The sequence below is a fragment of the Xenopus tropicalis genome, chromosome 1 (genome assembly GCF_000004195.4).
Source record: "Xenopus tropicalis strain Nigerian chromosome 1, UCB_Xtro_10.0, whole genome shotgun sequence".
Lineage (NCBI taxonomy): Eukaryota > Metazoa > Chordata > Amphibia > Anura > Pipidae > Xenopus > Xenopus tropicalis.
The window spans coordinates 111,317,761-111,439,656 of record NC_030677.2 but is presented as its reverse complement, the minus strand read 5'-3'; the positions used below and the strand labels follow the sequence as shown (position 1 = coordinate 111,439,656).

The 121,896-nt window shown below is 40.5% G+C and overlaps 3 protein-coding genes across 7 annotated transcripts; 1 reads left to right on the top strand and 2 right to left on the bottom strand.

Moving 5' to 3' along the window:
• Nucleotides 1-15,086: 15,086 nt before the first annotated feature.
• On the top strand, nucleotides 15,087-65,262 carry jak3 (Janus kinase 3 (a protein tyrosine kinase, leukocyte)). The gene is given in 24 exon segments (NM_001114045.1): nucleotides 15,087-15,261; nucleotides 17,446-17,638; nucleotides 18,652-18,775; nucleotides 19,099-19,216; nucleotides 19,547-19,692; nucleotides 20,576-20,861; nucleotides 21,747-21,869; nucleotides 23,347-23,504; nucleotides 24,238-24,349; nucleotides 24,461-24,644; nucleotides 26,672-26,793; nucleotides 27,108-27,239; nucleotides 27,968-28,052; nucleotides 28,770-28,903; nucleotides 32,624-32,756; nucleotides 33,757-33,908; nucleotides 34,780-34,930; nucleotides 35,040-35,173; nucleotides 35,820-36,009; nucleotides 36,145-36,269; nucleotides 38,120-38,292; nucleotides 39,405-39,522; nucleotides 63,353-63,463; nucleotides 64,997-65,262. Coding segments are annotated over 23 exon segments (3,324 nt in total). The 5' UTR covers nucleotides 15,087-15,261; the 3' UTR covers nucleotides 65,117-65,262.
• Nucleotides 65,263-66,192: 930 nt separating this feature from the next.
• On the bottom strand, nucleotides 66,193-72,201 carry rflcii (relaxin family locus C type II). Of its 2 annotated transcripts, NM_001126835.1 has the most exon segments (3): nucleotides 67,084-67,355; nucleotides 69,992-69,997; nucleotides 71,964-72,159. In NM_001126835.1, coding segments are annotated over 3 exon segments (474 nt in total).
• Nucleotides 72,202-87,369: 15,168 nt separating this feature from the next.
• Nucleotides 87,370-108,105, bottom strand: b3gnt3.2 (UDP-GlcNAc:betaGal beta-1,3-N-acetylglucosaminyltransferase 3, gene 2). 4 transcript variants are annotated; one of them, NM_001127075.1, is given in 2 exon segments: nucleotides 87,370-89,321; nucleotides 108,052-108,105. In NM_001127075.1, a coding segment is annotated over 1 exon segment (1,161 nt). In that variant the 5' UTR covers nucleotides 89,315-89,321; nucleotides 108,052-108,105; the 3' UTR covers nucleotides 87,370-88,153.
• Nucleotides 108,106-121,896: the final 13,791 nt, after the last annotated feature.

The window sequence follows — 121,896 nt, the reverse complement described above, 5'->3', positions numbered from 1 at the left end:
ATTTAGTCAAGTGGGAATGGTATTTAGGGGGTGTGGTTGCAAAAATGGGCGTGGTCAAAAAATCTTTTTGTTCCTCTTTCAATTTTCAAAATGTTGGGAGGTATGGTTATGCCATATGAGATTTTTAATGTTTAAATGCTATAATGCATGAAGCAATAGGTTCATATGTTGAATTCTGTACCACAGTATGTTGTGTTATGTACGTGATATTTTTCATATAGAGGGTGAACCAAGAACGCAGTGGGAAATAGGATATCAGGACATTATAGATTTTTTTAAAGGAGAAGGAAAGGTAAAAACTAAGTAAGCTTTATCAGAAAGGTCTATCTAATGCTGCACTGAGTTCTCTGTCAAAAGAAACAGGATTTCTTGTCTCTTTGTTTTCCTGTGCCAAAGTCTGTGCAGCTCTCTCCTCTCTCCCCCCTCCTGCTCCCCCATCCCTCAAGTATGCTAAGAACTCCCTCCCCTCCCCTTAGGAATGTGAGATCTGAGCCATTCAGCAGGAAGCTTCCTCATAGTCTTACAAACTGCACATGTACACCGGTTTTGGTCTTGGTGCAGGAGCATGGCATTATGGGAATTTTCTTTACAGAGCTCAGCATTTTTTTTGTGATCATCTGAACAGGAAAATTAAGGGGAGACTTTAGGTCACTATTAAGAGAACTGAATGTATGCCTGCAGCTTTATTAGCCTTTCCTTCTCCTTTAAGGGTCAAACCAAGATTAGTAAAAGTAAATTGGCTTATGATAGGCTGATGCCACACAGGGCTGATCTCAGCCTGGAAAAAAGGAGGCAGAGAGTTTGCTTCTGTGCTGGCATCAGCATCCTACCTTGCCTGCACCCAGAACCATTGTGTCATCAAAGGCGCAAGTGGCTATCGGCAAAGAAACGTAAGAGTTCTTATTTCAAAGCTGATATCTGCTGTGTTTACCTGCAACCCTGAGACAAAATGCATACTTGGCTGTATTGGTGCCAAAATCCACTCTGTGTCCCCAGGCCAAGAATCAGCCCCATGTGGCATCAGCCTTAAGCACTGGAACATATATATCACACTATGATATGCTCTTATATTTACTTTGATGCATATGAGCATTAGTATCGCACTGGGGACTCCCAATTTCTATGTGCTTTCTTAACACATTATGTCACATTGACTGTTTTAGTGGATGCAGTGGATGAAGTTTAATGCAGTTATTCATTGGACCACCATAACATGCATCACACCTAACCACCCTACAATCAATCATGGGAATCAAAAATCTCAATGCACTTAAACACTTCTCAATCACGTGAAATGCCCTGTGCCACAAATGTTGCTGATATGCACATAGAAACAGCCTTCCTGTGCTGAAGGGCCACTGTGTACTTTCAGGTGTTTGCTCGCTGATGTACTCAAATACAAGACCTAAATCAAATAACTGATTACTGCTTGGCTTTTCACTTTTTAAAAAAAAACTCAGAAAGACATATCTCTGTCACGGGTCAAAGACAAATTGCAATATTTACCAAAGTTAGAAGGAACAATGTGATATTACATTGCAGTACATTTCCTAAGGTGCCGCTGGTATGAATGAGACTGACTTAACCTGCTGTGAGTGTGCATGTGAGTACATGATGTACAATATATACAATTTAGCATTGTAACATATTGCTTTTTCTGGATAAATGATAAAGGTTATTTAGCTTTGACCCTGGCACAAATGCAAAAGCACCAAGATATTGTACCCCTTAGTGCCCAAGCATAGAGCACTTGCTTTCGGGGCTATGGTATGTATATCTTTATTTATAAAGTGCTACTTATGTACGCAGCGCTGTACAGTAGAATACATTAATATAAACAGGGAGTATTAAAATAGATAAATACAAAGTATTACAATGAGCACAAATAAATAAAGCATATTTAGAGCTTACAATCTATATGGTTTTGTTGTGCTGATGCAAGCTATAGATGCAGCACTGTTGGGAACAAGACAGCCCTGTACCTAACACCCGCCATAGGCAAGCAATAAGTAAAGGGCCTTTGTGCCAACTGCTACTCCCTAGCTTGTGCTTTGAATTAATGTGCATACTAGGGCATCTGATAGGGGAAGCCTACCCCCATCCCCATGTATATACTGTCCAGACAATGTGTTTCTGGTATAAAGGCACCCAACTTATCTACAGTATAACCAAAGTAACAAATATCTTATTTCTGCTTCCTTAGTAGGACCTACTATAACTTGATTTCCTTTACAAGAAATCTCTTTCTATGCTGATCAAGCAACGCCTTCTTTCCTTGAGCTTTAGTTACAGTATGACCTTTTGTCATCTACATCATTCTAGGTTCAACACACCTGTCTTGCTTGAAATATATTGTATATATGCACACTATGTACCCAAGTGTACCCATTGTAACACAGTTTATTATTACCCATAGATGTATGTGCCAAAATGAATGCAATTAATTCTTTAAATTTGTTAATTCATCCATTTTGTTCTACAGTTGAGGCACCGTGTTTTGCTGATGTAACTGATAGGTATGGGATCTGTTATCTGGAAACCCATTGTCCAGAAAGTCCCATAGACTCTATTTTAATAAAATAATTCACATTTTTAAAATGGATTCCTTTTTCTCTGTAATAATAAAACAGTGCCTTGTACTGTATCCCAAATAAGATATAATTAACCCTTATTGGAGGTGAAACAATCCTATTGGGTTTGTTTGATTCAATTTATTTTTGTAAACTTAGAGGCAGATTTATTAAAACTCAAACTTTTTTAAATTACATTTCTTTTTAAAAATTCAAATTAACTTCAAGACTTGATTTATTTGCAATGGTCTATTGCAGTGCTGTCCAACTGGCGGCCCGCGACCCCCCTCTGTGTGGCCCCCCACCTGTCTGGCTGCTTTGATGGCTTACTCTTGTGTAAAATTTAAATGGTATCAGTACTGAGATTAACTGCCCCCCTGCATGGTTCTCACCTCAGATTCAGGCTGTAATCCCTCTGTATTGTTTAAATATGTAATCCCCTGTGTTTTTCACACCTTTTAATCTCTGCATTGTTCACCCCCTGCAGTGTTCACACCTCAGGCTCATCACCCACCCTGTTCACACCTCAGGAGCAGTAGAAACCCACAAATAATCCCTTCACACTACAAAAAGAACATATACTGAGGTGGTACTGCAATTAAAAAGTTTTTTAATATATAGTTATTGTGCAGACTGGAGGAGCAGTGCCAGCATTGTGTCACTGTATGCTGCCTGTGTGTGCCATACAGCACAGGGCAAGCAGAGTATGGCACAGACAGGCAGGGTAGGGCAGGCAGAGTATGGCACTCACAGGCAGAGTATGGCACACACAGGCAGCATAGGGCAGGCAGAGTATGGCACACATAGGCAGGGGAGGGCAGGCAGAGTATGGCACACACAGGCAGGGTAGGGCAGGCAGAGTATGGCACACAAAGGCAGGGTAGGGAAGGCAGAGTATGGCACACACAGGCAGGGTAGGGCAGGCAGAGTATGGCACACAAAGGCCAAGTATGGCACAAACCAGCCAAGAATGGCACACACAGTGAAAGTATGGCACACGCAGGCAGGGTAGGGAAGGCAGAGTATGGCACACACAGGCAGGGTATGGCAGGCAGAGTATGGCACACACAGGCAGGGTAGGGAAGGCAGAGTATGGCACACACAGGCCAAGTATGGCACAAGCCAGCCAAGAATGGGACACACAGTGAAAGTATGGCACACGCAGACAGGGTAGGGAAGGCAGAGTATGGCACACACAGGCAGAGAAGGGCAGGCAGAGTATGGCACACACAGGCCAAGTATGGCACAAACCAGCCAAGAATGGCACACACAGTGAAAGTATGACACACAAAGGCAGGGTAGGGCAGGCAGAGTATGGTACACACAGGCAGCATAGGGCAGGCAGAGTATGGCACACACAGGCAGGGTAGGGAAGGCAGAGTATGGTACACACAGGCAGGGTAGGGAAGGCACAGTATGGCAGGTTTTTGCTGTACTACAACCATTAATATGGGTATGGTCATGTGATAACACGGGTGCGGTTTCAAAAAGGGGAGTGGTCAAAACTGGCTTCCATTATCGGCCCTCCACCACGTAGGTCGGAAAAATTCCGGCCCTCGGTACCACAGAAGTTGGACAGCACTGGTCTATTGTATATGTACATTTTTTGATTTCCCCTCTCCCTCTTGCCTTCTGTACCCCCTATTTACGTGTTTGAAAATAAAGAATATTTTTAAAAAATTAACTAATTTCGACAAATGTCTGCCATTTATCAAAAAATCTGAACTGATAAACCACATGCGGAAAAAGTCACAGAAAACTTTGTCAAATTGTCGCACAAAAAGCATATTTATCAATGGGTGAAAGTTAGGGTTCACCATTTGATAAATATGTTTTTATATAGCCCATAGAAATAAATAAAGAGCAGGTGAATTTTTTTTGTGGTGAGCTCACATTCTAAAACTTTTCTCTTTATTCTTGAAAAATGAAAAAGTCAGTTAAAAGAGTTAAAAATACGAAACCTTTAAGCAAAAGAAGGATCCTGCCGAGAAGGGACGCCTACTATTGAAATGTTCAGATTTGGATTTTTAGCCGCTTTGATGTAAATCTTGAAAAAGTTGCAACTTTTTTTTCTGTGAATATTAGCACTAAATATCTGAATCAGAAAAAAAATCAGATGGTCAGTAAATGGTGACTTCTAGCTAAAAAACCAGAATCGAAAAAAAAAATCTGACTATTTAGTAAATGGCAAAATTATTGGATATGTGATGAGAGGCGCACTGCCCCGAGCCTTCAGCTAGGGGAAGGTGAAGTCTTCTTGTTAATCAAGGCAGAGTATGGCACACACGGGCAGCATAGGTCAGGCAGAGTATGGCGAACACACAGGCAGCATAGTTCAGGCAGAGTATGGTGAACACACAGGCAGCATAGGTCAGGCAGAGTATGGTACACACACAGGCAGCATAGGGCAGGCAGAGTATGGCACACACAGGTAGCATAGGGCAGGCAAAGTATGGCACACAGACAGGGTACAGCAGGCAGAGTATGGCACACACTGGCAGCATAGGGCAGGCAGAGTATGGAACACAGGCAGAGTATGGCACACACAGGCAAGGTAGGGCAGACAGAGTATGGTACACACAGGCAGCATAGGGCAGGCAGAGTATGGCATACACATGCAGCATAGGGCAATAGAGTATGGCACACACAGGCAGCATAGGGCAGGCAGAGTATGGCACACACAGGCAGCATAGGGCAGGCAGAGTATGGCACACATAAGCGCCCAGACTTGAACGAGACCAATGTGGTGTCTGCTTTTTGTGAAATTATCATTTCAGGATCTACCCACTTAGGTTTTATACAACCATAGAAAATGCTAACTTCTTGGCATTACAGTGTGTTGTACTTGCATTTTTCAAGCCATTATTTGAATAAAGCTACTGCCAGACAGGGCGGTTTCATGGGCTGTGTATAAGGGCAGGCTAAAACTGCCCCTCCCCTCTGATGCACTCTCTGGTATGTCTGCACCTAGAGACACTGCGCTAGCCTGGGTGCAGAGACACAGAGCATATTTCGGAGCAAAAATGAGTACTTGCACGTTTATTGTCAAAATCTGCTCCTTGTGTTTGCATCCAGCCCAGGACAGTTTCTTTGGGTGCAGACATACCAGAGAGTGGAACGACAAGGGCATTTCCTTAGCCTGCGTTTATACACTGTACAATGAAGACAGATCAGATGGAGTAATTTGTAGTCAATGCTGAACTGCTGTAATATACTGGTTACTAATTAAAGTTTACTGGTACGCTAGTAAAAATGTACCCATGACCTGTTTAAAACATAAAGTAATTTTGTTATAGGTATTTACTAATACTATTAAGAAAAAGCTCACCTGTTACCTTCTGGAGCACTAAAACATTATTTTGCCCAGTCCTGCGCTTAAGGGCAAATGCCCATACCTGGTGCACTCTTACCTTCCAGTTTGTCCCTGTATGTTACCCAACCACTCAGATTGTAAGCTCTACGGGGCAGGGACCTCCTTCCTACTGTGTCTCATACCACATGGCACTTATATATATATATATATATTTATTGTATTTATTTATTATATCACTTGTCCTCCCTGTGTGTAATTTTGTATTCTGTAAGATTGTACAGCGCTGCGTACCCTTGTGGCGCTTTTTAAATAAAGTTATACATACATACATATTAGACATGTGTTTGTGTGGCTTTTATTATGGTGTGTACTGTTACTATTTCTTATAGCGAGTTTGTTGTTCTGTGGAATTTGGGTGGCAAGTCTTGGAGGGAAGTGGTAACGGCCTTCACAGCATGAGCTCTAAAAGTGACTGCTCCATGACACTTGACAGGACTGCTGGAGCTGCTGCTAAACTTATTCAAGTTAAAAGAATACTGTCATGGGAAAACATATTTTTTTCAAAACACATCAGTTAATAGAGCTTCTCTAGCAGAATCCTGCATTGAAATCTGTTTTTCAAAAACACAAACAGATTTTTTAATATTTAATTTTGAAATTTCACATGGGGCTAGCCATATTCTTCATTTCCCTTATGTCCCAGCTTGGGACTCCACCAGTTACATGGGAGTAGGAGAAACAATAGGTTACCTGAAAGCAGTTCTAATGTGTAGCGCTGGCTACTTCTGAAAGCTCAGACTCATGCACAAGGCACTGAGATGGCTGCCTATACACCAATATACAACTACAATAATACATTTATTGTTTCAATAATAACATTTTAAATGGTATAGTGAATTATTTGCTATGTAAACAGTGTAATTTAGAAATAAAAAGTACCCCATAAAAGTGTGACAGAATCCCTTTAACGCTCTCCTTAGTCACTCATACAACTGCAGATTGGAATAAAGGTTGATCAAAGGTATATGGATACTCTACTGTCCTGCACCCCCGAGGAGTCCATTTACTCATTTGGTACTGGGGGCCCTTTCCTGTCTGAGCACCAAACCCACGCTCTTCTTTGGCCCCTTCCACATCCTAGTGCTCCCTTCAACTCCTCGCCTCCTCCAGGCCTCCCTGTTGTCTAAGGACATTCACCTCCAAATAGAATGCAGTCTAACTGGTTATTGGACAGTATGATGATCATATTTTACTGTCTGGGAATTTATTGAGAGATAACGTGTGGCTTTGTGCCTCGTGACCCTGGCAGTTTTACTTCTTTGTATCTTTACCTTAAATCCTCTCATTGAAAATAATATTTAAAATTAAAAAATAAATATTTTTACTTATATTTTTTCTTCCTTTCAGTTGAATCTTCACCCCCCAAAATTAAATAAATATTGTAACCAAAATAATGACTATTATTATTTGCATGCTATAAAACAAATACTTATACATCTGAATAGTTCCAAAAAAACTCCTCAAGGTGGCAGCACATGCTGGAAAAAAAGTATAATGGAGCCATGGCTTAAATGTAATGTAAATGCATTTGGAAACAAGAAATGAGCAGTAGTGATGAGCGAATCTGTCCCATTTCGCTTCAGCGCAAAATTTGTGAAACGGAGAAAAACCTGTAAAATGAGTTTGTCACTCAACTTTTTTGTCACCTGCGTGTCTTTTTTTTTGTTGCACTTGTATTTTTTTGCTGGGACCATTTTGCCGCAACCACACCTATTTTGAGATGACCGCGGCCAATTTTACGTGCAACAAATTATTCTGCTACAAAAATAATTCGCCAATGGCAGCAAATCTATGCCTGGCAAAAAAAATGTGCTCATCACTAATAAGCAGGTTAACACAACTATAAATTACAGTATAAACTGTTCCTAAATCATTTTTCTTTATTTATCTATAAGTACTTGCGAAATGATGACACAATGTTGCTTGGTGTAAATACTCTAAAGTTCAAGGAGCACCTTGCACGTACAAGTATTTACACCAAGCACCATTGCATCACCATTTCCCACAGGCTAGTGACTCTAGGGAACCCTGGAATTACCACTACTCTAAACATGGTGGTAATTCCAGAGTTCCAACTCTCTAGTAGGCCAAAATAATTACAATAACAAAAGCTAGAAATGATGCAGTCCTGCTTGCTGTGGGTTACTATGTAAGTGCTAATTTCCGCTTATGCTATTCATGCTGTGAATAATTAACTCAAACTTTGATCAAGCTCTTAGAGATAGAACAGCAAAAGTGTATATTTGTTTGGTTGCTATAGGTTACAGAACTAAGGTAACATTGGCCATTACTACTAGCAAGGTGTTTCTCTGGTAAAATGTGGCTTCCTAATGTTGCTATATTGTATAGTGCATATTCCATTCATCTATGGCTATGAGTCTTGTTAGGTGAGAGGATAAAATATAATTTTTAGAGGAAGAATAACAAATGGCATTTGAAGGTAATACATAACAAATGTAACACTATAATGCTGCCACCTAATGGACATTTTTGGAAGTGCTTCTATAATTCAACAGGCAAGATATTAGTACTGGGATACTATGTGGGATTCTAGTACAAAGTGAGGATATATTTTGAGTTTTGTGCCAAAAAGGTTTTACAGTTTAAAGGGTTCATAAGCTTGATGCCAACTGTGGAAAAACATGGAGAATGTGATATATAGTTTTGTGGTTTGCTTGATGCCAGGGCTGATAGAGTGTATAGTTTAATTAGTGATAAACATATTTTTTGACCAGACATGTATTCACTGTGAAATTCCACACTTCGGCCTTAACAAATTTTTTTGCAAAACGGCTGCAAAAATTTGCAGAGGGAGGAAAAAGTTGCTGTAAATATGTTGCTGTCACGTAAAAAATAATTCTTGCTGTTTTGCAAATTTCTCCGCAGAGCAAAACAGGACAGATCACTAAGTGTGATGTTACATCAAAAATTTCCATTATAGTAATCAAAAAATAAGTGCCCGAGTAATAGAAATAGAGTTTTGCAGTGTTTGGATGATTTTTATGAGAAAATTCCACACTATATTGCGTCAAAAATTTCCATTATAGTAATCAAAAAATCATAGTAGCCTGAGTAATAGAAATAGCTGAGTTTTGCGGTGTTTAGATGATTTTTATGGGAAAATTCCACACTGAAATAGCAAGAAGACTACCTGGTTTACATGGGAATGGAACAGATATGAGTTAGCCAGTGTGTTAAATGACATTTGCATTCCAGCAGTGTGGTATTGTACAGACAATGTGAATATTGTTTTTAATCAATGCAATCAGCAATATGTACCTTTTGGGGAAATTTCCAGCTAAATTGCACAACATTTGCAAGATATACTTTTTGTCAGCAGCAGTGGAGTGAATAGAGAATGTAATAGTTTGTTGCTTTAAGTATCAGAGACGTTTTGTGCATAAATTGATGCCCTTTATTATTGAAATCTCCACAATGAAATTGCACAGACTGTGAAATTATGTGATTGCCACATCTTGTCGACATTTCCACAGTGAAATGATTGTGTGAAAAAATTTGCTGAATATATCCCAGGCATCTCTCCTGTGCATCTCTCAGGCAGACTTAGGTTGGTGCCACTGCCTGTGCATTAGAGTACAGGTTTAAGGCCATACACGCACATATTTTAGCTGCCGATTCGAGTCCTTTAGACCAATTTGGCAGCTTATCTTGCCACACAAGCGGATCGCAGCGTGTACAGCCCCCTTTAGTCTGGGCAAGGGGACATCTGGGACGCACAGGATTATGTCCTGTGGCACTGCACTGTTTTTTTCCCAAAGCTGATGCAATTTTTTTCTTAATGGAGCACCAGCTTGGGGAAAAAACTGAATTCAGTTGGGGGGTTCTAACATATTAGCATTGAATTCAGCTTTCCTTGAACTTTCATTTTTGGAGGTCATAATGATTTTTGCTTCTAGGAGCCAAGTAGTAATTTACAATGCCTGGAAAAAAGCAGGAAAAAGCATGTTGGGCTGAGGCCCAACAAAAATGTAATTTTATAAGTTAATTTTAGTGCACGTTGCTGGGTGGTCTCATAAGGGGCACTGTGGACTATATATGGCACATACCATCTCTTCACTTTTTCTGAGCCACTGGTCACAAATTTAAAAAGCAAACATCTGATTAGTTACTATGGGATACTATTGATCAGTTGGTTTTCTTATTTAGGTGTATCTTGGTCAAGTCCTATCACACTCTGCTTACATACCATTAGGCCCTCAGCCTCATCCAGGATCAAGGTCCCGGCTCAAGTTTTTCCTGTCTTTATTATTTTTTTTAAAAAAAAACTGAAATAAATAAAAATCTTGGCAGCTATAACAAAGAAGCAGATTTTAGAAATCACATAAAACATTGTGGATCATCGGTCTTTTTATTTGTTGGAGTTAAAATGAATTGGAATGCAAATTACAGGGAGAGGCCTCGGGCCTCAGTCTCTATTAAAGCTTTTAGGTTTTTTTTTAAAGAATTTCTGCAGAATTCTTGCCTTTATTTCTAAATGTGTTTTAGCAATCCCATACAGTAATGGTGAAGTTCTAAGCCACACTGGGAGCCACAGTAGCTTAACCTGACTCTTGGGGGGCGTTTACTAATGCTCAGTATTTTCTGTTTGTCTTTTTTCCACCAAAAACATGATTTTTCCCCATTTAATTTGCACCAAAACCGCAACATATCAGCGAAAAAGCTGCCGAGATCATGTAGAAGTCAATTGCAGATGTCTTGTTTACAATTGGAAGATCTTTCTTTGATTCATAGTTTTAGAGGTTTTAGGTTTTTTTGACGCTGGTTTTCGTATGATGAAATGAAAAAGTTGCGGTTTTTATGCAACAATTTGAAAAAGTTGCAGTTTTCACCTTTTCTCTGCAACTTCTTTTCGTTGTGCTTTTTTAATTTAGATCTTTAATAAATCATTAAACAATCATGTAAATTAGTTTAGTTGTGGTTTAAAAAAAAACTATAAAACCATATAGCATATTTAGGAGACTTGGAAAGTGTCGTGAACAACCAGTAGGACAGCCATGTCATAGAACAATTAAGACCCCTGGCAAAAAATATGCTCAAGGAAATGTATAAGGCAAATGTAGAAGCTAGGGAAGAGCTGCTGGCCCAAGTAGGGACCCAAAGTAATAATTGTTTTGCATGAAAGGCACCGTTGAGACTGGACACCCATTCCTCTGGTGTGTCCACAATGCCCTAGTCCAACACTGCTTTTATATACTCTCCCACTCTACATTATTCTTAAAAATAATTGTTTGTAGTAAGTAATGTTTGCGGTGTTCTGAATTAAACAGAATGTCTAGCTTTACAAAATATGTTTGGACCTTACTGTGTGTTATATGCTTATTTGTTGTGTGGTGGACTGAACTTTTGCTTTTGTACTACTGTGGTTTCTCCATAACCTGTAAGTATTTGGTACTGGTGCTCTCTGTGGATATGTGGCTTTCAAAATCAGTTGGATTATCATGCATATAAAAGATATTGTTAACATTTCTCTGTAAGTGTTTAGATATTTAGAGCTATATAATGTGCTACAGAAGTAGAATAAAGTTACCCTTATGAAATACCTCTAAATATAAAGAGCTTTAATGCTTGCCAGTTGGCACATGCATTTGTGGCAAACCCCATAAGAATCAATGCATAATTCTTGTTTGGTGTATTAAGGGGAAAAACCAGCGTTATTTTCTGCAAAACAAAAAGCACCAATATTATGCCTTCCATTGACTTGGAAATGATATATAATATGAACTCCGTTCTCTGCAAGTGAATGCCTCTTTAATATGTTCAGTATATTACTAAAAGATCATGATGGGATACTTTGGGTGTGGAGTAAATGCATTTCCAATGAGGCATCACATTAGGATAGGGATCCTCAAACTATGGCCCACGGACCGGATCCGGGCCCCCAAGGTAATTTACCCAGCCCCCCGCTGTGTCCTCACCCCTGGAGTGGGAGGATGCAACAGAGAGTGGGATAGCTGGGTGCGGGCGGACGCACGCAGTGGAGAGTGGGGGATCTGGGAGAGAGGACAGAGCAGGGAGCTGAAGGATGCAGGGGGGAGCAGGGAGCTGGGGGAGAGAGAGGACTGAGCGAGAAGCGGAGATGGGGTACCGGGGGTTTTCAGTTTCAGGAATTCCCATTTATATCCTATAAAACAAATTGTACAAAGGTGGTAAAGGTGGTCAGACCGTATTAAGTACTGTGAAACTAAAATTCCAGGTAGTGGCTAATGTCCCAAAATTATGACAAGGAGGAAATAGGACTAAAATGTTGTTGAGAAAAGAAGCTACTTGGATAAGGAGACTGGAGACCCTAACCCCCCAAGGATTAAATAGGGAGTATGGTTTGCAAGCTATTTTTCAAATGTAATTGATTTTAATGGGTTTATAATGTTTGTATTTTACAGATACTATGTTTTGGATAAATCCGGGTAAATTGAAAAGAAGTAGCAGATTTTTTGTATATAATGTGACATTGTAACAAGTTTGCTTTTTACTAATATGGTGCAAAGTGTATATGTATAATGGCCAGTAGATGGCGAGATAATGTAGTGTATAAAAGGCTTGCTTACTTGCTTAGTTGTTGGTAAGCTTGAGAAAAGGCCATGTTAGGTCTGAAACGTCGCTATATCCAAAAGCTAAAAGTATCAAATAAAAGCTTTTTAATGGAGACATTAAGGTGATGTATGCTGTTTTTTTATACGGTAAAAAGTGTGAGGAACCCTGCATTAGGACCTAAAGGACAGTTCATATATCCTAAAACAAATGGTTATATGGACTCCTTTTCTTTAGAAGAAAAAAAAAAAAAAAAAATATATATATATATATATATATATATTCGAACAAGAGGACCGCTTCACTCAGGACTTATGAAAAAATGTAGTTTTATTCAAGCATCACAAATGGAGACTGACGTTTCAGCCGGACTCCCAGCCTTTCTCAAAGTAACAAACTGTGTAAATTGCACACCTAAATACATTCAGTGGCGGGAAACAAAGTAATGACATAGGACGTGACGTGTATCCAAACGGACCAATTGTGTGAACACAATTGGTCCGTTTGGATACACGTCACGTCCTATGTCATTACTTTGTTTCCCGCCACTGAATGTATTTAGGTGTGCAATTTACACAGTTTGTTACTTTGAGAAAGGCTGGGAGTCCGGCCGAAACGTCAGTCTCCATTTGTGATGCTTGAATAAAACTACATTTTTTCATAAGTCCTGAGTGAAGCGGTCCTCTTGTTCGAATATTTATGCATTTGTGATTTGGACTGCACCCAGGCCACCGATCCTTATCTTTATTGTGAGTGCCCTCCTTTCTACAGCGTATATATATATATAGTTACATGCGCAGTCCTCTGAAGAGCTGCAGACGCAGGTGTATGTGCAGGTGTATCATTGAGCAGTGGCTTGGTAAAGTGCCTTTTTTTTACAAGAAAATTCAAATCCCCCTTTGCTCTTTTGATTCCAGCCACTTGCAATATTAAAGCATCTTCCCACATCTGTATTTTTGGGGTGTTTTTGTTACATTTACCAAGAGTGGTGCTTCAGTGGTGTAATGTCTAAGAGAGCTGCTTTATCTGATGAAGTTTGGGATTACAATTCCTGCTTGTTCAACCATCTGTCTTTTTTGGATGGTTTTCTTTCACTGGCCTTGGTTCTTCATGTAGTACTATTGGGCAAAAAATTTACAAATATAGATCTTAGCCAGTGTAGTTGTTACTAAGACTGCATTATAAGAAGATGAGTGAGCAATTCCAACTTTTTTTTCACATCTGTCATTTTGAGACTGTTTGATTACAGTAGCCTTGGTTCATTATGCAGAACCACGTGCACAAAATTTGTTTTGCCTTTTGTCTTTCAGTGGTGTTTTGGCTAATGGATCTGGTTTGTAAGATCAAGTTTCATAGTTCAATCTCTGCTTCATCTGACTTTTTGGAATGGTTTGTTTACACTGGCCATTCTTTAGCAGGACCACTGGCCAACATATTTTACAAAGCAAGCATATTCCAACTACTTCCTGTCCTTTGGGGATGTATTTGTTAAATTGGTAATGATTCAGTGGTAGTAGTGGTTAAGCAAGTTGATTTATCAGGTATTGAGAGTTCAATTCCTCTTTTTGGGATGTTTTTTTTTTACGGCCTTGGTTAGTAGTAGTTAGTGGGGATGCTTTATAAGAAGATGATTTAGACATCAATTCAAGCTTCTTCTCCATTATTAAGTATCAGCTGCCACTAAATTTCCTTTGCTGGGATGTGTTCCTTAGCTTTGTCAAAAGAAGGTTGCTAGTTCAATTCCTGCTGCTTCTGACATCTTGGGCTGTTTTGGCTACACTGGTTTGATTCATAATGCAGGACCGCTGGCCAATCATTTTACCAAACCAATCATGGAGCTTCAATGTTCCTTCTTGACAAGAAGGTGGTTGGGGTTTAACTCCAGTTGATTCCTTCATCTTTTATTTTTGGATGTTTTGGTTAGAATGGCCTTGGTTTATTATAAGGTACCAACTGCCACTTAATTTTTCTACCCAAATTTACCATGCCAAGTGTAAAGCTTCCATTGTGTAGTGGTTGGTGGGGATGCTTTATAAGATGATGAGAGTTAAATTCCAGATTCTTCCAGCATATTGCTTTTTGGAATGGATTGGTTACAGTTGCCATGGTTTTTCACAAAGACTAATCTGCCTGCCCTTGCATAGAGTGCCTTCCTTGCAGTGGTTGGAAAGAATAGTAGCAGTTCAGTTCCAGCATCTGCCATTTTGGCATGATTCCAGTGAGTTTGATTCCAGCTACAGTACAATATTTATATAAAATAGCAAAATTTAAAAAAGCGAAGTAATATCTTCATTTGACATTTTTAAGTTAACTTGTGTCAAAATTTGTAGCAAATTGTAAATAATACCAACAATAAAAAAGAGATAATTACATTCACAATTGTATAGACACAGCAGAGAAGCATTTCTATCAAAAAGCATGATTTTTTTCAAACAGGAAGCTGCATGCGGTCATACATATTCTGTTACAGGAAGTGTGATGCTCAGATATTTTTTGACACCCTATAGCCACATTATACACACAGACAAAGCAGAAATACAGAGAGGCGGAGACACGTACACACACAAAAAGCCACTGGAGCTAAAATGTACTAACAAGAATACACTTATATAGATATTAATAAGGTTTATATAAACAAGTACCAAAAAAAAGAACAGACCCTGGCATGAGCACCTGCATGTATACAGAGGCACAGCCATATGGGAATATGCTGGTGAACTGATACAAAACATCAACAGAGGAAGTCATCAGCAAGGAATTTATTCTAAGGTAGGAGTCCTCATTTTCATATATATATACATATGTATATGTACTGTATGTGTAAAGGATTCAGGAAATGAACAGAACATGAAGAACATATATATATATATAAATATAAAATCAAGTTTTCATTCTGGATAAGGTTTCTATTTTTCTATGCAGTTTAGAAAGCAAAAAAAAAAGACCTTGATTTGGACAACTGAAAGAGACTTCACATGGAGGGTAACAGAATGGTACAATGTAATCCAATGGCATTCTGAATTAGACAGAGCACTACAAGTACCCAGTCGTGTACAGGAACACACACTAGAAAAGTCCCCATTGGTTTTTCTGATAAGCAGGCTAATCCATGACTGTATATGTGATTATCATTTTAAAGGCTGATGTCACTGCTACTTGTTACTTGTTACTGCTACTTGTCAATGCTACTGTCTTAAAAAGTGGTAGTGGTGGTGGGAGGGGATTTGGGATGGAGGATTGCATGTGGTTGTAAAGCATATACTTTAAAGGACACCATCCATGACTGTTATTTTTGAGCTACAAAAAAAACCCAGAATAGTTTCCCTTTCAAAATACACTACAGTAAAATAAACTCAAGAGATATGGTACGCTTCCCACAGACTGACCTTTATTTCATGACAAATACACCCACGGGACTCTTAATCATTTCAGAAGAATCTGTCAGTACAAAAGGTCTGTTTGTATAATCAAATTGTTTTATTATGGCCAGTATTCTTGTTCACCAAACTGGAATATTTCTTCTCTTGTCATAAACTGTATGTGTATGTTTTCTGGTACAGGTATAGGACCCATTATCCAGAATGCTCGGGACCAATGGTATTCCGGATAAGGGGTCTTTCTGTAATTTGGATCTCAACACCTTAAGTCTACTAAAAAATCAATAAAACATTAATTAAACCCAATAGGATTGTTTTGCATCCAATAAGGATTATTTATATCTTAGTTGGGATCAATTCCAAGGTACCGTTTTATTTCTACATGGAAAAAGGAAATCAGTTTTACAATTCTGAATTATTTGATTATAATGGAGTCTATGGGAGACGGGCTTTCCGTAATTCAGAGCTTTCTGGATAATGGGTTTCCGGATAAGGGGTACGATACCTGTACAACTACTGTATAAAACCTTTCATAATGGCACAAGAATCTATTTGTCAGATTTAACTTAACCACAGGTTGGGACCATTGTATTAAACATGGTGTTGACAGGGCACTATTGCTTTGCTGTGTTGAAATGTGTGAAATAGAGAGGTGAATAGAGAGGGTGGATATCAGGACAAAATGGTGGAAAAAAATAAAAACAGAGAAGTTAAAAAGTGCAATGAAAAAGAGCTAATAGAAGATAAAAAGGGAGAAAAGATTGTTGGGAGAGAGGTAGGGAGAAGAGATGGAGAGGTGTTACATAGATGAGTATGGTGGCAGCATCAGAAGGGTTTTAGAGGACAGGAGTATAGAAGTAATAGGAGCAACAAAAAGAGAGAAAATTAATGTAGAGAAGACAAGAGAAAGGTGGATTGGGCAGCAGACTGAGCAATGGGGAGAGAATGATATATCTGAAATGATGTGGGGTACACACAATATGCAGGCAACCCTGCCGTCCACCTCATCCTTCTTCCATGTCCCTGCATACACGTCCGGGATGGGCATGCGCACTGACGTCAAGTACGGAGGGGAAGTGCAGTGACAACCAAGGCCAGGGATAAGCGACCCCGAACTTGGGGTAGGCAGGAGAGGTACCTGCCTTGCGCCCCCCCACCATTGCACCCCTAGTTTTGGCCCTGGTTAACATTCATGTGTACTATTTTTATATTAGGTACCCTACAGGGCACATATTTGGTAAATCTATGCATATTGGGTGTCAAACTGTTCAGTAGATGTTAACAACAACGTAACTTTGGTGGGTGAGCCTTATTATGACAGTGGGTGGGACTGCTAATTGTAAGTGGGGGCTTATTTTTGCATGCCTCGCTACAAAATGTGCACAAAACATCCATTGACTGCACTTTAATATAATATCAATGCAGTTACTTACAGCCTGACTTAGTCTCATGTTTGTTTTCTATAGGCTTAAATAAGCCTGAATGTTTAATCAGACACAGGGATTTCAAAATTACCAATTATACAACTGATTTTGTTGGCATGGTTGTTCCTAATTCTTTTTATTGCATTCTCCAGATGTCTGGTGAGGAAAGTCCATTACTATGGGGGTCACGCTCATCCAGCACCTCTTCTACTGCCACAGGCTCCCTCCAGTTACTTCTGTATCACTCCTCTCTTTCTGTTAATCCCCCCACTGAATCCCAGCTGACCTTTCCTGGGGGCCAGTATTCCGCAGAAGAATTGTGTATTGCGGCTGCCAAATCATGTGGTGAGATCAGTCTTCAAAACATACAAACATTCTACAGCATACAATCAGAATTAGATATAGTACATAACAGAGCAGGGATGTTCAGCGTGTGTGTAACTCCAACCCACTTGACTTATAAGCCTCAGAGCAGCACCATGCACAACTATATGGAAGTGCAAAGAGTGTATTTTTTTGTTAATCAATATTTGGATTCTATATTTATTATTTACTATTCATTAATTATTAATTCTATCAATTATAACTTATTATTATGTATGTTATCACTGTTTTTGTACATGAGCTATTTATTAGCTTTATAGGATGTGCAGACTTTGTTTCTTTATTTTGTATTAATCTCAGTTGAGACGTTTGCATACTGGGGAGTGGTCTAATGACATATTTCTCCCTACACAATATGAATGCTGTTCCTGATTTAGTATATGTGCCTATGATTAAGTGCAATGACGCACAAAACGTGTCAGGCTTAATGGAGAAATAAAGTATTTTTGTTTTTACAAACATCCTTTTGGTCATTGGAACTCCTTTTTTTCAGATAACAAAGCATGCATTTTGCCACAAGTACCTTTAAGTGGTTTTACACGCAACTCACTGCAGGGAAAACCACAAGTTGCCCCCCGTGTCTGTGTGCATAAATGCGCCCTTCCATTTTCAGAATAATAACATTCTGATTTTCAAAGCTAATATACTGACATATCAGGCACAAATGCAACAGGTGCAACACCACTCCGACATCATATTAAACAAATATGTACACTTAACACTGTGAAGAATGGGTCCAGGTGCACATGCCCCAGACCTTCACCTTAGGGTGTCAACCAGGAACAAATAGCAGACATACAAACAAAGCATAAGGCAGCACCACTCATGCCCACTATTATTCTTGAATTATTAGAAATTATATTATGTTATAAAAAATGAAAATACCAATATTTATTTAAAATGTATGTAATATGTGATTCATGAAGCATTTGCCATTTTTGTTCCATTGAAATTGATATATATTCTTCCTGTAGGGATCCAGCCAGTCTATCATTCCCTGTTTGCATTGGCATGTCCGAAACTCAAAACCTGGTATAATCCTAATTATGTCTTTACTGTGGACAGCAGCACCTCTCATGTTCTGGTTTATAGGATCAGGTAGGTTGATATGAACTATAGCTTCCCAAGCATCATACTGTTAAGCAATAAGTAACACCATAATATATAATATCCAATGCATAGAAAAGGAGAAGGAGGGAGAGACCAAAGTAGCTGACAAGTGTGGAAAGATGAATACACTTTTGAGGGCTGTACTGTTTTTATACACAGAGAGGGTGCACTGCTGTTAGCTATGAGGATATCCTACTGTAAATACATACATTTATATATGGGGGTCAAATATTATAGGTGGCACCCCTAGGCCTGACACACATAAAGTGTTGTTAGTGCATTCTAATTGTTTTTTTGTTTTTGTTTTGAAGATTTTTCTTTCCTCATTGGATTGGGGTAGGGGGACAAAAATCTTCTCGTTGCAGTCTTATGAAGCTCCCTCCTGACCCCCTGCTCAGCTATCCAGTTATTGATTACCTTTTTGCCCAGGTGAGAAACAATGTTGCTCTGCAGGGAAGTAGCTAGAGGCCCATGAACCATAAGGCTATATTAAGTTTGCCTAACATTTTGGCACCCCCCAGTGATTTAAACTGTAGTTCTCCTTTAATAAATTATGAATGAACTGCTTTCCTGAGCACTTTTGCAGCAGACATTTGCATAGTGCTTGTTTATTTATGCCAGGCATGGTGTCCATGCACAACAGGTCTACTCTGTTGTATTTATTAATACTAAACTTGCTTTCTTATGTAACCAGAACCTGGAAGAGTCAGTATGCTCAGACAGCGGGAATATTTAGCAACCAATGTCTTGTCATTGCAGTGTCGCAGCGATTTTTTGAGTGATCGCATGAAGCTGCCCACCAGTCTGGACATGCAGGATCAGTGTTTGACCCTGGCAGTGCTAGATATGATGCGACTGACTCAGGAGAACAACAAACCCCCAAAGCAGATTCTCAGCATGATTAGGTGAGCAGAAGGCTAAAACCAGGTTCGGCAATGAAGCAAAGATACAGAGACATATTATGAACACTGATGGAGGATATAAAGCAATACAAGAGTTTATACAAAGGATTCATTGACAGTAAATTAATGTGCAGTTAGTAACACATGAACCAGGAACACTACACTTACACATTGCTGTAGACTTAGTCCATCCCAGAGCAACCACTCAGATATTCGCTTTTAAACTGCTTACCTGTAAACACTACCCACTTGGTCTGGAATACTACACATGGAATTACATTTCTCCCAATGTTTACTTACCAGGCCCTCTACAGCCACTTTTATGAATTATGTACTACAGCTTAAAAAAGGGAAAGAAAGCTACGGTAATCTGTTTCTGACTGCCCTTATAAATGGAGAGTATTACTTGACACATAGACAGAGCCCAGCTATGGAGAGTCCTGGCATTAATAGCAAATGATAGAACTGAATTCTATAAGCAGCTTACTGCTGAATTATTTCTGACATAGTAGGATACTATGAGTTGTATGTATTTAGGCATATATACTTATACTCTTCCTTGGATTAGATGGATATCCACCCCAAGCTTTTATTATACTTCACCTATACTTTGGCATTCCCATACTTTAAGGCTATACCTGGATAAAGGTGATGAGATAAGTGATTAAGAAATTAGTTATGATTGGTTGGCCTGAGTGTTTGGGGTAAGAAGAAGGGAAGCCATAGACCAAATTTTGCACAAAAATCCATGGGTCTCTGCTGGGTCAAGCTGGACACTTAATTTTATTGGAAAGGAATTGCAACTGTATGGACAATCTGCTGCTACAACCTTTTACAAGTATTTTGTACAAAATGTCATATTTCATTTATACCTTCCGTTTTCCAGTTATAAGCAGTGTGTCCCTCAGAGCCTGCGGCAAGCCATTCAGAAACTAAGCTTCTTTTCCCGCAAGAGACTGCGGAGCAGAGTCCAGCATTCATTAAGGAAAATCAGGGCCTGTACACTCACAGATCCACTCATCAAACTCAAGTATCTGGTGGATCTTGAGAAACTGGACCGAAATTTTGGAACAGAGACCTTCCAAGTACAGAGCCCAAAAGGGACTGGAAACAACATGATTCTCAGAGTGTCTGGGGGAGGAGGGATCTCATGGATGGTACCAGAAACTGAGGTGAGAAAGTCATTTAGGAAGTTGAAGTACAGGATATAGTAGTTCATAAGACAAATGTAATCCTTTATTATTTGGTAGGTACAAGTGCTGCTGTACTAATGGGTGTAATATTGCACCCATCATCATACAACTTACAACTGTGCCAACCAATTTCACAATTTCATTTCATTTTCACTTTGGGTCCCCCATGCTAACAGCTCCTTTCTTAGGAGAGTGGTGAACATGGCATCACTGTATTTAATATCTCACTTAGCAAAAGGGTTTCCAGTGCACCTTGTGCAAACAGGCCCTTCGTCTTGCATCTCTGGAATGGTATGCTGGTAAGTAGCATATATGTGGATGCCCACGTGCCACGCTTACATGGTAGGTGCCAGATGCATCCTCTTGCATGCCATTTGTCAGAGATTTGTGACAGCAGTGGATGAAAATACAAAAAAGCAAAGTGCATTGCAGGAAATAAACATGGCAATTTGTGTCAATTTATTCACTTTGCACCTTGTCCCCGATATATCTGACTAATCAGATTATGGGCTCCAGTTTGACTAGTGAGTTTGCACCATTCTATAGTATCACAGACCAACTCAGTATGACATTGTGGTAAAGGACTAAACATGAACCAAGGAGTGTTCAAAAGTCAATTTATCCACTCTTCCACTTATCTTAAATCATAGGCCTGCCCTTCCCGGACCTTCGGGAAACAATGGGGACAGATATTAAACAAATATATATGTGTGAACTGTGGGTGCATGTAGAATACCTCCAAAAGACAGAAGTATTCATACACTTGTTACACTGTATTTTTCTGAGAAAACAATTAGATTTGCAAGGACTAGAACTGTGAGTCTCTTTGCCTGATGTCACCTCCCAACACAATTTCTTCCCCAGCTGTGGCAGACGTTTTGTGATTTCCCAGAAATTGTTGACATAAGGATAACACAAGCAAAGTTTGATTCCGCAATATCAGAGGGACGCATAGTCACAGTTACTAAGCAAGACAACAAGGTTTTGGTAAGTACTGGTGGCTACTGCACACTGCATAGGAAATTATTATATTGTACCCTAAATGAACAGAAGGCCGATGTTTCTGTCTACGCAGGGACCTTCCCTGGGTGTAAAATTGTGTTACTTAGAACATTACAATATAAAGACAATTGAGCCCCTGCATCAGCATCCAGTGTGTCCATGGTGACAAGCGGCAGAAGTAAAATGAAATCACTTCTGGATTGGTGCACCAAAAGCAGTCACCTAGCGGCTGCTGGGAATTGTAGTCCTGTCCACCGCCTGTTGCTGCCTGAAACAAAACCAAAAACACATAGCAAGATATATATTGTATGTGTGTATGTATTTAGGTTCAGAGGGCAATGGCACCCACTTGTCTACCTCTCACCTGTGCTCTCCACCACTACACTGAAGAACGTATGCCTTCTCACTTGCCACCAAAACTTTGCTCCCCCCATCCTAGGCTTACAGTATGCGTTCTGCCAACCTCTACTTATGACTCTGTCAAAATAAAACAGAATGATCAAATTAATGACATAACCCATACAAAACAAATATTCAAAATACCAAATCATCTGTTTATCAAAAAGCATGTATAATCATAATGTAATTCCCTTGGGGCTCCTGATAGTCAAAGTACAAAAATCAGAGCAGGGTTTATGACATATTTCTGTACAATGTTTCATAAGAGCAGCAGCATTTTAGGTAACTTAACTTTAGGCTGTTGCTTCCCACGATGAACCTTTAAGTTGTTTTTCAGTTGTTTTGCCCACATATGCTAGTGCACAAGGTCAATGCAATAAATATACCTGTGTATATAAGATGTTCTGTGGAGCATGTAATGCAGGATTGAAATAGTTGGTGGTATAAAGCTGAAAGTACTAGCATATGATAACAACTGGTGATTCTTTGAACAAGATTTATCTACAACAGTTTTCTGATGGCATACAATGCTGTGGGTATATATATAATACCAATATAGCAGACTTGCTTACAAGTACAAATAAAGAGTGCAAATGCAGCAGGGATTTTTTATTTCCAAAAAATGCCATAATTGTAGATACTGTCATAGCCTTGTACCACTCAAGGCACAGAAATTCTGGTACAACAACACCACCTTCTATATATATATATATATATATATATATATATATATATATATATACTGTATATATGCTCTACTTATATAATGAAGTTAGCAATCAGAAAGAGTCATCTGACATTCCTCAGGTCAGTACTAAGCAGAATACTATCACAAAACATTCATTTTTTCATCTCAGTTTTCAATGATTGTATCCAGTTGGCAGAAATGAACGGCAATTATATCTTGAAAAATAAGAACTTATATAAATAAGTAATTAAGAAATTATATAAATTGCAGACTCGTAATTTTACTTTTATTAGTTTTGAGGGTTTACATTCCTTTAATTTTGTTCCCTACATTTTCACTGACTTTTCCTCTATCCCTGTTTTACTGACAATCAAGGAGACGCAGTTCCCAAACCTGCAAGAAGCTCTTTCATTTGTCTCTCTGGTAGATGGTTACTACCGTTTGACTACAGATTCACACCATTATTTCTGTGAGGAGGTGGCTTCCCCAAGGCTGCGGTGGAACCTAGAAAATCAATGTCATGGACCCATTACGTGAGCAATATGTTCATATCCTTCTTATGAACCCATTTGCTTTTTAGGTGTAAGCTGTGATTTAATCAATGACCACTTCTCACTCAACAAACAGCAATGTTCCTTTCATATTTTATATCCATTTACATTTGTAACTGTCAGGGATGAGAGAAAAGCCCAGTGTGGAGAGGAATGTCTTGAAACAGAGGAGGGAGATTTGACTGAAGACAAGTCTAGATGGCAGGTTGAGGTCTGGGCAGGCTGAGTTCAGGCATATTTAGAAAGAGGCCAAGGTCAGGACAGGTGGCATTCAATACATTGTCCGAGACAGGCACAGGACAAAAGGCATGAGATAGTCCAGGAATCAGGTTGAGTCTTAATCCAGAAAGCAGTAATCACAAACACAGGATCAGGAGCAAGAAATATAACCAAGTGGCATTCACTTTGTTTGGAGTCTGTTTAAAGGGGAAGGCTTGGTGCCAAACATGCTATGTGATTGCATCAGATGTGACACATGGGCGCATGTATAGCGTGCATAGATATGTGCACAGGCAGTGTGTGCCAAAGATGCACAGAAGGACACACACCTTGACGCAAGCCCACAGGCAAGCACAACACCAGAGAAAACAACAGAGCTTTACAGTAACAAACACACATCCATCTCTACAGTCAACTTCTATATTCTTTATCCAGCTTCCTTACACTCTCAAGCAATCCTGATAGACATCTAAACAACTTTTCTTCTGCCCATCAGATCTGAGTTTGCTGTGGGCAAACTGAAGAAAAGTGGGAGTGTTGTTGGCAGCTTTGTCCTACGTTGCTCCCCTCAGGACTTTGACAAGTTTCTGCTTACAGTCTGTGTGGAGGTAAGCATTTTCTTTTTATATAACAGAGCAAACGTCTGTGACCAGTCTCTCTCCACTACATTAACCCCCCCCTTCCCCCATATAATTCATTTTTTGTTCTAAAACTTGCAGACATCACTGGGAAAGGATTACAGGGGCTGCATGATCCAGAAACTGAATGATATGTTTTCTATTGCTGCTGTCCCTCGTCATTTCTCCAGTCTATGGAGTCTCTTAGAGCATTATCAGCACTGCACCTTGTCTTTGGGTGGAGTTCGCACAAAACTCACAACTTGCTGCCCACCTCAACCCAAAGGTAATCATGTAAACCTCATGTATCTGCCTTACAGTCAGTACCCACCAGCTGGGTCTTTACAGATTAGGCATGTATATGTACTATATATATATATATATATATAAAAAATTTATGTCTATTGGAAATGCCAAGTACCCTGCCCAATATAGCATTTTCCCCCTTCTTTCCTTCTTTGGTTCTTCTTTATTTTCCATTTCACCATTCTTCCTTGGATTTATTCTTCTGCCATTTCCTCCACTAGGGGCATCACCTCCTATTTGGGTATATTATCCTTCCCTGCTTGGATGCATTTATGTCTCCCTTTTTGAGTCCCTTCCCCCAGCATGCCTGCTTTGAATGTACATCTCCCTTTCTCAAAGGGTACATTTTAATCTACCTCCCAGCTTCCGAACCGTCTGCAAATAATTTTCCCAATATTGCTTGGTTAATGGGACACTAAAAAAATTTGAGTTAATTTGAAACAAGGTGTTTTAGAGCAGTGCTTTAGCTAAAATACATTAAATAATAATAGTTTTGATTTGAAATTACTTAACATTCAGTTGCTAAATGTACTTGGAAGTGTATTCTTAGATCATTTGTTTTCATACAGATGATGCAGATTTTAGGGCCATTGGCCACCACATTGGGTTGGGGATAGGTGCATTACAGCAAAAGTAGCTTAAAGGAAAACTATCCCCTCAAACAATGTAGGTCTCTATAAAAATATATTACATAAAAAAGCTCATATGTAAAACCCTGCTTCATTTAAATAAACCATTTTCATAAAATGATACTTTTATAATAGTATGTGCTATTGGGTACTCTTAAATAGAAAATTACCATTTTAAGAATAAAGGGCCACCTCCTGGGATCATAGGATTCACAGTGCACACAAACAAGCCAAGGCACACATACAGTACATGCTTGGCCACATCAGCCAATTAATGGACAGAGTTCTGTCTTTTGTTCCCACACTTCCTGTTACAGTTACCATCACTAAATGGTGGATCAAGGGAAAGGATATGAAAGGGCAATATTTACTGATATATATTCCAGTTTGCCGAGATTTTATTTTGCGTGCTATATTAGCGCACTATATTACGCATGTAACAATTACTTTCGGAAAACTACTGTTCTGAAAATGACCATTTCCCTGAAAACTGGAGGATGATTCACTCTAGGGCCAACACATACTTAAATAAATCCCACTGCAAACTCCATGTTTTGTTGTCAAAAGCTCACAAACCACAATTTTCTTTAAGTACCGCCTGCCCCAAGTAGGTGTTAATATTTGCACAGACTAATGAGATATTTAGCGTGTTTAATGCTTCATATGTGTTTGTGAATCATGCGTTAGTATTATTTGTATTCGCTAATTATCGAAATGCGAGGTAAATAACACATTGCGATATGCGTCTTAATGCATGCGAAATTACTTTGATGAATCGGGACTTAATTAACGCATTCTTTTTAAAGCAAAAAAGCATGCGTTAATCGTTATCGACCTTTAGTGAATTGGCCTCAATGTCTTTTATCGCCGGTTTTTATATGGTAATGTCTCACAATGATTTGTTCAGGGGCTGTGTAACAAAGTGGTACAGACCTATGCACTGCTGCATGGTTTTAGGAGACTTGGGTTTTTAGTTTGATTGGTGGGAAAGAAGAAAAGTGTCCATCTTTTTCAGTTTTGTAAATGAATAGCTGCTTTTAGTTGGAAATACTATTTAATCTTGGTATTTATACTTGATTGTTGTCCTTTTACTCCTTTGCCTTTAGATGGAGCCATTCTTTCAAAAACAGCTTTCATACCTTGTTTCTCTTATTGGTGACTGAAGTACTGGGATTTACATGTCAAACTTTTTATATGTTTAAATGTATTCTTTTTTTTTGACAGGTTCAGCTGTATAATTAAACTTCCCTGATTGACTTGACCTAGAATATCTATAGCAAATAATTTTAAAATACCAATAAAGTAAATCAGTTTTGGGGGGATGAATATGCCACAAGCAACAAAACAAGTGAATTTTTCACTCTCTTTAACCTGTTAGAAAAATCCAACCTGTTGATTCTACGGGACAGCTGCCCTCAAAGAGTCCTGTTACCAGGCAGAGAAAGACGGAACCTCCAGTCGCTCACTTTCCATAAGATCCATCTCAAAGACATCACTTTTGTGAGTGAATGGCAGAGGTTTGGGGAATTTTTAAGCTTTAAGACCTTCTTTTGAGGCTTAATAAGGTTAAATTTCTAGTGATCTCTAAAAGTGTCTAGAAGACCAACTTCGATTTGTTCAAATTGTTGTTCAGTCTGCCCCATTTTATCCTTTGGTTTGGGACATAGAGGTGTATTGTTAGAAAGTGTTACATAATAGTAGCATGATTAAATAAAATATCCAGGATACATTCCCTGTTTTTGCATTGCCAATATGTTATCACTACAAAAGGACAGTAATGGTATTAAAAAATATCTGTAAATGGTTTCCCTTAGATGGAAAGCCTTGGAAAAGGCTCCTTCACAAAAATATTTCGAGGTTTAAGAACTGATGAAGAGAGAGACGAGCGGTGTGAGGTGGAAGTTCTGCTAAAAGTTCTGGATCCTACTTATGGCCATTACCAAGAGGTAAGTCTGCCAGCCAGGTTATATGTGGTAGCATTCAAGAACTGTTCATAGATCCAGAGAAGCCAATTTAAGGGAGTATTGGTAGAATCTTGGAACAAAAGTATTTCAGCTCAAGAAAGATTATGTTTAAGGTAGAGGGAGAAAGTGGTGCAGGCTGACACAAAACCAGTGAGACCCACAGTCTGGGGTAAATAAAATGGCAGTAAATCTTATCTGTGTTTGTCAGGGAAGGTGGACGAATATAATAGGTACCAATATGTACTAGCTTTGGCAGCTAGCAGATCAATGGAAACTTTGGTTTGGGCAATTATTATTGGTGATTATGAAAGTCAGATATTCACTGGGTTAGGTAATGACAGGTCGAGAAACATCGAGGGGTGCAAGGTACAATGAGACGAAGGTGAGAAGAATTGTTGCTGTGCGACTTGCTGGCTAATTAAGTGCTGAAAAGTAATTCTTAGTAGGCTTGCAATGAAATACCATATTTCTCTACTACTTCTTCTGTAGGTCAGTTTATTTACTATTTTCCTCTTTCTTTCTCTTTTCAAGTATCAGTCAGTCCTGTTCTAAATGATTTTTATTTCTTTGTTCTTAGGTTAATCAGCCCACATATATAAAACTCAACTTCTTCAGTATTTTCTTTCTTCTGGTCCCTCTCCTCTGCTGATTCTCCATCTGACTCTTCTTCTCCTTACACTCTCTCTAATTGCAAATTCCTGTTCATTTAGTCTTTTCTAGAAGCTGCCAGCATAATGAACCAGATTTCACATAAACACCACATTCTAGTGCATGGAGTTTGTGTGGGAAAACAAAGTGAGTATGTGTTACGGAGGGATTCTTTCATAAAACTGCCTTGTCAAATGCCTGCATCAGTTTTATTGTTCCTAGTGCACCTAAGACTTAGCAGCATCTATTTGATATTTTGTACAATCTTAGGTGCATGCAAATATTAGGCTTGTTAAAGATTGTCAACACCATATTGATGTCCATAGGCACCATATCCATGTGTGATTTATAGCAGGATGCAAATTTTGCACCAGTTTTGATGGACAATATTGGGCTCATTTATGTCCTTAAAGTACAGTTGTGTTCCCTGATTATAACACCCTATTCATTAAAGGTACTTGTGTCTAAATGCGTTTCTTGTACCAAGCATATCACCCCCTTTGCAGGCACAATGTCACTGGAATTCTGGAAAAAAATGTGCACTTTGCTCACTGTACTTGCAGATGTAAATGATCCCTCATTTATCTAGCAGTAGGTGGAACTATTTACAATGCAAACAATGACACTCATAGGGTTAAAACTTTGGTTAAAAAGAACATAACCAATTGTGCATATTTTTGCACCGTGCCCTAAAATAATGCTATTTTTTGGTACAATATACTTTGTTATTATTCTTTGTCCTGCTCAATTAAAACAACCTTTGTAGTGTACTGCAGACTATTTTATTGTGTTTTTGAGTACCACATTTTATTTATAAAGAGCTTGGCTCTAGGGCAGTGTGTTCTCACTTTGCTTCTGCCTTAGTTATCATGATACAGGAGTTTGTGTGTCATGGGGCCCTGGATCTCTACTTGAAACGACAGCAGCAGAAAGGACCCATTGCAATCAGCTGGAAATTGGAAGTGGTCAGACAGTTGGCATATGCTCTTTGCTACTTGGTAAGTCACAGGCTCAGCCTAGCATGTAGCTCTAAATATTAAAATACATCACCTACAACTGCTAGATGTAGTGTGTTAGCATGGGAAGAAAAAACATAATGGAAATACCTCTTCACAACTTGTGGCAGCAGACTAGTGAGGGTTGGTTTGGTTGTTCCCTGCAATCTTTGGCCCCTTTGAGCCAACCTTGATCTTTATGTCAGACCTATGCTAAGTGACCACTAAGCCAATCACTGAAGCTTGGTCTTACAAGATTATTAGACTGACAAAAAAAAGTTTGAGGGAAAGTATATGGAATTATGGGAAAAAGCCCAATGGTATTTTACTGGAAGGCAGAGGAGGTTACACATATATAACAGAAGCTAGGAAACTCATATTAACGCCTAATAAATGAATATAAAAATTAGATTTAAAATAAGCCCATAAATCATGTAATAAACATAACTTCTTTTGACCATATAAAAAGTACTCCAAATATAATTATATGGTACACATTATGGGCCCTTTTTTAAGTATGTCAAGGCATATATTTATGAAGTGCGAAGTATGGTGCAGAATGCAAAAAAAGTAGCAAACAGCCATGTGTTTTGCACTTTTGTACACTGTCCCTCACCTTGAATCTCGGACATAGGTCTTTGGTCTCTAGAATAGAGAGCAGAGACCGTTGCTTCTTCTGTGAACACAGCACTGCCTGCTTCTGGCTACCACCTACCCATCCCCTAAACTTGAGCATCATTCAGGCTTTAAAGGAAGCACACTAAGGGGCACGTTTACTAATCCACGAATCCGAATCACGAATGGGAAAAAATCGCATTGCAAATGAAAATTTCGGAAGATTGAAAATATCACGAAAATGCTTACGAAAAAATCGTATTAGTTACGATAATATCGTACTGGCGATCCGAAAGTCATATGAGTAAGGCTTGCATTCTATAGTCCTGTAGAGATCTATGAATTACATTTGACCCATGTTTTTTAGCTATGTTACACAGCGCCGGATTTCAAATCTAGGCGTGAACAAACCCACCTCCCCCCGTGCCACCCCGACGCAATCGCGCATGCGCGGGCATTTAAACTCCCATATGAAGCAGTGGGGAGAAGTCCCCATTGCTCCGTATGGGAGCGAAATGTCAAAATTTTGTTGCGGCTAAATTTCTGCCGCCCTAGGCCCAGGCCTTTGTGGCCTCGCCACAAATCCGGGCCTGATGTTACAGCATTTTTTTTGTGTTACTATTTCTTTAACTAGCAGGTACAGGTGCCCGAAAAATGCATCTTCATCATTATTACTAAAATCCTCTTTATCTAAAGAAGTTATAACTTTTGCAACCAAGTCACCAGAAATGTTGTGTGATAACAGTGGGATGAGACATGAGAGGGCGTTGGCAAACACATTTTAAAGCATGTTTTTTTTTGTGAATGGATAGTAGATATATTCCTATTCACAGCACAACCCAGGTAAAGCAGCAGGGGCTACAGTCATGTTTGCTTTCTGCAAAGTAGTATTATAATATTTTATTACTGTTAAAGCACAAGGGCTGGATCTAGAACAAATGTCATTGATATTAATCTCCATGTAACTGTGATCTTGCAAAAGTTATAACTTCTTAGGTCATAAAAGGAATAACGGAAGCGAAAGTTTTATTACTTGTACACTTTAACACATTTAGATAAAGAAGATTATAGTTACAATGATTAAGATGCATTTTTGGGCACCTGTACCTGCTAATTAAAGAAACAGTAACAAAAAAAAATGAAAGTGCTGTAACATAACTAAAAAATATGGGTCAAATATATTTCATAGATCTCTACAGGACTATAGAATGCTAGCCTTACTCACATGGGCAAGGGAATGCTAAGCATAGGGTCCAGTTCTCCCCACCTGCATTCTGTAGGCAGGCAGAGAGAAGCGGAACCACTCTCATTCGCAGCTTTGTGTAGCTGCACTGACAGTTACAGCATTGGCCTGAGTGCAGCTACGTGGAGTGAAGATCAGCCTGAAAAAAACATGAAAGCAGGTGGTAAGAACCCAGGTGGTAAGGAGGAGACCCTACACTTAGTGGCACATTCATGAAAACACAAGTTCGAATCTCGAATGGGATTAATTTGGATTGGATACGATAATTTCTTAAGATCGCAAATATCACGAAAAAATCGTATTAGTCACGATAATATCGTATTGGCGATCTGAAAGTCACAAAATTTTCATACCGACCGCTCGTAAAATGCAGGAAAACCTTTCCGACTTTAATCCTTCTGTTTTGGAAGCCTCCCATAGGACTCAATGGCACTCTGCAGCTCCAACCCAGCCTAAGGAAAGTCACCATACCGAAGTTTGAATGAATCCGAAACTTTCGTACTCGCCACGACAATACGATTTTGTCACACAAATATTGTCGCAAAGTACAAAAAAGTCACAAAAGCAGCGAAAAAGTCGCGCAAGCGGCAAAAAAGTTGAGGAAAATACGCTCGGAGTGTTTGTGGATTAGTAAATCTCCCCCTTAATATGCCCTTGTCCTTAAAAACAGGATATTTGTTGCCAAGAAATGGTTTATTTGTAGGTTCTAGATACAATTTTAAATGTAAAAAATATATATATTTATACTGTTCACATTAATGTGTAGTCTGGTAACTGCTGCTTCCAGTACCTTACATTTTTAGTACATCAAGAAAATATACTTAAGTCTGGGTTATATTAAATGGGATCAGACTCTTCTGATAGTATTTATGTTGGTTTATGTTGAATTTATCTCGTTATATTTTTTTTAAACCACACATAAACTGTTCAAAAACAGGGCGGCAGTGCGGGCAAAAGTCGCTGAAAAGTCTCTTTCTAACTTGTCACAAGATAACAAAGATTTTTCAAATTGTCGCAAAATTGCATTTTGCAAATGTTTCTGTTGTTTCACCAATTTTTTAGCTAAGCAAAATGGGGCAATGTCCCTCATCACTAGCCACAAAACCTTATAACCTCCAGACTGGCAAGGTCTGTTTTTCTGTATAAGAAACTACATAGTTAACAAAAGAAGGGGGTTATGTAATAAAAGGCCATAAGTTTGCCCAGGAGCAGTAAACCATAGAAACCAATCAGCAGGTAGCATTTACTGGTCGTCTGTTTAAAAGAATTCATCTTTTTGGTTGGTATGGGTTATTGCTACTGGGCAAACTTATGGGCTTTTATTACATAACACTTAGTGCTTTTTATTACATATGGAGCATGACACTTTTAATTCCATTTACATTATCCTTATACCCAACATATTACATAACCCATTATAAACAGATTATTACTTTCAGCCAGAAGACATGTGAAGGTTCTGCTGTTTGCTATGGGTTACTAGAACTGGAAAAATTTGCACCTCTTGTTACTTAACCCCTTTTTATGAATTACTGATTCTACAAAGAGCATACTTTTACCTTTGTCCAATACATTTTATGCAGTGCTATAGAGTTACATACCAAAACTTGCTAGGCCCCCAAGCAACATACTTTTAGAGCCCCTATCCTCCTTTGGGAATGATGAATTTTTTTCTACATATTAAAATTGTGCATCAATCCATATATTTGGGCCGCCTGGCTTTATAGTCGCCATTTCTATGCCAGGGGTTTCCAAGATATACACCTTGTGATATTCATGCCATTCATTTTGATATTTGTAGTTCTACCAAATGTCTCATTATTTTGCTCAAATGCATTTATTTTTTAAATAATTTTCTCTCACAGGAGGATAAGCAGTTGGTTCATGGGAACATTTCAGCTAAGAAAATCCTTTTGAGCCGTGAGGGGGATAAGGGGAACCCTCCTTTTATTAAACTTAGTGACCGAGGTGTGAGCATCAAAGTCCTGGATGAAGAATGTAAGTTTGGGAAAGCGCTGTGCATTCTTGTGAGTACATTTATGATCACAGCTGCAAGTGTTGTATTTCTAAAAACAACACACATATTGCACTTTGACATCATGAATTTAAGGTACTTGTATCCAAATACGCACCTCATACTTCAGTATAGTTATGCTAAGTGCCAGTGTGTCCAACCTACCTATTAATGCTGGGGAACCAGAGCCTGGCCAAGTAGTTTTGCTGCTCAAGGCAATAAATGCATGTCCCAATGGTCACTTATCTAAAACCTAACTTACCGTACCTACTGCATTAAAGTATATAGAATTGTTACCCAAAGTCATCCAGTATAGTCCAAAGCAGTGGAGCAGGGAGCATGGCAGGAGGAGACAAGCCAGGGCGGAACGGGATCAAATAGGCCAAATTGCTGAAGCAACCCAGGATAGCTGACACATTATGGCTGATGCCATAATATGCTGGTACTATACATAGGTAATAAGCCACAGAGAGCTCATCAGTAGCAAGCACACACTACCCACTGCACACATACAGCAGACGTTTTTCACGCACTAATTACAAATTGCATATAAACTATATTATAAGGTAATTAGTATATCCTGTTTGGAGATATGTCAGCTGTTTTTTGCCATCTAAGATGTTCCTTTCCTTATAACGGAACCTTGATATTGGTACTGCCCTTCATGCATCATGGACAACTATGATATCATGCTTACTCTTTTGGCAAACAGAGACCTACCAGCAGAACTTCTATAGCAATGCCAGCATACTGCTATTCACTCAATTAGGGTAATCAAAACGATTCTCATAACCCTAATTTACCCAAAATTATTGATTGATATGGGTTACCGCACAGTGTGCCTATCGAAATTCATGTGTCAAAATACAAGCTCAAACGCAAACATGATAATGGAATCTTATCTAGGTTTTAACAATTTTAAATTCTTTAGGGAGTCTGTCTAATTATGTGTAACTGACCTGGCACAATATCCTTTTCTTGAAGTGCTGGCAGAAAGGATCCCTTGGCTAAGCCCTGAATGTGTCTCTGATCCAAATAACCTGGCCTTGGAGTCTGACCGCTGGAGTTTTGGTGTCACATTGTGGGAGATTTTCAATGATGGCCATGTACCACTGAGTGCAGAGGATCCATCCACTGTAAGAGTTCTATGCATTTGGCAAACACTACTAATGTTACTAGCTTCTTCCATAATGCCAGACAGCTCCTTTCCAAGTCTTCACCTTCTCCATAATCACTTACTTCATTGCTGTTTTTGAAACTTTATGCAAAGTTTTGAATTTGATGAAAAAAGTGTACAATCAGACATTTTTAGCAAGAAATACATTCCCATTAGCTTTCTCAAATTTAGAAGAGATACTAATGACAATTAATGCAAATCTGTGCTAAAATATCTGCCACATTACCATATCAAGCATAAGACTAATGATAAATAGATAGACAGACAGACAGATAGATACACTTAGATGGTGTTGATGAGCCACACAACCATGAATAAAGTTATTTTTAAATAAGGACTGTGATTGGCTATTTGGTAGCCTGCAGGGGGCTCTGCTTAGTGTAAAACTGTGTCTCTGTGCTTCCAAAACTTGCCTCCAAGCCAGAAATTTAAAAATGGGCACCTGCTTCGAGGCCACTAGAAGCAGCACAAAACAGGGCATCACTGCTATAGATAGATAGATAGACTGCCTTTCTTTCTTCTGCCAGTATACACCATGGGGCATATTTATTATACTGTGTAAAAAACGGCGAGAAAATTCAGCACACATCACCAGGCTTCGCCGTGTAAAAATGGCGTAAAATCGGCGTAATTGTTTTACTCGTTTTTTCTTCCACCGGAACTTATGGGAAATAATGGCGTAATATCCAGCGTTCAGATGGCGATCTTTTCCATTTATTTTACACAGCTTTTTACTCCGTTTTTTCGGCGAATTAGTTTTACACAGCATAATAAATACGCCCCTATATTTTCTCACTGTCCCTCTCTAAAAATGCTTTTTTGCTTTGCAGAAACTGCAGTTTTATAATGACCATAAGACTCTGCCATCCCCACACTGGATAGAGCTGGCAAGCCTGGAGCAGCAGTGCATGTCCTACAATCCCCTCCTCAGACCTTCATTCCGATCAATAATGCGCGAACTGAACAATATTATTGCATTTGGTGAGTGCAGGGACATTTTAATTAAGCGTTACACAGTGTTAGTTTGCATAGGTTATATATTAACAATGCAAAGCCTGTTTGCTCATTCCCTTTTTTATTTTCTCTGCAGATTATGAATTACTGGTAGATTCCAAAGGACAACAGGTGAAGGGGGGGCTAAGAGTATGTGATCATGCCTGGGAGTTACAGGACCCTACTGTGTATGAGGAAAGACACCTGAAGTACATATCAGTGCTGGGCAAGGTAATGGTCACTGAACTGAGGCTCTTTCTGGTTGCAGTCACGTCAAAAAAGTTGCGCAATACCAGCATTTTGCAAATTTTTCGCCATTTTGTGAATTTATCAGCGGTGTCGCAAAGTTTTCACCAAAATGGAACAGATGCTATCATCAGACCCTGACAGAGATCCAACATGGGGCTCTCAAGCTGTTGAGAAATGCAATAGATAAGCCAGTCAAACTAGTTCCTTTTTTATTATTGGAGATGTATTTTTCCTTGTTATCGTCTGCTGTACATTTTCTCACTGATTTAACATTGTTCTGGATAAGGTAGTAGTTATATTCCTGATTTTAAGGGTATGTACCCCTTAAATAATTGTCAAATAGTTGTACCTGCCCATCTCTCCTTCTCATCCTCCAAATTTTAAAACTGGCCCATAATAATTTATGGTAACTCTCAATTTTGTTCTTGTTCAAGCAATGCCTTCTCTTGTGTGTCTCCTTCTATTCTCCAGTGTTAGGGAATAATTTTACGTAAGTCCCAAAAGTTTGACAACAGGTCTTGCCCCTAGCAACCAATAGGAAAGTGACATTTATCACCTATTTAAGGCAAACTCTGGACTTGAATTTTACTTCATTACCCTGCATTTGATATTTTCTGCTTCCATGTAGGGAAATTTTGGCAGTGTGGAACTGTGCCGTTATGACCCTCTGGGAGATAACACAGGAGAGTTAGTAGCAGTGAAGAAGTTGCAGCACCATACTGTTGAACATGTCCGTGACTTCCAGCGAGAGAGTCGGATACTGCGCTCACTTCACAGTGACTTCATAGTAAAATACAAGGGGATCTGCTATAGTGCAGGTGAGAGACAGACAAGAGCAAGCATTACTGGGTATGTAGCTACTCATGCATTGCTCAGTCCATATACTGTACATTTCATGCTCAATATTTTTTCCAGGTTCAGACAGAATTAAAAAGAGGTATTTTCTTTTAAAGGTCGCCGTAGTTTCCAGTTGATAATGGAGTATCTTCCAAATGGCAGTTTGCGGGAATATCTACCTAAGAACCAGAATGTACTAGGGCCTTGCCATCTCCTGCTCTATGCCTCCCAGATCTGTAAGGTGGGTCTTCCATGCAAACTCCTGGATATACAAATAAAAAGTAAAATTATATATATTTATCTATGCAATTTGAAAGTATATGAGGAAAACAATAGGGGCAATTTACAAACTGGAAGGTAGGGTGCAGGCATAATTTTGCACCATAGCAGGAAGTCAGACAACCTGTGAAAAGTAATGATACCGCCAGTATGATATATAGTGGGGGGGGGTTTGGAATTAACTGATAACATTTGTGACTATGATCTGGCTTATATATAGGATTCCAGTGGGGCACGGTAAATAACAGCAGGGCAAAACAGACATTAAGCAGAGGAACATTGTGCCCTGAATGCTTGCAATTTGTGCTGGGTACAAGAGTAAGTTAAAAGGTATGCTAGAATTTCCTAGTTTGCACTTGGTCATATGCCATCCCATGTACCGTATATACTCGAGTATAAGCCGATCCGAATATAAGCCGAGGTACCTAATTTTACCTAAGAAAACTGTAAAATTATTGACTCGAGTATAAGCCTAGGATGGGAAATGCAGGCGCTACTGTGGCTATGAGTTCCTGGATTGTTATACATGGAAATGCCACTGTAGTAATGTTCAATTCAAACTCAAATATTTCGAGTTTTTAGAGCTTGTAAATGCAAAAAATTTGAGATGTTTGAGTTTTTTATCCGAACAAGTTTTCCTTATTAATAAATAAGTGACCAGTCAGTGGATTCCAGTCAGTGGATTTCAGTCAGTGGATTTACACTGGAACTTGTTTTTAGAATCTTTTTATGGAGCATGCATTTTAACTGGACATAGCAGATGTCTCTAATAGATGAATGTACCGATTTTCCCTTCGTACCAAGCACTTGTGCATATTTTTTATTGAAGGATTTATGTTTATAGTTGCAGTTAGGTGGTTAGGTGTGTGATATGACTTTTATATCTTCCGGTTTATTTAAAAGGTATTGGCAGAAATGGCTAGCTAACTCTTCTCCTATCACTTTACATTATCTAATGCCAATGCATTTGTGGTGTTTATAGCAGTTCAAGGTTTGCTGTTCATTCTCATAATGTTACAGACTAAAATTGTATTTTGTAAGTAAGTTTTAACTAATATGAGTTACTGATGTGTAATGAATTCCTGAAATAAAAATATCAACTGAATGTTATTGATGTTAACATTACTGAAAGTTAAATGTCTGATTCAGTGTTGGGATAATAAAATGTTATATGAGTTAAGAATTTTGCCCACATTAGTCTCTCTTATCGGTAAAGCAACAGAATTAAAAAGGTGACTGGAAACCTGAAAACTTACATAGATGCGGTCACGAGCCTCAACAGAGCAGGTTGACATGATTAGTGCACTTGGCGCGCTGACATTCTGGCGAGCACATATGAGCGGCCAAGTCAACCCGTGCCGCGGGGGGGTGAAGCGGAACGGCGAATGCCAGCGTGTCGAGAGCCAGGTGTCCAGGTACACGGGGGGGCATTGGTGGTGGTGCAGCGGAACGGCGAGTGCAGATGGCCAGGTACACGGGGGGGGGGGGGTTTGGTGCAGCGGAACGCTGAGTGCAGGCGGCCAGGTACACGGGGGGTGGTGCATTCACTCGAGTATAAGCCAAGCACAAGTTTTTAAGCACATTTTTCGTGCTGAAAAACTCGGCTTATACTCGAGTATATATGGTATACATTTAAAAGAAAAAGTGTTTCTTATGGTTGAACATATTTAGGTATCAGTTTACCCATCATGGTATTTTAATATGCCTGTCTGTCATGTTAAGATCCTCAAACATTTTGGTTTGTTTCTATTTGTTCTTCCCATTGCTCTATAACATTATTTTTATATAAATTCTCTTTAAAACCTTCTTCAGGGGATGTTGTATTTGGGATCCCAGCGATATGTGCACAGGGATTTGGCCAGTCGCAATGTCTTGGTGGAGAGCAGGGAACATGTAAAGATTGGAGACTTTGGCTTGACCAAAATCTTGCCACAGGACAAAGAGTACTATGTAGTTCGTGAAAAAGGAGAAAGTCCGATTTTCTGGTATGTGGGAAACTGTGGAAATATATAGATGTCTGATAAATGACAAGTCATAAATAACCCATGTTATATTGGAATTTTGCTTACTTTTATCTGTTTGCTCTGGCGATATTTCCAGACTTGTCCCAATGTATCTAAAGGTGGCCATACACAGGCAGATAAAAGCTGCTGATGGACAGAGTCCCTCAGACGGGCTTGTCTGACTGATATCTAGCCAAAAATGGGCCAGATGTTGATCAGGCAGGTTTAAAAATCCTGTCGGGGCAAGGAGCTCATGATGCTGACCTCAGCTCAGCGGCCTGCATCCCATCAATGTGATTTGAGAGTTAGTCGGGCGCAATACCTCAGATGACTGACCACTCCAAAATGCCTTTTCCACAATAGGAGTCGCCGGTGGAAAGGCCTACGCATCACTTGTGCGAAATTGCCTGCAGGAGGAAACTTTGCGCTGCTTCAGAAAGCTGAAGTGTACGTAGGCCTTTCCACCAGCATTCACATTCACCACATGACAACCAGACCTAAAATATTCTCTAGCGGTCAGTGTATTCAGTTGCCTATCTGCATCGTTGGTCACTCACAAATAGAAAGGGATGCAGCCTACTAACCTTTATGTAAAGCCGATATTACTGCAACTGCTTGGTACAGGGTACAGGTCTGGGTTCTAGTAGCAAACAAAAGGGAGGGGATTGATTGATAAATGCACATGCCCTGGTTCCCGGTTTCATTAGTAATTTAGTATCTTTTCAAGCACATATATTTACAAAAACCGGGGTTTTTAGTTACAAAGTTATCATCCTAAGACTGCAAGCCAGCATACCATATCAAAGTAACTCCTACAGAATTATTTGTTTATTATGGACTCTATGGAGAATGGCTTCATGTAATTTCGAGTGTTTCTAGATATTAGGTTTCCAGATAAGAGATGCCATAACTGTATTAAGTGCGCAGCCAAATCACTTAGCTTGCAGTTCTTAACATATGGGCCCAGTATACAGCCGTCAAACAGGAAATTAGCATGTATTGAATTAGAAAAATTTTCATGCCATTGATAGTGGCATCAGACTGTGCTTATTAATTTACGGGTACCATTAACTTGCAATTGCCTTTTTTCCTAGGCATGCCCCTGAGTCTCTTTCTGATAGTATTTACTCTCGAGAATCAGATGTCTGGAGCTTTGGAGTTCTGCTGTATGAGCTTTTCACTTACAGCCAAAGGAGTTGTAGCCCCCCCACTGTGAGTACTTCCTCTATCATTACTATCATGTTTAGCATGACATAGTTACATAGTTACATAGGGTTGAAAAAAGACCAGAGTCCATAAAGTTCAACCCATCCAAGTAAACCCAGCACACACAACCTATACTTACCTATCTATACACTCATATACATAAACTATATAAACAAACATCAATACTAACTGTAGATATTAGTATCACAATAGCCTTGGATATTTGGATATATTAGCATTAAACACTAATTTGTTCTCTGGTTTATTCCCATCTTTGTTGTGACCCTGTTGTCTGCGTTTTTGCACTTTTATTGGTAAAGTTCATTTCCATCTCCTCTACTATCTGTGCTATAACTGTGTTAATTTTTTACTTTGATGCATTTTATTGATTTTTTTTTCCATTCTTATAACATGTACATTTTACAACACCCCCATAAACCTCTCTGTAAACAAACATTGTAAATCACTTTATGCAAGCACTAAGGGCCTTGTTAAATCAGAAGTTATTTAAATGCTTCATGCTTCCTTAAGACTAATGTCCCATGGAAAGATTTAGTCGCCCGTAATATATCTCTGCTACTATGGGCAACTAATCTCTCCAAAATGTCTTTCCACTGGCAACAATACAAATTGCTTTTGTTTTCCAAAATCGCATGAAATTGGCAGCAGGCAGAAACTTTGTGTGACTTCGGAGAACCTTTTGTTCATGGTGAAAAGGTATTTTGGAGAGATTACGGTAGCAGTGATCTATTGCGAGCGACTAAATCTCATCATGAGACATCAACCTAAAACCAAAAATGAAAGGCTTTGACCTTCACTTATAGCATTACAGGTGGAGACAAGCAAATGACTCCTTAATATCCATGTGGCTAACTATGCTTCCAGAACTGCTAGTTTGATAGCACAGATACAGCTTAAGGGCTCTGGTACACGGGGAGATTAGTCGCCCGCGGCAAAACTCCCTGCTCGCGGGCGACTAATCTCCCCGAGTTGCCTTCCCCCTGCCATCCCACCGGCGAACATGTAAGTCGCCGGCGGGATGGCAGACGCGGCGGGGCGATTTGCGCGAAATCGCGCCGCCGCGTCTGCCATCCCGCCGGCGACTTACATGTTGGCCGGTGGGATGGCAGGGGGAAGGCAACTCGGGGGGAGATTAGTCGCCCGCGAGCAGGGAGTTTTGCCGCGGGCGACTAATCTCCCCGTGTACCAGAGCCCTAATAGTTTAAAGCCATATATTCAAACTTTCAGACAGCCTGTTTAGATCCATGGCTTCAGAGGGAGCGGGACTGGAAAAGCAGAAAATGAAAAGAACCCTGAAGATTAGGGATAATGGGGCTAAAAGGAGCCCTAGAGCCCTTCTCAAATGCAAGGCAAGCATTGAGAGCCTTTGCCTGTCGCCTGTAATGCCATAAGTGAACCTTTCCTTTTTGGCGTGTAGCATAAGGCATATGAATACCTTCTTTTTTAAGAAGGCTATCAGAGCTTGTCTTGCATTTGACTTTTGCTCTGCTCTCATTCTGTGCCACAGGGGGGTTAAGTCATTTGAATCAGTTGTGATTCGCCAAATCTCTGTGCCATAGTCCACAGTTCTTAATCTTAATTAATTGAGATATTTTAATGGGAGAGTATTTGCTGGGGTGAGCATTTGCAAGGGTGATTCATTCCAAAGTGATTAGTTAACAAGTAATCTAGACAAGTTCAGCAAAGCAAGCTACGAGGAGAGCCACTATAGACTGCCCTGATATATCTGTCTGCTGCTGCTAGAAGTGGAGTTCTTAACATCTGAAACGCTATAAGGGTATACTGCTGATAAACCTATTTACCTGCTCCAGCAATACTCCTTGGATGATATAGCACTGCTACAATTTACCTGATCCAAAAAAGTGATTTCAAGGTTACTCACACTTGTATTGCTTGCATGGAGAGCAGGGCCGCAACATACCTCTGTCTAGACTAACTTATGTTTACCTGCCCCCATACTGTCACTGTATCTGAGCATGGGAGGGCGAGGTTACCTGCCAGGTTTTGCTCGGTACTGCTGCAAAGTGCTTGCAAAGGTAGTCTTTCCTTAACCCTCCAATTGACTTTCTTAAAGGAACAGTAACACTAAAAAAAGAAAGAGCTTTAAAGTAATAAAAATATAATGTACTGTTGCCCTGCCCTGGTAAAACTAGTGTGTTTGCTACAGTAACACTACTATAATTTATATAATAAGCTGCTGTGTAGCCGCGGGGGCAGCCATTCAAGCTGGAAAAAAGGAGAAAAGGCACAGGTTACATAGCAGATAACAGATAAGCTGTGTAGAATACAATAGTGTTTTATCTGTTATCTGCTATGTGCCTGTGCCTTTTCTCCTTTGAATGGCTGCCTCCATGGCTACATAGCAGCTTATTTATATAAATTATAGTAGACTTTCTGAAGTAAACACACAACTTTTACCAGTGCAGGGCAGCAGCACATTATATTTTAGTTACTTTTATACACTTCCATTTTTTGGTGTTACTGTTCCTTTAAAGGAGAATGCAAGTCAAAATTTAAAAAGCATACTGCCCAATAGTCCTCCTATTGTTTAGTAAAAACGCCACACTTTTGGCTCACCTAATCAAATATTTACTCAGTCACACTTACTTCACATTTTCAAGAACAGGCAGCCATCTCTAAAAAGGTATTCTCCCTTCCTTTCCCTCCTTGCTTCATACTGCACTGGAGAAGGAAAGGTACAATCACTTGGGTGTTCCAAATTTTAGGCACCCCCCCAGTGATTGTAATCACTTACCTGATTCCCAGGGCCAGTGCCCCTGTCAGTATAAAATTGCACTGGCTCGGGGTACCTGTGCACAAGTCATACTCTTCCTCCTGTCTTCTTTCCCCATCCTGGGGCTTACACATGTGTAGTACAGTGAAAAAGACAGCTTTTTTGTTAAAAGTTTGGCTTTTCACTCTACTGCACATGCACAAGGGATGTGTAACACTTTTCTGACCCAATTTGGAATAAACCCAGGCTAGTAGTGAATAGAGAGCATGGGTTACATTTGCGACACTTAATACAAAGGGGTGAGCCTCCGCTATATGGGAGAATCAGGATGGAGTGAGGGTGTAGTGGAACTACAACTAGCTGAGGTGTGGTGTGCAAGTGGACAAAAGATGGACGCCAGAGGATTCTTGCTGATCAACTATAGTACAATTTATTGAGAGGCACAACTTGATAGTGCAGCAGGGTATACTCACAGACACAGCAGTGTATGATGGTCACAGATAGTACAGCAGATGTGACACTTTAGGCACAGAATAACCCACTTGGAGGATGCACAGAGGATTAGCTGACACCTGAGATATAGACCTTTCAGAAGGGAGTGTTCCGGCCGACTGTGGTCCAGGGGAGAGCTCCTAACACTGGTACCTGGCGTCTAATAAAACCGGTCCCTAAAGAACGACTACAGAGCCGGGGTGGACTAAACCCTTTGTTACAACTCCTGGTTGGGGCTATAGACTGCCCTTGCTAAATAGCCTAACTACAATCACCTCTCCTAGAGGGTGCTATAAATGAATCTGTCTGTGCTGGCTTTACCTCGTTCACGGGGCCCTGTCCCCGACTTATCACTAGGGTAGGTGGTCCCCTAGGGTACAAATGGCTTCTGGGCCTATGTTCTGGTCCAGGCTCAGTTGGGATCTGTCCAGAACACAGCATGCAGCCAAAAGAGGAAGCCACTTCCTTGTGCAAGACACTATATAGTCTGCCAAGGGGAGTGGTCAACCTGAGCTAAACCTATAGAGGGCAGCCTAATAACAGTAACCTGATATCAGAGGGCTCTGCCCTATAACAATACAGATAAGATAAGAATAAGGGATAACACCATAGGGAGCTTAACCCTATGGGTCCCTACATTCACCCGGGGGAAAAATCCATTCCGACCCGGCAATGGTAAATAGAAAAATAAGTACACATTTCAAGTAATAACAGTAGTGCATTGATTTAGTGCAAAAATACAGTATCCTTACATCCGTTTCTGATACCCTCTCCTGAGGAGTATCCGGTACATTGGATAGCTGTAAAAATGAAAATGTTAAGGCACAGAAAATTTTAACTGTTTCGTTACTAGTTACGTTTCTGTAAACCATTTACAATACATGAGTGTCACTATGGATCACTCAGGCACTTACTTATAAAGATCCATGAAACACCTTCTGGCTCTGCAACAGAGGTATAACAGGCACAATACTTATAAATCTTGAGTCACCTTCCTGCCCCTAAACAGGGGTGCTCAGGCACACACTTAGGTATCCTAGATATACCACCTGTAACCTGCAACAGGGGCATGACAGATACACTTACACATGAGGACGATCCTGCCTTCACTCAGGGGTCCCCAGGCACTTGCTTGGCTGTAAAGAAACTGTTACTGGGCACAACTTAAACTGTAATACATCCCCACCCATCAACTTTATTAAGTCCAGGCCTTCCACCCTAACCCAGTGTTCATGAATCTCCCGACATGCACTCCGTAGGTGTGGATTAGGCAAAGGGTTCTACCCTTAGATGAGGTAGATGAAAATAGAAGTTGAAGTGTAATGGGGCGCAGCAGTCTTTGTTTGTTCACCCAACTGGTAACTTTACAGTCTCTCCTTGAGAGAGTTCCAACTTAGTAGAAACAAGTCCACCACTGTGGACATAACTGGAAGAACTGGGTCACCCTATGGCGGCAAAAACACGGCAGTCTCTTTAGGGGTGCCCAAATATGGTGGGTAATCCCTTTAACAACTAGGGAAATTCTACCCACCTCCCACCCGGGGGAAAATCCCATCAGGGAGGGGCATCCAGAACCGCATGGGGTTTTTCCACCCACCTAATGGAGGTTGCGGTCAAACTTGGCCTTTGTAGCCTCGTAAGAAATGTAGTAGCCCGGATGGGGCTTGTCGATCTTGCCTCCACTGGGGAGGTCGGATAACAAAGAGAAATTTCGGTCCTCTTGATACTTGCCACAGGAGCGAACTCGGTGTTTTAAGATGGTCCGGCCAAACCACCACTCTCGGGCGATGTTTGCAAGGTAGTCTACATCCTGGTGGCGTCGCTGTGGGTTGGTGGTAAGCAAGCCCCCAAAGCCAATCTTCTCTCTACGGGTCAGCTTCCCGTAGATCCACTCATCAAGGTGCTTGTCCACCTCATCGTATACCCACTCGGGGGCATAGGGCATATAAAATTGCCAGAGTTCATAAACTTTAGAGTTTATCAGTCTCTGCACCCGGGAAACAGCCCGGTACTTTTCAGGGTCTGCACGGCCCGGAGCCACCCAGCAGGTCTCATCCTTACTGAAACTGTATGGAGGTGGCGGGGTATCCGGCATCCCAATGGCAGCCTCAGATTCCTGTGGAGGCAACTGTGGAGGAGTGGCTTCCTCGCCCTGAGGATCTTTCTCTATGGGGCGCCCGAACTCCATGGCACTCCAATTAGGTTTGGGGTATTTGCGCCTGGATTGTCCAGGCACTGGGATACCACCCGGTGATAATCCTCCACTAGCCCCATCTGGTGTGGTAGAACGGCCTCTGCCCAGCCTGGCAGAGAGCCCCAGCAATTGTAGCTGTTTCTCCACAGGGGTGACTTCAACCCCCACAGAACTGGCGGTAGATTTTGCCTTTCTGTTATAGGGCCATATGGCCTCAGACACACTGTCCAGAACCTCTCCTGAGTGGTCGGAAGAGGACAGCAATATATCCCCAGATGATTCAGCCTGGGGTGGTGACAAAATTTCCTTCGGCTCTGGGGTAGGGATTGGGGTAGTAGGCCTCATGGGGCTTGTACTGACTCTGAGGGGGGTCTCCACCCTCACTATGGGGTCAGTCCAGCATTTATTGGTGCAGGCAGGGCAGCTGGCTCTCACATCCTGCAACGCCTTACAGACCTCCTGTCCACAGCACCCACAGTATGGCACTACCAGTTCCTCCCCTTCATCTCCATACTCCACTCCAAAAGTGCCCAGCCACATATACCTTTTCTGTGGCGGTGGGCTATCAGTACGGGTCGCCATCTTAGGACCAATAAAGTTATGGTTGCAGCCGCAGCAATGTAACACAGTTCCTTGCTGTAATATGTCCCACACTGCGATGGCCTCTTGAAGCCGCACCTGGGGCTCAATTATTTTGGGAAGTAACAGTTCACCCGGTCGCAACTGCGATCCGGGGCAGGCGTGATGTACAGTCTCTACTGTGACTAGTAGTTCAGGCTGTATCGCCGTTATCTAGAGAATCTCTGCTTTATAGTTCGGTCGCAGCCGCGATCCGACTTGTTATGCAAATGGTGTAACCCACAGCCGTGGGGTACTTACAGTATCCTGGCGCACCTCGGTGCGATGTCACCCAGGCCGCAGCCGCTGGCCCTATGGTGAGCACGGGTATCCTTCCCAACTGCAGCCGCAGTGGCAGGTAGATACTGGCACAGGTAGCGCAGGTAATATCTAGCGGGTACGCAGCCGCGTAACACTGTAACTTAGCAGCTTTTGTGGGAGCTCACTCACACGCGTCTCTTCTACTCAAATGAGAGGCACAATATGGCCGCCGTGACGTCAGTGTCACGGAAAATGGCCGCCAAATCTCACAAACAACCCGCCTCTCGCGGGATTTCGTAGCAAAAGAGCGCCAAAGTTTCAGGGGCGGTGATTGACAACGCCGCCGACCAATGGGATTACACGGGGGGAATCCTCAAGCCCGAACCCACGGCCAATTAGTTATCTGAGATTTCGATCAGGACTGCAGGCGCCTTTTGCCTAACGCGTCCGGCATTGCCTGTCAGCAAGTTTTAAAGCAACACACACACTTTTACTCAGCCCCTCAGGTAATGGCTCCGAAATTTTCAAAATGAATTTAACCCTTCGGGCCCCACGTTGGGCGCCATAAATGTAACGCTTTTCTGACCCAATTTGGAATAAACCCAGGCTAGTAGTGAATAGAGAGCATGGGTTACATTTGCGACACTTAATACAAAGGGGTGAGCCTCCGCTATATGGGAGAATCAGGATGGAGCGAGGGTGTAGTGGAACTACAACTAGCTGAGGTGTGGTGTGCAAGTGGACAAAAGATGGACACCAGAGGATTCTTGCTGATCAACTATAGTACAATTTATTGAGAGGCACAACTTGATAGTGCAGCAGGGTATACTCACAGACACAGCAGTGTATGATGGTCACAGATAGTACAGCAGATGTGACACTTTAGGCACAGAATAACCCACTTGGAGGATGCATAGAGGATTAGCTGACACCTGAGATATAGACCTTTCAGAAGGGAGTGTTCCGGCCGACTGTGGTCCAGGGGAGAGCTCCTAACACTGGTACCTGGCGTCTAATAAAACCGGTCCCTAAAGAACGACTACAGAGCCGGGGTGGACTAAACCCTTTGTTACAACTCCTGGTTGGGGCTATAGACTGCCCTTGCTAAATAGCCTAACTACAATCACCTCTCCTAGAGGGTGCTATAAATGAATCTGTCTGTGCTGGCTTTACCTCGTTCACGGGGCCCTGTCCCCGACTTATCACTAGGGTAGGTGGTCCCCTAGGGTACAAATGGCTTCTGGGCCTATGTTCTGGTCCAGGCTCAGTTGGGATCTGTCCAGAACACAGCATGCAGCCAAAAGAGGAAGCCACTTCCTTGTGCAAGACACTATATAGTCTGCCAAGGGGAGTGGTCAACCTGAGCTAAACCTATAGAGGGCAGCCTAATAACAGTAACCTGATATCAGAGGGCTCTGCCCTATAACAATACAGATAAGATAAGAATAAGGGATAACACCATAGGGAGCTTAACCCTATGGGTCCCTACAGATGCAAAGACAGAAGGAAGAGGATCACTAGCTTACAGGTACCCCGGGCTGGTACAGTTTTCTGCTAACAGGGGCACAGGCCAGGGTAAGTGATTACAATCAATGGGGATTGATATAGGAACAGCAATAACTGGCTTTTCTGGCTCTAATCGTATGCAGATTTTAACAAATTCTTATTTGGGAACAATAGTGTAGATGACAGAGATCATACCAATGGCAGTATAATACACTATGAATGATAGTCAATGCTATCAGCATCTGACATGAATTTAATTTCCACATCAATGATCCTTTACAATCTTGGCCCTCTCGCTACTTCGCTTCCTCATTTGAGCTCCAGCACTGGACGGACACCCCAGGATGGCAAATTTCTGGATCTTAGCATAGTCTTTAGCTTAAATTTGTCTCTTTCTAATTTTAAGTTACCCTTTTTTGATCTGGTTACATTTTCTGTCTCACCCCAATGTCTCTCTCCTTCCCCCATTGTCCTAACTAAGAATACACATGATATAGATCATCCAGCCCTAGCTCACTCTCTCAGGTCCAGTCTCTCTTCCTTTAAAGCAGGGATCCCCAACCTTTTTTACCTGTGACCCACAAAAGTAAAAAGGGTTGTGGAGCAACACAAACATAAAAAAAGTTCCTGGGGTACCAAATAAGGGCTATGATTGGCTGTTTAGTAGACCCTACAGGAGGTTCCGTTTGACAGTACAGCTGATTTTTTGGCAACTATAACATACCTCCAAGCCAGTAGTTCAAAAAATAAGCACCTGCTATGAGGCCACTGGGAGCAACATCCAAGGGGTTGGTGAGCAACATGTTGCTCATGAGCCACTGGTTGGGCATCACTGCTTTAGAGTTACAGCTGATTGCTTTAGGGGTTCTGCCATCTTGGTATCCAAATATATTTATCAACCCTTTCATTAACAGCTTAAACTAAGACTCAGATCTCTAGCTACCTCCTAGCAATCTCCAACTGGATGAAACAGCAACATTTCAAACTCAACTAAAACTGAACTGATCATCTTTCCACTTAAACCTGTTCCTACCCCCCCTTTACTATTTCTTCTGATGGCATGCTCATTAACCCTGTCAACATGTTTTCTAGTGGTAATCTTTGACTCCTTCCTCTCCTTCTCTGATCATATTAACAATATGTCAAAGCCTGTCACCTTTTCTCTCACAATATTGCTAAAATCAGTCCCTTTCTTTCACAAGCAACAGCTAAGACGGTTATCCTATCCCAACTAGACCTGCAACTAACTGTACCCCCAAACTCCCATGTCTCACCACTTCAGTCTGTATTAAACACAGCGGCCAGAATTCTCCTCCTTTCACCCAAAATATCCCTCCACTGCTGAAGTCCTTATCATGGCTTTCAAAAAAACAAAAAATAATTTATGAACTCCTTCGCACAATCTTTAAAGCCCTTTATTCCTCTGCCCCTTAGTACATCTCTTCTTTTGTGTCTCCATACATTCCTGACTGCCTCCTGCGCTCTTCTCAGAGCAGCCACTTGGTTGCACCCCCCACTACTACTGCTGTTTCCCACCTTAAACCTTTTTGTCTGGGTCCAAATTGAATCTTTCCTCTGTCTCTTTAAAAATAAACTCAAAAACTACTTTTTTAGAGCACTCGCATATCATTTTAGCCTGTTCTGGCGCTTATAATGTAGTGACAATTTTCATAACCTGCAGCAGTTCTGCAGCAATCTGAATGGGTGTAAGGTACCCAATCAGAATGTAAGCTCTCCATGGCAGGGATGTCAACGGTGACACTTAGCTCTTAATCTTTAATTCAACTGTATTTATTTGTATTTATTATGTTGGGTTGAAAAACCCAACCTATTGTTCTTCGACTTCAGCTTATTCTTCCTCTTTTTCTTATTCATTGTCTTAGGGCCCCCTATTTTCTAAACGCTACTCGTCCTACAGTTTTTAGGGGTACAACACCCCAACTCTCCACACTTCTTCGCCCTATAGCAGAGCAGGTTGCTTGTGCTTTTCTAAGTGATCCCGCCCCCCGTCTTTTTGTGGCGTTGCTCCGAACACCCCAAATTTTCCCATTGACTTTGACAGGGAAGATTTTCAAATTGCTGCCACTCTTACAGCTTTGAAGCTACACCCCCCAAACTTGAATAACATAATAATGGGGTCACCCCGAATGAAACAGCGACATTTGTTGGATGACCCTAAAGCGGGAGGGGCCCACAACAAACAATCAGATGTCACTCATTGACTTTCAGTGGGGAAATTGAAACTGCTGCCAATCTTACAGCTTTGAGGCTACACTCCCCAAACTTGAATCACATAGTCATGGGGTCAGCCTGAATGAAAATATGATGATTGTTGGATGCCATTCAGACACTATTAAAAACCGGGTCCTCAAACTTTGCACAGTGGTTTTTAGTATATAAAAAAATGGTTCGGTCCAACCTCCCCTCGAAAAAAATGGTACGGTCTGACCCCCCCATCCAAAAAAAATGGTACGGTCCCACCCTCCCCTCCAATAAAATGGTACATTCCGACCCCCCCCAAAAAAATGGTATGATCCAAACCCCACCTCCAAAAAAATGGTATGGTCCGACCCCCCCCCATCCAGAAAAATGGTACGGTCCGACCCCCCCCTCCAATAAAATGGTACAGTCCAACCCCCCCCCCCTCCAAAAAAATGGTACGGTCCGACCCCCCCCTCCGATAAAATGGTACAGTCCAAACCCCCCCCCCTCCAAAAAAATGGTACGGTCCGACCCCCCCCTTCAATAAAATGGTACAGTCCAACCCCCCCATCCACCAAAATGGTACGGTCCGACCCCCCTCCCCTCCAAAAAAATGGTACGGTCTGACCCCCCCTCTAATAAAATGGTATAGTCCAACCCCCCCGTCCACCAAAATGGTACGGTCCGATCTTTAGTTATAGGGGCTGTCATGAAACCGTATCATTATGTTGTGTTGAAAAACCAAACCAACTGTTCTTCAGCTTATTCTTCCTCTTTTTCTTCTTCGTTGTCTTAGCGCCCCCCATTTTCTAAACGCTACTCCTCCTACAGTTTTAGGGGTACAACTGCCAAACTCTCCACACTTCTTGGCCCTATAGCAGAGCAGGTTGCTTGTGCTTTTCTAAGTGATCCTGCCCCCCCGTCTTTTTGTGGCGCTGCTCTGAACGCCCCAATTTTCCCATTGACTTTGACAGGGAAGATTTTCAAACTGCTGCCACACTTACAGCTTTAAAGCTGCATCCCCCAAACTTGAATAACATAATCATGGGGTCACCTCGAATGAAACAGCGACATTTGTTGGATCACCCCAAAGTTGGAGGGGCCAACAACAGCCAATCAAATTTCACCCATTGACTTTTATGAGGAAATTTAAACTGCTGGCAATCTTACAGCTTTGAGGCTACACTCCCCAAACTTGAATCACATAGTCATGGGGTCAGCCTGAATGAAAATACGATGATTGTTGGATGCCATTGAGACACTATTAAAAACAGGGTCCCCAAACTTTGCACAGTGGTTTTTAGTATATAAAAAAATGGTTCGGTCCAACCTCCCCTCCAACAAATTGGTACGGTCTGACCCCCCCCATCCAAAAAATGGTACGGTCCCACCCCCCCCTCCAATTAAATGGTACAGTCCAACCCCCCCCTTTAATAAAATGGTATAGTCCAACCCCCCCATCCACCAAAATGGTACGGTCCGATCTTTAGTTATAGGGGCTGTCATGAAACGGTATCATTATGTTGGGTTAAAAAACCCAACAAACTGTTCTTTGACTTTAGCTTATTCTTCCTCTTTTTCTTATTCATTGTCTTAGGGCCCCCTATTTTCTAAACGCTACTCCTCCTACAGTTTTTAGGGGTACAACACCCCAACTCTCCACACTTCTTCGCCCTATAGCAGAGCAGGTTGCTTGTGCTTTTCTAAGTGATCCCGCCCCCCGTCTTTTTGTGGCGTTGCTCCGAACACCCCAAATTTTCCCATTGACTTTGACAGGGAAGATTTTCAAATTGCTGCCACTCTTACAGCTTTGAAGCTACACCCCCCAAACTTGAATAACATAATAATGGGGTCACCCCGAATGAAACAGCGACATTTGTTGGATGACCCTAAAGCGGGAGGGGCCCACAACAGACAATCAGATGTCACTCATTGACTTTCAGTGGGGAAATTGAAACTGCTGCCAATCTTACAGCTTTGAGGCTACACTCCCCAAACTTGAATCACATAGTCATGGAGTCAGCCTGAATGAAAATATGATGATTGTTGGATGCCATTCAGACACTATTAAAAACCGGGTCCTCAAACTTTGCACAGTGGTTTTTAGTATATAAAAAAATGGTTTGGTCCAACCTCCCCTCCAACAAAATGGTACGGTCTGACCCCCCCATCCAAAAAAATGGTACGGTCCCACCCTCCCCTCCAATAAAATGGTACATTCCGACCCCCCCCCCAAAAAAATGGTATGATCCAAACCCCACCTCCAAAAAATGGTATGGTCCGACCCCCCATCCAAAAAAATGGTATGGTCCGACCCCCCCCTCCAAAAAAATGGTACGGTCCGACCCCCCCCCCCTCCAAAAAAATGGTACGGTCCGACCCCCCCCCTCCGATAAAATGGTACGGTCCAACCCCCCCCCCCCCCCAAAAAAATGGTACGGTCCGACCCCCCCTTCAATAAAATGGTACAGTCCGACCCCCCCATCCACCAAAATGGTACGGTCCGACCCCCCTCCCCTCCAAAAAATGGTACGGTCTGACCCCCCCCTCTAATAAAATGGTATAGTCCAACCCCCCGTCCACCAAAATGGTACGGCCCGATCTTTAGTTATAGGGGCTGTCATGAAACCGTATCATTATGTTGTGTTGAAAAACCAAACCAACTGTTCTTCAGCTTATTCTTCCTCTTTTTCTTCTTCATTGTCTTAGCGCCCCCCATTTTCTAAACACTACTCCTCCTACAGTTTTAGGGGTACAACACCCAAACTCTCCACACTTCTTGGCCCTATAGCAGAGCAGGTTGCTTGTGCTTTTCTAAGTGATCCTGCCCCCCCGTCTTTTTGTGGCGCTGCTCTGAACGCCCCAATTTTCCCATTGACTTTGACAGGTAAGATTTTCAAACTGCTGCCACACTTACAGCTTTGAAGCTGCATCCCCCAAACTTGAATAACATAATCATGGGGTCACCTCGAATGAAACAGCGACATTTGTTGGATGACCCCAAAGTGGGAGGGGCCAACAACAGCCAATCAAATTTCACCCATTGACTTTTATGAGGAAATTTAAACTGCTGGCAATCTTACAGCTTTGAGGCTACACTCCCCAAACTTGAATCACATAGTCATGGGGTCAGCCTGAATGAAAATACGATGATTGTTGGATGCCATTGAGACACTATTAAAAACAGGGTCCCTGTACTGCCCTCACGGCACTGTACTGTGTGTGTGCAGCTAGACAGTCAGCTAAACAATAGCCAGAATCTTCAATAAACAGAAGAAGTTCCTTTCTTGTAATATTTATTGGTCGATTCCAACGTTTTTATTCTATTATATTTTTATGGGCTTTTTCATTTTTGTGAAACTGAAATGCAATACGAACAACAACAAATCAGTATGATGTATATATAGAGAACAGTTATAAACACACTTCTACATAGGTGTACAGGTGTCTTGGTGCAATAACACTTACAGACAATTGATGTCCCAGGACTGAGGAAGAAACACCACACAAGGAGATGACATCCAAAATGAGGCTGAAACACTGAAACTTCCTGTGATATAGGTCACTTCCTGCTGACATACTAAATGCAGGTTTTTTATAACTGCTTTCATAAAGGTGGCCACTAGGTGGCAATACATCCATCAATCATTGTATTCTGACAGAATGGTTATGAGGGCAGCACACTCCCTGCCTGGCATAATAATTTGTGCCACTACATTTAAACACAGCTTATACTAAGCAAAACATAACATAACATAGCATGTCTAACTACCTTCTGAAAGAAGAACAATAAGGTCTGAGACTGGTCTCATATAAACTTTAGCAGTTCCTTGCTTGACAACCCTTACTTCCACTTTTCTGACATTACCATCTCTGCTTGGCAGTGTGTTGACGATAAGTCCCACAGGCCATTCATTCCTATGTGCTTCACTGTCCTTAAGCAACACAACATTTCCAATTTTAACATTTGGCCGATTTTCAGTCCATTTTCTGCGGCCTTGTAAGGTGAACAAATAATCCATTCTCCATCTTTTCCAAAATGTATCGGCCAAACACTGAACTTGCTTCCATTGTTTTGCGTGAAGTTCTCCCAATCCAAAATCGCCAGAAGGGGCTGATAAAGGGTTCACCTTTTGAGTCAAAATCATAGCTGGGGTAAGGACCATAGGAGCATCTGGGTCTGAAGATACCGGTACTAACGGTCTCGCATTTATGATAGCCATAACCTCTGCCATAAAGGTACTCAGAGTCTCATGAGTCAGATGGGCCGGTTTAGCTTGAAGTAACACTGCTTCTAAAACACGCCTAGTTATACCTATTAGTCTCTCCCAAACACCACCCATGTGAGATGAGTGGGGAGGATTAAAGATCCATGTGCATCCTCTGTCTTGAAGATAACTTTGTAGTTCTGCATTATTTATACAAATATTCAGTTCTTTACAAGCTCCCACAAAGTTTGTACCTCTGTCAGATCGGAGTAGCTTTGCTGGGCCACGAATTGAAAAGAATCTTCTTAAAGCGTTGATGAAGCTAGATGTTGTCATAGACTCAATCAGTTCTATATGAACAGCTCTTGTAGACAGACAAGTAAACAGAACTGCCCAACGCTTGCTGTCAGCACTGCCTCCTCTAGTGCGACGGGTTACAACTGACCAAGGACCAAAAACATCAATACCCACTCTAGTGAATGGAGGTTCAGGCTTAATTCTATCTTCTGGTAAATCTGACATCTTTTGACTTTCCAGTTTTCCTCGCAGCTTACGACAGGTAACACATTTGTGGATGATTGCAGATACCAGGCGCTTGCCACCAAGAATCCAGAAACCTGCAGCCCTGATTGCACCTTCTGTTATGTGGCGCCCTTGATGAACCACTTGGTTGTGGTGATATCTTACAATCAGTGTAGCAATGTGATGATTATGAGGGATAATAATAGGCTGTCTCTCTTCATCTGTCAAATCTGCAAGAGTCAAGCGCCCGCCTACTCTCAGCAGTCCATCTTTGTCTATAACAGGACTGAGTTTCTTCAGACAACTTTGCCTTGGGAGTGCCTTTTCTTTTTTGATATAGTTGAATTCTTGTTCAAAGTGTCTGTGTTGAACAGAAGAAATTATTACAGTCTTTGCTTGTGAAAGTTCTTCCAAGCTGATTCGTTCATAGAAACTTTTCCAGCTTCCAGATTGATTGTTACCTGCTTTCCTTTGGAAACTTTTGGCAACATGAATGAGTCTAGCTATAGTCTTGACTAATATCTTCCAGTCAGAGAATCTCTCAAAGCAGTGTGAATGGAGAGTGGCTTCAGAAGCTTTAGTGCTGAGGCTTGCCACTTCTGATCTGATTTCAGTATCAACTTCAGGTTCTATGAGAGGGTATGTATTTGTTGCACAGGAATTTTCTCTCTCTGTTTTGTATAGAAAGGATGGGCCTGAGAACCATATGGAGTTCTGAAGACATGCTGTCTGTGTAGGCCTGGTAGCATAATCTGCAGGATTTTGGTCTGTGGGCACATAGAACCATCTATCAGGATGTGTCACTTGTCTGATTCGATTTACTCGGTTGGAGACATATAAATAGAATCTTCTAGTAGTGTTGCAGATGTACCCTAGGACAGTTTTGCTATCTGTGAAGAATTTTACATCGTCTAAGTCCATGTCTATTTCATCCCTGATGAGCTCATACAGTTCAACTGCTAGTACAGCCGCACATAACTCCAGACGTGGAATCGTATGTGCTGGTTTAGGGCTCAGTTTAGACTTTCCCATTACAAATCCCACATGACATATATCCTCTGCATCAGTCACTCTCAAATAAGCTACTGCACCTATTGCTATAGTAGATGCATCTGAGAAAATGTACAGTTCTCTTTTGCAGGTTGCAGACAATGAAACAGGGGCATAACACCGTGCTATCTTTACATATTTCAGAGTTTGTAAAGATTCTTTCCATTGGACCCACTCATGCATTCTCTCAGGTGGGAGTGAAGTATCCCACTCACTCCTTCCAGTCGACAGTTCACGAAATAAAGCTTTACCTTTTATAGTTACAGGTGCAGCAAACCCAAGGGGATCATAGAGACTGTTCACTGTAGAAAGAATTCCTCTACGTGTGAAAGGCTTTTCTTCTAAAGAAACCTGGAAAACAAAACTGTCAGTATTTAGATCCCAGCCTAGGCCTAAACTCTTTTGAAGAGGAAGGGTGTCTGTGCCCAGACAAAGGTCTTTGAGGTCCTTAGCTCTGTCTTCCGCAGGAAAGGCTTCCATTAGCTGATTATTGTTAGAGGCGATCTTATGTAGCCGCAAATTAGATTCTGCTAACATCTGTTTTGTTTTACTGAGTATGTGGACTGCTGCCTCAGGTGTGCTAGCAGAAGCAAGTCCATCATCTACATAGAAATGTCTCATGACAAAGTGTTTGGCATCTTGTCCATAATGTTCTGCACTCTTTTGGGCAGCCTTACGCATGCAGTATATAGCAACAGCAGGTGAAGGGCTGTTACCGAATACGTGTACCCTCATTCGGTACTCAACCACTTCTTTATCTATGTCATTGTCTTTGTACCAGAGAAAACGCAAATAATCTCTATGGTCTTCTCTTACCAGGAAGCAATAAAACATTTGTTGCACATCAGCTGTGAAGGCAATAGGCTCCTTTCGGAAGCGCAAAAGGACACCTAGTAGTGTATTGTTAAGGTCAGGACCACTCAGCAATATATCATTTAAGGATACACCTTCACATTCTGCACTAGAGTCAAACACTACTCTTATTTGGTCAGGCTTGTGTGGGTGGTAAACGCCAAACATCGGCAGATACCAATGCTCTTTACCTTCTTCCAGTGGCCCTGCTACTTCAGCATGTTCATTATACAGCATTCTTTCTATGAACTCAGTGAAATCTCTTTTTACTTCTGGCTTTCTCTGCAAAGTTCTGCGAAGTGAGTGCAGACGTTTCATGGCTTGTTCTCTATTAGAGGGTAAGCAAGGCCTAGGTGAGCGAAAGGGCAGAGGGGCTACCCAACTGTTGTTCTCATCTTGAAAGGTCTCTCTATCCATAATCTGAAGAAAGGCTTGATCTTCTATAGAAAGAGCTTGTTTATCATCGTCCTTTGTTTTTTGGAAGACTGAAATCCCCAAAGTGTCTGTTTCCAGTACTGGGTACTGGGTTGAGCTGTTGAGAGTTTCTTTAACAGTGAAACTGTTCTGGCATGGGCTGAGAAAAGATGTGCGACCATTTGCCAACACAGATGTCTTTAATGTGCTGATGCTATCTGGCTGGTGCACTGATCCCAGACAAACTTCTCCCACAACAACCCACCCCAGGTCAAGTCTCTGAGCATAAGGGGCATTAAAGGGTCCATTGATTCTCTCACGTACCTTATGTACTTGTAAAATGTCTCTTCCAAGAAGTAAAAGAATAGGAGCTTCCAACTTAACAGCTGGAATGAGGTGAGCAATTGAATAAAGGTGTGGATGGTGATAAGCTACCTCTGGAGAAGGAATCTCTGCTTTATCATCGGGTATCATGTCACACTCTATTAGAGTGGGGAGTGGTAGGTGCAGCTTTCTGTCAAGGGATTCAATAGTGAAACCTGTAGCTCGTCTTCCTGCAGTTTCCATTGTCCCTGCACATGTCTTTAGGGTGTATGGAGTTGTATTTGTTTTAATATTAAAGTTATCAAAAAAGTCTGACCTGGCAAGTGACCTGTTACTCTGCTCATCGAGAACCACATACATTTCCACTGCTCTCTCTCTTTTGCCTGTAGGGTACACAGTTGCTAGGCAAATTTTTGAACATGACCGTAGACTCTTGCCTGGGCCGCAGACTTCTGTGCACTTAGACATTACTGAGGAAGGTGAGTTCTCTTTTCGCTCCCTGCCCTGATCTTTCCCGGGTTGTGCAGTCTCCAATGGTGGAGGAGGCGGATCAGGGTGTAGTGCAGTAATGTGTCCCTTACTGTTACATTCTGAGCATTCAACTGCTATCTTACAGTCTTTGGCTATATGTTTAGTGGATTCGCAGCACTTGAAACAGATGCCATTTTGTTTAAGAAAGGTTATTCGTTCCTCAATAGGTTTGCTCCTAAACCCTTTGCATTTCTTCAGAGGATGGGGCTTTCGATGAATTGGGCACTGTCTGTCAGGGCTTTCTATAGCGTTTACCTTGTGGCTATTTTGACGGTCTGTGATTTCTGAAGGTACAGTTGTTTTGTGTGTAGACACAGGGGTCTTACTGTATGGTCTAGAAGGTCTTTCTAGTCGTGATGACTGGCTGCTGGTAACAAAGGAAAAGCTGGGATCACACCTGATCTTTGCTTGTTGACGGACAAACTTTGAAAACACAGAAAAAGGAGGGAAGGCAACTTTGTTATCCTCTTTGTGTTTAGCTCCAACATGCACCCACTTCTCTTGTAGGTTGTGGGGTAGTTTCTCTACTATAGGGTTAGTGCCTCTGGCTGTATCTAAATAAGCAAGTCCTGGCAAATAGCCTTCCTCTTTGGCACACTCTATTTCTAGAAGAATGTCACCGAGTTCTTGGAGCTGTATATTGTCTCTGTTGCTCAACTTGGGGAAAACTTCAAGTCTTTTTAACAGAGCAACTTCAATTGCTTCTGGTGATCCATATTTTTCTTCTAGTCTTTGCCATGTCAGATTGAGCCCTGTAGCAGGGTTGAATATGTGTATTCTGCGCATCCTTTTTGCATGCTCTGTTGACTCAGCACCAAGCCATTTTATCATTAAGTCTAGTGTCTCAGCTGCTGGTAAATCCAGATCTCTGGTGGTGTTCAGAAAGGAAGACTTCCATGCCCAGTAATTTTCAGGGTGATCATCAAACTTCAGGAACCCTGAGTTAACCATTTCTCTGCGAAGGAGGTACTTTGTGACATCTTGCACACTTTGGTATTCAGGCGCGTGGTCTTTATGTGGAGGTACTGAGAATCCTTCACTTCTGTATGTAGGGACTCTTTGAATTTGATCTTTAGCTCTGGCACTGCTAACACCATAAGTCTGATTTGGTGTATTTTGTTCTTTTGTTAGTTCTGGTTTGAACTTGGCTTGTTCAGTCCCGGGTGACTGTTCTCTTACGTGTGTGTCAGTAAGTTTCTGGATGTACTTACTGGTATGTTCTGCAGGGGTAAGAGGTTTCTCTGGAACTTCTGGACCTTCAAAAGCTTCTTCACTTCCAAACTGGTCTGCTTCTAAATAAGCTGCAGCCTCTGCTGCTGCCGCAGCTGCTGCACTCTGTCGCTGCAAGATGTGCATTTTAGCTTCTAGTTCTGCTTTTTCTTGTATCATGGCTGCCTCTTTCTCAGCAAATGTTAGCTGTACGCGGGCTGCTTCTGCTTTGGCGCGTGCTTGGGCTGCTAGGGAACTTGCTGAGGACAGCTTACTGGATCTGGATGATTTGGAGACACATGAACGTGCATCATCTTGCTGTACACTAGTGGTTTTCTCGTGTCTATACTTCTTTCCTGATCTCAGACTCATGTCTGCCGTGTGGTGACTTCTTGTATTCAAGCCTGTTGTGTAGTTGTCTTTTCACTGTACTGCCCTCACGGCACTGTACTGTGTGTGTGCAGCTAGACAGTCAGCTAAACAATAGCCAGAATCTTCAATAAACAGAAGAAGTTCCTTTCTTGTAATATTTATTGGTCGATTCCAACGTTTTTATTCTATTATATTTTTATGGGCTTTTTCATTTTTGTGAAACTGAAATGCAATACGAACAACAACAAATCAGTATGATGTATATATAGAGAACAGTTATAAACACACTTCTACATAGGTGTACAGGTGTCTTGGTGCAATAACACTTACAGACAATTGATGTCCCAGGACTGAGGAAGAAACACCACACAAGGAGATGACATCCAAAATGAGGCTGAAACACTGAAACTTCCTGTGATATAGGTCACTTCCTGCTGACATACTAAATGCAGGTTTTTTATAACTGCTTTCATAAAGGTGGCCACTAGGTGGCAATACATCCATCAATCATTGTATTCTGACAGAATGGTTATGAGGGCAGCACAGTCCCCAAACTTTGCACAGTGGTTTTTAGTATATAAAAAAATGGTTCGGTCCAACCTCCCCTCCAACAAATTGGTACGGTCTGACCCCCCCCCCCATCCAAAAAATGGTACGGTCCCACCCTCCCCTCCAATAAAATGGTACATTCCGACCCCCCCTCCAATAAAATGGTACATTCCAACCCCCCCCCAAAAAAATGGTACGGTCCAACCCCCTGTACAAAAATGGTATGGTCCGATGGTCCGACCCTCCCCCCCTCCAAAAAAATGGTACGGTCCGACCCCCCCTCCAAAAATTTGGTACGGTCCGACCCCCCCTCCAAAAATTTGGTACGGTCCGACCCCCCCCCCTCCCAAAAAAATGGTACGGCCCGACCCCCCCTCCAATTAAATGGTACAGTCCAACCCCCCCCCCCCCCTTTAATAAAATGGTATAGTCCAACCCCCCCATCCACCAAAATGGTACGGTCCGATCTTTAGTTATAGGGGCTGTCATGAAACGGTATCATTATGTTGGGTTAAAAAACCCAACATACTGTTCTTTGACTTTAGCTTATTCTTCCTCTTTTTCTTATTCATTGTCTTAGGGCCCCCTATTTTCTAAACGCTACTCCTCCTACAGTTTTTAGGGGTACAACACCCCAACTCTCCACACTTCTTCGCCCTATAGCAGAGCAGGTTGCTTGTGCTTTTCTAAGTGATCCCGCCCCCCGTCTTTTTGTGGCGTTGCTCCGAACACCCCAAATTTTCCCATTGACTTTGACAGGGAAGATTTTCAAATTGCTGCCACTCTTACAGCTTTGAAGCTACACCCCCCAAACTTGAATAACATAATAATGGGGTCACCCCGAATGAAACAGCGACATTTGTTGGATGACCCTAAAGCGGGAGGGGCCCACAACAGACAATCAGATGTCACTCATTGACTTTCAGTGGGGAAATTGAAACTGCTGCCAATCTTACAGCTTTGAGGCTACACTCCCCAAACTTGAATCACATAGTCATGGGGTCAGCCTGAATGAAAATACGAGGATTGTTGGATGCCATTTAGACACTATTAAAAACCGGGTCCTCAAACTTTGCACAGTGGTTTTTAGTATATAAAAAAATGGTTCGGTCCAACCTCCCCTCCAACAAAATGGTACGGTCTGACCCCCCCATCCAAAAAAAATGGTACGGTCCCACCCTCCCCTCCAATAAAATGGTACATTCCGACCCCCCCCCAAAAAATGGTATGATCCAAACCCCACCTCCAAAAAAATGGTATGGTCCGACCCCCCCCATCCAGAAAAATGGTACGGTCCGACCCCCCCCTCCAATAAAATGGTACGGTCCAACCCCCCCTCCAAAAAAAATGGTACGGTCCGACCCCCCCCCTCCGATAAAATGGTACGGTCCAACCCACCCCCTCCCCAAAAAAAATGGTACGGTCCGACCCCCCCCCTTCAATAAAATGGTACAGTCCAACCCCCCCATCCACCAAAATGGTACGGTCCGACCCCCCTCCCCTCCAAAAAAATGGTACGGTCTGACCCCCCCCTCTAATAAAATGGTATAGTCCAACCCCCCCGTCCACCAAAATGGTACGGTCCGATCTTTAGTTATAGGAGCTGTCATGAAACCGTATCATTATGTTGTGTTGAAAAACCAAACCAACTGTTCTTCAGCTTATTCTTCCTCTTTTTCTTCTTCGTTGTCTTAGCGCCCCCCATTTTCTAAACGCTACTCCTCCTACAGTTTTAGGGGTACAACTGCCAAACTCTCCACACTTCTTGGCCCTATAGCAGAGCAGGTTGCTTGTGCTTTTCTAAGCGTTCCGGCCCCCCGTCTTTTTGTGGCGCTGCTCTGAACACCCCAATTTTCCCATTGACTTTGACAGGGAAGATTTTCAAACTGCTGCCACACTTACAGCTTTGAAGCTGCATCCCCCAAACTTGAATAACATAATCATGGGGTCACCTCGAATGAAACAGCGACATTTGTTGGATGACCCCAAAGTGGGAGGGGCCAACAACAGCCAATCAAATTTCACCCATTGACTTTTATGAGGAAATTTAAACTGCTGGTAATCTTACAGCTTTGAGGCTACACTCCCCAAATTTGAATCACATAGTCATGGGGTCAGCCTGAATGAAAATACGATGATTGTTGGATGCCCAAAAGTGGGCGGAGCTGTGAACAGCCAATCAGATTTTACCTATTGACTTGGCAGAAATCCAACCTGCTGCCATTCTCACAGTAATAACACTGGGGTCCCCAAACTTTGCAGAGTTAGGCACCAGGTAACTGTGATTCAAGGTTAGTGGGTGGAGCCACCAACAGCCAATCAGATTTTACCTATTGACTTTCAATGGAGAAAAGTCAACCTGCTGTGATTCTCACAGTATTAACATCAGGATCCCCAAACTTTTCACAGTTAGTCACTAGGGGACTGCAGTTTTAGTTTTAAAAAAGTGGGTGGAGCCACCAACAGCCAATCAGATATCACCTATAGAATTTTATTGGTTTGATGCCAGAGTGCCCAAACTTTGCACAGTCAGTCGCTGGGTGACTACATACTCAAGGTTAGAAAAAGTGGGCAGGGCTGTCAAGAGCCAATCACATTTCTTTCATTGTTTTCAGTGGGGAAATTTTAACTGCTGCCATTCTCACAGTATTAACCCCAGGGTCCCGAAACTTTTCACAGTTGGTCACTAGGGGACTGCAGTTTTAGTTTTGAAAAAGTGGGTGGAGCCAACAACAGCCAATCATATTTCACCTATTGAATTTTATTGGTTTGATGTCAGGGTCCCCAAACTTTGTTTGTCACTGGGTGACTATGTTCAAGTTTAGAAAAGTGGGAAGGGCCAACAACAGCCAATCAGATTTCACCTATAGACTTCATATGTTTAAATTTAAACTGCTGTCATTCTTTAAATATTAATACTAAGGTCCCCAAACTTTGCAAAGCAGAGCCACCAACAGGCAATCCATTTCCACCCATTACATTTCATCCAATCAGATTTCATACATTGAATTTTATTGGTTTAAATTTAAAATGCTGTCATTCTCACACTATTTATGCCAGGGAGCCCACTGTTTGTCACTGGGTGACTTTGACTCAAGGTTAGAGAAAGTGGGCGGAGCCACCAACCACTAATCACAATTTACCTATTGACTTTTATTGGTTTAAATTTAAACTGCTGCCGTTCTTTAACTATTAATCCTAGTGTCCCTAAACTTTGCAGAGTTAGTCACTGGGTAACTGCAGTTCCAGGTTAGAAAAAAAGTGGGCGGAGCCACCAGATGTCACTCGTTGACTTTCAGTGGAGAAATTTAAATTGCTGCCATTCAGACACTATTAAAACCAGGGTCCCCAAACTTTGCACATTGGTTTTTACTATATAACTGTCATCAAAGGTTAGAAAAAGTGGGCAGAGCCAACAACAGATCAGATTTCATTCAGTGAAAACCGTCAGTGACAACATTTTTCAACCCAACATAAAGTTTGTTCTCAAACTTCCCTTTCTAGTTATTGTATTAACACCTGTTTGTTGTATTAATTTATTGTTCTGTTGTCAACTCTGTGTATATATGTTACACCATATAAATAAAAATTTACCTACATACATTCTAATTCCAAGTATCTGACCTTCTAACTGTCTCTAAAACCTTTATTCTGTGTAACATCTAACCAAACAAAATGACACCTATTCTTTAACAATTTCATTTGAGAAGCACATTCATTCCAAACCATGTGAGCTGAAGAAAATCATATACCTACTATTCATTTTGCTTCCTGTAGGAGTATCTGCGTATGATGGGGCCTCACAATGCTCAGCAAACTGTGTGTAGCTTGGTAGAGTTTTTACGAGCAGGGAAACGACTTTGCACACCTGCCTCTTGCCCAACTGAGGTAAGAAAGCAATTTCCCTTACCAACTTTCCTTCTGCACATTACAACCTCCCCCTATTGTTGAGTATTTTGTTTTTTTGTATTTCAATTTATTTTCTGCCTCTTCTTCTGCAAATACATTATTTTCAGTAAGATAGAATTACTTATTTAACATCACTTCCTTCAGATTCCTATTTTGACTCCTCATTACAAATACTTGCACTCAGGTTTAACCTTTTTCTGTGACTATTCCTTACCATACTGTGTGTTTCCTTCCCTTCACATTCCTGTTCCTTACACAGGGTCAGTATGACTTAAGTAGACTCTCAAATCTTCCTTAAATTCCATGCTTATGGTCCTTGTTCCTAGGACACTGCAGGTGTCTAGTATGATGCTCCTCAGCACAACCACCATCAGAAAACCAATCATTGTGGGTCATACTGCAGGGGATGGTGCAAAGTACACTTTTCACCCTGCCCATCACGTCAATGGGTTGTCCCAAATCCCTTGTTTAATATAGTGCCGCCTGCATTTGGCAGGCAGATCCCAGATGGACGTGTTCTTTGAATGAGCACCAATGGGAGTGATTTTTACACTTCTGTCTGGGGTCCAGGTAAATAAACCCTGTTGTGTTCTTGTTCCCTATACAAGTAGGTCATTAGGAACCCTATTACTTACCTAAAAGTCTCATGTGTCTCATGTGATTTCCTGTAATAGAATTATAAAGGTTTTCTTATGGTTTTGCACCTTCATAACTTAAACATGTGCATGTAATAAATACTTTGCAGTAGAGTTTCTGCGTTATCCTGCGCCTGCTTCCAGGTATGTTTAGCAAGGCTAATACTAAAGGCTGAAACAGTAGTTCCTTAATACATAATAGAAAATACTGGGCCAGTTTCAAATCAGAGAGAAAAAATTATTTTATGGTTTATGACGTGAAAAGTCACAGACGAGACTCAAATCCATTTTTTTCCCATAGACGTCAATACAGTTTCATGTGATAAACCGTGAGTTAAGTATTTCTGAATTGCATCTCACATGATAAACCTTTTGCTCACTGAATTGAATATGGCAAATTAAAATTAGGCAAATAGAAGCTATAAATATTCAGCTCTGGAAGGTGTAGTAAGGAAGCTCCAACTGACGCTCTTGTTTCTTTTCATGTTATTTGCTCCAAATTAAAAAAAATAACACAGAAATGTAAACCAAATGTATACAGTCCCATTAAGATTGCTTTTGGGGGTCTTAGGAAGCATTGGACCCTATCCAGTTGTACCTCCTGGACTAACATCTGTACAGGACCAAAGCAGTGGCCTAGGATTTAATGGTGTATGCTTAATTTCTCTACTGAATTGGAAGTTATTAGGACAGAGTTTTGTTTAAATATAACCTATGGTGGGGATGCAAACCCTACAAAGGTATGAAAATATCTGTCCTATAGCATTTACCATTCATTTATATTACCTTAATATAATCTCCTATCCTTTGTCCATTTCACTTTTCTGTACAATATATTTTACTGCTTTATTTGTTAATTTTTGCATCTTTTCTCTAGGTGTATAAACTAATGCTTTCTTGTTGGTCTTCACTTCCCTCTGAGCGGCCATCATTTAAAGACTTGGAGTTGCAGGTTGAGCAGTTGCAAGAGTCACTTACCAATAGGAGCACACCATAAAGTTGTGGCACAAATATTTTAACACTGCTAAATCCTTTTCTCTTTGTATATGCTGCATTTTTCTGTTATTTGTCTACCGTATCTTTGAATCAGTCATTTTATTTCATGCAACTCACTTTTTATTTCCCAATAAAATCTTACAACAATATATTTTTCAGTCATAAAACACCTATAACAAGTACTGGGTTTATAGTTTTTTTTAAAAAATGTAATAACAATTTTCACCTTCTTGGCTAAATAAGTGTGTGCCATAAAGAGCACATTTCCTATTTAGTGGAATAGAAGTGGCTTTCAGTAGACAGATATTTTAATTGCCAAGGTTCTCCCTAAGAGACTAAGATTGAGAGTAATATGTAACTCATACTAATATGTAAAACATACTCAGGGGCAGATATATTTTTTAGTATTGATGTTTACAAGATTTTTTTCAAATCATAAATTCCCCTATTAACTTGTGTTGGGTTAATTTTAATGCAATTGTGGATTAACAATTAAGTCAGTGACTCTAATGTCCGTCTAGATTTGTGAAGCACCTTTCAGAAACTACTTGTTTTTGTTGTTTCTTTCTTTCATAGAGCAAATCACCTCTTTACACACAATATACAGCATACAGATGTCCCAGTTCAATGGTAAGAAAGCAACATACTAGCACAAACTGGATATGGTATTAGGGGCCTGTAAGAATCTGACTTTAACACAATTTTAGGAAATATTTCTTATTTATTTGTAGGGTTGGGCTTGAATGTTTTTTTAATGACTGATCAATGGGCTAGGGTTCCCAAATATTAATGCTCAAACACATTCAATTTCTGCTTTCTAAACTTTTTCTGATATAAGCTGATAATAAAAGGTTTAAAAAGAATTTAGATTGGTTTGCTGATGATGGTGACTTACTTATGCAGAGGCTTTCTCTGGGCACATTGAGCAAATTCAACTAGTGGTCATAAAGACATTTTGCTGTTTAGTTCCTTTGATGAGGAATGTTCTGTTTAAGGCAACAAATATGAGAAATATGGAAGCTCAGTCTTATCATGTATCATAAAGGGTATGTAAAATGATGTATAACTCCTACTTCAATATGTTAGGTTTATTTTTCCAAGCCAAAGCATGAAACAAAAAAAAACACAAAATGTAGGAATCAGACAAGCTGAAGAGAGCAATGTGTTTATGCACAAGCAGTTAAGGTCCAAAATAAGTACAGAGGTAGAAAAATAGCCCTCAAGGAAGCCTGCTCATGGGGTTTTCTGCCCATGAAGACGTGGTTTTCCCAATAGTATAATCACTACATGGAATAAGCTGGACAGCACTGTCCTAACATGTTTATTAGAATGGTTTGCTTACTGATTAGTGAATAAGATGACAATGACAGCAGACAGAAAAGTTACAGACAAAAACACAATTATATGGCAACACTTTAAAGGGGGATTTTTGTGCAGGTCAGATGTGGACTACTAATGAATTTTGTGGCCCTTGGCCAGCCTCATGGCTACCACAGACTCCTTGGTAACAATAAAGCAGCCCTCCCACATGTTAAATTAATTAAATAATTTACCCATTACATTGAAGAAATGCTGACCTGAGCTGTTGTAGGTTACTTCACAATTTCTTGATATCCTGCAAAGCATGCACAAATACACATAATACAAAGCTGAAATATATGAGAATATATGAAATATATGACTTTTCTGCTAGTCCTATAACTAAGCAACATTGCTTTTCTGATATTTCAGTGACAGTTACAGGTCTGTAACATGAGTGAGATAACTGTGTACTTTATTAGAAAGACCCATCAAGCACTGCATGACTGAATAAGATTGAACATCTAGAATGTAGTTCTGTATGTAGTAATTATTCCAAAGGTGACATGTGGTAACAGGTGAACCAAAGTTGCTATTTTGAGAGAAAAGAAGCTTTTGGGAGTGATACAGAGATACTTGGTGCCATTGGTTAGAGTGTTATAGGTCTTGCTAGCAAAACTTCATAAGTTCAGTCTTGGTGCAGCCTCTCTGGCAACAAGACCCTGCTGGTCCCACACTCCTCCTCATCCGTAGGCTGGTGCTCCGTGGTTCTTGACCTACTAATGAATCATATAAGGGCCCCTGCAACTGCTCCATGGTGGTATCTTGCTGCTGCCGGACAGGAGAGAGAACATTCCGCGCACTATGCCCTTCGTTGTACAAGGAGTTAAAGCTTTCTGGGTTGTCAAGGAAGTCTCGGTTCAGCCAGTCAATGAAGTCTCCTACAAAACAAATATCAAAGATGATATAGAAGACAACTTGACTTGGTAGGCTAATGAAAATGTAATGCTTAACCTTATAAATTACAAAACAAAATGTTTATTGTGTACAGTTATCTACCATTATATGAAAATAATATAGCACATGCCATATTTTACTTTTCAAGTAATACTAAAAAAAGGCCCTGGTTCCTGTGCAAGTTCCCCCAGGAAATAACCATTGAAGTTTAAAACATGGCCATCATGACCCATACACAGCGGTGATATCTTGAGGCAACAGTTCATTTTGGACTTAAATTTAAAACTGTTTTATAGCTACAAGTGGACACATCGATGCACAAAAAGTATTGGATTAAATGTATTTCTCTTTCGTATCATAGCTATTCTAGTAGGACCCATTGCAGTTTTTAGGACAACAAAGCACAATCAGGCAATTAAATGGGTATAAAGTATATAGCAAGTTTTTTGTTTGCCCCAGTGTGTAGTGCATGTAATAAAACTTATTACTGAATGTCATTATTTCTGTGTCACAAATCTACACCACCTTTAAGTAGGCTGTAAAAACTCTCTATGAGCAATATATAGTTTCACTGTAATAAATGTCAAATGAAGAAACTTGCGAAATGCTATTTACTTTTTAAGCTTGTCTGATTGGAACAGGAGATAAATGACATTTACGGAAAAAGAGTCTAAAATTAAAAATCAAAACAATTAGCCTGGATGTTAGGCATGTTTCACCTTTATGTGTAAGCTCTGTGCCAAATAATCCATAACTAAAATAGCATGGATGCTATTTTAGCATAAGAGGAAATACTGTACCTGGTTACAGATAATAAAAGATTACCACACATACCTGTAGGTATTAAACAATTCCATATAATAAATATAGACTGGTACAAAACCAATAAAACACAAATATACATAGTCATTCACCTATTAATAATGTTGGTATGTAGCTAGGCATTTAGACAGACAAAAGGCCAAAATAACACAATGCGCACAAATACCAGACACATACTAGTTAGACCAACCAGTGCATCTGAGAACCAAATACACTGGCTTTGTCAGTGACGTGCCGGGAAATGAAAATGGTAGTAGGACCATTTATTGGATCTTAGCTCATACTTTTATATTATACAATATATTGGGGGTGTTTTTTGCTCCATTTGTCAACATTGTGTGAATCATTTATACAAATAGTAAAGAGAGCTGGTTTCCAGGGTTTTATTTATTTTTTAAAATTACATTTTCATAGCACCTGCTCTATTGATTCTGTATACTTTTTAAGGCAAAGCCACATTTGCTATTTCTGGTCTCACTGACCTCAATAGGAATTGTCTAGGGTTAGTCACAAACTGTGGGTTACAATCATTTATGACAATATGCTATGTGCTGTGACAACTGCCAAACTTTTCAAGTAAAAAAATAAGAATGGAATGTTTCCTATTACAGGTATGGGGTCCATTATCAAGAAACCTCTTATCCAGAAAGCTCCAAATTATGGAAAGGCCATCTCCCATAGACTCCATTTTAATCAATTAATTAACATTTTTAAATATGGTTTCCTTTATCTCTGTAAATAAAAAACAGTACCTTGTACTTGATCCCAACTAGGATATAATTAATCCTTATTGGTGGCGAAACAATCCTATTGGGTTTATTTAATGTTGAAATTATTTTATAGTAGACTTAAGGTATGGATATCCAAATGACAAAAAGGTGACTTATCCAGAAATCCCCAGGTCTACAGAGTTCTGGATAATAGATCCTATTCCTGTATGTGACCTTACTCTAAAATATATATATATATCTTGGGTATCATATATATATATATCCACCACCATTTTGTTAATACAGGTATAGGACCTGTTATCCAGATAATTTCTGTAATTTGGGTCTTCATGCTTTAGGTCCACTAAAAAATCATTTAAATGTTAAATAAATCCAATAGAATCGTTTGCTTATTTGGAACCAAAACTAACCCTGACTGCAACCCAAACATAATAAATAGAAATAGGACATATGAGGCTGTCCTAAGTTAGTCTTATTTATAAACAGCAGATATTTCTCATTAACATAAGAATAATGTCACTTATCTATGCCCTGACCTCATGATAAATATATTTGTATATAGAATGACTGTGAAATACATGTGAATACCATAAATATATGGAAATTATTTCTCTGAACTGTCAACGGCATTTTCTAATTAGTATTAGCACATTGTATATCTGGCCCAGAGTATAATGCACATATTAGCTCACTTTACTTCTGGGCAGGCACCCAATTTATACAGTATGCAGCAGAACCGGGCATGTACAGTTTCCTGTTGTTCTTGCCTAGTTTGATTTATTGTTTAATAAATGACAATATATGCCTAATAAAAAGTCAACACATCACACCTAAATAATTCTAACATTCCCATCTAATTAATTTCCAGGGTAGGGAGTTAATTTGTCTGTAAACAAATAATTTACAATCATTTAAATTTAATATGCCAGAGTATACTATACAGGTCATTGAACTCCAAGGTGAATTCTCATATTCTCATATTTAAAAAAAAAGTTTTTTTTCTTTATAAAACACTCGTTTCAGTTGACATGACATCTCTAAGCACCTTTAATGAAGACATATTTTACAGGATGCTCATAACTGTATATTATAAACATATGTTAAACAGGTTATTTATAGCTATTATGTATTATCAGTTGTCTTACATGTATTTAAAGCCCCATAAAAATGACTATGGCTATAAATCCTGTATTTTATATACTGAATGTACTGTAACGTACAGCATTTCAATATGAGTATTGAACCAGACCTTTAAAGTTGTCACAGTTGTTTTGGATTTGTTAGAAGTGTCATTGACACACACATGCTCAGTGTGCCCTGGGCAGCTGTTGAGAAGCTAAGGTTAGGGGTTGTCAAAAATCAAGCAGGAAATGATGTTCCTCTGTCATAGAACCTGATCCTGCAGGGCTGGTGATCAAATTCTGATGCAAAATGCACTGATTTCTAAGCTGCCATGTCATGTGAATCTAAATTAACTACTGATCAACATCCGTGGCATACCTATACAGGAAGCAGACCCTGTGTTGATGGGGGGCCTGCTTCCTCTACAGTTGTATAGTAATCCCCCCTCCCCAGTCACTCTCCTACATGAGAGCAGGTGGGGAGCAGAGGATGAGACCGGGTAGTGGGGGCAGCAGGGTAGAGTTGACTAATCATGCCGGGCCCCTTTGAAGACTTTTCTGTGGTGGGACCCCAGCACCATGTAGTTACACCACTGATCAGCATCTTAATGTGACTGTATATTGGAAGTGGGCCCCTAAGCTCAGGTAAGTGACAGCAGCACAGAGCATATGCAGTGAATCAGCAGAAAAGAAGATGGGGAGCTACTGGGGCATCTTTGGAGGCTCACTAAGGGCAGTGGTTGCCTTGGGCTGGTACAGAACCTATTGTACAACATGTCTACCCTGCTTGTATGTTGTTCACCTTTAAATTTACTTTTAGTATGATGTAGGCACTGATATTCTGAGGAAAACTGCTACTGGCCTTCATTTTTTATTTTTTTGTGGTTTTTCAGTTATTTAGCTTTTTGTTGAGCAGCTATCTGTTTACATGAGAGACTGGAAGATGAACAGAAGATGGAATGAATGGAAGTATGAGTAATATAAAGTACAAATAACAATAAAATTGTAGCCTCACAGAGCAGTAGTTTTTCTAGGTAGATGCTGGGGTCAGTGACGAGAGGAGGAAGGCAAATAATCCAAACTCTATTAAAATTAACAATGAAGACCAGCTGCAAAGTTGCTAGGAGTTAGAGTGTAAAATGGGTGAAGACACACTGAGCTACTAGTAGCAGCTACTTTTCCATGGTTACTAAACACCAGAAAATACCCTTCCATAGACAATACTGAGGATTGCCTCTGCTAAAACACATGTAGAGACAGTTATCAGTAAATGATCGGCATTGTCTATTTTAGTAGCCACAACAAGTAGCTGCTATTAGTAGCTCTGTGTGTCTTCACCCTTACAGTGGCCACTTCATTTGTTATCGCTATCTTGCAAAAAAACTGGATTATGGCTGCATTCATGTCGGTGCAATTCGGCTGCTTGCTATTAAGGGGCACAACAAGGTGGGGGAATTTCTATTAACACCTTCCTGGACTAGCTAAAAAATAATCTTTTTATCATAAGCCATTTTTGTAGCTGTTGGGTTGTTGGATTTTTTATCCAGCCTTTTTACAATGTGATAGAGCACCTTCTATCAACTTTCTATTTAGTTGCCAGCAACCAGAGATAAGGTTGATTGCAATGTGTGAGTTTTATTGTGATTAACAATTTTTTATTATTTTACTAAACCTTCGGTCTATAAACTGTTTTGTTTATCCTTGTTTCTGACATTCAAGCAAACACATTGTTGAACCCTAGCAACCAGGTAGTAATACAAGGGGGCTGTAAAGTAAAATAAATAAACAACAAAGAATGGAAACCAACTGCAAATTTGGCTTCCAATGTCATTGTTTTCCTACATCATTTGAAAGATGAACTGTCCATGTGCTTTAGCAGTCTCACAGAGTCACCATCAACACAATCACACTCACTTACTGTAGGGATTAACTCTCTCCTGTCCTGGCTCTGGTGAGTACCTCTTCCACCTTGAACCCCCGCAGGACATCACCACAGTCCGGATGAATTCTCGTCCGCACAGCTTAATCCCCAACTCATTGCTTGCTGAACACAAGCACCAATTGGGCATTAGAAGAGTAATTATAAGAGCTAAGTGGTAGAGGCGGAAAGCCATTGCTTTGGTTGTTCTGTTGCGTAGGTGAGTGCCGGCTAACCCTCTCGCTATGCTCTTCTAAGGATTTGCCTTTATATATGTGATAAGTGACATTATCATCCCAAGGACCAAGTTCTGGCCAGGGTTCTGAGTGATAACCTTGTAAGGAACAAACAGATCCTTCAATGTTAGCCTTGGGGGGGGGGGGTAACAGCTGCAGGAATGGGATTGGACAGCATGTCAATACGTGTTTTCTGCTTTGGAATCATATTTACTGGACATTTCCTAAGGGCACCATATTAATGATGACCTGAGGCCTTACAGCCCTTTTAATTTACAGAATGCCAGTTTCCATTGTAGCTTATAGTAAGAATTGCACTGCCAAGTGTTAGCTTCAACTAACAGGAATATGGACTTCTGAGTAGCTGAAATTACTAGTGAGGTAGAGAAAGGACCACGGAGCAGCAGTAACATACATAGTACACAAAAAATGGTTTGTGTTTTATGGTCAAACACAAACCTGGGCATGTGGTATCATAGAGAAAACAGATATTGGGTTTGTTTTACAGGAAAATGCAATAAAGGTTACAGTTTCCTCCAGCTCTGGTAACCCATAGCAAACAATATGATATTTGCTTTAAATATGAGCAGTAGATGCTACTTAATGCCACCAGAACATAAGGGCAGGGGCAGTCTCTACCATAACAGTGACCAAATCATTTCTCACATCTCTAATGCCCATTATATGGTGCTAACATTATAAAATGCAAAGTTTTCTTTAGTTTTAATAACTAAGAAAATAATTTCTTTTAGTCAATGTATTCACAGTAAGGTAACACCGTTGAATGTTTTGTGGTGGGGACTAACAGCAGGACAAAGTAATATATGGGGGCAGATCCGAATACAAAAAATTCGTATTTTTTCTAAAACTTTTGCATATTTTCCGCATTTTTTCGTACATTTGCGTGACTTTTTCGTACTTTGCGACAAAATACACAACCATTTGTGGGACAAAATCGTATTTGTCCTGCCGAGTATGAAAGTTTCGAAATCATTCAAGCTTTGGTATTGTGACTTTCCTTGGGCCAGGTTGGAGCTGCAGAGTGCCATTGAGTCCTATGGGAGACTTTCCTTGGGCCAGGTTGGAGCTGCAGAGTGCCATTGAGTCCTATGGGAGACTTTCCTTGGGCCGGGTTGGAGCTGCAGAGTGCCATTGAGCCCTATGAGAGACTTTCCTTGGGCCGGGTTGGAGCTGCAGAGTGCCATTGAGCCCTATGGGAGACTTTCCTTGGGCCGGGTTGGAGCTGCAGAGTGCCATTGAGCCCTATGGGAGACTTTCCTTGGGCCGGGTTGGAGCTGCAGAGTGACATTGAGCCCTATGAGAGACTTTCCTTGGGCCGGGTTGGAGCTGCAGAGTGCCATTGAGCCCTATGGGAGACTTTCCTTGGGCCAGGTTGGAGCTGCAGAGTGCCATTGAGCCCTATGGGAGACTTTCCTTGGACCAGGTTGGAGCTGCAGAGTGCCATTGAGCCCTATGGGAGACTTTCCTTGGGCCAGGTTGGAGCTGCAGAGTGCCATTGAGCCCTAAGGGAGACTTTCCTTGGGCCAGGTTGGAGCTGCAGAGTGCCATTGAGTCCTATGGGAGACTTTCCTTGGGCCGGGTTGGAGCTGCAGAGTGCCATTGAGCCCTAAGGGAGACTTTCCTTGGGCCAGGTTGGAGCTACAGAGTGCCATTGAGCCCTAAGGGAGACTTTCCTTGGGCCAGGTTGGAGCTACAGAGTGCCATTGAGTCCTATGGGAGGCTTCCAAAGTCATGCACAGAAGGATCAAATTTCGCATTTTCGGACATTACCACGATAATTTCGTACTTCCATGTACAAATTTTTTGTCCTTTAAAAAGCAGGATACAAAAAAATCATACAATTTTTTGCGTATATCGCTTTTTAAAGGTTCGAAAATCATACTTTGATAAATCAGCCTCTTAGCAGTCATATTCTTGTATGTAATCTGTATGTTCAATGGATTCACCAATTTATTGTACACGCACTGCAGAACATGTTGGTGCTTTATACATACTTATTATTAATAATAAGCTCCCCATGCTCTGTACAGTACAGAAGCCGACCACCCAGAAACTCTACAATACAAGGTCTGATTTACCCCACAACACACACTATAACATATAGAGCCCCCCACACACTGTACAATACCAAATTTTTATTTAGTGCTTGAATTCACTTTTAAAAAAGTGGAGGGATGCTATAGACGCTGTGTGTAGTTTGGCATGCCAAAAATAAGAACGACCCACAATTATATAATATCGCTCACCAACACTTTCTAGTTTTATGCACTTTAAAACAAAATAATTTTGCTTTTTACATCTACTAAGCAGATTGATTTTTTAAAGGAGAAGTCTCCTTGTTTTCTCTGGAAAAGAGGTGCTTGCGAGGGGATATGATTACTCTGTACAAGTACATTAGAGGGGATTATAGGCAGATGGGGGATGTTCTTTTTTCCCATAAAAACAATCAACGCACCAGAGGTCACCCCTATAGATTGGAGGAACGGAGCTTCCATTTGAAGCAGCGTAGGTGGTTTTTCACGGTGAGGGCAGTGAGGTTGTGGTATGCCCTTCCTAGTGATGTGGTAATGGCAGATTCTGTTAATGCCTTTAAGAGGGACCTGGATGAGTTCTTGAACAATCAGAATATCCAAGGCTATTGTGATACTAATATCTACAGTTAGTAATACTGGTTGTATATATAGTTTATGTATGTGAGTGTATAGATTGGTAGGTGTGGGTTAGGTGTGCTGGGTTTACTTGGATGGGTTGAACTTGATGGACACTGGTCTTTTTTCAACCCTAAGTAACTATGTAACTATGTAACTAACTAAGTCAAAATTTAAAAAGCATACTGCCCAATAGCCCTCCTATTGTTTAGTAAAAACGCCACACTTTTGGCTCACCTAATCAAATATTTACTCAGTCACACTTACTTCACATTTTTTAGAACAGGCAGCCATCTCTAAAAAGGTATTCTCCCTTCCTTTCCCTCCTTGCTTCATACTGCACATGTGTTTCATTCCCTCCCCCCCCTCCCCTCTGCCAGATCAGCTTCTGATTGGCTGGTGGGCATGTGTAGCTCAGAACAGGAGACAGGATCAAGTTACACACATGCTCAGAGAATAGGAAGGCTGCCGCTGGCACCTACAGGAAGGACAGAGAGATTTCAGTGATGTCACTGTAGTCTTCACATTGCTGTAGGCTGCCAGCACCATATCTCAGAGAAGCAAGCAGGGATCTGGGAATTTAGATATGCAGTAAGTACTTAAAAAGAATGCCTTTAGACTTACTTTTAATTTATATTAACCTTTCATTGTCCTTAACTGTCCACAACTTTGGATATGGCTTGTTTTTTTTCACTCATGGTGTCACGGTATAGCCACATGGGGATAAACTGGACCTCAAGGGACGTTCAATGATTATTCCCCAGCTTATCCAATCCCTGTGTGGCTGTACCAGTACCACTGAGAAGAAACACAAGCCATTACGCTGTAGAAAGTTAGGTCTGCAGGTTATGTATTTTAAAGCATGCGGAAGCGCAGAGGTCCAAAAAAAGCTCAAATATTACAATAAGAAATAATTTGTATTGCATTCCCCCTAAGAGGGGGCTATTTCACAACAATAAAGAAGTAGAGGGATGGCATCCCTCCCCAATTCCAGCACTGTTTTTATTATAACAAATAGGGTCTGATCTTACACACACACACTCTAAAATCCACACTGCTTCTTCCCCCTACACACAAACACACACTGCACTGTGCAGAGTTGTAGATCTGTAGATCTGCTGTAGAACCATAGTTGGGCTACATCTATAGTTTGTTTGGATAAAGTATCTATGAAAGGTTGGTGTAACACATTGGTAGGTATACTTTTGTTGCTAAACTAAGCAGCTAGCTCCAGAAAATTGTGTGAGCTAATGCTGTAGATGCTAAGGTCACATCATCACATGTTTTAACTATCTTCCAGTCCCAGCTGCAGGTCAAGGTCCGTCTTCCTCTTTCCATTCACTTCACTTTGTGTGCAAATTTGTCAGGGTATGCTGTTAAATTATTGGAATATAATGCTAGTATTCCTCTGGCAATATGATACAAGTGGGTGCCATAAAGCAGGGTTATCATACAAAATTAGTTTATTGCTCATAGTCAACAAAAGAAAATCATTTTGTATTGAGCTGGGTGGAAACACGTGAATGAAATTTTGTTAGAATTAGTGCAGTAGATGGAACTTATGACCTGATTATATATATTTATGATAAGTTGTTTGCCTTCAAATGGGGAACCAGCAAATATTACAATGAAGTTCATTGCTACTGAGGAACCTTTCTCAGTTTTAGTACAATGCCCGATTATATTTCTTCTCTTATTCTTATTTCACACTCCTCTTGTTTTACTATACAATTATGAATGCACCTGAGAGACTAACCTACTGTAAAGGAAAAGGATTTTTAAGACTCCAATGGCCAGGTGAGGAACCTAGGATGTGGTGCAGTGTCGGACTGAGATGGCAGGGGCCCACCAGAAAACCCTGGACAATGGGCCCACTCTCAAAACTTTAATTTCTCCTTTCCTCCCTCAAACTCTTTATTATCCTAGTCTCTTTTCTCTACATACTATACTCTATTCTTTCATCTATCATGAATCTTTGTTTCCATAAAGAAATAGGGAATGACCATGAAATAGGCTAAATAGTTAGAAGCAAGAGGGTCCACTGACACCTGGCCCACCGGGAGTTTTCCTGGTATCCTGGTGGGCCAGTCCAACACTGATGTGGTGTTCCTAACTGATCTGAATCAGCACCCTGACAGAACAGGAAGATGAGAAATTTAAAATCTATTAAAAAAAAACAGCTGAAAAGTTCAGAGTAGGCCACTCTATAACTTGCTAAAAGTTAATTTAAAGGAAAATATATCCTAAAACAATGTACAGTAGGTCTCTATAAAAATATATTGCATAAACAAGCTCATATGTGAAACCCTGCTTCATCTAAATGTAGCACTATTATGATAGTACGAGGCCAGAAGGAAGTTATCTAGGGTACAACACGGTCCACACCAGGGACTTCCTCTCAGGGATGGGCCCTCTGTTTGTAGTGAGAGGATTATCAGAAATTGAGATTGTGGTGTTAAATGAAATTAGTGGGTGCCAGGAATTCTTTAGAAGGTATATTTATTTATGTAGCAACCAAAGGATAACTTCTTCTACACCGTCTGAGTAATACAGAGATAACAGAGAATGTAATAAAATGAGCAATCAGGAAAAATATAAAATAGAAGTAAACAATACAATATAACCTTTAACAAAGAATATGAGCAATGCTCTATGGTATTGTCTCACCCAACCAGGTCTGCTGCTGAATACTGTTTGTAGAATGGGGATCCTCTCTATAAAGAAACACCCTCCTTATTACTAAGGCCTCTATTCTGGGTTGCCAGGTGTTTACAAAGTCAGGAGTGTGGTTCAAGAGGGCAATGGCGGGCCTAAGCACATTTATTCAGTCTCTTTAAAGGAAGAGGATTGCTAGGTTCCTTACCTAAGATGTTAGATTGATCTGAATCAGGACCCTGACACAACAGGAACGTGAGAAATTCAAAATCTATTTAAAAAAAATGCAAAAAAAAAAAAGATAAAAACCAGCTGAAAAGTTGTTAAGAGTAGGCCACTCTATAACTTGCTAAAAGTTAATTCAAAGGAAACTATACCCCCAAACAATGTAGGTCTCTAAAAATATATTGCATAAACAAGCTCATATGTAAAACCCTGCTGCATCTAAATAAACCATTTGTCATTTTAAGAATTAAGGGCCGGCTTCTAGCATCATAAGATTCACAGTGCACACAAACAAGCCAAGGCACACATACATGCTAGGCCACATCAGCCAATTAATGGGCAGAGTTCTGCCTTTTGCTTCTACACTTCTTTCTGTTACAACTGTTGGCGAGATTCAATAATATGTCACTTAACATAATATAAATTATCTACCTGTTGGTTAAGTATTCATTCTGGGGGTATAGTTTTCCTTTAAAAAAAAAGGAACAATAACATCACAGAGGGGTGCCAAAATTTTGAGACACCCCCAGTGATTATATTAGGTTACCTAAGGGTCAGTGTTGCAGTTAGCTGAAAACTGCACTGGCCTAGTGGCCTTTTGTAAGAGAGTCACGCCACCATCTTCTTCTTCTCTCAATATCTTCACTACATTCCATTCTGGGTGCACATGTCCAGTAGAGTGAAAAACAGCCTTTTAATTTACTGCATAGACACACCTGTCCCAGTGCAGCAAAGAAGTATTAAGACGTGGAACAAGATTGGGATGTGGCACTTCTGCAAAATGTACCCTAGTTGGTTCAGTTTTCTGCTAACAGAAGCACCAACCTTGGGTATCAGGTAAATTATTATAATTATTGACCGGTGCCTAACATTTAGCACCCCCCCCATGATTATACCTTTCCTTCTTCTTTAACTAGTCTTTTTAAAGTCTGGTTATATTGTCTGCACTGCACTACAGTGTAAAGCCTTCACTGTTTTAATAGCTAGTATGTATTAATGGTCATTCATCTATATCAGTGATCCCCAACCAGTGGCTTGTGAGCAACATGTTGCTCCCAGTGGCCTCAAAGCTGGTGCCCATTTTTTACTTTCTAACTTGGAGGCATGTTTTGGAGGCTCAACAGAGCCTCTAGTAGTCTGCCACTCCACATTGGGCTACTAATTAACCAGTCAGAGTCCTTATTACATACTAGGAAGGTTTTTGTGCTTGTGTTGCTCCCCAGCTTTTTTTTTCATTGAAATGTTGTTCACGGGTAAAAAAGGTTGGGGATCTATATGGTGCTCATATATATATGTTGCACAGTCATATATATAACAATCTTAATTATTTAGCTATTCTAAAACCAGTGAACATTTTGCACATACCCTGCATGTTGTACTGTACTTGTACCTTCTGTTCTTTTGGTTTTATTCTTATCCTTATCTCCAGAATCCCAATAAAAGCACATCTTTATTGAATAGCAACAGTTAACGTAACATCCTAACATAAATATACAAAAAGGATGTTGTTGTTTTTTAACAACAAGTGAGAAAGCAGTTTTGGCTGAAAGAAACTAGTTTAGTTAATACCACACCATGGGGACTTATAGTATATAGTCACTAGTATATAGTCACTTATATATGTGACTGCAAAATTGCCAGGTACTTGATTGCTTTGTGCCTGCTAAATAAATTGGTTATTATTTAATCTGATCTATTGAGCTCCTACATAGAGGAGTTCAATTTTGTATATTTTATAATGAAATGTTAGGTTTCTGTTATTCAATAAAGATGTGCATTTAATAAGGCGAAGACACACGGAGCTACTTAGTAGCAGCGACTTGTCACGTGAGAATTGCCTCTGCTAAAACACACAGACAGTTATCAGTAAATGATCAGCATTGTCTGTTTCAGTAGCCATGACTAGTAGCTCTTTATGTCTTCACCCTTAGAATTATTGTCTGGAGATGAACACTTTTTTTTAGGGGTTTTACCCCTCTTTGGGGTACTTTTTTATTTCAGTTTATGTTGCTTTCTCCCTTTGAGTCAATTCCTGTGTATGAGTTATATCATTAAAGAAGGCATGTGTGTTTTAGTATTACATGCCAAAACAATGTGTACACACTGCATGCTTTTAGAGTTAAATAAATACCTGTGAGGCGCAGAAATACACTGTTTATATAAGATTCTTTAAAGGGTTGAACCTGATGAACTATTGTATTTTTCCACTATAAATATACATTTTGCATTTTATATATTTTATATGCATATTATCAGAAAATACATGGGTTCCCCTTACAATAATTAAGGCTAAGTGGAGGTGGGGAAGCTTAACGTTTTATTTACATGACATAAAAACAACAAGGCACCACGATCTATTTGTCTATAGATTTCATAGTCAGTTCCAAGGATGCCTGTAGTCATAATGGCATGCCAAGGTGAACTGTGGACCTTTTAGACCTTTCCTTAATTACAAAAACCCACAATTATAATTACTCAGATGAAGATAATAGCAACCCACCACAAAAGAGTTTAAGCAACAACAACACCACTAGACTAGAGAATGCCAGTATAGAGAAACCAGTATAGCTGCTTCTACAAAGATATTTGGAAACAATGCAATGTGGGTGGTTGTGTTTTCCTGTGTTTTATCGTTACATTTCCTAGAGTCAGTGTGCAGAACGATGCAGTGAATAAACACATTGACAGGATAAAGAAGATAGCAAAGACAGATATTGTGAACTGAAAGGAACAGTAACACTAAAAAATGAAAGAGCCACGGGGGCAGCCATTCAAGCTGGAAAAAAGGAGAAAAGGCACAGGTTACATAGCAGATAACAGATAAGCACTGTAGAATACAATAGTGTTTTATCTGTTATCTGCTATGTTCCTGTGCCTTTTCTCCTTTGAATGGCTGCCCCCATGGCTACATAGCAGCTTATTTATAAAAATTATAGTAGACTTTCTTAAGTAAACACACAACTTTTACCAGTGTAGGGCAACAGTACATTATATTTTAGTTACTTTTATACACTTTCATTTTTTGGTGTTACTGTTCCTTGAACAGGCCAAAAGTATTACTCACCACATGTACCTGCTCCTATTGTACCAGAAAGTCTCAAAGGTTGCACAAAGGAATTACACTAAGATTTCCCTACCCACTTGAGTTCCTACGCTTGGTGAGAGTCAGCTGGGGAACTACCTCTGCTGTGCTATGACAAAATCTGCTAATCACTATCTTTACCTTGTTTATAGGGTCCCTTGTCCCTGACTAAGGCCTACTTTCTTAGCCTGTCCAGCAGCTGCTACCTCACTCAGTACAATCTAAGGGCGAAGAAATAATGAATTTATACTCATGCAATTAATTACTCTGCCCATTCGTCCCCATAAAACCCTCTTCTCATCAACCCTCACTGGTTAGGAACACCATACTAATACGGTGTTTGACCCCCTTTCGCCTTCAGAACTGCCTTAATTCTACGTGGCATTGATTCAACAAGGTGCTGAAAGCATTCTTTAGAAATGTTGGCCCATATTGATAGGATAGCATCTTGCAGTTGATGGAGATTTGTGGGATGCACATCCAGGGCACAAAGCTCCCGTTCCACCACATCCCAAAGATGCTCTATTGGGTTGAGATCTGGTGACTGTGGGGGCCATTTTAGTACAGTGAACTCATTGTCATGTTCAAGAAACCAATTTGAAATTATTCGAGCTTTGTGACATGGTGCATTATCCTGCTGCAAGTAGCCATCAGAGGATGGGTACATGGTGGTCATAAAGGGATGGATATGGTCAGAAAGAATGCTCAGTTAGGCCGTGACATTTAAACGATGCCCAATTTGCACTAAGGGGCCTAAAGTGTGCCAAGAAAACATCCCCCCCACCATTACACCACAAGCCTGCACAGTGGTAAAAAGGCAAGTTGGATCCATGTTCTCATTCTGTTTACGCCAAATTCTGACTCTACCATTTGAATATCTCAACAGAAATCGAGACTCATCAGACCAGGCAACATTTTTCCAGTCTTCAATTGTCCAATTTTGGTGAGCTCGTGCAAATTGTAGCCTCTTTTTCCTATTTGTAGTGGAGATGAGTGGTACACGGTGGGGTCTTCTGCTGTTGTAGCCCATCCGCCTCAAGGTTGTGCGTGTTGTGGCTTCACAAATGCTTTGCTGCATACCTCGGTTGTAACGAGTGGTTATTTCAGTCAAAGTTGCTCTTCTATCAGCTTGAATCAGTCGGCCCATTCTCCTCTGACCTCTAGCATCAACAAGGCATTTTAGCCCACAGGACTGCCGCATACTGGATATTTTTCCCTTTTCACACCATTCTTTGTAAACCCTACAAATGGTTGTGCGTGAAAATCCCAGTAACTGAGCAGATTGTGAAATACTCAGACCGGCCCGTCTGGCACCAACAACCATGCCACGCCCAAAATTGCTTAAATCACCTTTCTTTCCCATTCTGACATTTAGTTTGGAGTTCAGGCGATTGTCTTGACCAGGACCACACCCCTAAATGCATTGAAACAACTGCCATGTGATTGGTTGATTAGATAATTGCATTGATGAGAAATTGAACAGGTGTTCCTAATAAACCTTTTGGTGAGTGTATATTAAAAGAATATATTGAAAAATAAATTAAGTGATTGTTACAGTTAAGAGATTACTAAAAACTAAAACAATATTTACATTATTTACAATTAAGGATTAATGCCTAGTCTATATCACATATAGTAACCAAGAAACACATGGTGGTCTAGTTCCTTTTCTCCAGCAGGTCCATCATGCTTCCCTCTGCATCCTCCAGCACTTCTAACTGTTAACAAAACCTCATCCCCAGGTCCACTTACAGTATGTGGGGGTAACCCAAGGCTCTGTACTTGGGCCATTGTTGTTCTCCCTCTACACGCTGTCTTTGGGAGATCTTATTCATTCATTTGGCTTTAAATATCATCTGTATGCTGATGATATCCAAATTTACTTTTCGACCCCTTCATTAACAGTTGAAACTGAGACTCAAATCTCTAACTGCCTCCTAGCTATCTCCAGTTGGATGAACCAACGCCACCTCAAACTGAACCTAACAAAAACTGAACTAATGATCTTTCTGCCTAAGCCTGGTCCTACCCCCCCCCTTTTCTATCCCTATTGAAGGCACCCTCATCAACCCGGTCGATTCAGCGCATTGTTTGGGGGTGATCTTTGACTCCTGTCTCTCATTCTCTGACCATATTAACACCACTGTCAAAGCCCGTCACTTTTTCCTGCGCAAAATTGCCAAAATCCGTCCCTTTCTTTGTACTGCAACAGCTAGGCTGCTCATGCATGCTCTCATCCTATCCCGACTTGACTACTGTAACCTGCTACTAACCGGCCTCCCTAACTCCCATCTTTCCCCCCTACAGTCTATATTAAATACTGCTGTCAGGATTCTCCTCCTCTGATCCAGGAGAGTTCAGGCCCTTCCCCTGCTAATGTCCTTATCGTGGTGTCCTATTAAACAAAGAATATTCTACAAACTCCTTCTCTTAACCTTCAAAGCCCTCCATTCCTCTGCTACTCACTACATCTCTTCCCTTGTGTCTCCGTTCTCTGTTGCGCCCCCCACTACTACTGCTGTTTCCCGCCTTAAACCTGTCTTGCTGCCCCTTACATTTGGAATGCCCACCTTGATTTCCTCCCCCAGTCTTTTTAAAACTAAGTTTAAACTTAAAGACTACCTTTTGGAGCACTCACCCAGCACCTGATCTGGAAACTAGCACTTATATTGTAGTGTCACCCACTGTGACCTACAGCACTTATATTTGCCGATTTGGGTCTGTAAGTAACCCTTCCATATAGATTGTAAGCTCTACAGGGCAGGGACCTCCATCCTCTTGTGTCTCTGACTCTTATCTTATTGGAACTGTATCTTTTATTTATTCGTGTTTATTATAATACATACATACATACTTCTTGTCTGTAGTCTTCTGCCCCCCTGTACACAGGCTCCCCACAACTGTCTAGTGCTCACTTTTTATGCACGTTTTCCCCAAATAATGTAAAACCAAGATGTTAATTTCTTACAGGGGTCACTGACCCTGGTAATCCATCTACTGCTTTTTTAGGCTACAATTTTATCATTATTGTTACTTTTTATTCCTATTCATATTCCAGTTTCTCGTTCAAATTGCTGTCTGGTTGCTAGTTGGACCCTGGCAACCACTGAGCTGCTAAAATTCCAAACTGGAAAATTGCTGAAAAAATGCTAAATAATTTTAAAAACCACAAATGCTTTCAAATGAAGACCAATTGTATGTTGTTTCAAAATAGCAATCTCTACAACATTCTAAAAGTTAATCTAAAGATGAACAACCTGTTTAAATAGTACTAGATACAAAGCAGGACTTAATTTATATATTTTCATTGTACTTTTTAGAAGGAAAAACACCACTTTTTGCATAAAGCAATACATTTACAAGAGTGGCCTCAAGCATACACTTATTAATAATGCAATCTTCCACCCTGGTATGTTACATGGATATAAGAGTTCAACAAACAGTTCTTTTATGTTTTATATTTTACCATGTAAAAGCACAAAGCCACAGCTCAAGTTCTTTTATACAGGTCAAAGTTAACTTCCAACATCCTTAAAACTAACACACATCAAATAGTAAACTGTAAAGTTAAAGCTTTTATGGATTATAAGGTTATAATACACAATAACCATGAATATCCAAGTAAACACAGTTTTAAAAATTTTTTGTGAATGGTGATAAACCTTTCCTTTGGTGATATAATTTATGTCACTCATTACTGAGTTCCATGGCCTGTATAAAAGCACTCTGCCTTTGGCCTTGTGCTTTTAGATATTCACTGACCCCCTCAGTGGCTAATATAATACACAAGAGCCTTGAATATGCTTTAAAAGCTATCTTTTAAATGGTGCTTAGTGACGACTTCAGTTACAATCAGTGCTTAGTGATGTAATTGCTGTCACATGACTCCCTTAAACGTGTGTTATTATAAGAATCAATGTACAGTACTTGCCCATGTCAAATATGTGGATATTAAGAGTCACCCTGGAGTTCCATGACCTGTGTAAAGGCATTCAGCCTTCGGCCTCGTTCTTTTATATGGTTATGGAATTCCTCTGTGATATTATATTTTACAATATGGGGTACATTATTTACTATATATTTGACAATAAGGACATTTATCCTACAGGAGTTTCTATGAATATAATATAGCCTATGTTCTTTATTTTAATTTGATTATTTACAGGTGTACATGTGCTGACCCAAATCACCGCCAACACCAAGAGAGACTGGGCCCAATCTTGTAATTAAAGCCCGCAACAAAAGATGCTGAAATATATGGACACATTTTTTTTTAGGAAATTAGATATTTTAACATGAATCAAAGATAGCACACACAGTCTGTTTTAAATCAATCATAATTTAATGAAATAGGAAAAAGCATAAAAAATTCTCAAACTTTATAATATTACATTTGTACAGGTTACTTCTTTTATAGCCTTTAAGGTGAATTTGTACTGCCAGTTTTTTTTTTTACTTTTGTATTTCCCTTGGTGGAGAAATGCCCAAAACAGCCATGCCATCTGTCATTGACTTTTATGGAAACTGCCTGTCCCAGTGGTGACGGCAAAGTTAACTGACATTAGCATTAGTTCCAGCAGGTCACCCTCATGCGTGAGTAATTTAACCCCAGACTTTAACAGTGAGAGGTCTAGGTTAGTAAGTTATTGCATCAGGGACTACCACCTAAAGTTCTGCAGAAAATGTTACCTCGCTAAATTATACAGGGAGATAACAGGCAGCGTTATGTTTAAAAAGCTAGGAAGTACCCAAAGGTATAATCTAATGCAGGACTGTCCAACAGTAGACATATAGGCTGGATGTGGCCCTATGAAAGATTTCTTATGCCCAATGTAAGGGTGGACAATATTCATAAAGCTATCTACTGGTCACCATTTTTAGATCTACTAAGTACTAGTATATGAAGATCTACCCTTTGGTCAACCCTGATCTAACTACTAAACCATTCTTTAAATTAAGGACCAAGAACAGCATACAGTGAAAATATATATTTATATTTTTTTGTATATATTATATGAAACTTTTTTCCTCGATAGTTCTCCAAAAACCGATGAATGGAATTTGACCCCTATTTATGTGCCTGGTTAAATATTAAAACCACTGTATTGTACAAAGCATTTCTACTATTGTTTATGTAAATGTGTGCCCTATCTCAAGTTGATTGGTTGACCCTGTGCCTATACAGCATCTTCTTTATATAAACACACATTTTGAACCTGGGAAGGGTAACAGTACTTATTTAAATGTATAGAAAAGCCTTTAAACATTTGTTGCTACAGGTCCTTAATGCTAAGGCAAGATAGACATAGAACATTGGGGAGATTTAGAAGCATGCTGTACTTTAAAAGGAGCTGGACTATGCAATAAATAAATATACCAATTAAATTATTGTTGGCTATACCTACTTATGTGCTGCTCTGCCATGCATATTTGGCGTCACTCACTGTATAACCTCTGTACTTATTTATTCTATAAGATATAACTTCCACCTAAATTTTCAGCATCTGCCTACAACTGGAAAGTCTACATTTCTAAACAACAATATTCATGTCATAGCGCTCTCTGCACTACTGATTCTTCCCCCCCGTGGACCCCCAGAGCAGGAGCCCCAGAAATGCTGCTAATGTTAATTAAATTAACAACCTAAAAAGGGGCAGATTTGCTAACAAAGGTACTAAACTGCACAGGTACAGTTACCCACATTTTTTGACGAGTCTCCTACCAAGTTAGGAAATGCAACCACAGAATTGTTTGGTTGCTATGGATTGGTACTGGTATAGTTTAGCATTTGTATTAGTAAACTGGCCCTGAGATTATTAGGATCCAACAGAAAAGAATACATTTTTAAAGTTTTAGTATTGCCTTAAAGGAACAGTAACACCAAAAAATGAAAGAGCTTTAAAGTAATAAAAATATAATGCACTGTTGCCCTGCACTGGTAAAACTGGTGTGTTTGCTACAGTAACACTGCTATAATTTATATAATAAGCTGCTGTGTAGCCACGGGGGCAGCCATTCAAGCTGGAAAAAAGGAGAAAAGGCACAGGTTACATAGCAGATAACAGATAAGCTCTGTAGAATACAATAGTGTTTTATCTGTTATCTGCTATGCGCCTGTGCCTTTTCTTATTTGGATGGCTGCCTCCATGGCTATATAGCAGCTTATTTATATAAATTATAGTAGACTTTCTGAAAGTAAACACACAACTTTTACCAGTGCAGGGCAGCAGCACATTATATTTTAGTTACTTTTATACACTTTAATTTTTTGGTGTTACTGTTCCTTTAACATTTACCTCCTAAGGGCAATGGCAGACAGGGCATGTCTGGATGCTTAAAATGCAACGTTTTAAGTAGACCAAAACTATACTGTAGCCTAAAAAAAACACAAGTACATGTTTTTAGGCAGAGTCTGACAAGTGATAAAAGTCTTTAGAGGCTGCTTTGGGTGCAATATTTTCCAGCTACTAAAAAATAATACAGTGTTCTCAAATGACCAAAGTAGCCACATCTGCCATTGTATTAACAGTGCATTTTTCCATACAGGAATAGGCTATGACACAGGCGGCATGGTTTGGGTTGATCAGGGTGTGACCTGGGTAGCAGAGAATTTTCCATCTCAAGTTACTGAGAGGTACAGTTTTCCTTAAATACAAAAACAGACTCATGACTAAGAGGTAAGGGTAATGATAAATAGAATTAAAATACACATGTATGTCCAGATGTAAATAAAATATATCACATTAGGTTTGTCTAAAGCAGCAACATTTAGTTTTAGTTTTCCAAAATGGGCCACTCACATGATAGCTTGTGACCCCACTATCTCTTATAAGAGGCCTTCAGCTGTCAAAAAACTGTGTCAAAATTAATCCAGTTGCATAGAAAAACATAATAGGTTCTTTGGTGTTCACAACAAATCAAAGATGAGTGCCTTAATAGCTGAAGGAAAGCACTGTAAACAGTATTGAATAACTGCTATGTCAGTGCAAGTTCAAATTTTTCTGCAGATATTTTTTGTACTTTCTTGTCCTTCATGGTTCAAGTTAAAACAACAATGTTCTGGCAACTGTAGAGTTAATTTTCTAGCAAGCATACCCAAGATTCACATAACAATCCTCGGCAAAAAGTTGGGAATATTAATTTTCTTTGGGGGGGATTAATGTCCTTTTGGATTAGCTCTGCAATCAAGTCATGGAATTTGTGTCCCCCAAGTTTTTGGTCAAGGACAAATATCTTCTCATTCCTTCAGCAGTGCAGGGTTTGTAAACCATTTATGTCAGAGGTGTGAAACCCAGGAACAGAATTTCACTAAGTATATTTGAATCATACTCCAATGTAGATAGCATGTTTTTGGCCACAGTCAAGTTTAGAGTCTTGAATGGCGTTCCACATGACTATCATCTCATAGGGCACAAACCGATGTACCATTAGAAGCTCCCTATAGTAACAAGGATCAAAAGAGTCCAATGTGTCAGACGGGACCTTCACCCCTACTGTCCTCATGCCCATGTGGGATGCTGGCACTAAGCCTGCCTTTTCAAGGCACATGCCAAGGTATACATCATCAATTGGGAAAAGTTCAATGCTCTTTGACTGATTGGAGATTGAAAGGCAAGTAAACCTAGACATAAGAATTCCTCCACCTCCACAATACCTTGGGTAGGAATCTGAAGTGGTAACCTGTACTGGTACATAATACTTGCTCTGTGACTCCCGTATGGGACCTACGTTGGCTATCAGTTGCCCAACATAGAGATGTTTATCTGCTCCATGCTCTCCAAGTCCCTGTGAGAAGGCAATTACATTGAAGGTGTTCACAAAGACATCATCATCTCCATTGAAAATAAAGTTGGCTCCTGGGCAGTTTTCATCTAGCCACTGGTGAAATAGGAGTTGCTTTAGGGTTAGGTTAAAGAAAGTGTCTTGAAAATCCCACTGGAGGATGTCTCCAAATTTCTGGCTCTCAATCTTTAGCAGTTTATTCATCCTTTTCACTTCCATATTTGCCTTGGAAATCCCTGATATAAAAATCCTCCTCACCTTAGCAGTTCCATAGGTTTCCTCTGCTCCCCAAGTCTGTCTAATAACAGCTCTTCTTTCATAGTTACCAGGGGAAGATTTAATTGCAAGTAGCAAGAAAACTCCTTTGGATGCAGATGGGCCACCACACTTACTGGGAGCATCAATAATTATAGGAAAACTTCTGCAATGCCTGTATATTAAGAAGTCTTTAATATGAGGTGGCAAATCAGAAAACCCACTAATATTTTCAACAGAATAATTTGCCTTACAACTGGATTTCCACTCAATTTTTACAGCAGGGGAGTCGATGGTATTATTGTCTGCAAGACGTTCAGGTGAAGGTTCCTCGATTTCTTCTAACACTAGTTGATTATTTTGATCTTCCCACAGGATAAAAAGAAGGGATGGGATTCCCACAGCAAGCAAGACAAAGATCTCGGTTTTAAAAAATTTCCTCCTCATATTGACACTGTAAAAAAGAAAAAAAAAAGATAATAAGTCACACTGCAAGTTAATATCAATGTAAGATCAAAAAAGCATCCAAAACATATTTTTGCTTAAAAATGTCAGTTTACCTTCCCTTTTCAATATGAGCTCAATAAATAAGGCTTTTGCTGAACATATTTTAAAAGATTAATTAAGAAAGATGCTTTTTGTTATTTCTTGCACTAAACAGGTAAAAATTTTAATCACTTTCACTTTACAGCTTCCTGTTCTGGTAAGTCAGTTGTAGTAGATGGTAAAAAAAACAGAGAAGACTATTTCATGATTCAAATATTTTACCTGCAGGAGTCTAACTTCAATACAAAGGTGTTTTCTTGCCTGTGCTGAAGGGGTATATAGTATGGGTGACAATACAGTATGTCTGTGGGGCTATTACCCTTAACGTTACCAGAGGCAGCTTTTTGCCGCCTCTAGTAAAGTGCCACCTAAGATATAGTTCTCAGCTTGCCTCATGGCAGGAGCCTAATTAGTTCTTTTTCAGTTTCTTTTAGGATCTCTCTTACGTATACATCTATTATTTATACTTTGTCCCTGAGGAAGAGCACTGGTCGTGCTCAAAACGGAATTTTTTCATTAAAAACATTTTTTCTTTTGCATCAAGTCCCTGTGTGTGCAGCACTCTATTATATTTTTGTTTTTGACCTGCACCAAGGGCATTTGGACTTATATAGGGTGTGCTCCACTCTGGGTACTGTATTATTTATACAGGTATGGCACCTGTTATCAAGAATGCTTGGAACCTGGGGTTTTTCTGGATAAGGGATCATTCCATAATTTGAATCCCCATACCTTAAGGGGCACAAATTTATCAAAGTACAACAGCTTTGTATTTTTTTTTTTTAAAGGTTACAACTTTTGCCTATTTTCTGCAACTTTTTCATACATTTGCACAACTTTGACCTTTGTGGCAAAAAGCATGAAAAAAAGTGCAACAAAATTGTATTGTCGCGCCGAGTACGAAAGTTTCGGATTCATTCAAGCATTTGTATTGTGGGTGCCATTGAGTCCTATGGGAGGCTTCCAAAATCATGCACAGAAGATCAAAGTCAAAGGTTTTCCTGCAGTTTTACGATCGTTCAGAAAAAAAATCGTACTTTTCGGGCATTATACGATTTTTCATATTTCAAGATACAAATTTTTCGTACTCTAAAAAAACACAATAAAAAAAATTGTATTTAATACGATTTTTGTGTATCATGCTTTTCAAAGGTACAAAAAACAAACTTTGATAAATCTGCCCCAAGTCTACTAAAAATCATATAAACATTAAACCCAATAGAAATGTTTTGCCTCCAATAAGGAATAATTATATCTTATGCTCAAGTACAAGGTGCTGTTTTATTAAGGAAATCATTTTTTAAATCTCATTTATTTGTTTAAAATGGAGTCTATAGGAGATGGCTCTCCTGTAATTTGGAACTTGCTGGGTAATGGGTTTCTGGATAACGGATCTCATACCGGAACCTATATTGATAGTACAGTAAAACATAGTAATAGCATAGCAAACCATTACACCTACAGAGTTTTGCTATTCTTTTACAGCTTATCCAGTTAGGATCCCAACAATGCAAAGACAAACATACGGTACAGCTACCTCCATATAGCAACCTCCATTCAAGCCAAAATTCCTTAGGGAACCGCAGAACTGCCTATTTCTACAAAGACAATCATAAGAGTCAAGACTATTTTCACCTACAATCATTAAAGGAATCAGTGCACATCCATAAACGTGTATTTTGGTACTGAAAGTCACACAAGCACTCTGGCACAGCAAGTTCCAATTTTAAATCTAATCTTTTCATTAGATAATGTAAGCAAACAGTGGCTTTAGTGTGGTTTGACTACAGGTAAAGGTAGCACTACCACTTGTATATAAGTGCCTCTTACAGGAATAAGGGTAATTTAGTATAACATGAAATATAACACAGTTTTAGCACTTATGCTGCATAAGTCCTGTTTACAGGAAATTAACAGCCCTGCTTAAGGCTTAAAGGTGGACATGTGTGGCCGGCAGCTTATTGGCACATGTATGGGCCCCTCAGACGGTCCTGTCCGACCAGTATCTGCCCAAAAATTGCCCAGATAACAATCAGCAGGTTAAAAAATCCTGTCAGGACGAAGAATGCATTGGCTCGTTGATGCTGTCCTCACACCAATGGCCTGCAATTACTCAATATGATGCAATAGTTTGGCCCAAGGGCAGATTGATTGCATCAATGTGATATCACCCACTTCAAGGTGGGCATATGAGGAAAAGAGATAATCATTTGGTGAGCTTGCCATACAAGTGTATCTTTCAATGTAAAGCCATCTTAACTCCCCTGCTGAGAAATTACAGATAATTGGCTTTTTGTATGATTTTGTTCTGCTATTTTCTTGACATTACTTCTAATTAATCTACCATGAAGGTGGACACACTTGAGTGCTTTAAAGTATGATTGCTTTGTTATGTATATGCAGATGTGTATGGGCAGGGGGTTGGGAAGGTGAGCCCTGTTATACTTGTTAGGCTACTTTTCCAGCCTTTAATATTCTTTATAAATGCAAATATTGTATATAAAGAAGGGTATTATATTTGTAACTTATTAAATAATGTTCAAACTCATACATTATAGAAAAAATATGTTTTTGGATTTTATTAAAAAAAAAAGCTAAAAACTGAAAAATGTTCCACAGAGATGATTTGTTTGGTATGCCTCCTGTCACTGGCATACTAATGCCTGGTGTCTCTATATCAGAGATCCTTTAAAACTAGTTTGTGTATAATAGATCCCATACTTTTAATTAAAGGTTTTGGATTTATCAGGCAGAATACAGATAGAGCTAGGGTAGCCACCTGTCCAGTTTTGAACCTGTAATCCCTGTTTTTCAAAGGGCTGTTTGTTACAAAACACTGAAAAAACTGGACAGAAATACAGGCAAGTGATGTAATAACCCTGTCCCAATGTCATAACCTCAACCAAGATGGTGCACACCCCTGATGTCTTCATGCTCACCCCAGAATCATTGCCTGCACCCCCCCCCCCCCCCCCCCCCAATGCCATCATCCCAGCCCCCTTTGTTTGGGTTTAGTCACTGGAAAAGTCTTTCCTTAATTGTGCATAATTGCTCGAAAGCTTCTTTTACTGACAGGCCTAGGGGTCTTGTGTATGTCTCAAAGATGGATGGTAAGGTATGGGACCTGTTGTCTAGAATGCTTGAGACCCTGGGTTTTGATTGGTTTTGGTTGATAAATATGCTTCTAAAAATTCCATAGGAATGAACAGAAAGTGGGTCAAATTTTCTGTGTTGAGCTCTGGTTTCACACTTTGATAAATCTGCCCCTACATTATAGAAAGCTGCCCCTAGTTTGACCATCGTGGGCAGGGAGAGTGTCAGAAAATGACTACCTTCTGATGGGCAAATGTAAAAATGAACCTGTCTGACACGGGTGTTCTGCAGGTTTTGGGCCAGCCCACACATCACTTTTGCACAAGAGCTATCTCGTCATGTAACAGCTGTAAGATTCCCTTTATGGCTGTGATGACATTCTTTCTATCATTTGGTGTGACAGATAAATTATTTTAAAATAGAATAACATTAAATATAACTTAAGGGTGTTGGCACATGGGGAGATTTGTCACTGCCTTTACTAACAATGAGATTTCTGCTTTACATGTGGTGATCTCAATGGTAATAAAAGGTATTTTTGAGAGTATTTTCCCCACAGATAACACAAATTTCCTGCAGGAAAAAAATTCTAAGGAAAAAGCTGTCTGTACAACTTTGTTTAAAAAAGCAGAAGCTTTTAATAGGAGACAGTTGTCACAACCCACAGCACATTGTCAGAAATAACTGCAACTCATAGGTTGAGACTAACCCTGCGCCATTCCAATTTTGCTACAGAATATTTCAAAAACCTTTGGCCTCGCATTTAATATTATACAAATTGAAATTTGAGAAGTTCACTTAGTTAAAGGAGAAGGAAAGTTACAATCATTGGGGAGGTAGTGACGAGCAAATATTTTGGCAGGCATGGATTTGCAGCGAAATTCCGCATTTCGACAACTTTGCGAATTGTTTCGCAAAAACTTCTGCAACATTTCACTAAGAAAAATTTGTGGTCGTGTCAAAAGAGTTGAGCAGTACCTGCATTTTGTGAATTCTTGCTAAGTTTTCACTCTAAGACAATGACAAAACTATACAAAATAAAGGAAGAAAGGAATAAAAATAAACTCCGCCCTTTACTGTTAACAGCAAAGAAGCAAAGGGGGTTGTGTAATCCATTATGCTTTTGTGGCTTCTGACTACAGCACTGTAATGCTCTATATAACAGAGAATAAGAACACATTAGTGCTTTGGGGACACAGATGACACTTGGGGAATCTAAATTAATCTTGTTTGTAACAGAAGCTTTGCTGATCTCTATAACTGTGTAGCAATTACTGTTGTGGCAACTAGATATTATTTGGGGTAGTGGTAAATAAAAGGTTAAAAAACAGCTATGCATCAAAATACACATTTTCTATATATATTGCATAGTACTTTTATGACCCATTCATCTTGCTAGGTCTTAGAACTGCACTTAAAAGGGTTGTTCACCTTAAAATTAACATTTAGCATTTAGATAGCAAACTTAAAAACAATTTGACAATTTTTTTATGCTCTTGAATTATTTATGTTTTCCTGTTCATCGCAGTCCGGCTTGGAATTTAAACTGTTATATAGTTGTTAGAAGTTCTCCTAGCAACCAGGAAGCAGTTGTGAAATCACAATGGAAGGTGAATAGTAGAGGGCCTGAAAAACATAAGCTATAACAAAAACAACAATAAAACTAAAGCTACAATCAGCTGTTTGGATGCTGACAGGGACAAACAGACATCCAAAGAATCTGAATTAAAAGGGTTATAATTAAAAAAACAAAAAATAATGAAGACAGAAAAAGTTGCTAAGATAGGTCCATCTATACTAAAAATCTTACCCTTAAGGCTAATGCACTACAGAGAGATAAGTCGCCATCTATAACATCTTAAAAATAGATATGATCTTCCCCTTTAGGTTAATGTCCCATCGAGAGAGATAAGTCACCCCCAACTAATCTCTACAAAATCAGTGTAACAGTTAATAGGGTGGTCCCCCAAATACTCAGCGCTTCTTGGTGGAGTTCTTTGAAACCAAATCTTCAGTATAGTAGAAACTGTGATCGTGTGCTGCCTCCTCATAAGAACAACCCTCCCTTTTTAGATGGGTCTCAGATTTTTAGCGTTCTAATTTGGTGCAAAATGTGCAAATATATTAAGTGAATCGAACAATCAAAAGTGCTTATATATCAGCCCAATGCAGTGTATCACACCCACACGATGTGTCCAAAGTAAATGCTCACCAGATTTAATTAAAATAAGAGCATGTAGAGAGGTCAATTCGGCTATTGATTGCAGTGCATCCTTAGTCCTCAGAGTATATGGAATGAAGAGGAATCGAAAATAGTATAAAATCATTTAATATATAAAATAAAGCCCCTGCACAATGCAGGCTACTTACAGTGTGAAGCAGTATATCAGACACAACAAAAAGCCCAACGCGTTTCACGTGCTCACGGCACGCTTCCTCAGGAGCAAATGAGCCCACCATCAATCCCCCCTGGCTATTTATACCCTTCCCATTTTTTTTTTTTTTTTTTAAAACTTTACGGAAACATGCATAGTAATTTCACACAGTGGGGATTGATTAAAATCAGCGGAATAATAAAATAAAATAACACATACATATAAATATATTTATATGTATGTGTTATTTTATTTTATTATTCCGCTGATTTTAATCAATCCTCACTGTGTGAAATTACTATGCATGTTTCCGTAAAGTTTTTTAAAAAAAAAAAAGTGGGAAGGGTATAAATAGATCAGTTGCTTTATTAATTAGACAGGTCTGACAATTGCTTCCTCTGGGAACACTTTACTCCTTGTTCTTGGTTAAAGCAACCAATGCTGGTGGCAAAAAAACATTTTATCTAGCACCAAACTCCTGCTTGACATGTACATTGGGACATATTTATTAACATTGAAGACAAAGATCACCAGTGATGTTGCCTATAGCAACCAATCAGCAATTAGATTTGAAAGGTCACAAGTTAGAAAACAAAAGCATTTGATTGGTTTCTATGGACATTGTTAATAAATACTCCCCCCTACTGTATATGTGTCCATAACAGCTATGTATTCAGAACAGCTGCCTAACTGTGAAATCACTGAAAAATGATCCTGGGTGACCTTTGTACTTTGCCATTCATTTGCTCAAAAATATGACCAAAGTTGCACACTGCCCTTGCATAACTGAAATGCACAAAAAGACCAGCAGAAAATTACATTTTTTTTGTTGTGTTCATATGTATAATTACCAAAATTGTGTTACTCTTACATAGAGCAATTTTCAATTAAAAAAAAGTCATATCAGAACAAAAGTTTATTTCCCCAGCTCTTCTGTGAATGCAGGCAGGATTGTAAAGGTGTTAAATATATACTTGTATAAAGAGAGGGATGGCCATTGACAAAAGGTTTTAGAATTCCTGTTCAAATAAACAATAAGTAATGTGATCAGGCACAGATATTCAGATTAATTATATGGGGCAACAAGATAAACTCCTTAGTGACAGAGCAACATTATTCTTCAAAAATACAGAAAACTACCATTTTTGTGATTTCTGAAGCCCTTGATTGCAAAAATACCTCCTGTAAGCTGATAGTGTGCATAGAGGCTACCTAATAGTCACTTGTAGCCCTTTGGCTACGTCAGACTGTACTGTACTGCTTGGCATGACTTTTTCCAATCTGTTGCAGAAATGGCAAGGCTGGATAGGTAATATCTTTCCTTTTCCAGCTCCCATTCCTGTGCAGCCAGTGGGTTTGCTCATTATGTTAGTGCTAGCTAAAGCCCTAAACATGTATAAGTCTAATAGTCAGTTGCTGGGTCGATTGGCATGGGCATGTCCAATTAAGGAATTCAGGTAGCCTATGTCACTGCTCAGATATGACAGTAAGCCAGTGGTTTACGTCTATGAAAAAATAGTTCACCCTTGCAAGACTAAGGGATAGCGGCCCTGAATATACTAGGGAATAGCTTTATTATTAACACATGTTTATAAAACACCAACATAATATGCAGCAGTGTACGCTGAACATACAAGAATAAGTTCAAAAACAACCAATAACCATTATAAGAGTTAAAGAGGTCCCAGCTCAAAGAACTTTTCAAGTGTGAGGATGGGCTCTATTAAGTGAGAGATGTGGAATTAAGCATTGCATTTAGCAGCATAAAGTGAACACTAAAGTTATTCTAGATGAGGGTAACCTTGTCTAAAGAGATGTGTTTTAAAGGAATTCTGTTACAGGAAAACAAAACACATCAGTAAATAGCTCTTCTCAACAGAATTCTGCATTGCAATCTGTTTTTTTAAAAGAGCAAACAGATTTTTTTAAAATTTTATTTTGAAATCTGGCTTGGGACTAGACATAGTTTCCTGAGTGCCCTTAGTCATGTGACTTGTGCTCTGATAAACTTCAATTACTCTTTACTGCTGCACTGCAAGTTGCACCCCTCCCCTTCCCCAGCAACCTGTTAGTAAAATTCTGCCAATTACTTCACAAGGCTCTCGGGAATAAGGCAAGGTAGTTTATTTCTCACTGCGAGTAGACAAGCATATATCAATGGTTGTCTGCCTTATACAGGATATGGTAGACTTTTTATAATCTCAGTGGTCAACACCCAGAAAAGCCCCCTTTTTGTGGTTAATTGGGGGGGGGGGGCTACTGAATGTTTACATCCATATATGTCCAGAAAGTCCGTTCTAGCCAAATATCACCGTGTCTGTTAGCACAAAAAAGTTACTTCTTACCACATTTTATATTATTTCAGCACATTATGCATGCCTAAGTATTACCTCTTAATTTTCCTTACACAGCCAGAACAATGGGAAGGTGACAAGATACCATATCCCTCATACCTGCATTGCTAAAAATGCTCTCTAGTGGTAGATATGTGAATAGCAATCAAAGTCTGGCTCAGCCAAGTCATGACTCCACAGTTACACTGAGTAGGGAGAACTATAGCTTATCTGAAGTAGTTCTATTGTGTAGTGCCGACTCTTTCTGAAATCTCAGAATCAGGCACAATGCACTGAGATGGCTGCCTATACACCACTATTGGAGGAGTGGTGGTTCACGTGTATGAGCTTAGCTGCAGTATTCATTACAGACTGAAGAAGGGACAATTATTACAGAATTACAGTAATCAATGTATGTTATAATGAGTAAATCAGAATTTTAGTGGCATCCTAAGTCATAAATTATAGTATTTTGGTATTATTTCTTAAGTGAAAGTGGCAGGATTTAGTGACTCACCGAAGGAGTAAAAGAAAGGGCAAAAACAACGATAACCTCAAGGCACCAGGTCTGGGGAGATGGGCTGATAGTGAAGTTGTAACTGTAACAGACACTTCTGGGATGTTGTGGGTGTTGGATGTGGGAAACAGAGCCATTTCTGTTTCAATTTATGATAGCATTGGGACCAGGGCATAACAACTGTGCGCCAGCCCCCCCAACAAAAAAAAACTTCAGAGGGGCCTGGTGCACAGCAATCCATACCCCCATCTTCTGCCAAACCTCTCTTTACAGCTATAGAGGAAGCAGACCCTGCGACCCAGAACCCCCTGCAACTGCAGGGTCTGCTTCCTCTATAGTTACATGGTACCCAGATTTACAGTTTTAAAAGGGCCTGGCAACAACTTATGAACACTGTAGTTAAAAAAAAACTGATTAATGCTCAAAACTGTAATTTATGTTGGGGGATAAGGTCGCCGGTAGGGTTGCCACCTCTCCCAGCTAAAAAAGGCGGGTAGGGGGCGGGGCTGACCCTAGTTGCCACCTGTCCAGTTTTGACCCGGAAAGCCCGGTTTTCAGAAGGGATGCCCGGGTCATGTGAAGTCATGTGAAACTGAAGAGAAAGCTGCAGCTTATTCTGAACTTTTCTACCCATTCCTGCACCCAGTCCTTTATGTACACTTGCTAACAGTGAATCAGGCATACCTAGAGATAACAGGCAGGTAATGGCATTCAGCAATCAGTGTTTGGGAAGTATGAGCCCTCAGCAACGGACTCACAGTGACTCACACAGAATACCTTAGCAAAGAAAAAGTAGCAATGCCGAGCATTCATTCTGTCTTATTCTTAGTGCTTTTTGTGCCAGAATTAGTAGGCTTACTCACGGCACACAAGGGCTGACTAGTAATGAAGTGTGCTCAACAAAGATTATGTCAGAAATCAGAACCACATTGCTAGGTTCACTTAAAAGGTGAACCCAGTAATAACTGCAACAACAATTCCGTGTCAACTGGTTTAGCCCCAGATAGCTGAAACACTGACTAAAAAAACCTCTCTTTTATTGTGTAAGGCAGCTAAAAACAGATAAAGCCAAGGTCCTTATTTGAACTCGCTCTTTTGCTGCCTATAACTTGCTACTCCTTCAGCTGGGTATACATGTTAAGATCTGCTCATCTGATATGGTCCCCAAACAAGTGAATCTTTCCAATCTTTCCCTTTGGTGCAATTGCTTGGCCCTCAGTATGCAAGGCGGGGCTGCATCAACAAGCCAATGTGGTCCTTGTTTCAATGGGATTTTAAAACCTGCCCAGTCAACATCAGCTTGATTGTTGGTCAACTTAAGCTGGCCATACACGCACCGATAATATCGTACGAAACCTCGTTTCGTACGATATTCGGTGCGTGTATGGCAAGTCGGCGAGTCGACCGGTATCGCAGGAGGCTGCTGATATCGGTCGACTCGCCGATCGGCCAGGTCAAAAGATATTGATCGGGCGCCATAGAAGGCGCCTGAGCAAAATCTGCCATCAGGGCTGAATCGGCAGAAGGAGGTAGAAATCCTATTGTTTCTACCTCCTTATCTGCCGTTTCAGCCCTGAAGGTTAGTGGCGGGTCTGACGATCTTTTGTGCGACCGATGGTCGCACGAAAGATCGCCACGTGTGTGGCCACCTTTAGGCTGAAAGGGCAGCAGCTTAAATCTGCCCATGTACAGCCACCTTTATTCCCTTCTGCCGCTCAGCCCAGAACCAAGCAGACAGGTTTTCTTTGGATCTATCACAGGTGCTTGAGATAGAGGTATAGTAGAAACAGGCAGAAATAGTTAGACAGGGGCACAGAAACTGTTTTAAGGAGCCAGTCATTGGGAAATGGAGGTGGCAAAAGATCATACAAGTACTACAGCATTAAAAAAATATGCTTTTTACCTATCCATGCCAAAGCAATGTATTTATTTATGATACAAGTTAGTTTAGAAGAACCTTATAATGCAGTGGCATAACAATAGAGGAAGCAGACTCTGTGGTCACGGGGGGGGGGGGGGGGCTGGGGAACAGTGGGGCTTTGACCACAGTGTCTGCTTCCTCTGATCCTTCATGGCCCTCTTCCTTCTACCCATTTTCTCGCATCCCCCAGCTTGCTCACATATAAATCCCTGCTCCCTGCCCACTTAGATAGGACAGCAGGGAAGGAGCTATACATAAGCAGGCCAGAGGACAAGACAGAGCAGATGGAGCGAAGGGGGCCAGTGGCTGGTAGGGTTTCTACTCTGCTCCAGGCCCTTCCCAATAATTTTTTGCTGCTGTTATAATGCATAATTCATTTTAAAGACTGTATGATTTCAGCATTCAGAATGCAAGAATTAAAAAAATTGCTAGAATCACTGTTACTCCTTTTTTTTGAATGTTAAAAACATCTTTAGGCATAAACTGGTATAAGCAATATGAAAATCGCATTCATAGGTTTGTAAATTTAGGCTAAAGGCTCATGGGGAATTCACCACTGGTGCTGCTTCCTATGCCATATTAAATATAGAAGTTCTAGTTTTTGCAGGCAGGAAAATTTGTTTAAATAGACAGAAGCACATGTTAGCATAACATTTATGCATAAAACAATGCAGAGCCGGAACTAGGGGTAGGCAGAAGAGGCAGCTGCCTAGGGAGCAATGATTGGGGGGTGCCAGGCAGGAGGCTCTCCTGCCTACCACGCTCCTTTGTCAATGCCCCCGCCGCTTGCAATTTCGGTGTGGGGGCAATGACCCATTGCATCACACAGGGGCGAGGTGGCCGACCGGGTTGCCTAGGCCGCCCAGTCGCCCCTGAAACAATGGAATCACAAAAGAAAGAAAAAAGACTATTGTATAGCTATTGTATATGTACTGCAGCAAAATTACATCAGTCTGGCATAACAGGTTCCCCAATGGTTAACAGGCTCATCAACTTAAACTGTACAATAAAAAAAACAATTACATTCTGTTAAAATAGCAGATGGTCAGGCTCTCCAAAGGGCCCAATAAGCTGCTGAATACATCCGAAAGAGCTTAGTAGGCAACTTCATTTAGCTAGGAAAGTAAAAGCAGTAACAAGTCTGACTGAACTTTTAAAATACAGGAATACAATATAATGGTAAAGAAAATACAGCAACACTTTGAAAGGCTGCTACAAATTAAAACAACTATAATTTGTCATTGACAACAGCAAAAAATTATAGTCAGAAACTAGAAAGGGAAGTTTGAGAACAAACTTCATGTTGGGTTGAAAAACATGAAGTCACTGAATGGGCTCTGCCCACTTTCTCTGACCATGGACCACAGTTATACAGTAAAAGCCACTGTGCAAAGTTTGGGGACCCTGGTTTTAATAGTGTCTGCATGGCAGCAACTTAAATTTACCCACTGAAAATCAATGACATCTGATTGGCGGTTGGTGGCTCCACCCCCTTTTTCTAACCTGGAACTGCAGTTACCCAGTGACTAACTCTGCGAAGTTTAGGGACCCTAGGATTAATAGTTAAAGAACGGCAGCAATTACACCAATAAAAGTCAATAGGTGAATTGCGATTGGTGGTTCCGCCCACTTTTTCTAACCTTGAGTCGAAGTCACCCAGTGACAAACAGTGGGCACCCTGGCATAAATAGTTTGAGAATGACAGCATTTTAAATTTAAACCAATAAAATTCAATGGATGAAATCTGATTGGCTGTTAGTGGCCCAACCTACTTTTCCTATTTTTGAACTGCAGTCCCCCAGTGACCAACTTTGCAAATTTTGGGGACTCAGGCATTCATTGTGAGGCTGACAGCATTTTACACTTCACCATTGAAAGTAAATAGGTGAAATGTTATTGGCTGTTGGTGGATCTGCCCACTTTTTTCTAACTGAAATTGCAAATACCCAGTGACTAACTCTGGAAACTTTAACAACCCTGGAATTAATATTTAAATAATGGCATCAGTTTAAATATAAACCAAGGAAATCTAATGGGTGGAAATGGATTGGCTGTTGGTGGCTCCTCCCACTTGTTTGGGAACCCTGACATAAATAGTGTGAGCAAAGCAACATTTTAAATATAACCCAAAAAAAAAATCAATAGGTAAAATCTGATTGGCTGTCGTTGGCTCCACCCACTTTTTCTAACTCTGAACTGCAGTTACCAGGTGACTAGCTCTGCAAAGTTTGGAGACCTTAGTATTAATATTTAAAGAATGGCCGCAGTTTAAATTTAAACATATGAAGTCTATAGGTGAAATCTAATTGGTTGTTGTTGGCCCCACCCACTTTTCTAAACTTGAAACATAGTCACCTAGTGACAAACTGTGCAGAGTTTGGGGACCCTGACATTAAACATGTGAGAATGGCAGCAGTTAAAATTTTCCCACTGAAAACAATGAAAGAAATGTGATTGGCTTTTGGCGGCCCTGCCCACTTTTTCTAACCTTGAGTACAAAGTCACGCAGTGACTGACTGTGCAAAGTTTGCGAACTCTGGCATCAAACCAATAAAATTCAATAGGTGAAATCTGATTGGCTGTTGGTGGCCCCGCCCACTTTTTCAAAACTAAAACTGTAGTCCTCTAGTGACCAACTGTGAAAAGTTTGGGGACCCTGGTGTTAATGCTGTGAGAATGGCAGCAGGTTGGATTTCCCCATTGAAAGTCAATAGGTAAACTCTGATTGGCTGTTGGTGGCTCCTCCCACTTTTTCTTACCTTGAACCACAGTTAACTGGTGCCTAACTCTGCAAAGTTTGGGGTCCCCGGCGTTATTACTGTGAGAATGGCACCAGGTTGGATTTCTGCCAAGTCAATAGGTAAAATCTGATTGGCTGTTCACATCTCCGCCCACTTTTGGGCATCCAACAATCATTCTATTTTCATTCAGGCTGAGCCCATGACTATGTGATTCAAGTTTGGGGAGTGTAGCCTCAAAGCTGTAAGATTGGCAGCAGTTTCAATTTCCCCATAAAAGTCAATGTGTACAGTATGATTGGCTGCTGTTGGCCCCTCCCACTTTGTGGGTTCTTTAAAAAAAAACAAACCTGAATGCGTAGTCACCCAGTGACTGACTGCAAAGTTTGGAAAATCTGGCATCAAACCAATAAAAATCAATAGGTGAAATTTGATTGGCTGTTGGTGGCTCCGCCCACTTTTCAAAACTTAAACTGCAGTCCCCTAGTGACCAAGTGCAAAAAGTTTGGGGACCCCGACGTTATTACTGTGAGAATGGCAGCAGGTTGGATTTCCGCCAAATCGATAGGTAAAATCTGATTGGCGGTTCACAGCTCCGCCCACTTTTGGCCATCCAATAATCATCCTATTTTCATTCAGGCTGAGCCCATGACTATGTGATTCAAGTTTGGGGAGTGTAGCCTCAAAGCTGTAAGATTGGCAGCAGTTTCAATTTCCCCACTGAAAGTCAATGATTAAAATTTGATTGGCTGTTGTTGGCCCCTCCCACTTTGGGGTCATCCAACAAATGTTGCTGCTTCATTCGGGGTGACCCCATGATTATGTTATTCAAGTTTGGGGGGTGTAGCTTCAAAGCTGTAAGTGTGGCAGCAGTTTGAAAATCTTCCCTGTCAAAGTCAATGGGAAAATTGGGGGGTTCAGAGCAGCGCCACAAAAAGACGGGGGCAATCGCTTAGAAAAGCACAAGCAACCTGCTCCGCTATAGGGGGAAGAAGTGTGGGGAGTTTGGGTGTTGTACCCCTAAAACTGTAGGAGGAGTAGCGTTTAGAAAATGGGGGGCGCTAAGAAGAAGAAGAAGCGGAAGAATAAGCCAAGTCGAAGAACAGTATGTTGGGGTTTTCAACCCAAAATAATTACTGTGTCTGCAAGTTTTAGTGTAAATGTAGAAACAGTGGCAATGTTTGCAGAAGTACTTACTCAGAGTATCTAATCAGCATTTCAGCTAATTGCACACAGCATTTGGACAACCACTCAGGGTCAGAACTAGGGGTAGGCAGAAGAGGAACACCATTGGGAGAAGTGGTGTAAGGGAAATGAAGAGACTGAAGAGCAAAATGGGGAAGGAGCACAGGCCAAGAGTTAGCCCTATGTGGCAGAAGCCTAATTTTTTCACCCTGCTCAGCTGATTTTTATTTTTAGGGAAATAGCTGAAAATACAAAATATCTGTGTGCAATTTGCATGACTTGTTTCAAATCTAAGACTTTACCAATAAAATTTATGATCTAGAGGACCTGAACTTTCTGAACTTTAGCTAATTGCTTAATGCGTGCTAGACAACCCAAAACAGGGACTAATGTAAATTGTTTACACAGCTCCTGTTTTCTTTCCTTGTTTTTTTTTAGCCAACTATACTTTTTTTTTAGGGCAAAGGCATACAATGGATATGCCCTGCTTCCATCCACCTGCATTTAAGAGGCAGGTGTAGAGAAGCTGATGCACTCTACTACGCTACTGTGTCTAGCTGCATTGACAGGCATAGCATCGTCCTTAAAGCGGCTACATGGAGGGAAGACTGGTCCGAAAAAACGCATGCTATAACATTCTTTTAGGCTGACCTCCACTCCACTTCACTACACTCTGTGCAGCTGCATTCAGGCTCACTCTGTGCCTGTTAGTAAAGCTAAATATGAAAGCATATTGGAGCACATCTGCTTCTCTCTGCCTGCCTTCAAAATGCTGGTGGAGAAAAGCAGCATACCCCAAGTGTCCCCTTGCCCTTAGGCCGATGAAACCTAACCATTTTGCAGGTATTCTGTGGGTAACTTACCCAATGCAGGACAGCCTTTCCATGTGCCTACACCCAAAGCCACTGTGCTTGCACAGGTGCAGGCACATGGAGCAGATTTAGTCACCGAAATGCACCCAGACACATTTTCTCCAGGTGCAGGCACATGGAGAAGATGTTTGAAGTGTAGAGGTTTATCAACAGGCCAAGAATCTGCCCCATGTGACTTAACGTGCACCTATTACCCTCTAATTTCTCCCCCCCCCCCACCAGAGGTGTGGGCTATTACAGCCCACATTCCGGTTGTGGGCTAATACAGCCCACATTCCGGTTGTGGGCTAATACAGCCCACATTCCGGTTGTGGGCTAATACAGCCCACATTCCGGTTGTGGGCTAATACAGCCCACATTCCGGTTGTGGGCTAATACAGCCCACATTCCGGTTGTGGGCTAATACAGCCCACATTCCGGTTGTGGGCTAATACAGCCCACATTCCGGTTGTGGGCTAATACAGCCCACATTCCGGTTGTGGGCTAATACAGCCCACATTCCGGTTGTGGGAAACAATCTTTCTAAAAAAAAAAAAAATACACCCACCGCCATTGCTAGCCTGCTCACACCAGGAGGTAGAGACCGATGCGGAAGGCCATGTTGTTTGCCGCATATGTGCATAATGAGCAAGCGAGGAGACTTGCTCATTATGCACATGAGCCTGATATAGGGGCGATGGATGTGATTCACTCCTACGTCACACACATGTGTATAATGAGCAAGTTGTAGCACTCAGTCATTATGCAGGTGCGATTGTTGCAGATGTGGTTGACCGCACAGGGAGCTCCCCCATGGCGTGGGCTGTGTTGCACTGGTGGGGTCACCACATTTGTTTCCCCCAACCAAAATGCAGGCTCTATTAGCCGTACCTCTAGTGGGGGGAAAAAAAATTTGAGGGTGATAGGTGCCCTTTAAACCTTAAACTTCTTTAGGAAAGTGGACTGCATACCGTAAAGAAAGTACAAAGGTAGGTGCTTGCATTGCTAACACACACCTTTCACAGCGTAGGAGGAGAATGCTGAGGCATAAGCCCTGCAGTACAGTGTTTAATCTAGATACTGTATAAGACATTCTCACCCAGTGTCCTTCCAACTGCTTTTCTGTGGGTTGCTAAACATAGTAATTCTAAACAAAAGATAGGAGGAAATTGAATACTATATAACACTGATCATATTTTTGCAAAATGACAACTTACACAAGGATTCTCTTTTTAAATATACAAAGTGTAGAAGCGTGGGCTCTAAGTCTATACAATAAATGTAGTTACCAGATGGAACAGTTTAACTGATTTGTTAAAAACTGCAAGTACAATAAACAGATGTCTCACTTTATTCAAAGGTATTTCCCTTTTAACTCCTTCCTCTTTCCTCTTAAGCATAAGGCGTATTGTTTCAATGCAAGAGCACAACTAAAACCCCCAAACAAGTAACTGCTTGTTTAAATTATTAACTATAAATATATATTACATTACTACACAATTTTTTTTCATTTCCCAGTAAACTGTTACGCTTCCAGCTACTGTTCACAAACCACCTGATAAGTCTACTGTATAATGTCCTTGGGAAAGAAAAAAAAAATCCTTCTCGCCCTGGCTTTCTTACATATTCACCACTGCAAAGGTTGGGGTGATTTTTGCTCTTGGGTGGGTAAATATATGCACATACATGCCAGAATAATGTCAGTAAACGTATGTATAATACTTCCAAATCACATGGTAAGGTATTAAAGACACCACCAAATTCATGTATAATACCCAAAAGCAACAACACCAAAATGATGTATAATATTGACAGGCATCATGGCAAGATAAATACAGCACCAAAATCCTATATAATACCCCTTGGACACATGGCAGGACAAAAAGATTGCCAAATTCATGTGCAATGGCCCACTCTGAACATGTACACTGATTCAGATAAATTCAGGAATACCGTTTCCCATCTCATTTGCACAGTGCTGCATCTACATACACACAGTTCTGCTGCAGCCTGCACTGCAATGACCATCAGAGAAATTTTCATTTTCAGAAACTGAATTTGGGACAAATTATGACAGGGCACACTGAAGGCATTTTCCAATAATTAATAAACTAAGCATGAAGGTAAATATAAAAGTGTGCTACACAGTTACAAACCATTTTGGATGCCTAATTATCCAAGAAACATCATTACAGGTCTATTATCAGTATTCTTACATTCTTTTGTCTGAATTCTGCTCATCCATTTGCCTATATATATTTACTTGAACACTTACTCAGGTATACAGTGTAGGGGCAGGCAGCATATACTGTGTCTCCACCAACAGTGCAGGCAGATGCAGATCTGTTCCGCTGTTTCAGTGCAAATTGCCTCTCCTTCTTAGACTATGAAGTTCCCACCCCCCTCCAGCTTTGTCTATTCAAATGGAAACTGGCTATCCCACAATCTCCCTGGCCAGCCCCTCCCCTTTAAAGTTCTGTCATGGAACAAAGCAGTAAAGAAAATTTGTTTTCTACATGGAATAAAAGCATCCTTGCTTGTTCTGTTATGCCTTTTAAGGGGCCTGGATGAGTTCTTAACCAAGCATAGTATCCAAGGCTATTGTGATACTAATATCTACAGTTAGTATTAATGTTTAAGTATAGGTTGTGTGTGCTGGGTTTACTTGGAAGGGTTAAACTTGATGGACTCTGGTCTTTTTCAACCCTATGTAACTATGCAAACCTCCCCAAATCTATGCTATAGCCCACCCATCCCCACTGTCACCGACACACCTGTCTTGCTTACTCATTCCTAACATCTCTGATCAGTGACTGCCATCATATCTATCCTGTATGGCAGAGGTTGTTTGACTTGTTTTGGACTAGCCCCCCTCCCCCTTACAGAACCAGCTTTTCTTCAGGCCATCCTTTAGCTAATAACAAGGTCACTGACAGAATATAATTAGGTGAAGGTTTGATTAAACAAGTAATACAAACATTACAATGTGTATGGGCTGCTGGGGTCATTTAAAAACTTGAGTCAGGCGAAGGAAGCAAAAAATTCAAAAACTATTAAACAAATACAAAATGAAGACCAATTGAAAAGTTACCCAGAACTGGCCATACTAAAAGTTAACCTAAAGGTGAACCACTCCTTTAAATACATTCAGTTTCAAGCCATAGTTCTAAGAATTGCTTTGGGGAGATGATGGGGCAGTCCCAGAGATGGGAGGCACTGCTTTACTACTATCACAATTTGTTCACCTCACCCATGGCATGGCTATGGCAATCCGACAACTCCCAACCTCTCGCTAAAGCAGTGCTTGGTGCAGTAGTTCAATAACAGCAGTGAGGACACAGGCTGCCCACCCCAGACCCCTGCCATTATGATATATCTTGTACCGTACCGTAGCCGTTTTGTCTGTCATTTCCACTTCTTTACTGCGCTAGAGAATGATTGGCTCCGGTGTTCGCTTTCATCCCCCCCTGTGTAATAATATATCTGATCTCCCCCAATCTCTCAGGCAAAGGCGGTCATACCAAATTTCCTGCAGCAGCATCCTCTTCCTGCCCTTCCCTTACTCTGCCAAAATTCCTTAGTGCTCCATATGCTAGAGCCGTGGCCAAAGCAGTTGGATACTCACCTTGCTCAGGTAACCGCTGCCAGGTGATACTAACAAGCACATAGGGGAATGTCCTAACACTAGGCAAGGGGCGGTGAGGGAAAAGAAGCATGAGCGAGTAAATGGTAGGTCTGGCCAAGGAACTTTAAGGGGCGGAGGCCAGGACTCTTAATGTCCTTCCCTAACTCAGTACCAGTTTGTGGGATGAACAATTCCCGGTTGCTTAGACCAAGCTGAGGGGAGTAACTGCATAGTCCGAGAAATACAGTAGAAGCATTCGCATTGGAACTGCAGAACAGAGGAGCACCTGTCACGCCGTTTGTGGAGCCGTAGTACATAGTTCAACTTTCCAAGTAAATCAATATTTATTCATAAGAAACTTTAGAAAAAAAGAAAAACGCAAGAAGGCAGTAACCAACTAACAATTAGCAAAATAAAGCGCAAATTAGTTACACTGGTAATTACCCTGATGTGCCTGACTACTCTCTCCCATCTCACAGACCTACCCAGAAGTTATCAGTTCCACCCTTGACATCACCTAGCCTCCCCCTGTCTAGATCATCTCAAGGTAAAAGGTGGCAACCCTAATTATAAAGGATTTTGGTCCTTTATCTTGCCATGGTCCATAATAATATTTTATATTAATTTAGCAATGTATTTATCCTGCCATTTGCCTTTGTTATTTTACATCAATTCGGTGGGGTATTCATTCTGCCTTGTGCCTGGGGGTATTTTTGCACTGTAGTTATCATGCCATTTTCCCTGGAGATATACTTGAATTTAGCACTGCATTTGCCCTACCATGTGCTCTGGGGAAATATATATATATATATATATATATATATATATAATTTATTCTACCAAGGATGTGTATTATTTTATGTAGCCTCCCCAAGAGCCCAAATCCCACTCCACCTGTGTAGGTTGTTTAGGTTTAGGTATGTCCAGTAATTGTAATTCAGCCATTATTGCATCAATTACAAATTGGCAACTGTGTGAATATGGTAGAGATAAATATTAAATTAGGACAGGTGTGTGATCGAAGAAGTGTTAATCATCTGTAAATGAATCCAAGCAATCTAATTATATTTGTATTACTCTTTTTTAATTAGCCACCCTGGTAATCCCATTCAGATATAGTATATCACTTGTGAAACGTATTCCTTGATTCGTAATTCCTGTTTTTGGAGTGGCACACTTTATTCATATGTATTATTTGCACCACACCTATTACATTTTTGACTAACCATGATTTCTTACAGCAAAAATAATAATTACTAGGATATAACAATATGAGAAGGAATATTTAAATATTTCCCTTTAACAAAGGTAATTTTACATTGATTTTTTACATGACTTTACTATCATTATACTGGGGTAATTTGGGATAGAAATAAAGAAATTTACGTATGATGTAGGCATTGCTGAGACAATTTGCAATTAGTCTTAAAGGAGAAAGAAAGGCAAAGGTGCCCCTGCTCGGAGAGAACAACACCAGCCCAGGGTAGCAGCGATCGATTCCTCCTTCCTGGTTCCCTGCGCGCGCATGCGCAGTAGAATGAAAAGCCGAACTTTAACAGAGAAGTCTGCTTTTCACTCTACTGTGCATGCGCCAACCGCTGGCATTTTCAGAAAGGGAAGCGGGAAGGAGGAAGCACTGCGCTCCAGGTACCCTGGGCTGGTGCTGTTTTCTCCGTACAGGGGCACAAGCCCGGGGTACAAGGTAAGCGGTTAAAGTCACTTGGGGGTGCCTAACATTTTGGCACCCCAAGTGACTTTGCCTTTCCCTCTCCTTTAACTTTTTATTTTTTGTGGTGTTTCTGTTTTATAGCAGCTCTCCACTTTGGTATTGCAGTAACTATTTGGTTACTAGGGTTTTACTTTCCCCAGCAACCAGGCCGTGGTTTAAATGAAAGACTAAATAGGAACAGGCAAAGGACTGAATAGGAAGATAAGGGAATGAATAGGAGAATAAGTAATTAAAAGTAATAATAACAGAGCAATAGATTGTGGCTACTGGGGTCGGTGGACCCTATTGAAAACTGGCAGTAGAGGAAGAAGAGTAAGGCAAGTAATTAAAAAAAATAGAGAAGACCAATTGCAATGTTGCTAGGAATAAGACATTCTGTAACACAGAAAAAAAATGTTTTTAAAGGCGAACAACCCTTTTAACACAAAAAACAAAACTAGATTGTTCCAAACATGTCATCTAACATAGAGGACTCCTATTGTGTACCCTGATATCCCTCAAAAGGAAAAGAGGCGGGTCTTGATGTCACTGGGCGGGGCTATGATGCCTCAATTGGCGATTGGGCAATTGTCGCATCAATCTCAGTGAGTCTTGCCTGGTTTCTCTAATTTGGAAAACCGGGGAGAAGGTTTTGACCTGGACAGCCCTTCTGAAAACCGGGCTGTCCGTGTCAAAACCAGACATTTGGCAAACCTACCCCTCAGTAATGGGCGTCTCCTGCTCCCTGTAATTTGCACCAAAGCTTTTCTCTACCCCACCATTTAAAATGTAAAAATCTCCAGAAAAATATAGTGACAGACAGAGCAGGTAGCACAACTGGCAGTGCTGCAGGGCGAGACACCCAAAATATGAAACCTCCGGGCTGGGTCTCTGATGCTCTGTTTTCTTCTGCTTTTAGTTTGGTTCCTCATGAACATCCTGTACACTAATGCAGTTTATGCATTATATACAAACATACAGATTATATATGCCTGTATAATCACTGAATAAAACCAATAAAGGACATATTAACCCCAGACATGCCAGTATAATTACTACAGAAAATGGATAATCAGCATATTAACCCCTGCCAGTAAGATCACTGTAGAAATGGCTGATGAGCACTCCATTAACCCTAGTCAAGCCAGTAAGACCACTGTAAAAATGGGCAATGAGCACTCCAGAAATTCTAAACATGCCAGTAAAATCAATGCAGACATGGATAGATTAAATACAGTACCGCACCTACACTTGTACAAGCAAAATACCATCACCTGGTTCCTGGGTAATTAAAGGAGAACTACACTCCTCCCAGGTCAAAAAACCCCCTTAACTGGCCTGCCTCAACCCCCTCCACCTTTCCTTTATTGCATAGTCTGTAGCTTAAAAAACTGCCCCTAGAGAAAACCCCAACCTAAAAAAGCAGAGCAAAGCAGCAGCGTACCTGGGCACCATCTTTGGGTCTCACCAACGTCACGGACCCTTCTTGAGCATGCGCAGTTGAAGCTGAGTTCCTGCTAGCCCCAACTAGCTACAGACTATGTGATAAGGGAGAATGTTGCAGAACAATGTAATCTAAATAACTAAAAAAAAAAAACATAGAAAATGAAGACCAATTGCAATTTTTCTTTAAAATCTGCTGAACGTACAAAGTTCATTTTAATAACTACTTTAATGTTTTTTAGAAAGGTGTTTAGAAAAATGATAATATGGCAATGCCATTCCTTTTTTTTTTTACATTTTTTATTTCTTCCTAGCTTTTTCTCTGTTATAAAGAGACAGACCCTTGTACATAATGTATAAATCTGTGTAATGGCAAATTGTCCCTTTTTTATGTTTTAGTCTGTAAAGGACAAGTAAAGCAACTCTATTGTACCATTACAGGTATAGGACCTGTCATCCAAAATGTTTTGAACCTGGGGTTTTTCTGCTATATTTTTAATAATAATAATAATAATAATTTAAACATTTAAATGAACCCAATAGGATTGTTTTGCCACCAGTATGGATTCTGGTATCTTAGTTGGGATTAAGTACCAGGTGTAGTTTTATTATTACAGAAAAAGCTACTTTTTTCCTGACATTGTGTCCTGGCGTCGTCACTCTCCTGGCTGCCATGGAGAATGTGGAATGTATTTTTTTTTCAACAAAGCCTGTGTTAGATATGCTGGCACACCTGTTTATGTTGCACCGAAACAATAACAATTAAATATAATGTCTCATTGAAACAACACTGTACAGTGTTATGCAATACAGAGAACAGTAGGTTTTTATTTTCTATATCATTGCTGTCCAGCTGGTGGACCCCCCTCTGTGTGGAACCCCAACTGTCTGGTTGCTTTGATGGCTTACCTTTGTGTAAGCTTTAAATGATATCAGTACTGTAATTAACTGGCCCCCTGCATGGTTCTCACCTCTGATTCAGGCTGTAATCCCCCTGTATTGTTTAAACATGTAATCCCCTGTGTTGTTCACACCTTTTAATCCCTGCATTGTTCACCCCCAGCAGTGTTCACACCTTAGACATTGTATGTACTGCTTGGACTATGCTGCCTATGTGTATGGCACACACAGGGAGCATAGGGTAGACAGATTATGGCACATAGACAGCATGAACAGGGAGGGTATGACACACACAGGTAGGGCAGGCAGAGTATGGCACACACAGGCAGCATAGGGCAGGCAGAGTATGGCACGCACACACAGGCAGGGTAGGGCAGGCAGAGTATGGCACACACAGGCAGCATAGGACAGGCAGAGTGTGGAACACACAGGCAGGGTAAGACAGGAAGAGTATAGCACAAACCGGCAGCATAGGGCAGGCAGAGTATGGCACACACAGGCAGGGTAGGGCAGGCAGAGTATGGCACACACAGACAGCATAGGACAGGCAGAGTATGGCACACACAGGCAGGGTAGGGCAGGCAGAGTATTGCACAAACTGGCAGCATAGGACAGGCAGAGTATGGCACACACAGGCAGGGTAGGGCAGGCAGAGTATGGCACACACAGGCAGGGTAGGGCAGGCAGAGTATGGCACACACAGGCAGCACAGGGCAGGCAGACTATGGCACACACAGGCAGCTAAGGGCAGGCAGAGTATGGCACACACAGGTAGAGCAGGCAGAGTATGGCACACACAGGTAGAGCACGCAGAGTATGGCACACACAGGCAGGGTAGGGCAGGCAGTGCATGGCACACACAGGCAGGGTAGGGCAGGCAGAGTATTGCACACACCGGCAGCATAGGGCAGGCAGAGTATGGCACACACAGGCAGCATAGGGCAGGCAGAGTGCTGGCTGTGTGTGCCATACTCTGCCTGCCCTATGCTGCCTGTGGGAGGTGAACCTGGCAGGGGTTTGTTGTGGGTTTGTTAGCAGTTGGAAATAGCCATTAAATGGTCCCTAAGGTGTGTAATTATGTTCTGGGGGTTGCTGTGCTATCCACAGGGGAGGAGGAGACAAATGGATTTAAGGGTATATTTTAATATGACATAATATAATTCTTTCACATATGAATGATGGTTGATATCCCCGCAGTAGGGACCAAGAATTTGGGATTTTGCTGTGCTACGACCATTGTGATAAAATAGGTGCGGTTTGAAGTGGGTGTGGTTAAAAAAGGGGACTGGTCAAAACTGGCTTCCATTAGCGGCCCTCCACCATTTATGCTAGAGAAATTCCGGCCCTCGGCACCGAAGAAGTTGGACAGCACTGTTCTATATGGATTTCACCAGTTAATAGAAGAAAACACAGTTAGTGAAAGAAAGACACAAGCAATTTTAATTTTTACACCTTATGTAAATCTTTACTGTATGATTCCATTTGGCACCTTGGCTTTTGCTGGAACAGGAGTAAAATCATCATGCACTCCTGTTTACTTTGTCTGTCACAAAGAATTAGATCAGTTTCTTAGGAACACAATCAACATTTATTCTTTAATAAGGTGTGTAAATCTGGCCATATATTATCGTTTTTTTAAGCTGATTTTGCACCTTCAGGTCAAGTCAATATCTTATTGGACTGTGTATAATTATGTTATAGCACAGACATATTCTGCAGTGTTTTACCACATTATCTTCTGCCACAACAGTCAAAGGTCCCTCCCACGGGCATGCTTCGGCCAAGTACACCCAGAGGAAACCCACAAAAAACATACAACTTGCAGATATTGCTCTGCTGGAAGGCAGTAATGCTTCTCACTGAGCCACTGTGCTGGGGTCAAACTGATGATCTGCTCATCAGATACTGTGTGAAACCACATTGGAATGTTTATGTGGTCTGCATAAGCCCCTGTTATTATCTGGTAGTTGGTACAGGGCACCCTCGAAAAGCTGCCTCTTCTGCCTACCCCTATTTCTGGCCCATCCAGACTGTATGTTGGTAAAGACTGCTGATATTGATATTTTCATAGTACTATGCTCCACATTATTTGGGGGACCCTGAGTTGTATGAAAGCCCTAAGTGCATCCCTTTATCCACCATTGGGAAAATAATAATGAAATAGGTAGGCCAAAAAAGGCATAGTCTTTATTCAAACAAATTTAAAGTGCAACTATCCCTTTGTTTTTGTTTTTTTTGCTTTTTTATTTTTATTGGATAAATCGAATGTAAAGGGTAAACTGAATGTGCCTTTATTTTCCATTTGTTTTCTTCCCCTTTCTTAAGTGATTTCTTTTATGTTCTGATTTTGAGACCAAATTTGTTCCTAACATAGGTTCTTGAAACAAATATACTTTGCCACAGTCTCTAAACTACAGCTTTAAGAAGTATCTTCAACAGTAATATACAGGTCACAGTGCAAGCTTGTTAGATGAGTGCTATGCAAAGTATTTATTGTCTAGTCTCCTTTAGTGTAAACAGGAATAATAGATTCTGTTAGTCACTACACACATGGGTTGGATCTTAGCCAGAAAATGCTGACATGCATTTCCTGTCCAAAATTTGCCTTATCTTTAATTCTTAATTGCCATAGCTAGATGCCCATAAAAACCAGTGATAAACACCCTTGCCTTGAATATCCACCAGATTATTAGAGGGGAATCATCCCTATTATAAAAAAAATCCAAATTGCTGACCATATTTTAAGAAATAAGTTTCTTAGAAAGTCTTAATTATTTAAATTTCTTTATATATTTATACTTTTGCTTTCCAGCTTTCCTTTTTTTAATGCTCTCCAGATTTCTTTCCCAACTGCTCCTTTGGTTTTCACTTCATTTCCTCACCTATTCACATTTCTTTTCTGCTCTCCCCTTCGTAGGTTTGACATACAGTCAGTACTGACCAGAATACCTTTTGCCATATCATTCTCTATCTTTCTACACATTATATTGTCCCTCCATGGCTTTCTGCATTACTTTCCTTTCTTTTCCATTCATAATCCTTACCATCTACCCTTCTGCATCTGCACCCTCTCTGTGCACATTATTCTACTTCTTAAGTTTGTCTTTCTTTCACTGCTTATCCCCTTCAATTTTATGCAGTTGCGCTTTAATAAGCACACCTTCCATGTGCAAAAATGTATTCTTTTCTGAACCTTTAGCACAGTTTATATTATTTTAGTGTTTTTTTCACCATCTGCTTTATGTTTTTACTGTTTACAGCATCACTGTATATACTGTCTATTGTTGTTAAACTAAGGTACATAAGTGACAGTAGTACAAAGTATGTGGTGTGAATCAGCCAATAAAATGGATGGTGGGCTACTTGGGGCAACTTTAGAGACACAAATCTTCACTGGTTAAAGGCTTTGCATGCCCTGGGTTTATAAAGAAGGCCAGAAAATACTGTATAACATTTCTAACCTACTTTTTTTCAAGCTTTGGTTATCCTTTAATGAATTTATAGTGAATCATTGCTATATTTTCATTCAGGTAGGCAGAAGAGGCATGTGCCTATGGAGCAATTGGAGGGCACTAGGGTCTTAGACACATGTCTCTGCTGTATTACCATTCAGGTTCTTCAGACCGATTAGTCAGCTTATCTTCCCTTGTACGGGACCCTTCGACAGTCCTCCCCAACTGATGTCTGGCTAAAAATTGGCTAGATGTCGATTAGACAGGCTTAATTTTTTGTCGGATCAAGGACCACCGTTACTCTTGCCCTGGAAGTATTAAACACCCAGAGGCTGCATATAGAACAGGAGTGGGTGTGGTTAAATGGGAACATTGAAGAGGGAGTGAGTTTGGAGTGATGTTTTGGTGGCTAGCAGAGGGGCTACAGCAGGAGAGTTTTTGATAGTGAGCATGGTGGGAAGTATGATATATTGTTACAAAGCTGCATTATGGGGTTAATGAACAATGGGCCTGATTCACTAAAGGACGATAAAACGTGCGCTATTTTTATTGTGCGCTAAAATTTTTACCGCGTCTTAATTTTGGCGATTTTTCGCACGATTCACTATAAGCATACTCGCGCTTTTTTACGCGCGATATTGCATGCGTTATTTAACTTGCGAAAAGACTATTTCAATGCGGTATTTGCCGGTACATGCGCTAAATTACGCGAATAATCGCCGCATATGAATGGTAGCATAGAAATAGTGTATAAAAATTGTTGCCGCATATAAATGATGTATATAAATATTAGCCATATATAAATGGTATCATATAAATAGTAGATGCTTATAAATAGTAGCCACTAGTGATGAGCAAATGTGTTCTGGTTATCTTTAGTGAAAAATTAGCAAATCTTTCGAAAGATCCACGAAACGGCAAAAATGTTGTGCGGGCAAAAAAATTGTTGCTGTGACTATTATTTTTTGACGCTTGTATACATTTTTGGATGTGCGGTGAATTTTTGCGTGGCAAATTTTTTCATGCGTTTTGCCATTGGCGGAATGTTTTGAGAAACGCATGAAAAAATCCGCCGCGAAAAAAATTCAACGCACGTCCAAAAATTCACTGCGAATCCATGCCTGGCGAAACATTTCATCACTTGTAGCCAAATATAAATAGTCGCGCAAATGAACGCACGCCATGTTAGCCATACACGCCAATACTTGCAGAAAATTACTGTATTAAAAATGAACATTTCGCTGCAAACTGGCGGCTGCGTCACTCTAGGGGAAACACAGACTTGAATAAATAACACTGTAAGTCCATATTTTATTGCAAAAAATCATTTACTGTACTTTTCTATAATTTTTCGCCTGCCTGTAGTAGGTGTTAATTTTCGCATAGCCGAATGCGATATTTAGCGCGCAAAAGTTATAGTGAATCATGCGATCGTATTCTTTTCAGCGCGGAAATTACAAAATTACAAAACGGTAAAACTAGTGCGAGAAATAACCCATGCGAAAATGGCGATTTTTCGCACGCGATAATACTATGGTGAATCGCGCGCAAATTATTTTGCGTTTTTTAACGCGAAAAAGCGTGCGATAATTTTTATCGCCCTTTAGTGAATCAGGCCCAATGTGTCTATTTTAATGCCATTGTAGATGGCCCACAAGTTTTCAGACATTGCAGGGCACCAGCAATTTCAGGTCACCCACGGGTGGCCCAGGCACATAAAATTATGCCAATGACAGACAGAAGTATATTGGCCTTTAATTCCGCTGGCATGACGCAGCCCTTAATTCTACTTTTCCCCATGTTATCTTAATTCTCAGATTCTTTCCTTTTTCAACTTATTGATCATTTGTGTAATAGCTGCAGATTCACCATTTGACCCTCATTTTACACCCTTTAATTAAATCTAATTATTACTGCTTATCTTATCTACATTATGATACTAATCTTCCATGAGGCCTGTTTAATGCAACTTGACATTACTTACACTGATCACCAAAGATGTAGTTGAAGACTGGGGACAGAAAGAAGGTTTCCTTATGGCATTTAAATGTTGCATAAAGATGCAAGAAAAGGACCCCCAATTTTTGCAACCCACCAGCATCAGCTGGCTTACTTGTGAAAACTGCAGTGGTGTTTCCCTTTTATATCTTGCTTGGCGGGAAAGAACATATGTCACTCTAAATAGGTATTACAAAAATAAAATTGATACCTGAAAGTTAAGGTTGGCTCATAGTCCTTCTCATACCACCACGAGTAATGACTTTTTTGATCACCACTACTTGTAGGAGGTATCAAGATACCATGTGTGACACTGGTCTAGCAATGTACGCATAAACATACTCCCTGTCTGACCTACAAATCTGTTTGTCCTTGAATTTGAATTAGATTATAGGTAAAATATGAAAAAAAATGTACTTACATCTTGTTTTGTATATTATGCAAATAAGAATAGCACCAGGCCAAATGCCAAGGGCCAAGGCAAGCCCTATGAGAGTTGGGGGGAAAGTGGGTGTCATTAGGAATGTAGCAACATTATACTAACTAATAGTGACCAACAAAAAGCAAATATGTTGTGCTGGAGGTAGCACTTTCTCTGAAACTACACTTTTACCACTTATGTAATAAAAGGCACTAAATGTACCCTGGTGCAGTAACCCATAGCAACCAATAAGATGTTTATTTTTATCAGGCAAAAAAGTGTGGAGAGCACTTCACCCACTGACCACTATCTAGCAAGCCGCCTAAGGGGCTAGAAACTAAGGGCATGCAAGCCTTATTAAACAGGATAAGTGAGGACTAGAAAAGGTTTTAGCTAGGGCCAGGGGCAGAGGTAATATGCTGAAATGAAACAAAACATTTAGCTGAGCGAGGAATCAAAAGTAGTAAGCAAGGATGAATAGCTAGGAAAATGAGGGCTATTTGGGCTAGTCAAGTCTATGAGAGTCCTGACAGTTTACAGTGTATGTAAGATAACTAGATAATAAACCAAAGGGAATAAACCAGGCTGAATAGTCTGCAACACTGAGGGGGAATCATAGGTGAAAGGAGAGAAATTAGCAAAACAGAAGGCTAAGTAGAAAAGTAAAGAACAGAAATTGATGAGAGAGAAAATGGCACAGCAGTGTCTTGAGCGAAATGGGAAGAGCAGGAAAGATGACATTAGAGAATAGTAACAGTGGCTCATTTGCTTTGGTTGCAAATGTACCTTGCTCTGCCACTGTGTGATGAATTATCAATGCCCCAGCTCTAAGCACATTGTTTTATATGCTGAATTGTTGTGTCAGATGTACTGTTACTGCAATGATACTTGTAACTGTATAATTAATTCCATCTTTGCCTTTGAGAACGGGGAACATTGTCGATGAATTCTGCTACTGATTGCATATGTTTAAATATTTGTTTCTTTTGTTGCCTGGGCACTGCCTGTCTTAATATTTGTATAGATTTATGTAAGCATCTATCTGTGCTATTTCTGGTTCGAAGGTTTAAAGTGCATTTTTTTTGTAGTGTAGGCGAGATTTCCCCTTAATGCCTCCCAGATCTGAGAAGAGATGGTGTCATGTGAAAAAACATATTTCTACTTGTTGCTGAAATATTGTGTAATGTATTTCATTTGATCTGCATGAAAAAAAATGGTCTATATTATTTTTAAAAACATATTAGTAATTTTTGTATGCTCAAAGAACATATTGCCTGTTATTTTATTGTCATAAAAGTCTGCTCTATTTATATGCATGAACAACTTCTTTAACCCTTTAACTGCTGCCAGTGTCACTGACCCTCAAGTTGCAGGGCATGTAAAGGATCATTTGCAATAGCAGCACATGGAGCAAAATGCATAAAACACTATGGAGGCCTTTTACAAACAGTATTTTTTCCATATATATTTCATTTAGTATGCGTCAAAACAACAAAAACCACAAATGTAAAAAAGCGCCATCTAAAAGCTGTGGAAGTCATATAGAAATCAAAAGGAGTTGTCCTTGGTAAATTGTAATAATCTTTATTTAATTTGTCATTTTAGAGGTTTTTGGGGTTTTTTTGTTTGTAAGTCCATGAAAATTTGTGCGGAGATGTAAAAACCATGAAAAAATTGTATTTTTTTCTTTTCTTTTTATTTTCATTCCACATTTTAATTAGTTTGGAAATGAAATTATTTGTGGTTTCAAAAGCCTCTAAAACCACAAAATCCGAATGTTGATAAATCTGCCTATATGTTTTATCCCCCTGCAAGTACTCTCAAATGCAAAGAGCATGTAAGTGTGCAAATGCCATTTATGAAGGTAAAGTGTAAATGAGCGCTGTGATTTTACATGTCTTCTAAGTTTTTGTTTATACTATTGGGTATTGCCTTTGCTAAGCAACATATATTTGCAGCTGATAGATAAGAAAAAGGAAAAGGATACTATACTCATACACTTGTGTTTGTGTTGTAGTTTCACCACATTTCTTGCATAAACAAATCAATTTCCTGCAATGTTATAACATATAACAAGAGAAGAATAACAGTGTAGTTGTTCTTCTTTGCATATTACAACACCAGTCTAATTTAACAGGACCAAAACAGGGTTGTTACTCTGTCACTCATGCTAAATCCTCATGATTATATCAATCAAGCCTTTGACCAGTGGCGTAACTCTTGGAAACATCAGGTACAAGCAGTCTCTTCCCTCTTCCCCTGTTACTTTTTCTGGCTATCCGCCCACTTACTGCTGCAGTCTACTCTTTTGTGATGGGCAGGGCCAGCCAGTGTATTAGGGGGCACTGCTGGGCTGGTTACCAGTGTATTTGGGGGGCACTGCTGGGCTGGCTACCAATGTATTAGGGGGCACTGCTGGGCTGGCTACCAATGTATTAGGGGGCACTGTTGGGCTGGCTACCAATGTATTAGGGGGCACTGTTGGGCTGGCTACCAATGTATTAGGGGGCACTGTTGGGCTGGCTACCAATGTATTAGGGGGCACTGTTGGGCTGGCTACCAATGTATTAGGGGGACACTGCTGGCTACCAATGTATTAGGGGGCACTGCTGGGATGGCTACCAATGTATTAGGGGGGGCACTGCTGGGCTGGCTACCAATGTATTAGAGGGGCACTACTGGCTACCAATGTATTCGGGGGCACTGCTGGGCTGGCTATCAATGCATTGGGGGGGCACTGCTGGGCTGGCTACCAATGTATTTGGGGGGCACTGCTGGGCTGGCTACCAATGTATTAGGGGCACTGCTGGGCTGGCTACCAATGTTTTAGGGGGTATTGCTGGGCTGGTTACCAATGTATTAGGGGGCACTGCTGGGCTGACTACCAATGTATTACGGGGCACTGCTGGGCGGCTACCAATGTATTAGGGGGCACTGCTGGGCTGGCTACCAATGTATTAAGGGGCACTGCTGGGATGGCTACCAATGTATTAAGGGGCACTGCTGGGATGGCTACCAATGTATTAAGGGGCACTGCTGGGCTGGCTACCAATGTATTAGGGGGGGCACTGCTGGGCTGGCTACCAATGTATTAGAGGGGCACTACTGGCTACCAATGTATTAGGGGGGCACTACTGGCTACCAATGTATTTGGGGGCACTGCTGGGCTGTCTACCAATGCATTGGTGGGGCACTGCTGGGCTGGCTACCAATGTATTAGGGGCACTGCTGGGCTGGCTACCAATGTTTTAGGGGGCACTGCTGGGCTGGCTACCAATGTATTAGAGGGGCACTACTGGCTACCAATGTATTAGGGGGGCACTACTGGCTACCAATGTATTTGGGGGCACTGCTGGGCTGGCTACCAATGTATTAGGGGGCACTGCTGGGCTGGCTACCAATGTATTAGGGGGCACTGCTGGCTACCAGTGTATTGGGTAGTCAGCCCAGTAGTGCCCCCCTATGTATTAGGGGGCACTTCTAGCTACCAATGTTTTAGGGGGCACTGCTGGCTACCAGTGTATTAGGGGGGCACTTGAAATGAAGTTGTATATTTCTCGCATTATTTATTCATACCAAAGTTCTTATCACATATTGTTTATTTATACTTAAAGTTGTATATATGTTGCATTATTTATTCATACTAAAGTTCTTATCACATTTTGTTTATTTATACGTATTAAAATAAAGTTGAAAAAATCTGTTGTTGTTGTGTTATTAATTCATACTAATTAAAGTTAGTAGTGCAGATATAAGCAGGAGACATATTTCCATGTTCCATTACCCTTATTAGGACTGCTTATTTTTTTACCAAGGGGTTAAACCAAATGGCTCTTATTTGTATATTAGAAATGCAGAAACATTCTAACACTAATTGCAACTTAGGTTAGAATAGATACCTGCTTAAAGAGTCTACCTTGGCA

Coding starts and splice junctions, on each gene's coding strand:
- rflcii (XM_031895352.1), bottom strand. CDS start 72,159: ATGGCTTTCCGCCTCTACCACTTAGCTCTTATAATTACTCTTCTAATG. Junction 67,356..71,963: donor GGAGAGAGTTAATCCCTACA/GTAAGTGAGTGT, acceptor TTTGTTTTGTAG/GAGACTTCATTGACTGGCTG.
- b3gnt3.2 (XM_012953756.3), bottom strand. CDS start 107,967: ATGCTGCTGCAGGAAATTTG. Junction 89,322..107,947: donor ATGCTGCTGCAGGAAATTTG/GTATGACCGCCT, acceptor TCTTTTTTACAG/TGTCAATATGAGGAGGAAAT.